A 144,179-nucleotide genomic window follows, 5' to 3' on the forward strand; every position below is an offset into this window, starting at 1 on the left:
GCAATTCCCTCATCAGTCAGTGGACCTCATTTTTCTGAAAGGATTCAAATGACGAAAGAAAACATTTGATTTATTTAGCTGTAATTGTGCAAGGGCTAGAAGGGGAAAGATAACATTGAATAACCCCACAAAGCAAAGCCCTGCTACCAGAACTCGTTGTTTGTGGACGAACATAGAAGAGTGCCAGATCGCCCATTTTGATTAGTTCTTGATTGTTTCTGTTTAAGTAGGCTACATGTATACAAACCTGATAGTCAGTAATGGGAAGCCCAGCAAGCAGGTCATCCGTTCATCTGTCGCTCCTCCTCCCTGCTTCCGGTTCCTTGGGTTTCTGTTTGATGAGGCTGTCGGAGCCCTGAAGATGTCTTGAGGCAGGCTCATCCTCATCTCAGTAGAGCAATTCCCTCATCAGTCAGTGGTCCTCACTTTGGTGAAAGGATTCAAATAACGAAAGGAAACATTTGAATTTTTGAGTTGTATTCGTGCCAGGGCTCGAAAGGGGAAAAAACCCATTGAATTAACCGCACAAAGCAAAGCCCTGCTACCAGAACTCGTTTGTAGTAGAACAAAATAACAGAGTCAGATCGCCCATTTAAATTAGTTCTGTAACTTGATTGTTCCTGTTAAGAGGAGGCTTACATGTAAACTAACCTAATAATCAGGAATGGGAAGCCCAGCAAGCAGGTCATCCGTTCATCTGTCGGTCCTCCTCCCTGCTTCCAGTTCCTCATGTTTCTGTTTGATGAGGCTGTTGGCGCCCTGACGATGTCGTGAGGTAGGCTCATCAATCCCAGTAGAGCAATTCCCTCATCAGTCAGTGGACCTCATTTTTCTGAAAGGATTCAATTGACGAAAGAAAACATTTGATCTATTGAGCTGTAATTGTGCAAGGGCTAGAAAGTGGTAAGATAACATTGAATAACCCCACAAAGCAAAGCCCCGCTACCAGAACTCGTCGTTTGTGGACGAACATAGAAGAGCGCCAGATCGCCCATTTTGATTAATTCTTTATTGTTTCTGTTTAAGTAGGCTACATGTATACAAACCCGATAGTCAGTAATGGGAAGCCCAGCAAGCAGGTCATCCGTTCATCTGTCGGTCCTCCTCCCCGCTTCCGGTTCCTCGAGTTTCTGTGTGATAAGGCTGTTGGAGCCCTGACGATGTCTTGAGGCAGGCTCATCAATCTCAGTGAAGCAATTCCCTCAACAGTCAGTGGTCTTCATTTTTCTGAAAGGATACGAAAGAACACATTTGAATTATTGAGCTGTATTCGTGCCAGGGCTAGAAAGGGGAAAGAAAACATTGAATTAACCCCACAAAGCAAAGCCCGCTCCCACTACTCGTTGTTTGTGGAAGAACATTATAACAGAGTCAGATCGCCCATTTTGATGAGTTCTTTGACTTGATTGATTCCGCCAAGAGGAGGCCAGCATGTAAACTAACCTCAAGAATCAGTAATGGGTAGCACAGCAAGCAGGTCATCCGTTCATCTGTCGGTCCTCCTCCCTGCTTCCGGTTCCTCGAGTTTCTGTTTGACGAGGCAGTTGGAGCCTTGGAGGGTTTATTTTCGTCCAAACAAAGCAGCCTAGCTCATCCATGCAGTCTCAACTTTTAGATCATCAGTTTCTTTGATGAAAGCTGCAACTCTTTCCTAAGTGAACAGGGTTACGAAAACACTGGGCCTAGCCCATTTGTTACTGAAGTGAACATTCCAAAGCATTATGTCTAAGCCTACTTGTAATAAAGCCACTTGTTACCAAATAGAAACTAAACGATTCTACCCATGTTTCCACTATTTACTTTTAAAAACAGACATGATCTTTTTGTCATAATGCACACGAACATGTGCCGACACCGATAACGGCAGGTTGCCAATAAGTTGTACCCTTTCACAATGTACTTTTTTGGTGGGGGGGGGGGGCAATTAGGTCTTTTTGAAGGCACTTCCCGACAATGCCAACAATTTTGATGTTTTTGAAATGCCGCTGTTTATAACTGAAATTCAGTCATTTTCTAAACAGATATTTTAATCATTATGGTGTGAGTTTTTTCTCGTAATTTCGTCAATTTCACTTTCTTTTGCTGCCGTCATTTTCCCACTGTCATTTTCCCACCGTTTGCCGAAATTCGCTTTCCGAAAACACTTGTATTTACTTCTCTCGTTGCCGATGATTAATTTTTATGCCGTTATTTTCGTCATTTTGATTTGTTATTTCCATAATCCATTTTGTTTACTTTGTGGCAAGAACAATAATACTGATTTCGGGTATTTTTACTCTCACTAACGCTGTGATGTTTTCCTCGCGTAATTTTCATCATTTTCCTAGCGTGTAGGCCTACACGTAGAAAGCGGAGTGATTTGTTTTTCGGAAAACAAATTCGTTTACGATGTGATTTTCGCTACCATTTATTTTGCACCGATTTGAATTTTGTTTTCAGTTTTCGTCATACGCGTAGTCAAGTAAATCTCCGGGTAGGTATTATTTATTCCAATACTGCCTAACAAATTAAAGTTGATTTCGTATTTTCGTCAATTTGAGGTTTGCCTCTTCAAAACCGTAACATTTTTTAACCGACGTATTGCAGTTGAGAAAAACATAACACTTTTCAACACTTATAACACTAATCTTTTCAACATCTGCTTCGATTTTGCTTAACGATTTGACATTTTCGTAGCCGCAACAATTAATTTGATTTAAATTGCTTTAATTTTGTCTATTGTCAGAGACAACAGACGGATACCATTAAAAAAATCACACCACACAGAGAGCAATGCACACAAAGGCAAAAAATCAAACATGCAACATTTACAATGAAACAAAATACAATCTACTTTTGAGTTTTTCCCCCAAAAGTCATTTTCTCTGTAAGCATTTTTTTTACTTACAGATAAGTTTATCTTTAAATACTTAATAACGATCCGAGCTATAAAGCTCTTCACAGAATATAAATGTCGTTTATATAAATTTATGCAAAGTATAATTAACCAAAGTTATGACTTTTGATTTTACTACGATCATTAAACTATGGTCAACTGTCAACTGTGCCCTCACTGCTCACAGACTAGCGAAGTATAGACAATGCGGCGCTTTTACAGACGCTGTTAATCCCAGATTTTTGACCTTTTAGTGTTACTATAAGAGCGTATATGTCACCTTAACAGAGAGCTCATTTAGGAATGAGTGTTAATTATTAACCAACAGTTTTCTCTGTATGGCTAAACATAACGGTAGTAACGTCCTTCCGTGTTTTTGTTAAATGGTTATGGTTTAAGTTTTAATGTTCAAGTTCTTCTGAAGGAAGGGGTCTCTTGGAAATCAGCGCTACTAATACGCACCGAAGAGGATACCCCTTACAAGTGACACTGCACCAGGCATGGTCACTGTCAATTGCCGATGGCCTAGATTTTATGAATCTTGTTTGCTCTTAAACATTTTATACAATTATAAAGAAATTATATCGTCGTTGGTGGACAACGCACCAGGCATTGCCACTTTCTGTAGTTGTTTTACTAACTTTGTTTAATTATTGTTTTGAGTTCAGCAAAGTACCAGCCAATGTCCGTATAGAGGGCAGCATTCCAGTTGATCGATAAAATATCACAAAATGACTCTCAATCAATTTCAAAACCGACTATAAATTTGCGAGTGAAGTTTCTTAATAGCGAAAATAAAATGAAATACACCAGTACTTTCAAGTTTAGGGGGACAGTGTTTTTCATTAGACTGATTTTGATTTTCGTTTGCATAAAGTTAGTGTTATTTTTGTCCTTTTTTTTTTTTTTTTTTTTTAAACTTATAAAATCCCCATCGCACTGCGTGCAGGCTCAATGTGCGCATGCTCGCAGCGGGCTATGCTGGCTCCCTAATTTTCGTTTGCTTCATTTTCCCTAACACTGTTCATTGCACTTTGCTAAACAGTTCCCTAGATTTTATCACTTCGAAGTATGGTACACGAAATCGCGCGATTACGCAGGTACGCGGATATGCGGATACGCGGGTACGTGGGTACGAAGACCAAGAGGAGATGAACATAGGCCTATTGTTCTTATTTAGGGCCTACTACTATAGGCCTACACATGACAATCACAACGTACGTACGTGATACATTTAATTTATCACATACGTACATGATAATATAATATTACGTACTAACGCAATATTAGTATTATTATTGCGTACATACCTGATAAATAAGTACATATTACGTACGTACATGTATTGCATATGTAAGTGATAATACGTGTATCCTTAAACGAGTATACGTTGTGTATACGCACTTAATAATTATCACGTGGGCCCTACGTACGTAATAATTATCACGTGGGCCCTACGTGATTATATTACCTACGTACGTGATAATATTACGTGCGTGAGTTACGTATGTACGTGACACTTACACATACGTAATAGTATTATGAAAAAAACCCAAATAACTCCCATGTCCCTTCACGGTCTTCGTACCAATTAAACCGTCTCCGGTTTAGCCAAAAAAAACCACGAGTTTGCCGAACATTACGTATGAATATGCCTTTTTGTCGAACGGAAAAGCGATAGAACGTGGTGCGGAGGTTTCTAAACGCGTATGAGAATATTTCGCCGAATTTAAATGCCTATAACATTATCCTAACACTCCTACAGATCCAGCAGCTGCTTTGCTTTGCGGATGCTGCATAATGCACGCCTGCAGCGTCTGCACCGTCCTCCCAACTTGACCTACAAAAACCTAATTAATTGTTTGCATCACTTACACCAACGTTTTGCCCAGAATGTTGATTAGGTTTTATATTGTTTCAATTTATTTTTTAGTTTCTGAGACTAAGGTGGAGAACGTCTTTTAACCTTCTCCAGAAAGGGAGTTACATAAAACCTGCAAGTCAATGTGACAATGAAGGAGACACTGTCACAGGTTTATCATTGAAAATACTGGTGTAAATAAGCGAGTTAATTATTCAGGGACAACAATTTGAAAAAAAAAAATCCACTGGAATGCTACCCTTCAACTGTTCCACGTGCGAACGCAATGTCACTGCACGTATTTAATAAATTCCTATATGCAAATTAACTCACGTGGGAACACAATGTCACTGCACGTGACAAATTCCTGTTGGCATTGCATTATTATTGAATAAAATAATCATTTTCGTTCAACCTTAATTCTGCTGTAATTTATCTTCCATGTAAACTTTATTTTTAACATCCAATGCAATTAAGGAGTTCTCTGTTTCAGGTGACAAAACTCTCTACTTTTACCAGAGCTTATACACCTTATGCACATGTACATTAATCAGAGACATGTAACGTACCTCTTTCTACTCTTGAAGACATTGCCCCTCTTGGTGTTGATCTTGGAATAAGTGGTAACGATGTCTTTGTTCATACAATATAAATTGGACACAATGTGCACGTTCAATTAGAATAAACAATTTTATGCCGAGCCAAAATGATAATTTTGAACAGTGTAATGAGTTGCACGCAGTGAGCGTGAGGAGCACAACGACAGTAATGAAGGCCTAGCCCAGCACCGAAACAACAGCTTAAGATAAAGCCCGTGCACGCTAGGTCGCTGTACCATGGTGATCAGCCAGGCATGAATGTAACAATAGGGCTGGAGTCTGAGTGGAAATCTTCTAAAACACGTTATTTGCATAATGTGCATTCAGCACAAGCCTGGGTTAGAAATGAGAATCGAATAGAATGCTAATGACGTAATCCCGATGGGCGATTACCTTTTGGTCACGAGACTTACTTAGAGGGGTGGCACAGTTACATAATGATCAACATGAGTTGAAAACAATTGCCTGTTTAAATACATTTGTGAAGGACGAAAACAAAATGTACTGCACCCACTTTTGGGGGTTGAATTTTTGGACTGACCGGATACAGTCGCATCACCGGGGCACTTGCTCAATAAAAGGCATCTTCCGTTGGTGTAGCAGCGTATCCATTTGGAGGGGGGGGGGGGGGGCGCACATCCGTGCTGAACTTGATGTTGACTTTTTTTTTCAACGGACACTTGGCCTCCGTAAAATCAAAAGGGGGGGGGGGGGCTGGGCTGGTACCAAGTTTACAAAAATTGGAGCGCTCTTCGAAACCGGCCATTTTATTCTGGTTCTGTATCCGGTGGAATATACTGCATGCATAATCTCATTAGTAGGGATGTAATATGCAGACGCCATGGTGACCGAGCAGATATTTACATGAAGTTGTAGCGTTTTCAGATGATAAGTTCTCAATTATCAATTCGTCTTAATTGTTAGTTAATTATCACACTTTAATTATCAATGTTCCTTTTGAATTTGTTAATGATTAATTCTCTTGGATGCATCACGCATTGTTTTCCTTGTATACACATACACCCACACAGTGCCTATGCAATGTGTAGTCCCTTTACTTTGATACAGAGCAAATGACCTTCACTGCCCACACACAAGTCTTTGGTCAGTTTCTTAGTACAACCAAGTTACTTTCAAGATCATAGTTTTAAGGAACTATATTACTCATTCCTAGTCATTTTTTTGAGACTCAAGGAAACCACGATGTGACTAAGTTTCCCCATTCTTAAGTATTTCTTATTCTCAAGACCTCCTGTTTCCATCAGTATATAAGTGCTGCTCCAATAGCAGTATCTCATTCTGTTTCAATTCTGTTTCAATTCCAATTCTGTTCCATTTCTATTCTAGTCTATTTCAGTTCACCCAGTTCTCTTTGTCTCAGTTCACTGTAACCAGTTCAATCAATCAATGTGTATTAAAATATTGTTGTGGAATAAACGGTCACGATAAACACAGTCCTCAACCAAATTGTGTATCGACCTATCCATTCCCCAACAAAGTGGGCCCCCTGATGATGTCATCTATGGGAGACAGAAATTCTGACTTGAAAATTCCAATGCTTGGTGCTTGACGTATTTCCGATTGAAATTGATAATGTGCCCATTTTCAAGGCCCATTGTAGAGGTTTAAGGGCTCGGGTTTTCATATTCCCCGCTCATATCAGAACTCTCAGGCTATACCATTTTGGGAAAACAAATTATCCGAAATTTTAGAGCCAGTTTTGTTTTTATCTCGAGCTAGGGGGCCGGCACATTTTATGCGCAAGGGGGGTACATTTATGTCCGCAGGAGGGGCACTTGGGAAAATCTGGGGGGGGGGGGTGGAGTGTTTACTGTTACCCCGGTTTCGCCGCCCCTGGGCCCGACTTGGGACAACTAAGACGTACTAAATAATTTATTTCACGACACTGGCGATGATCGCAATTTTTGCTAGACATTGAAGTTCTACAACATCATTTTTTTTGCGACATGAAATTCACGATAAATGTATGGTGGTGTACGATAATGATCATCGGGAATGCAACGAAATAAACAGAGTTTTTTCTAATAAAGGTATACGGTGTGTGGGTGGACTATATATGATTGACCGATCCAGTAAGCACCGCCCCATGGTGTTCTGACCAATCACAGCCGTGACTTATTATGTCCGACGTGCTCGCACAAAAGTCACGCGCGTATGATGCGCGCGGCAAGAAAATGTAGTGCACGCATTGGATAGGAACACGTGTTAATTTGCCCAGTGCGCAGTGGGCGGGGTTTACTGGATCGGTCCATTAATCCGGTTCGCCGAAAACGTCATACACCATTAGAGACACACTCTTGGGAAAAAATGGTCCGATTAGGCAAAAAAAAAAAAAAAAAGTCGGTCTCTGGTCAGCGCGCGCGTCGATTTTAATCATGCGCGTCAATTTTTTTTTCTCAAAATGTTCCGCGGTAGCTCCAACAGCGCCCTCTATTGCCGCACCTCCTCAATTTTTTTTTACCAAAGAGCACCGAGGAATGGGAAATTGCACCAAGGCAAATGATCGAGAGCACCAAAGCAAATTATGGAGGACACTAATATACATGAAGACACCAAAAAGCAAAATAGTACCCCTTGTCTGTACAATCCAAGCTTGAAGAAAAAAATAGAAAAAAAAACAAAGCCGCATCGCCGCGTCAAATCCGGAACTTTGTCTGACCAGAGACCGAATTTTTTTTTTTGGCCTTAACATGGTTAACTTATTCCTTATGAAGTCAACTGAGCATGAGTGGCTGACTGATAAGGTTCACGCACAAAACCCCGAGCCAACGAGGTTTTTGTACAGAAGGCTGCCGAACCACATTTTGCGCGAGTGTGCCTGTAATGCTATGAAAACCGTGTCCTTGGAAAGCGCGCACTAAGTTTCTGACTCATATAGAATGTGATTATCAGTATGATTATGATTAGATAGGCTATTTATCTAATTTCAGTTTGAATGTTTTCTTTGATACAGACATGCGTTTGGCTGCAACTTCAGTTCAAGGCAGACAAAACAATGGCGGTTTAAGCATAAGAAATCCACGCGAACCCGAAATCAAACTAAGTTTGGATGCTGTTCAACGTTATTTTCATATTTTTTTCCTTAGTTTGAATATTTTTAGACCAAAAACTGTTTGCTTCTTACCTTGGTGAAGCCATCTGCCTTTCAGGTTGCCCGAATTACGAAGAAGTTGCAGAACAGGCGTAAAACATGGTTCATCCATGATCTTGTCTATCAATAGTCCACGGCTCTCCACGTACGCCCTGGCATACATAATAGCTCAGGCTGCGCTGCTGCATAAAATGATGATGATGAAGCCTTTTAGTTGCTATCGCCCTCTACTATCGAAGGCGCGCGCGCATTCCACACGTGCTTCAAAAGTATACATTCTATCCTTTGTTCTTTTGGGCATGTTTTTCCCATGCACCGGGCCGGGAGCAATACCGAGCATATATGGTGAGAGTTTAAATCAAAAACACGTAACTAAAGGTCCTCATAATACTGTTTTTATTTCGTGAACAGGTCGCGCGGCGCATAAGGTCACAGTTGTGAATCCCGAATGTTAAACTATTAGCCTTACTTTTTTGATGAAATTTGGCCAAAAAAATGAATTTTCTTCAAACTATGCAGAAATTCTTTTAAAAGGCAAGAGGAGCATCAATCAACAGTGAAGTAAATTTTATTACACTATCGGTCAATATGAGTTGCATTATCGGTTAGTGATACAATATCGGTTAATTTTTGTGACACAATCGGTTAGTGATGCATTACGCATTGGTTACTACATTATCAGTTGTAGCAGGCCGTGTTTGACTTTAAACGTTTTTAGGTTGTTTTAATGGTCTTATAAAGGAAATGTGTTGTATACTCCTCAAAAACAAAAACATTAAATAACAAATTCTGAACTTTTCCATGGGATTTAAAAGCAAACAAAACAAATAAAGAAAATCAAATTTAACCAACACAATTTGTCAGCAGGTACCTGTCATTTATTACATACCATTATTAATTGATTCGTAATCAGAAGAAAACAAACAAAATACTAAACAAAACAAAAATAGCTAGCCTTCGTTAAATAAGAGCAACGTTAGGTATATACGTCAGCGATATTGTGGCTTTTAATGTTGACACATATGTTCGAGGATAGGCAATTAAATACAATGTATAATGCACACGTTTTCACTGACAATATACAGAGGTCAAAGTTCACAGATTCATAGAGGTGTGGTAACTGCCTGCTTAATAAACTGCTGCATTTAAAGTGTGCATACAATACTGGGCACAAGACCAAGTTGAAATTGGGGGAAGCAGATCACTGTGCTAAAAAAAAATCTAGCATGTCATTCGTGGAATGTATAAAACTCTACCCTTGAAAATGAATGCAGTGATTTAACAGTTAAGTTGGTAATTTGCTGGGGGGTTTTCCCAGGCAGACCAGGTTTATCCATTGTGCTTGCTTAACCAGTTCGCGCTGGGATTATTTTGACAGTGACCGGACCAAGGCGCGAGATTGTTTTTCACGAACCTCGATGCCAGACGGGTTCAGGCCATCATCTGCGGGTAGCACACCCTGATATTTCTGGCCTCGCTCGCTGCGAGCGGGTCGCTGACAGATATTTCCGGCCTTGCTCGTTGCGTGTTTATCCGTCATCTGTTCCGAATACCGCAAAACCTTTGCGTGTATACAGGTTATTAATGAAATGACTTGAAAAACAGGCAACACTAACTTGACCGTTTCTCAATTGGCTTCACTCAAAATTACTCCACAAAATGAATTACATATTTAACAAAATTAAATAACAAAAGATAACATGACATTTGCCTGAACTGTTCTTTACGATGTAGTCAAACTTTTTCAAAAAAGAATAACAAACAAAAACACTTTTTGGGGTTGTTTAAATACGTCAAGGAGATACATTTATGGCCCAAAATACTTTTCACAGGATTGAAAATAGGGTGCAAGTAAACTGGGGCAGAGGTACGCCTAATTCTATTTCTTTTATACAGTAAAGAGAGATTTTTTTTTTTACGGTATTGCAGTGCATGTCCGTTTGATGGGATGATGTCCGAGTCTCTCCACTGTAATTGTTGACTTTGAGATTTCTTAAATTTCTATATGACTTTTACCCATCGCGTAACTGTACACACCATCAACCCGACAACCCATCTTATAATGTTAATATTTTTCAAATTTTCCCTCAACCTGTTTTGAAGGTGTGTTATCAGAGAAACTCCCCCCCCCCCCAACAAAAATACAATCAGTATCTCACACACTTTTACGAGTAAGGCAGTCACTTTCAGTGAACACTTTTACCTGCTTTTACTTAAGCAAACTAAAATCCCTCGGTGCTACATGTCAAATACAAAACATCAAAGCCAGTATAGACCTTATGCGTTAAGGTGGAGCTAGAGGGCAGTGCATTTGCATCCCTTGGCTAGGCATGAGTAAGCCTTTTGTGCAGTCATTGTTACTGTAATATCTGAGGTCCCTGCAACGCATAAGTCCACTAATATTTTTGGGGGTACACAATAAAAACTGACCAGCAACTTTTATATGGATCCAGTTTCCTTTTCACTAACTGGTCGGTTAGAATACAGGTACAATGAGGTCTGTGAGGGAACATTAGGAACAGACTTTAGCCTCAAATGCACTCGTTGTTCCCTTTATAGTTGGTGGAAGGGGTAGTCCAAGGATAGTTAAACAGATAATACAAGTTTCCCTATGTGCATTTTGATTTAACCTAAAGAACTTCAACAGTTAAACAAAATGTGGTCTTCCCTCAGACACTTGCATTCAAGCCACAATTTTAAGGGGAGAAATGCTGCATACAGATGGCCACAGATAGCCACATTTTAATGATCACAAGTTATAAGTTGATCACAAGTCAATCACAAGTCAGATCACAAACAGAGCTTTTGCCAGCATTTAGTATTTAGTGTTCGAATTTGCCTTGAACTGAAAACCAAGTTGCGTTAGTCGTGCGCATTACATACATTTAGCAGACACCCCTCTGGTTACAAAACTTGGTCAGAAGCAACAGAGAATTAAGGCCAAAAACAAATAATATTCGGTCTCTGGTCAGACCAAAGTTCCGGAATTGATGCGGCGACGCGGCTTTTTTTTTTTTTTTTTTTTGCTTTTTTTTTTTTTTCAAGCTTGGATTGTACAGACAAGGTGGGGTACTATTTTGGTTTTTTTGGTGTCCTCATGTACATTGGTGTTCTCCATAATTTGCCTTGGTGCTCTCGATCATTTGCCTTGGTGGTATTTCCCATTCCTTGGAGCTCTTTGGTAAAAGAAATTGAGGAGGTGCAGCAATAGAGGGCGCTGTTGGAGCTACCGCGGAACATTTTGGAAAAAAAAAGGTTGACGCGCATGATTAAAATCGACGCGCGCGCTGACCAGAGACCGACTACTTTTTTTTTTGGGCCTAACGATGACAGAGGAATGAATTTGTCACAGCCATTAAGATTGTCCCTTCACTTGAGACTGGAGTTGCAATCTGACTTGTGATAGACTTGCGATGCGATCTGTGATTGACTTGCTATGTAATCTGTGACCAAGTTATGATGTGATCTGTGAGCGCTTGTGATGTGATATGCGATTGAATTGCGTTGTGATCTGCGATTAAATTGCGATGTGATCTGTGATTGAATTGCGTTGTGATCTGCTATTGACCTGCACTGTGATCTGTGATTGACTTACAATGTGCTTTGCCATTGACTTGTGTTGCGATCTGTGATTGACCTGCTATGCAATCTGTGACCAAGTTGCGATGTGATTTGTGACCGTCTTGTGATGTGATTGACTTGCGTTGTTATAAGCGATTGACTTGCGCTGGCGTCTGTGATTGACTTGCGCTGTGGTCCGTGGTTGACTTGCGTTGTGATCTGTGATTGATTTGCACTGTGGTCCGTGACTGACTTGCGATGTGGTCTGCGATCGACTTGCGATTGACTTGTGATATGATCTGTGACCGACTTGCGTTACGATCTGCGATTGACATACAATGGCCTTATTACAATATGAGCAGAGAATTCAAAAGCTGCTTTGTTCACATCGCTCACATTGAAACGTTTTACAATCTGTGCGCTAAAGGTGACATCTCTCTCACGCTCACCGATTCCTGAATGTAAATAACAGACCGAATGGCTTGCACAAAAATGTCAATAAAAAAAAATATTTAACTGCTTGCTGCCAGGTTAATGTACATGTAAACGTAGCATTCTTACAAACGTTGCATACTTACCAATACCGATATTACTTTATGAGTAAAACGTTTTACAGTTAATAAACAATATTTAGAGATTTTTGAAATCTCGCATGAAAAGCAAGTATTACTAAGTAAACTTGCTCACAAGGGGCATTATTTTCACTCTGCTTGCACTGATATGCTTATCTCACAATTTTTTTTCCCCTGACTCTGTACAAGTGCCATGATATCAAGCCCAAAGCTACTTCAATATGAAACGATCAATATTTCTTTGTAAATGCTACCTATGGTTGCAGACCAGTAAATAGGCCCCATGTTGCCTACGCCGGCCAAATCACGATTTGCATTCCCTCAAATTCTCCGGTATTTGAGCATTTTGTTGGCCATGAACTTGGAGTATTGTACAAAAAAAAAGGTGGGAGCCGTGCACAGGACTGCGAGCTCGTATTTCTGTGAAAGTTGGACGAATTTGGGCCCTACAATTGCACTATTTTGCAATGGAGCCCAGGCACCATTTTTCAAAATGGTGATGTGCTTCAGGACTACTTTTAGGGGTGATCATCTTTGGATGGAATTTTCTCCCAATAGACATTAGTTAGCCCCCCCAACAAAACTGAAATAAAATGAACAATGATGAAATAAGCTTCAAGTTGATGTGTGACTCAAACACCTTGGAAATTTGCGAGTATTTTTTAATGAATTTTTTTGAAAATATTTTATCACCAGGGTCTATGGCAGTTTATTTACTAGTCTGCAACCGTATGGATAGTCACACATTGCCACCGATTTTGTTTTTTGACGTTCATGAGAGGCACCAGACTATTTGTAACGTTACCCTCACTATGAACATCATAGACACTCGTGTCAAAAACAAAAGATGGCTGCTGTGTAAGACTCCGGTCTGGTATCCTGACTCAGCGGAACGTGTAGCGTATATACGGCACCTCCACATCCTCACCGTCGGCGGCGTTACAGCACAGTTCCAGGACCAGGTGCCGGACGTGTTTGGGGATCTTCTTTTTGGATACCTTGGTGACAACTTCTGATATCCTGAAAAGTGAAAAGAACAAAAATCTGGTTATTGAACTGACAAGTGCAAAATGCATGTTTTCCTATTCTAACCCTCCTGCTATCTGAAGAGTTGGCACAGTAAAAAAAAAATCAATCCTCTATCAATCCTCTCCCCTGCCATGCCTTTTACACAGGCTAGTCACCTGGGCCCAATTTCTTGGCTCTGCTAACCACAGAATTCCGCGCTTACGACCACAAATTTTGTGCTAACCGCGCTAGCAGAAAAATTCTGTGCCAACCCGTAAGTACAGAATCCCTAGTTATGGGATGTACGCATTGCTGAAGCCAAAATTCCTCATTAACGCTTGAAATACGCTTACAGTAAGCATGGAATTTTCTGCCATAGTAAGCAGGGATTTTTTTGCTAACAGTAAGAAGAGCCAAGAAATTGGGCCCAGCAGTCAGATCATATTTCAAGCAAGCACTGCAACTAGTCAAATTCAGTCAACCGACAAAAGCAGGCAAGTGGTGCATATAGGCACAGCTGGCTTATCAATCACCTACAGTCAAAGCATAGCTATTGCAACATAAACAGTCACAGCCAGTCAATCCTGCTTTATGTAGGCTGGGAGCTCTTAACTGTTAAAAACAGTCACTTGATTGCTTTTGACTGAAAGGACAACTTTGCAAAGAATGTATATTTGCATAGGACAGTTAATATGAATTTCCAATTTTATTTTCTCTATCTCTCGTCATTTCCTATTATTTCTTCCATTTTCAGCATTCTGTACTGTGGACTTCACCCTTTAGGGGGTCTGCAGGACACTTTCCTTATTTTTTTCGCCGAGGGTCGATACATTGCTCATCGTAAACCTCTCTTGCTACTGACAAATGCTACAGAAAGCAAGCACAGTCACAAGTAAATCACAAGTCCAGTCACAAGTAAATCACAAGTCCAGTCACAAGTAAATCACAAGTCCAGTCACAAGTCCAGTCACAAGTAAATCACAAGTCCAGTCACAAGTAAATCACAAGTTGAGTCACAAGTCGAGTCACAAGTAAATCACAAGTCCAGTCACAAGTAAATCACAAGTCCAATCACAAGTAAATCACAAGTCCAGTCACAAGTAAATCACAAGTCCAGTCACAAGTCCAGTCACAAGTCCAGTCACAAGTAACAGTGGTTGAACAATGACAAAGGAATGCTATGGCCACATGTCATTTGAATAGCTTGTGACTTGACTTGAGACTGGAGGACTTGTGATGGGCTGTTGGGGGACTTGTGGGGACGGAGAGGACTTGTTAGGACATGTGGGGACTTGTTAAATCTTGTTGGGGCTTGTCATGGATTCCACTACAGGACTGTCCCCAAAGACTCACGTGTAGGTCAGGCGTTCCTTGAGTTTAGCCTGGTTCATGAAGAAGGAATACAGCATGCAGACACCCTGGGACATCATGGTGATCTCCAGCTTGAGATCCTTCTGGAAGTAATCCAGGAACGCACTGAGCGTCATCTCGCTGCCGTCTGCCTTTAGACCCTGAACCTCAATGCGATCCCACAGCGAGAACTCAATTTCGTTATACTGACGGAGAAACAAAAGAATACCAAATTGAAATTCTAATAATGTACACCAAATAGGCCCTAGGTAATGTAATTCCTGGCAAAAAAAGAAAACATGTTGGGGTATACGTTTCAACCAAGTTCATCCAAGGATTCCCCAGCGAGATCAAAGCTTGTGATGTAAATTTACACAGTGCACTGACATGATTATACAATATCTCTGCGTCAAGTCCGTACGCAATTCCAAGGGAGAAACTGCAAGTAAATCTTGCGCGATCCCCCTGGCATCCTGCCAGTTTGTACACAAGTACATGTACAGGCAGTTAGCAAGGAAAATATTCAGTGACAGCCTTGATTGTCAACCCAGCAGGTACCAGTTCTCAGTTGAATGGGGAGTTTCGGTGGGACACCGGACTTACATATGTTAGAGCCATTAGTATCTCCCCAGAGACCTCGTAAATATCCATATTGGAAAGGATTTTCTTCTTACGTCAGCCTTTCTCTCCACAGACCACTTTTCAAGTTTGGTTGAGATTGATGACTGAATATACAGTGAACTGGAACACACACACACACGGACATACACGTTTGTCTGTGGTGTAAATCGAGGATTTTCTTTTGTTCCTCTTCCTTTTTCCTTTGTTTGTACTTCAACTTCTTCGCAACAGCTCTCATTGGTTTTGTTCACGTTTTCTAATCGAGGTCGTCCTCGATTTGGTTCCTGTCCTCGATTCACCGATGCTGTTGCACGTGTCTGTCTTTGATTTACCCCATAAACAAACGCACCCAGACACACAGAAGGAATACGCAATTACAATATCCCCCTGTCTGGCTTGAAAGCCAGGAGGATAAAATGGAGTCCACACAAACTCACCTTCTGTTTGGAGGCCTGGATGGGCTCGGAGAAACCAAAGAACGGCAGAGCCAGGTTGATGAAGCCGTTCTTGTACGATTCCAGCTTCTTGTTGCCGTTGGCCATCTTGTAGAGCTCCAGGCACACCAGGCCGGCCACGACGGAGGTGGTGGTGGCAATGGCTGGGATGATCTTACCGGCGATCAACTTGGTCTTCAAAAAAGTACGCAAAAATTTTATTAGCTGTTCCCAATTTCAATTCGGAACAGCTTTTTGTTGAGAGTTTTTTTCCCTTTTTATTTATTTTTGGCTTTTTCGCAAATTTGCAACAACAAAAAGGCGGAAAAGCCTTTGTTTTTGTTCTGACTTTTATTTATTAATTTATTTTTTTGTACCCCAGATCCTTTCTACATGTTTCATTCAGCACGGCACTTTTGGCCTAAACACAAAGTCCTATTCCTATGAAACTTAACTCAGGTAAAGACCCCATAGTGAAGTCGAGTCCCTAAGAGTGACGTCATGACGTCATCATGGGTCATGTAACGTCATCTTAATATTGCATATTTTAAAGTCCTATATCTACAGAACTGTAAGTCCGATTAGGTTCAAACTTGGTATATAGGTAGATCGGAATGTATAATAGGTAAAAATTGAGGTGACGTCATGATGACGTCACTGAGTGATTTTATATGGATTTTTGAAATTTTGGACCTTTAAGCCATATCTCATATAGATGAGATATAAAAAGATGAAAAATTTAATATGAAAAGGTCATGTGACCCTTACTTCCTTAAAAAGCTTTAAAGGAGTATGTATGCATTAAATATAAAATCATTTTAAAAACCGAGTAAGTTCCTTTTGAAAGTACGTGCACATTCCTTGCAGAACCTTTTTGTCTAAATACAAATGTGAATAATTATAAGTTTAAATTCTGCTTCAGGTTTAATCCCTGCCATATCAGAATTATTGGTGGACTCTGAAAAGGATTTGACCACAGTTCCTTTGGCATTTATAATTTGAGTTCAGAAATTGATTGGCGATAATACAAACCTTGTGTTTATCTGCCGGTGCAATGTCGTAGTTCTCAGCTCTGAAGTTAGATGCACCCACTATGAAATCCATGTGCAGATTGGTATCGTCATCCTAAGTGTGAACAAAATTAACACAACTCGACTAAAATCATGATCTAAGTGGTCCATGACACAATTTGATTGACAAGCAAGAATTGTCCATGATGTTGGAATCCATTTAATGATATTGATGTGTATTTATTGGTGCTCAAGGCGCTACATCATTATTACCTACTCACTGGGTCAATGAAACATTCCAAAGACAATCTCAGCTCCCTGAGGAGTATACAGCTTGATACTGCCATATCAGCACAATGCAGTTAAAATCAATCGCAATAACCATCACTGCCCTATCAGGTACCCATTTACTCCTGGGTGAAGAGAAGCAACAAGTGACAGAGTGCCTTTTCTAAGGACACTCGCACCACAGCCCCAGGCAGGACTCGAACCCACAACCTGCAGAATTACCTTCAGACCACAAATTCAATGCTTCAGACCACAAGGCCACAGTGGCCCAGTTCAGGAGACCGAAGCTTGCCAGTTTAGCCTCCCTTTCAAACCAACCTTACAAAGGGTCCAAAGTGTGCATTGAAAGAATTCGGGGACATCAATCGTTTTTACCTTTTCAAAATCTATGGGTGTAATCTTCAACTCTTTGAGGCTTTGTGGCGACGGCAAGGCTTTGATAACCGCCTGCAGCTCAGCGTCATCGGCTGAATGTTGGGCCGAGGCTTGGGCCTCTGAGTCAGTCACATCAATCTTGACACCTGTCATACACCAGTTATAAAGAAGTCAATCACAAGCCGGTCATAAGTCACTCACAAGTCCACCAGAAATCCATCACATACTGATCGGACGTCATATCACAAATAATTAGTCAGCCACGAGTCAATCATAGTTCAGTTTCAAGTCAATCACAACGCAGTCAAACATGTCACCAATAGCAGGATTGAACAATTGTACAGTTATCTAAAGGTAGGGTAGATCATTTGTAATTTGTGCACTGTTTTCATTTGAGGCGACAAAAGTGCTCGAATCTAAAGAAGGGTGCTCAACAACTAACCTGATAAAGTTTTAGGTCTGTAAACGCTATAATACCGAGAAAACAATATTCTGGTATCTCGATTTCAATTCAAAAGTTGCAAAGATATGTTCTGAATTGCGCCCGAAGTCAGCATCCGGCACACGTTCTCATTCAGCCGATTGCAGCTACGCGATGCCACGCACTATACTGATGAATAATAGCAACCGCGCGCATATATGTGTGTCGTGTCAATGCTTGTACACACCCATTCATGGATTCACAAATTTGCCGAATTACAAACCAACTATATACTAAACGGAAAATTCCCAAAAATGCATCATTTGACGCATCTTTGGAAAAGGCCTTCTTTTATTGTTTTCTTCAAAATGACAGCATGCCAGAAAGAATAATTTCACAGGGAGTTTATTGCCATTACTATCTTTAATTCAAGGAAGCTATTCAACAATAAGTTGATAAGTTACTTTTTGGATAGCTGCAAATGATGAACTGTAATTTTAAATAGCATAATGGTCTTAATACTGTGTTTCGCCATTCTGTGATTAAATTTTGTCAACACTGTGTACTCAGTGCTGTACAGAAACTTCCGAAGAAAACTCTCCAGCTTGCTCGGTTGGGACTCGAACCAATAACCCCCTGCTTACTGGAGCAGACGTCTTACCACTCCACTATCGAGCTTAATACCAGGGTTTGCCGATACCACAATCAATATCTTGTACGATGGCATTTTCTACCACGATTGTCAGTTGGCCTGTCGGAGGCAAAGGCAACTTACCAGACCTCGGTACAAATTGGGGAACCTTGACAGCCTCCACCACCTTGCGTATGTAGGCCGTGTCTCTGTTCTGAGGCAGGCCGTAGGTTTCAGCCTGCAGATTGGCAGCCGCCAGGAGGTAGTCCATATGTGCAGGCTGAGATTTGGAATGAAAGAAATTGGGGCCTCGTCAGTATAAACAAATTACCATCGAAAGCTTGGCACATGTCACTGTTAATCGCCACGTTTCACCAGAAATTGAATTTTGAATTTGTTTTCTCTGGGCATGTGACACTTGGAAGCTGGAATACTCAATATTGGAACTTATCATCGCCTGTGCTACATGTAAAATGTGTTGTAATTTTTTTCAAGTATCAATCAAGATCTAAAACTTCATAACTGGACCAACCCTTCGCAATGCAAGCTGACTGTCAATTTAGATTTCATGCATGATCCATTTTGCACTTCACAAGTTTTAGTTTATTCCTCTCCTGTTTTGTCATTTACAAAAATGTGGACATCCCCGCAAACAAAGAACTGTCCATAAGTATTAAACCAATCAAATATTCCTGATCCCGTGTAGACTACCTGCAGCCATACATATCTTATCAGGCATGCAACTGTACATTCACAAAAGAAGAGGAAATTCCAAAATTCAGAAGACTTTGTACAGTGTTTTTCTATTTTGAATGACAGAAATGGGAATAAAAAAAAGAGGAAATCAGCTGATCAGAGGAAAAGTTGCATGCCTGTCTTATGTGTGTCAGCTAACGTACAAACCTCAGCGTGCCCAGTTCCACACATTGTTGTAATCCCAAGTAATATCACATATAAACTAACAAATTTCATAAGATGGAATTTTTGCGTCGGGGTGATATAAATCAAATTATAGGTTTTGCCCTTCACCGACGTTTAAACACTGTATACTCAGTGTGTTACCTTCCAAGTGAAAGTTGGAAAAAATCAACCGGGTGATTTTTTCCAACTTTCACTCGGGAGGTAACACACTGAGTATACAGTGTTTAAACGTCGGTGAAGGGCAAAACCTATAATTTGATTAACAAATTTCAGGGCTGAGTACTTACATCCGATGGGTCAAAGACTAGGGGATGGGGACACCTCTTGGGACCAGACCAGAAAGGCGCACCAGATGATGTAACCTGCAACAAGAGACAAACCAGATCCATCAAGTCGGCCATACTATGCTCACTAGCCTCCTATGTGTCTGAACTGCTGACGGGAATTCACCACTGCTCTAGTATTGAGTACATGCACATTGCCCACATGCAGCTAGACATAAGTGCAATGGTAATAGGTTCTGCTATACCTCATACATATTCACAAGCTGGAGCTGAATTCTAACTGGTCAATTCACAATCACACACCATAGTTTAGCTATGTACCAGCATGCATGTGCTGAGTCACACTCATGGGGGGGGGGTGGTTCAAAACCACATGTGCAGTACACTATCACACGCTACCCACGTGATACTCGATTGCGCTTGTTATCCTTACTATAATTCCAGGAATCTCTGTCTCTGTGTGTCTGTCTGTCTGTATTTCGATTATCTCAAGAACCGGGCGCCGCACTTAGTTGAAAATCGGCGGGTGTATTGCCCAGGACACTAGAATGTGCAGTGCCAAGTTTGAAGTGGTTTGTTTGAAGTGGTTTGGTTGAGCGGTTCTCAAAAAAGCTGCAAAAAAGCAACATTTTCTAAAGCAAACGTGGCAGTATGATAGCCTAGACCACCACGCGCTGCCGTTCTTTTCAATTGTTTACGTCATGTTTGAGCTTAAGCGTGCGTGCTCAATATGACGCACACAATGGACAAAGGATGAGCACACGCATTGTAGGGCGATACCATTGTCCAGTATGGGTGAATAGCATGCACTGCGTACCATGTTTCAGTAACTCACGTACGTGAGTGGCTGCACGGGCACATGCATTTTTGCAGGCGACTGAGCAGCCATCACTGTAGGGCGATACCATTGTCCAGTATGGGTGAATATCAGTGCCGGGGATGGCGACATGCACAAATTGTGCGTTTAACTTGTAAGTGTGTGTTCAACCTGTGAAAACACCACCATTGAATCGTGTGCGTTGTTTGTATGAGCAGTTCTCCGCCTGTTCCGAACAGGTACATTTTCGACGGGCCCTGCACTAGTTATGCATCAATCACTAGCTACATAAAAAGATGTCAGCACACAAAAAAAACAATATTTTGCTATAACGGATTCTTAACTCGACCAAATTTTGGTGAATACATTTATGAGGTATACTTTTACCCTCGGGAACTACTTTGTCAACTTCCAATACCTCAGGGAACCAGTGTCGACTATCCACCGTCAATCCATTTTATATCTTTTATACTTATTTCTCCATAAGGGAAGTACTAATGCCCACTTCAGAAACAAAGCAGAATCCAATTTTATTTACCTGGTCCTGGGGGAAATTGAATAGTAGCTGTTTGATTTGGTTGGTGTACATGGACTCAAATCGGATCCTGGCAAAGGCGATGCAGTCGTCAAAGTTTGCAGGTCTGTCGTCCACAAGGAAGGTCTTCAGGCTATGCAGGGTCTCAAACTATTGCATGGTAAAGGGGAAAATAGAAAACAACGAACGGTTAATATGTTAATCGTCTATAAAGCTCTCTATGGCAAAGCCCCTCTTACAACACTGATCTCCTCTCATCATACAATCCACCACGCACGCTTCGATCAAGTAATAAATATTTACTCCAAGAACCCATATCACACCGCTCATGGGGAAAAGATCCTTTTCAGCAGCAGCACCTCGCCTGTGGAACCAGCTACCAATGGGCTCCGTGCACCGACAAAAGAGGGCGCCCTTTTACCTAGCAACGACGTCTCATAGGCGGGACATTTCTCTGGTTGACGTGCACCGTTCCTTGTGTGTGATGCACGTACACCAGGGGATTTGTACTATGTACACGCAGTGGCCGCGCTTCGCGGCAAATGAATTGCAGTCAGGCAAGATGGCGTCGGTCGGTCACCCCCAACTGTACTCTCTTTGCCAGTGAGGGGGTACTTGTGAACGGAGCGGATACACATTAGGACATCTGATTCCATTCTCTCCTTCCAAGCATTCCTTTAAAACACATCTGACAACTCTGGCTTTTACTTAATTCTTTCCGTTTATTGTTATCTGAGCTAGGTGCATTCTGATCACATGAGCCGCGTGGGCATCGGTGTGCATTCGCCACATCTTTATGTATGCATTTGAATTGGAGATGCCTGACGATGTAGGCCGACGTTCATGTTGTTCACATGGGAGGAATGCACCTAGGCACCAGCTCCATTTCAGCATCTGTTGTTTATTTAATCATTTGTAATTTTTTTTTTTCTCTCTCTCCACTGGTATAATGTTTATTTTTTTTTTTATAGTAAATTGGATTAATTGTGTTTATAGCGCCTTGAGTGCCTAAATAGGTGGATATGTGCATTTTATAAATCTTCATTAACCCTTACCCTACTTGACCCTCCAATGCATGCCAATTGTGCCTCAAGAAAATCTCCTATGTTTTTTGCATGGCCCTCCAATATCTGCCATTTCATTTCAAGGGTAACTGGACAGGCACTCCAATACATGCCACAGAGAACAATGAGAGTCCTCTGATAACAAAGTGAGTGCCCCCAGCTGGTCAGTATCAGGCACCCTCCAGGGCCTCCAACTCCTGCCAATTGGAGCCTTCACTGTTAAGACTTGTTATCTGCCAAATAACTGCAGCTGGAGGGCATTGGCATAACCAACTGACATGCAGTAAACTACCCTCAGAGAGTAAGGGTTAATATTATTATTATTATAAAAGGCTGATACAACCGGACGCCATCCCTTAGATAGGTGTCCGCAGATTGAAGTTGAGAGTACTTAATTAATTTACATACATATATACTTCATTTAAGAATGCTTTTTTCCCAACAAAATTCAATGCTGCATTCTATGTTTCAAAAGTAAAATATGAAGACGACTTAGTTGGTTAAGTATTAACAAGCCAAAAAAAACAAAACAAAAAGAAAAGAAGTGTTTTGATTTGAGGTTACATACCGGTTGCATCCCTGGTAGCTTCATTGTTCTCTCCATGAATCTGGGATCACTATTGGAAAACAAACCCAAAACATGTGTTACAAAAATGCTTCTTTTTTTTTTATAGTAACTGTGATTGCATATTGCTGACAGAGCAAAATTGCACAATTTAACAGTAATTGACCTATCGCGGTAGAATCGTGTTAGATTCAACGCAGCTTGTGAAATATTGTCCAATAACATGATATACAAATAGACGCGGAACGCGCAACATCTGAGACAAACAAAACTTAGCTTACAAAAATTCCATAGGGTTGTCTAAGGGGCGTGGCTAACTCACAAATGGCAATTGGTCAAATGAACACAGTTACATAGTTATCCAGACAGATTGAAGTATGAATGCCTTGCTTGCAGTTGCTCTACACAGTATTTGTTGTTGGGTGTTTCACTACTGCAGAAAGTTTTAAATCATTTGAATGTATTTTGCCAAAAATTTGAGCAAAAATGTCAATCAGGCAAAACATTGACACACCCTGTCAATGTCCAAACATTATATTTGTACCTTTTTAAACAAAATTGTGTAAAACATTACCCAAATTCACTTTTTGTGCTTCTTACTATATATATGCAACACACTGAGAAAAGCTTTGGTTACGGTAGTCAGGTATCAAATGGAGCAGAAATGATAGCTTGGTTAAAGACGTAACATTGACACACAGTGTCAACCCAAATGACACACTTCCATTGAGTGATTTTGACACTGTTAAGTCCACATTAAGGCCAAACAAAAAAATGATGTGTTTACGGTAACCCGACCGACCTGGATTTTTTTCGGCCAAATTGCCGACCTCAAACTTTTTGTTGCCATTTTGAAGGTTGATATTGATCATTTTAAATAACAAATTTCAAACATTTCAAGTACTTTTTATTTGCCACGAACATAAACCATTTCCACACTTGAAACTGACCATGATTTGACACGTGCAAAAATCGCGACGATCTAAAAACTTGAATTTACAAACTATGAAGTACGATTATTTTTGCACAAACATATCGGGGTGAATTGGTGCACCTGGCCGATGGACGCCAGAACGAATTAATTGGAATGAAATGTATCAATTGAATATCTTAAATGCTTGAATAATGTATTTATACAATTTTTTGCGAAAGAACAGGCATGGGATGCAGAACTGAAATGAAATTTTTTTTTTTTTTTTTGGCCTAAGGTATCGTTTGTGCTTTATTTGAACAATGACTATACCCAAACAAAAGCTTTTCTAGGTGCATAAGGTGTCCAGTTATAAATATGCAATGTCAGTTTGGGTAACATATGTGTAAAAAAATGGCACAAAAAGAACATTTGGATGTAACATTGACAGTGTCAATGTTACGTCTCAATTAATACATTTTTGCTCACATTTTGTCAAAGTACAGTCAAATGATTTAAACCTTTCTCAAGTACTGAAACACCCTAAGACAAATATTATTTTGAGCAATTGTTTAGAATACATTGATACTTTTAATAATGTAACGAAATGTTTGGATGTAACATGCACTGTATCCCAGCCCGGTGGAATGACACTATATAAGGGACATAGATTGCCAATCATGGAGCACAACAGGTAAAGTTAACACGTAAATGTTGACAGTGTTTTTGGTAGCGCTGTGCATCTTCAAATAATTAAATATTCAATTAATTGAACGTGGATTTGATCGAATATTTGAATATTCAACCACTGACAATGAGAAAAGAAGTTTTTACCAATATCATGTACACATCGAGAATTTTTGTTGAGACAACTGACTTATTTTGAGATGGCTGACATTGGACAGATTTTAAAGATACAAATTAGAGCTAATATTCTTCAGGGATGTTCTCAAATCATGTGTCTAAGGTGCATGTCCACACACAAGTGGCATTTAGCTAACAATAAAACCTCTCAACTTATAAAAAAATAAAATTACATCAATGATGTTTTTCGCCATCTTCTCGACTCGGCTCACATTTTTTGGCAAAATCCTATGCGGATATTCGGTCAACGACAGATATTGGGTATATACGGCACAGCCGTGGTTTTTGGACAGATTGAATTGCAACTTCTTGGTTGCATACTAAGAAACAACATTCCAACCTCATGTACTGTTGGACGTTCTCGGCAGGGTTCCTGAACAGTCCTTCAAACTCATCCCTGGCCCACTGGATGGTGTGCTCGATGGCGTTGGGGAAGTTCTTGAGGGTACAGATGGGGATGGACCTCTCGGGAGGATCCTGGGAGGAGGAGTAGGACTCGGTGAGGAACGGGAGGACCACCTGCACGTTGCCCTTGGTGCCTAGGGTGCCAGACTCCAGCAGGGACTTGCGGTAGTACACGCAGCGCCGATCCATGTACATACCTGGGAAGAGGAGTCATGTGTCAATCACATATCACATGACATCACAAGTAAAATACAGGTACAGTGAAACGCCGCTATAACGAACACGATGGGGTCCACAGAAAGTGTTCGCTATAGTGGTTGTTCGTAATAGTCATTGTGCGTTATAATAGAATTCACTATTTCGGGAGCCTGTAAGGACGTTCGTTATAACCAAATGTTCGTTATAGTGGTGTTCGTTATAGCGGCGTTTCACAGTAAATCACAACTCAATGAGAAGTACACCCAAGAAAACCACAGGTTATAGCAAGACACAAGTCATCACAAGTCAATCACAATTTAATCAGAAGTACACCCAAGAAAACCACAAGTTATCACAAGTCATCACAAGTCAATCACAAGTACACCCAAGAAAACCACAAGTCACAAGTCGTCACAAGCCAATCACAAGTCAATCACAAGTACACCCAAGAAAACCACAAGTCACAAGTCATCACAAGTCAATCACAAGTCATCACAAGTCAATCACAAGTCAATCACAAGTACACCCAAGAAAACCACAAGTCACAAGTCATCACAAGTCAATCACAAGTCGTCACAAGCCAATCACAAGTCAATCACAAGTACACCCAAGAAAACCACAAGTCACAAGTCGTCACAAGCCAATCACAAGTCAATCACAAGTACACCCAAGAAAACCACAAGTCACAAGTCGTCACAAGCCAATCACAAGTCAATCACAAGTACACCCAAGAAAACCACAAGTTATCACAAGTTATCACAAGTCGTCACAAGCCAATCACAAGTCAATCCCAAGAAAACCACAAGTCACAAGTCGTCACAAGCCAATCACAAGTCAATCACAAGTACACCCAAGAAAACCACAAGTCAATCACAAGTCGTCACAAGCCAATCACAAGTCAATCACAAGTACACCCAAGAAAACCACAAGTCACAAGTCGTCACAAGCCAATCACAAGTCAATCACAAGTACACCCAAGAAAACCACAAGTCACAAGTCATCACAAGTCAATCACAAGTCAATCAGAAGTACACCCAAGAAAACCACAAGTCACAAGTCATCACAAGCCAATCACAAGTCAATCAGAAGTACACCCAAGAAAACCACAAGTTATCACAAGTCATCACAAGTCAATCACAAGTCATCACAAGTACACCCAAGAAAACCACAAGTTATCACAAGTCATGACAAGTCAATCACAAGTCATCACAAGTTGGTTGGAAACCCTGCTGAACACAACTTGTCGAAATAGCAACCCTGCTCAGTGTAGCAAGATCATTCAGGTCAGGAATCTCAAGGCCAAACTACCGAAGAGTCTGTGGTCATACACCGACTGCAACAGGACCAAAACCAACTGTGGCACTGTTCGATAGAACTAGCTCTTATTGTTTCAGAATTTAGCCGTTTATGCACTGGTGATGATGGCTAGGTGCAGCAAGGCCCCACAGACTTTTATACGTGATGCACAGTATTGCGTCTAATAATAATAATATCCGAGTCTTATATAGCGCACGTATCTACCAACTATTAGGTACTCAAGGCGCTGGAGATATGTCTATTATTAAAGAAAGGTAAATAAAGTTTATGAGAAATATGAGACCCATTATGTAGCACCTTATAAGGGTTTACAAGGTGCTGCGGCGCATATTGCAGCCACTGCCAGAAACACCGGGGCAAACCCCTTCTCTTAGCGATAAGTGTTACTGGGTTCTTTAACGTGCATATTACACAACACACGGGACCTACGGCTTTACGTCCCATCCGAAGGACGAAGCAATAATGGTAAAGTGCCTTGCTCAAGAGCACAAGCACCATGTTCCCACGGTCAGGACTCGAACCCATGTACCACGGCACACGAGTCGAACACCGTAACCATTGGACCACAGCACCCCAACAGGGTTAGGGTTAAGATAGATATTACAGATGTGCACAACTGTGGACTTACGTGCATCTACATTGTCCAAGGCATTAGCCACACCGTCCAGACCCTCAAAGAAGTCATCGTTGTAGACGTTCTCCGTCTCGGGTCCTACGCGATTCAGGTGGGCAACTATGTTAAGTGCTGGGTTCATCTGTTTGGCTGCCTTGCCGGCTGTGTTGGACTTGGGGCTCTAAGAGACGGATAAAACAAAAACACAAGTTTAAAAAAATGGTTATTGGTGCGCATCTGAGGAAGGATTTAGGTGTAAAGGGAATATACATCATTTGCTTTTGCTGTAATTTTAGAAATGGATGGATTTTGGGGGTTGGTAATATATAGCAAATTTTGTTACACTGACTTTTTTGACGTTTTGGGCTCATAGATGCTATGAAAACCATGAAAAACAATCATTTTTCTGTAGTGTGGTTTCCTGACCCCATTTAAGATGAATTGGAGCGGGGATTGGGAAATTGTAAGGTCAAGGAACCAGTCTAGCTGGATTGTTCCCATTCATAGGTGTGTACGATTGCAAACAAATGTGGACTAATTAAATAAGGTCAATTGGGGCCAATATTTGAAAAAAAATCCAGTTTTTTCCCAACACTTGTCGGCCGACCAGCGTTGGAAATTGATACAAAAATACCACTTTTCATGTGGTGCGTCACGGACTCTGGCAATAACTATGCTTGAGAGGTAAAAGTATGAAAACAACTGCCAAAAAGTTCTGCATAATCCACGGCTGTATGTGAAATAGATTTTGTGTCCATCCTATCTCCACATGGAACTTTCATTTTAGCCTGATTAAAGTTTCCCAAGTAATGGATTTAAATTTGAAAAAGACACGGCTGTAAGATTGCCCACAGCATGGTGGAATGGGAACAAGGTTGGCAAAACCCCGACCGCTCCATAACCCTTGACCCCGGCATTACCCACAAACCCCTGCATTACCCACGAACCCCTGCATTACCCACAAACCCCTGCATTACCCACAAACCCCTGCATTACCCACAAACCCCTGCATTACCCACAAACCCCTGCATTACCCACAAACCCCTGCATTACCCACAAACCCCTGCATTACCCACAAACCCCTGCATTACCCACAAACCCCTGCATTACCCACAAACCCCTGCATTACCCACAAACCCCTGCATTACCCACAAACCCCTGCATTACCCACAAACGCCTGCATTACCCACAAACCCCTGCATTACCCACAAACCCCTGCATTACCCACAAACCCCTGCATTACCCACAAACCCCTGCATTACCCACAAACCCCTGCATTACCCACAAACCCCTGCATTACCCACAAACCTCTGCTGTCCACCTACCTGCACGTCCGCCGGTCGGAACAGGAACTGCCTGTTCAGGTTGGACTTCTCAATGATGTCCATGTCGGTCAAGGTGAGTTTGCCCTGGGGGCTGCAGCACACCCCCATCATGGCAAAGTTCTTGAGTAGCTCACAGCCGATGGCTCCCGCGCCCACCATGAAGTACTTGAGCTGACTCAGTTTCTGTTGGAAGGCTGAGCCGAAGACGGCCACCTGGGCGTCGTATCGGCTACCAGTCTGCAATTATAACAAGTGTGACGATATTTTACATTAACCCTAAATGCCCTGAATCCTTCAAAATCTTCTTTGCCAAAGTGGAGGAATTTTTGAGGATTGAGTTACATGGCACAAGTGCGTTACTGATTTCGTAGGATGCACTTTGTCAAGGTCTTGGGCCGGACCTTGTGTTGTTTTGCTCAGCCACGCCTAAATATAGGCCTGGATTATGCTTGAAATCCTCCGTACTGCTCCAGGATGGCACTGGTCAAGCCTCAACATATTGACAGTCACTGCCTCAGGATTTTGCAGGATTCAGGCAGTGGTCACCCCTTCATCGACCATATTTAAAAAAAAATGGAGAAATTTGCAGGATTGAGCCTATATGCTATTTTTCCATGAGGCCAATTGCAGGATTTTTCAGGATTGAGGCTACATCCTAGCAAAAAGGACTAGTTAGTTAGTGTTAATGACTCTGAGCGCCTCGCAATTATTTGCCCTTCTTCATCGGGTCAAGAGATCAGTTTTTATGCAACAGTTCAAGATCGGTGCAATCTGGTCTCCAACCTCACAGCTACTCATTTACAGTCCTGGGTGGAGAGGCAATTGTTGTAAAGTGTCTTGCCTGAGAACACAACCATATAGTAGTAGGTTGTTCGTGGATCTAAATGTTCTTTCTGACACACATGATATGAGTCAGTCCCCTACGCTTGATTTTGCCAAGCACACAGTTTTTTCGAAGTAACGCTTTTTAGCACAATCAACTGCCCAAGTTGGCAAACGAGTCCAACAGTGAGGGTAAACTGAGGTAACATCTGTGACTGCTCACCTTCTTACAGTCTTCTTCTGTCAAGCCTTCGGGGTCGTCCTCTTGTAAGCATTCCAAAGCGTCAAAGTACAGCCACTGACGAATGGGCATGAATTTACCACTGCAGGCCTGCAGAGAACAACATGACACACAATTCAAACAACTTGATCCTTGATGGATTTTTTACTACTTCCAACAATGCGCATAACAAAACAAAAATTCACCAAATTTCATTTATTGCAGTAACAGCTTCTATATTACATTCGACTTAAAGATGTGACTTTAATTTTTGTAAACATTTAGCAAATATTTTAAGAACGATTCAAACGTCTGAACATTTTGCCATTTCAAAACAGGCTGATGTCTGCCCATTATGTCTGCAGGCGGATGAGATTGACATGATAAATCAACAATGATTGACATAAACAAATAGTAGGCAGTCATTCTAAAGTAAACAATTTACCACATGTACCCCAAATGTAATGAAGTACTGCAGTGCTTCTAACATTTTGTAAAACAAATAGGTTTGGAAACATCGTCAATTATTTGTGCTATGTATGTTTAACTCAAAACGAAGATCTCGTGAACATACGTCCCTTTTTTATAATTATGGTTTCGTTTAAATATCTGTTCAATTTGTATAATTGTTGATTTTGTGAAAGCGCATAGGGACCTCATGGTGATATGCGCTATATAAGAATGGTTTTTATTATTATAAAATATTTTGGAACATTTGTAAACGGACTTAGATTGTTTTCGCTTAAACGTGTCAAGTCACATCCTTATTTTGAACCAGCCAGCAAACCCAACCAAGTTCAGCAGCAAAGAGTAAGACACGAGTCCCAATAAAAGTCATAGCTAAGGAATTTTTAACACATGCTGCACAGTGTATCAGGTAGTTTTAAAATTGCATTGTTAACCCTCCTACTTATAGGACTGTCACAAACTGTCAAAAACCAACCCACTTTCTTTCCCATAGCTTTTGTACAGGCTAGTCACCAACTGCCAGAACACCAATGCATTAACCCTAACAGAACTCAACCCATCAAAGCCCAACGGCATGTTTGCTTGGAATCTGTCAGGATGGGTACAGTGCCCCTAAACTGACAGTCTTTTACATTGGGTTGGCACACCTCCAGAAACAAAGTCAGAAATATCTGTGTGCAGTTTCCCATATGGTGTTGGAATTTGCCAGGATGGGTATGGTTCCTAGTAAATTATGCTAGGGAGTTAGGGTTAAACCACATAACTGTCAAAACCTGTTGAAGGGGTTTGATAGACAGGGTGTCATTGAATATGCTACAATTTTTACTGCAATTCTGAACTTATGCTTAGCAGCTATTGCGCCACTTTGCACTGAAACTAGCTCTATATGCCGACCCTTGACCTCGCACCTTCATGACCTCCTGGGCGGTGATTCCACCAATGAATGCCTGCATAGGGCAGAGGTCTCCCGTAGCGTTACTGGCCAGGTGGGACATGAGTTTCTCGTCTAGCTCTTCTTGCTTGGTGGCATCGGTGGCCTGGCTGTTGATCTCTTTAGCAATGGCTAATACTTTAGCTGCATCATCCTGTTAACAACAAAAAATAATGAATTCAAATCAGCAACATGTTCTGAGAGCAAATTTTGACACTATTTCCTCTCAAACTATGTTGTACATTGTAAACCACAGACAAATGAAAGCGTTTCCCAGACCATCAGTGCTAACAAAAATGTTGTGTTTGTACCAAAATAGACATAATTTGTGAACATAAAACGCAAGTTACGTGAAATTTCAGTTTACAAGTATACAAATATTGAGTGGCTTAGCGTGGAATGGGAGGAATATTATCGCTCGGTAAAATCTGGACTATTCCAGTTTTGGTTTTGCCTCGTGAACTGGAATAGTCCAGATTTTACAGAGCGATAATATTCCTCCCATTTCACAATTTAAAGCCACTCAATATTTGTTTTATAGAACTGACATATAGATCCTTGTCATTTGAGATATTTGAACTTTTATTTCAATACAAAATTGGTAACACATGTATTTCTCTCTTCCAAACCACCCCTTTACCAAAATGTTTGAACCCCACTCTGTAGCACTGGCTCTTTGGAACAATACGCGCTACGCGTAATGCTGAACGCGCACACCAGCATGCATTTGCACACAAATACCGCATCATGGAACAAGAATGATCATAACTGTTCAATAGTATTTCCCATTCCCCATGGGCGGATAGTACTTTTGAGCCCCGGCGTGAATGGCAGTAATAACGAATGACACGTGATGTGAGTTCCACCAATCAAATGACAAGGATATGTATGTCGCTTATATAATCAATAATAATGTACTTTATCCCTACGCTATTATTATTGAATGGTGGGAGCCACATTTTTTTTTTTTAGTTTCTCTCATTAGGTCACTTTCTTTTTGACTCGCCCCGTATAAGCAGGCAGCCAACCATGACATGAAAAAGTTGCATATTGAGGACACTGATATAACAACACTTTGAGCGATTCTTACTTTGTTTCTAGGACGAGGTAGTGTGCCATAATCCTTCTCAAACTTGTGAATGGCCTGCCATCCTATATGCAGCTGGCCCGGCCGGTCAAACTTGGCAAAGTCGGTAATGACGTGTTCTGGCTCGGCCAGAGACTGACGGAGGGATTTCTGTCGAGGGAATCACAATAAATCTGATTTAAACTTCAAAATTCTTCATGGAATTTCTGCATTGGGGAGATAAAAATTCGATGTTACAGTGCTTTTGCAACTGCATCAGTTAAGGGCAAAACCGAAAACTGAAAAAATTCAAACTGCTTTTCTTCTTCAGAAAAAAATTATATGTATATAATTCTAACATTTGGTGAGGTGTAGGTTCAATATTACAGTGAAACAATGTCAGTGAACGGCAAAACCCACTATTCAAAAGTTCAAACATTTCTTCTTCTTATGAAGAAAACATCACTTGATATGCTTTGTAATTCTCCCTGTGAGAACAACACCATGCATGCATATGGCGCCACTGAGTTGTGTGACGTCACAATTAACACTACGCGCATGTGCAAAGAGCTAGCTGACCTTCACTGAGAGGCTATTCCATTATCAACAATGGGTACTTCACTTTGGGGGGGGGGGGGCTATTCCATTATCAACAATGGGTAAATAAACAACAGCACAGTTTTCTTCTACATGTTTTCTTACTATAATGCGTTCAACCTGTGAGTGTGCATTCAACCTGTGAAAACAACATCATTGAATCGCGTGCGTTGTTTGCACGAGCAGTTCTCGAAAATGCTGTAAGCAACCAATACCAGTGGCCAAGCAATTTGCCCTTCCCAAACATGCACATTTTAGACGGGCACTGCACTAGTTACATCAAAGGAGCAAAGTCAAACATTCACTCTAACAATCCCCCTCCAGCCAAACTCCAAACACAAGGGTTCATTGGAATCTGTTAGGATGAGTACTGCACTAGTAAACTGACTGTGCTTTACGTGGGATTAGGCATACCACAAATAAACAGAAACCCCAACTGTTTATGTAAACAGTTTATCAAATGGCATTGGGATTTGAAGGTTCCCAGTAAATCACCCAAGAGAGTTAGGGATAGAGACGACAATGAAGCATTACACAAACCAGTTGGCATACTCACAAAGGGGACTTTTTCGGGCATCTTGACTTGTTTGGCGATGCCGCCCCTGACGTAGTCTGACAACCCTTCGGTGTTACCGATGCTGAACGTGTAGGGGCCCAGGACCTTGATCTTCCTAGGGTCAGTGTAGTTCAGTTCTGCCATACCCTGCAGCAGAGACAAGAAACCGTTTGACTCAATCTTTCTGGCAAGCTGTCATTTTGAAGAAATCAACAAAAGAAGGCCTTTCCAATGGTGCTTCTTAAGAAGCACCGTAGAAAATTCAAATTTGTATTTTGTTTTGTTATTCGGCGAAGCGCGCCAAGCTTCAGCACGACGCACACGCCCGCGCGGTTGCTATAATTCGTCGGATCAGTGCGCGACATCGCGTAGCTGCAATCGGCTCAGTGAGAACGTGTCTCGGAGCTGAATTCAGGCCCAATTCAAAACATGATTCAGCAACTTTTGATTTGAAATCGAGATCCTAGAATGTTGTTTTTCTCAAAATATACAGCTAAAGCCGAGCTGAAACTTCATCAGGTTAGTTGTTCAGCACCCTTCTTTAGATCTTGAGCACTTTTGTTGCTTCAAACGCACAAAATGCACAAATTACAAATGACAGACTATACCTTTAAGCAAAGGTTGAAGTTCTTGCACATCACTGTCCATTATGGACATGGTCGAAGTAATGCACAAACATTTAAGAGAGAACATTCAAGATTTCTTAACTAGTTTTTTTAGTTGCTCAAGACAGGGAAAATCAGCTGATCCGAGGAAACGTGACATTTAACAGGAGATCTGGCGGGACCGACCCTACCTGGATTTCTGTAAAGCTGATGTAATCTCCCGACTCAAAGCCGTGACGGTTCTCATCTAGGCATGTCACCACTGCATCCTCCTCCTAAAATACACGTTGAGGAAAGACAGAGTTAGTGATGAGAGCTCAGTTCCCAGTCTATTTTTACAAGGACATTCTTTTTCTATTTTATTATATTCTAAGTGCATTAGAGAAGGATTGATATAGTCACAAGAAAAAGACATGACTTAAAAATACAATGTGAAACTGCCTCTCCATTTTCATGACTGTCAATCATGTGTTGCTGGCTCACCCCTGAAAACATGAGACGTCGTTTTCAATAATAAGCACTCTGCTAACCACATCTACCTTAGTGGTGTCACTCATTCTAAATCTCCCCCAGTTCAAACACAAGCCACACCTACCCTGGCAATAACATCACCTGCACTCGGAGGCTCCTCCCAATTAGTGTCAATTACTCTCAACCCCGCCTTCAAGGTCAAACACACGCCACACCTACATAGGTAATGACTGCTATCATGACACTCAGAGGCTCCTCCCCATTGATATCAATCCGTATAAACCCTGCCTCCACATTCAAACACCAGCCACAATTAACTTGTTAATGGCTGCAACCACGACCATTAGAGGCTCCTCCCTACTAATGTCAATCTCTATAAACCCCACCCCCATGATCAGACTCGTGCCCTCTTGGTAACGTCTGCTGTCATGACACTCAAAGGCTCCTCCCCATTTGTGTCAATCACTCAAAAAACCCGCCCCAAGGTCAGACACAAGCCACACCTACCTTGGTAATTGCTGCAACCATGACACTCAGTGGCTCCTCCCCATTTGTGTCGATCACGGTGAAATCCGGGCCAAAGTCACAGAAGATCTGGCCAAAGAGGCCCCTGGTGTCGGCCACGATCAGGTGGATGCCTCGGGAGTGACAGAAGTCTCCAATCTTGAGCTGGGCCTCCAGGCTGCTATTGGTCAACACTACCACCTGTATGTAAAATGCAAGGGGTGTTGACGTTAATTCTGTTCAAAATCCACCACTTGCACCCAATGGAACATTCTTGGCACTTCAACTTCAAAGGACAATACACCCAGAATAAGTAATACCGGCAGCTTAGCTGTTCCGAGTGGTACGGCAGACCCTGTCCCCTACCGATGTCAGGAACCGGTTCCCAATTATGGGATGGGGTACCCGTAACCAACTTTACAAATTACTAAGTAACTTCCAAGACGATGAGAAAGAAAGGTTTGAATGCCATTTCTGGGCATTTTCAAAATGAAAACCAGGCTACATGTGCATGGAAAGCCAAAACAGATTTTATGATTATGCAGTCTTACTGATTTGAAAATCACAGGCGTGTGGAAAAAGGCACACCTGGATTTTTGTAGGCGTGTGATTTTTCTAGCTTGGGATTCTGTGGTCCAAGCGGGAACAATCAGGTTTTTTTTAATCATATTCATCTTGTTTTACAGTAAAGCCATTTTCTCTTCACCAACGTACTTTTTTTCACAAATTACGTATATAATTAAGTTTAATTATGCCATAAATCTATGGCGAGGTGTGCGGTACAGAGGGATTCAGGCGTGCGATTACTAGCACTTCTCAGGAAGCTTTTAGGCGTGCGATGGCGTGGGGGTGCCATCGCACGCCTCAAATCAGAAGGACTGATTATGTGCATTTTAACATGCAATAGACGATGCCCGCAAAAGTTGCCGTATACACCGTAAAGCTATAAAGCCTTTCGGACAACTTTTGAGATTTGAATTTGAATTATTTTTTTTTACAGGAACCCGTGTTTTACTTCAGGGTACCCGGTTCCCGTACTAGCCCTAAATTCACACCACTAGGGTAGTGCCACAACACTGACCATGCCTTCTTCAGGTAGACAGGTGCAGTACACCCTTGGAAAGTTCATGTCATCAATATTCATACAATTCCAGTGTTGCTTGATACAAGGGGTCAATTACAGTCAGTTAATGTTTCTGACCCAGAGTTTCAGTGTTTACATGTAGATCAGAAAGACACTCGATGTGACTTTCCACATATCTGAGTAAAGAGCCCAAGTTTGAATAATGCTTAGGAGGGTAAATGACTTTCTGAAATCAATACGTACGGTATATTTTTGTTTTTCACTGTTTACACGGTGGTATGTTGTTATATAATTTTCACCATGTAGATGGTGGTATGTTGATTTTGTTTTTCACCACGTATTGTTGTAGACTGCCATGTTGATTTTGTTTTTCACCATGTCGATGGGTTAATTAAATCAATACTTACAGTGAATTTGCCGATGAGTTCCTCTGAGAGAGGTTTGGTCTCTGCCTTGACGGGCACGTACGTGTTGAGCTCAGCCAATTTGGGTTCTGTCACTAACGCACGATTTTTGCCCACATCGGCTTCCGTGAAGAAAAACTGCAAGGAAAGACAGTCATGACATGGGAATGTACATATGGATATCTTAGTTTCAACTGAATTTGTCGGTTACAAACAGTGGTGTATTTTATTTTAATACTCCTACTTTAACCCTAACTCCCTAGGCCTTTTTGCTAGGATGTAGCCTCAATTCTGCAAAATCCTCCAATTGGCCTCATGGAAAAATAGCATATAGCCTCAATCCTGCAAATTCCTCCGTTGTTTCTTGAATATGGTCCGTGGAGGGGTGACCACTGCCTGAATCCTGCAAAATCCTCCGGCTATGACTGTCAATAGGCTGAGGCAGAGGCAGTGACATCCTGGAGCAGTGCGGAGGATGTCAAGTATAATCAAGGACTAATTTATGCACGGCTGAGCAGAAACAACACAAGGTCCGGCCCAAGACCTTGACACAGTGCGTACTCCGAAATCAGCAACGCACTTTGGCCATGTAACCTCAATCCTCCAAATTCCTCCAATTTGCAAAAAAGATTTTGGAGGATTCAGGGCGGTTAGGGTTAAAATCAAAATTGTCACACTTCAATACCCTTCCAATTTTCTCATGTGAAATAACTACACGTATGCCGAGTGACAGATCGTCTATGCAAAAGAGGCACTGCGTCTCGAACATGTAGAGTGCGGTGGAGTGTGACAGGCCACCCAACTGCTCGTCCAAAGAGACTGAAGGGATTTTGAAGGGCACAGCATAATGCACACACGATTATTACAAAGGATTTTGCAGTATGTGCTAACTCCATGGGCAAAGATATTGATGCAAAACCTGAAGGGTTTTGCATTGTTAAAGACTAGTATGGTAAAACCCGTAAGTGTATATTTTACCACAATAAGCCAGTACGGTATCTCGATCAAGTAGTCCAGGTCAAAGGTCATTTTGGATTAAATGGAAGTGTCTTGTAACTTCCATGTTACGCTCACGTTCATTCTGCTCGTAAGTAGTAGCAAGCATCGTGCGATCATCTCGAATGGCCTGTGACCCATACCATTGTGCACATGCGCAGTTGAAAACCAAACTTGCTAATTGTTTCAGAAGATTCACAAATACTGAAAATCTCAATTCAAGAAATTTACAATACAGAAAAAAAAGTGCCATTGCAGTTGGGAATTCTGGATGTTTATCCCCAAAATTGGCTAACCAGTAAACGTGGAACGTACCTGCGATGCTAAGTTCTCTATTGTGACATTTCCCTCGTCATGAATGGTGACAGATTTCACACCCCCAAGGACGACGTTTTTGGCGATCTCGATTCCCAGCCCACCCATGCCCGAGATGAGCACATCGGAACGATTCATGCGCTTCATGGCATCATGACCCAGCACGTAGCTGTAAACAAACACAAAAGATAAAAATAACACTGACATCACACATGAAGTTCAAACACACTTAACCTTGATCAAAATCGTGACATTTTAATACTGATGAAATTGAGGCACAAAAGGCTAAACTTTACTTTCACATGAATTCATTAACTCTCCTATTTAAGAGGTCACAAAAAGTCAAAATTTTGATCTCCTGGCATACTGTGTACAAACCAATGGGGGTCTTGACCAATATTGATCCAAGTAATTAACCAGGCTGACAATGCACGTTTCCATCGGTTAATTAGCCTTCCCTCTCTGGCTGGCAATTTCAACAAGGCCAGCCCAGCAGTCAGAATAAATCAAGTGACTGTTTTTAACAGTTGAGTGCTCCCTGCCTTCATAAAGCAGGATTGACTGGCCGTGATTGTTATGACACCTGATGTAGCTTCATTTTGTATGCTTTGACTGTAGGAGATTGATAAGCCAGCTGTGCCTACCAGCTACCGGTACATGTACATGTCCCTGCTTGGGTCTGTTGATGGAATTTGACTAGTCACGATACCTATTGAAATATGTCATGACTGTTGGTGACTAGCATGTGTAAAAGGTATGGCAGGGGAATAGGATTGAATTTGTGACTGTCTGTGACTGATCAAACAAAAAAGGGTTAATGTAAATGACTTAAATGAGTAAACTTAAGTAGTTTCTGAATGACATGGAAAAAACAACTACTTTTTTGGGGGTCAATTTTGTGGTTCATTTGCGAAAACTCAGACTGAAAGTTCTTGTTAAGTACTGTTCACAAATGCGATGCGATCAAGCTACATGAGTTGTTTGTCAGGAATTTTCATTTGGAGATACAGGCCAAAGTAGGGCCAATTCCTCACATCTCTACATCACATCTCTTGGTGTTCCGACTTCCATAATTTTTGAACTAAAGATGGTAACAGCATGCAGTTTTCACAGCAGTAATGCTGAGATTGTGCTCGTTTCAAATCTGTAATAAAAACAAATTTTGACCGGGGTCGACAAACGACTCATTTAACTTGATCGCATCACAAATTTATATTCTTGCCAACCATACCTGCATGTATAACCAATATTTATACGCTAATATAAATGGCCAAAATTTCTGTACATGTGACATTCATACATGTACATACGTGTGTGGCAACCCATGTTCTTTGAGTGGGTGAAAATACATACATGTACATGTACATACATAATGTACAGAAAACTCAAATTGTACTTTTAATTCTAGAGAACTAAAACACACTTACAGCTGTCTGGAATACAAGCTCTCATCGATGCCATCAGTCCCATTCTTAGCCATGGCTCCCTGAAATGAACAAGAGGAAAACTCACTCAAATATGAATTTCCCTCATAAATCAAAACCCTGCCCCTCTTTCCACAAGATTAAACCTGCTGATATTCAAGACGATGTCACTTCCAGCTGTTCAGATGTGTCAAGAAATATCACAATGTCACTTTTTAGTGTAATGTAGTCAGCTGTTTCAGCGAGTCTAGTAACGTTATATAAGAATGGGGTCCTTAACCCTAACCGCCCTGAATCCTCCAAAATGCTTTTTGCAAATTGGAGGAATTTGCAGGATTGAGGTTACATGGCCAAAGTGCGTTGCTGATTTCGGAGAACACACTGTGTCAAGGTCTTGGGCTGGACCTTGTGTTGTTTATGCTCAGCCGTGCATAAATTTAGTCCTTAATTATACTTGACATCCTCCACACTGCTCCAGGATGTCACTGCCTCTGCCTCAGCCTATTGACAGTCATAGCCGGAGGATTTTGCAGGATTCAGGCAGTGGTCACCCCTCCATGGACCATATTCAAGAAACGGAGGAATTTGAAGGATTGAGGCTATATGCTATTTTTCCATGAGGCCAATTGGAGGATTTTGCAGGATTGAGGCTACATCCTAGCAAAAAGGCCTAGGGAGTTAGGGTTTTAAAGTAATGATAACTGGTACTTGATGATATTTAGGGCTGTACCAAGTATATCTGAATGTTCAACACATGTAAGCGGTCTCAAGAGGATGAAGAAGAAATGCCCATGACGTCATTTTAATCGTGTTTCATCTTTAAAATGTTCCAAGCATCAGTTGGTCAGCTGCATCAACAAATGTATCTATACAAAAATGACCTTCTTAACCCTAACCCTCCAGGGTATTTTGGCTAGAAACCCTGCCAAACGCAGCAACATGCAACACTTGTCTAAGTGACAAGCCTGCCCAGTGTAGCAAGATCCATCAGGTCAAAAGGCTCAAGGCCAAACTGCCTCAGAGTCTATGGTCACCCACTGCAGCAGGATACAACTCGGGCATTGTTCCATGGGACTAGCTCTCAGTGTCTCAGAAGTGGCCGGTTTCTGCACTGGTGTTGGTAGCATTTTCCATCAAAGTGCACCAGACTTTTCCACCTGATGCACTGTGCTGCGTCTGGCAGGGTTAGGGTTAATATCTATAGAGCCATTGTGAACGGAAATTCTGATTAGTGGACCATTTTAATGGCGTGTGCATGCACTTTCCTGACTGGCGCGTGCGGCAATATCTGAACTGGTGCGCACTGTTTAGGCTTGCGCACGTAAAACTTGTTTGGTATGTTTCAAAGATTTGAACATTCGATTGGGTGCGAATTTGAACAATCAAATACTAAATGATTCAAAAATTCAATTGTTTCTGTGTACAAAACTCTGAATTTTGCCCTGTACGGATGACTGATAAGCTAACACTTTTTTCTGTACTCTTCTCCCTATCCAGGAGCACAGGGGACCCCAGATCGTTTTTACAAAATATTGTGAAGGAAATACAAAGCATTGTGGGTAGCTTACCAACAACACTATTTTACATGCACACACATTCTATGCGCTTGCACACGTATACATGTATACAGAACTACATGTACAGTATTAACTCTACTGTAGTTAGACCATTCAAAACACCTCAAAATCTGAGTTCTGGCAAATTGGAGGACAAAAAATGCAGGACCTTTTAAACCCTCCAGAATTTGTTGTTACTGCACTACCGCACCTTTCAATTCCTTTCGAAAGGTATTGAAAGGCAACTTACTGAATTTGCCCACAGAGTTGCTTCACCTTCCGAAACCTTTTGAAAAGTTTCAAAGTTCCAGCACTATTTCACCTTTCAAAACCCTTTTAGTCAGGCAAATTTAAAATGTTTTGAAAGGTCTGATAATTCTCTGCCAACTGCACTGGGCATAGCAGGGTTAAGACAGGTCGTAAGTGCAATAGCTATCTGTTGAATTTAGCCATCACAAAGTGCCCATGGAAAAGGCAGTGTTGCTGAGTTCATCGCAAGCCTGGTTAAAAGAAACAGAGGAGGAACACCAACAAAGAAATTCCTTGACCACAGTTCAGTTGACCAGTTTGGGACTAGATGACTTGTAATGTACTTGAGATGGACTTGTGCGGACTACTGATAGACTTGTTGTGCCCCACATGACTGTAGTTGGGACGTAACCATAGAGCGCTAACTTCGTGTACAAAGTAATGCCTGCTGGGCGCATCCATGTTTGTGCACAAACCTATGGAGACCTAGAAATTTTGTACGGCTTTTGTACGGCTATTTGCATATCTGCGTTTGTATTTCATACCGGTGCGTTACCGAAGCCAATACGCCCAAAACTGAAACGCAAGATCAGCAAATGAGTGTGTCATTTTGCTCTACGCAAACAGCCCAACGTGTGCGCGTATTCGCTGCAGATGCTTTTTGCCGTCACGTTTTTTTTAACCGTCATGATGCACTTAAGTTGTTTGCGTATCTTCTACTTGCGAGTTGCATGTAGAGTACACTTTCAAAATTCAATCCATCTAATTTAATTATGTTCTACAAACACGCACATGAATTCAAAATGTCTGCGCCACGGACCGCTTCAAAGCGTCTCCGCGCGCAGAATGACGAGTTAGCGCTCTAGTAATTCAAAATAGCTCTATGGACGTAACAGACTTGACTGCCACAACAGGGGAGTGGGTGTGAGCAAAGTGTAGCCGGAAGTGTATGTCATTACTGCTTACTCTCTCTGATGAAGCTACCGAATTATTGGACTGTTCCGCTAGCACCTGGGACTCGGGGTCAAGTCGAAGTTTCTTGCTGGCTGGAGACAGGCTATCCAAATCTTCACGAGGTCTCGATGACATCTGCCATAAAGGGTACAAACAAGAAATAGAGTGGTCAGTGACATCTTGGCAGTTAATCACATGTAACACATGAATGTCCTATCAACTACATTTACATCTTGCTTCCCAAGACCTTCTACAGAACAGTCACTTTTTTTGTAAAAAAGAGACAACAGGCATATCACTTCTCAGAATGCGCAAAAACAATCCTTTAACCCTAACTCCCTAGGCCTTTTTTGCTAGGATGTAGCCTCAATCCTGCAAAATCCTCCAATTGGCCTCATGGAAAAATAGCATATAGCCTCAATCCTGCAAATTCCTCCGTTGTTTCTTGAATATGGTCCATGGAGGGGTGACCACTGCCTGAATCCTGCAAAATCCTCCGGCTATGACTGTCAATAGGCCGAGGCAGAGGCAGTGACATCCTGGAGCAGTGCGGAGGATGTCAAGTATAATCAAGGACTAAATTTATGCACGGCTGAGCATAAACAACACAAGGTCCGGCCCAAGACCTTGACACAGTGCGTACTCCGAAATCAGCAACGCACTTTGGCCATGTAACCTCAATCCTGCAAATTCCTCCAATTTGCAAAAAGGATTTTGGAGGATTCAGGGCGGTTATGGTTAAGTTATGATACAGACATTTTCAGTTGTTCACTTAAAAAAACATAAATATTCAACATCCTGATGCGTTTTTTTTTTTTAAATTTAGACAGAAGTCACAATGGCAATGTTGGCGCGGAGCCAGACTAAGATTGTCAAGGTAAAAATTTCCCAAGTCCCCAAAACAGTCACTGCACATGTTCAGTGCCTATCCAGCAAAATGCCATTTACTTAAGACAGCGGTGCTGACTAACTGCCTTAAAACCCTAACCGCCCTGAATCCTCCAAAATCCTTTTTGCAAATTGGAGGAATTTGCAGGATTGAGGTTACATGGCCAAAGTGCGTTGCTGATTTCGGAGTACGCACTGTGTCAAGGTCTTGGGCCGGACCTTGTGTTGTTTATGCTCAGCCGTGCATAAATTTAGTCCTTGATTATACTTGACATCCTCCGCACTGCTCCAGGATGTCACTGCCTCTGCCTCAGCCTATTGACAGTCATAACCGGAGGATTTTGCAGGATTCAGGCAGTGGTCACCCCTCCATGGTGAGTTTTTACAATCATGACAATGGTCAATGTCAATTCATGACAAAATGTCCTTAACTAGACCCCTAGTACTAATAATATGGAAACAAATTCTTTATACAAAATGCATAGATAAAATGCGTCAACAAGCATCAACTGGCGTCAACTGGCGTCAACGGGCGTCAACAAACTTCAACGGTCGTCAACCCAGCGTCAACAAATTTTGTAGAAGTTTTGGAAAATCAAAACCAGCTTCATATGGTAGAAATGGCAACAAAGAACACCTTCAGCATATAAATTAAAGCAAAAACTATTTCAATTTTTTTTTTTTTTCAACGCGAAACGTACAACGACTCTGTTGAGTTTGTGTTGGCCGCCGTTTTGTTGTGAAGCTAGCTGTATTACGCATGCGTGAACAGAGCCATTAATGCGCGAAGTGTACAGTGCCATCAAAACAAGATGGCGGCCAACACTAATCGACAAACTCGTACATTTCGCATTCAAAAAAACAATTTTTAAAATAATTTTAACTTTATTTTATATCATGAATGTGTCCTTTGTCACTATTTCTACCATAGAAAACGTCTTTTGATGTTCTAAAACTTATACAAAATTTGTTGACGCTGGGTTGACAACCGTTGATGCTTGTTGACGCTTATTGACGCATTTCAGTAGGACATGTAGGACCCCTGTTTTTATTACACATAATTTGTAGTTCCTGCAAAAAAAAAAAAAAAAAAAAATCTCTTAAAATAAAGTGAAAACCCATTTTCAAAAATTTAGTTTAAATTACGTTTAACCCACCTAGCCTACATCTTAATTTAACATGTTAAAATGTAAAACAAAGCCTCAAAGTCAAACTTCGGATGATTAAAACATACATAATATTAATAGGCATGATAGGGCCTATGACCAATTGCCATGATAGCACATTAATTCAAAATATGTCAAAAAAGCGAGTTGGCTTCATGTTAGCCTACTCTAACTTCATGATGCAAGTAAAACTAAAAACGAAAAGACGATGTTTTATGAAGCTTGAAACTAATGAAAGGACATTCCTGTCGGCTGTCCGGAAACCGGGCAACAATTAAAAAAAAAATGGAACAGAAAAAGTTCACAAAGGCCAAGCAAGGCGCCATATTTACCTTCAAGTTGTCATTTAAGTTTTTATTGAAAGTAACCAAAATGGTATCAGAATATTTCAATCATTTCTTTAGTGGGAAGAAATAAGTTTTTTGGATAAACTCTTCAGAATTTGATATTAAAATAAAAACCGATTCTCACGTGATGGCACACAAAGCTTTTCGGCTTCGTTAGACCACCGCACAATCAAAAATTGCGCAACAAAGAAAAAAGTAAAATTTACCAAATTCTTTCAAAAATACCCATGAAAATATTCGTGAATTCCTCAACCAATATTTGATGAATGAAATGGAATATATTGCGAGTAAAACAAGGGAACAGTTCTTGACACTCACCGTCAGAAAACGAAGAACCGGAAGAAGCAAAAATGTACCAGGTCGCAAAGCACTATGGGAAAGCCATGATGACAGGTCCTTCGCTGGTTTTCATTTTTGCGTTGGAATTCAACGTGAAGTGAGAAGTACCAATCAGACAAGGTACGTCCTTTTGTGTTCAAACTTTCAAAGAATTTTCTAGAGAATGAAAAGTGCTATTTTCGGGGGATGACCAATTGGGAAAAATGACGAGTGCTGTAATATTAAAATCACTTGGAAAAAGAGACGCATTGAACATGATCATCTCGTGGAATATGCGTCACGATAGCTGCTAGCTTTGCGCGTGCACGCGCGTATTTTTATTCTATTATGTCGCGTACCCGGCCATGGCGTGGAATACGGTGCGCGCGGGTAGCTGGAATACGCAGTTGGCATGTAATTTGTGACATTAAAGAGTCTCGCGTGTTGTTTTCCCACGTGCAAAGTGGGCGCAAAGGCGGATCCAGACCCCCCCCCCCACCCCCCCCCCACAAAAAAAAAATTGTTTTGGTCCCCCAAAAAGTGGGTCCAAAATGACGGCGAGGGGTGCCCCGAAAAAAAAACCGTTTAGATTCTAGATGCTCTGTGGTACGGGTGCGATCATGAGGCAATTTTTGACCACTTTGAGCAATTATTTCGAGGAAAAGATGGTGTACGCAGTGCCCGCCTTTATGGCGACGTCACTTTAAAAAAAAAAAAGGGGTTCTTTTTTATTGGGGGGGGGGATGGACCCCTAGCCCCCCCCCCCCCCCCCCCCCCCTGGCTTCACCTAGTACCTCCGGATATCCGCCCTTGAGTGGGCGGGGCTTCACGGCCAGAAAACCACGGGCGCGTGCGCGTTCCTTCACTTACCCCTGGCCCTGGCCGTGATGTAAAACTGCCAAAACTCCATGTGATTTTCATGCCAAGCAAACAACAGCTGAATACTAATTACAAGCTAGCAATATACTTCACATGGAGTTTTGGCTGGTAACCTGCTTTCATAAGCCAGACTTGTTTTGTGCTAATCACATTTTGTGCTTAGCAGCGCCGTTAAATTGGTAAGGTATACCAAAGTATACTAGTTTTTGCAAACTGAAAATGTATCTTCATTTTTCCAGACGTAATAAGCAAGGTTTTCCTTGAAAGTTTTATTGAAAGCCTTCCTTTCCGTGTTTATTACTCCGAGGGCCACGCCTAGGCTTGACTTTAAACACCCTCTTGGTATGGTCCCAGGAGTTGTCACTCGGAAAAAAGTCCTCGGTCATTCACTGATTATGTAACCTATTGCAAAATAAACAAAATCCAATAAGCTGGGAGCATATTGTTTAAAAAATCAGGAGGGTATAATTCCTATTTTCTGGAATTAGAGTATAGTAAAGAATTCAAATTTTGGTAGGGTTGATCGTTTTAAAGGGCCCATTGCAATATAATTGTTTTAATGCAATCCTTGAAAATGGACCTTTGTGTTTCATTGAACCATATTTTCAATTTTCGTTTTGCCATTTTCAAGGATATTTTGTTGCCTTTTTGTTTTATGTTTATGCAAATCTCCATATCCTTGAGCAAAACTGTGATGTCATTTCAGGGAAAGAAACCTCAGTGTTACAGCTATTTCAGCACCAAAAGTCGCCAGAATTTGAGTCAGTACATGGCAGTATATGAGCAAACCGTTTCTCACAACTGTGTTCAATGAGCAACTTTGGGGTTTCAATTTGAACAAGCAATAGCGCCCTCAGTTGTCCAGAAGAGCACGGGAAATTTGTAAATGTTTATAGAAGTGCATTTTCCAATAAAATTAACCAAGTGTAGAAAACGCCACAAATGTCCATTACTTTTTTTTAAAGCAAGCAATTTATATATGGGTCGTGCTCAGCCCAATGCCATTGAAAGGTTCGCTCGTTCCCCCGCCCTGAAACGTCGATCGGAGATCACATGCAAACAACCCCGCCCTCAGCGGCGCGCAAAACTCGGCTTTAGGGTCAGTCCAAATTAATGATTGAAGAGAAGAAAAAAAAAGACAAAACAAAAGAAGTCGAGAAAGTCAAATTAGGTTACGAATCAAATTTTTTTTTAATTGATCAACAGACTGTTCAGCGGGATTTCATCGATGTTCCCGACAACATTGCCAAATTACTAATTATAACTAATAGGTCTATGACCTGTTATGTAGCCCTAAATATTAAAAAAATCCTCAAAACATCTAGAGCGAGGGTTTAAAATAAGAAGGCATGTATTTTATTACAAACTGCAGGAACGAAAAGACAACATGATTGTCGGTCTTGCAAAGGAAGAGTAGAGGTTTGATATACATACACGGGTAGGGCCGGCGGGGAATAGTACCTACCCATTAAGCCCCGCCCAAGATGCTTTGACCAATCACAGTCGTGATTAATGTCTGACGTGCTACGAAAGTCTGACATGCGTGAAGGCCAAAGACACGCGCACAGTACCTTTAGCTGGAACATGTTATTATATTGTAGATTGGTGGGCGGGGCCTATAACGGATCGAGTGACGTGCAAATCGGAGAAGTCAGTTTTTTCCAAACGAGAATTAGAGCTAGAGGTGACGGGATGGACCTTCCATCAGTGCTAATTAACGAATTAGATATGATTTTAACCAGGTCCATGATGGTATTCAAACTCGGTCACGAGTACTGTGAGAAAAACACAAATGAAAGGTTGGCGGCCTGTAATTTCATATGCATATTTTTTTTTCTAGCGGGACCTATACCCTCCTGGTCCTGGCCCTGGCCCTTACCTGCTGACGCCCACGCTCATGCCATTTCGTACCGTTACTGTGCATGTATAAGCGTAGCCTAAAGCTGGGTCCTAGCTCTAAGGGTGGTATGAAGTCCAAAATGTAAACATTAGGGCGTGGCAGGGGGCGGCAGGGGGGGGGGGCGGGGCAGGGGGCGGAACGGGGCCTTGGAGGATAGGACGCGCGTTACTTCATCTTGCACAACTCACGCCTGTACCACTGGTCGTCACCGTTTTCACGAAGAGCCACATATGTGGATTTTGAAGAAAAGGCGTTTTCGATATAATCGCAAAAGAAGTTTCTCATACTTTTAAACTGCAAAAAATACCACTTTGCAACAACTTTGTGCAGCAAGAAAACCATCACACGATTCTACGAGAGCTGAAGTTTTACATGAACCGGTAATAAGACTTAATACACAGTTAATTAGTGAAAATTAATCAATAAAGATATGTGGCTCTTCGTGAAAACGCAAATTCAGGTTTTCGAGATATTGGCCCTTTTTGTTCAACGTGTATTTCCATAGGCGCGCGTGAGCGCGCGCGCGCAGCTGAAATGTGACAAAGATATGTGGCTCTTCGTGAAAACGCAAATCTCATTTTCTCTACTTTTACGTATTTCCGTGCAATGGGTTTTGTACGCGTTCAAAGGGCCAAAATGTATGTGGCTCTTCGTGAAAACGCAAAATGCATTTATCGAGATTTTTGTCCCTTGCAACATTAATGTAACTTAGAAATTAATGATGTTTTGCTTTCAGAAACACGTCAAAATGGTTAAGTACATTGTTTCAATGCAAAATAATGAAAATTGTAATTTTGGACATACGTGGCTCTTCGTGAAAACGGTGACGTGGTGTTCCAACAAGGAAAGTGGTGGTGGTTGGGACCAAAATGTGGAGGACGGAGGATGAACAATACAGTTGAAATGTCAGGGAGGCCATAGTTCATGGGAACCGGACACACAGCCAGACAACCACCGATTGACAGGCAGGGAGACAGACAGACAAACAATGACGAAAATGGGACAAACAGACCAAAAACACAACAGAAACTCACAACCCGAAACCAGGTAATAATCCTTTTTAAACAACTGCAACTTGTATTCATTTTAAACATCGGATTTCAAAAAAATTTACTACAAAGTAAAATCTAAGTTTCGGGCTTTTGTCTTTTTAATTGCAATAAACTTGTAAATCACACTAAGGATATAACTTTGGCTATGTATAGAAATTACAAAATAATCATAGAAAAATAACAAAGGATAATCAAACATATACACGATACAAATAAATACACCTCGTATGTAGGATACGTGAACCACCGAAGGAATAAAAAATACAACAGCAAAATGAGAAATAAAAAACGAAAACTAAATCAACTAAATAGCAACCAACTTTTCTGTGCAAGAGGCCTAGATTTTTATTCACAGATGCGATTGCTGAATTCATTTTTTTCCCTTCAGATCTGCATCACACTAAAAACGAAACCCAAGTACACTATACTACACTAGAAACAACACATCAATTGCATCTGAAAGTTGAATGTAATTCATTTATTTTTTACATCTGCCACGACTAAATCCGCCAACTCCAACATGTCGAAAATTTATACATTTCAAATCTACCTACAGTTTAGAGCAAAAATTGTGAGCGCTTACTGCATTTTGCAAGCGGGGGGAAAAAGGGATAACAGGGATTGTTTTTTATGTGTGTGTGGAACCCTAACGGTTCCAGAGGTAGATTATGAGCCGAGTCATGAGTATCATTCATCTCGTGAATATTCAAATGAATGTTTTAAATCAGTCATGAATATGCATCAGTACGATGCCCCATGCAGTATTATGCCACATGCATCATCATACAAATTGACAAGGACTGTGTGTTCATTAAATCGCAACCAAAAAGGCATGGGGCCAAATTCAAAGCCGGGGGTTTTTGGCAAACAAAAAGTGAAGCATCGTAAAAAAAAAAATATTGCGACAAAAATTGTTTTTCAAGCATTAGTGTCAAACCATGCCATCAACGAAGTAAACTGCTGATAAATTTGTTAACAACTTGTCCGAGGCATTTGTTAGGTTGTCGCATTAGCACAGACTGGTAGATTTGGTCTTAACAATGTTCCACCTCGTGATGTTGATATTTAACACCAGCAGCATGCGCGTAGTCAGGGGATCAGACATTCAGGTGTGCACAGCCACACAACAAATATCTGATATATATCCTAACATGCAAATTTTATGCGACCGCGCGCCAGCCAATCGGAGTCGACTTTAGAAATTGTGACGTCATTTCGATCAGAAATGTGGACTAAGCTGTTAATTGGTCAATTTGGCTGCCATGTCTTTTTGTAATCCAACAGCGGGTTACGGAAGACCCAATAGAAGGCGCCCGCTGAATGGTCAGAATCTGGCGGTCAAGATGGAGCCTCCTTTTGCGCAATTAATCGCAGAATCTGCGTGAATATCATAGATGCTTGTGTGCAACCGGCTATTCCATACTCTACATGCACGATGGTTTGTGAACAATGCTGAATATAACCAAAAAAAACGACGCAAATTAAAAGACCACAAAAACGCTGAAAACGAAATTCAAAGAAAGGCGCTCTCCCGAAATCCGCACTATGCATATTTTCTTGAATCAATTTTAGAAACTAAAGATTAATAATTTCATTTCAATCCTACTATCAGAAAATTCAATTCACACAGCAGTGTGATAACCGTTAGTATAAGGGGAAAACACTGTGTTGCGTACAAGCTCAAAAAGCGCCGTCGTTTAATATTTATATATTTATATTTATAATAGTACAAGCGTCTTTTTTTTTCTCCATCAATGTTCAAAATTGAAACAAACCCTAAAACAACCGGCAAATGCCAGGAAGATATGTAGGCCGCCATGGCAACCCTTTTCAATAATATGTACATACAATTGAAAATGTTCTCCACACTAAACGCTATTTCCAATAATCACTGAAAACAAAAACCTACTTGTAATAACCATACATTGGTTGTATAAATAGTTACAGTCAAAACCACGTGTAGTTTTGTTTTTCTTCTTTTTAATTTGTACATCATACTCAAAATGTTAGTTTACATTAGTAAACTTGAAAATTGATTAAAATTGCTGATAGCAGCATTTACTGTCTAAGATATGGTTGGCAGACTACTTTTGTTAGACAATCGAAAAAGGGCTTTGTGGGAATTTTTGTTTGAGTTTCTGATCACAAAATGCTCACGAGAGGTCGATCCACACTTATAATGCACAATGTGTTACATGTTACAGATTTGCACATTATTAACGACAAATTTTCTTGAGCAGAAAAAAAAGACGCAACTAGAAAAATGCGGATAAGTTGAAATGTCACGAGCGTGTATTATGCAAACACGTCTCATGTGACTAACTGTAGTTAGCCCACTGCAATATTTACACGCTGGTGCCATCTTGGTGTAGTACCCAGATGGCAATGATCAAGACGCAATGGAAGGGGTTCAGACGTTTTGAGGGGCCACCCTATATCTGGGTCCACTCCAAGCCTTATGTGCTTGTGTACAAATGTCCAACCACTTTTTTTTTTTGCTCCATGTCAACATGGTTTCTCTGCATGGATCGGACAGCATTCGAAAAGTAGACACCAGAAATACTGCACTGGCCCCACAACCCAAAGACATAGCCCACTACACCGAAAATATGGTTTTCAGTATTTGTTACCAAAATGCAAATTGCAAAACTGTACATTCTTTACAATTGCTAATAACACACAATTCAAATGGATTCTTTTATATCACCTGACAGTAACTGATATATAGTGTTACCCTGAAAAATGCACATTGAAGGGTACTTAATATTTGAATAAACTTGATTTGTTTAGGGAATTTTCACGTGCTACATTCAACAAATCTAAAAAAAAAAATCCATTGGAAACTGTATTTCTGCATTGTTAATTACCACATTAACCTAGTTGCCATCTGGCACAAAGACACACTAGATTTATCAGTGTAGAAGTATGTCGATCTTGAACAGATATGGCGTGTATATCTCTGCTTAGATATGACATGGGCTGGTTTTTCTTATGTTGTGGCTAATATGCAACTATTACAATCATTTCTCACCAACTGTTAAAGGGTCATCTATTGTTAACTATTCTCAAACAAATGCCCCCCCCCCATCCCCCATTTGAGGTCCGTTACACTATCACACTTTAACAAGTAGGTTTCTGCTTTTTAAATAACAAACGACTTGACTTGATTCGTCTAATTTTTTTTTTAACCACACCGCAAAAATGTCTGCAGTAAAAGCAGTGGTATAGTCCTACAGGAATGCAGTCGTGTCACAACACGAATGAAATGTTATGTACAATGTCGAGTGAATTCTCCGCACAAAAACAAGAAACTAACACCCCACCCCACCCCACCCCACAACCACAACAAAAAATCCTCCAAACCCCACTCACATACTTAGGATAAAATAAAACTATTTATACTTGTATATAAAAAAGCAAAAGTTTGTGCAAAGAAGTTTCATGGCAAATACCATTTTTGCAAGTAATTAAGTGATATTACAAACCTAGCCTATCGTGTGCCCAACTTTCTGACTAAGTCTACATGATTCTCTTTTTATTTTATTTTACAGCAAATTTTGACTTCTTTTTTTTCTTTCTATCTCAATCATGATCACTAGTATTGGGCAAATAATCTAACAGCACCTGGAAATATTTATAAATACACTTCATCCTGATGACATTTTACAATCTAAGCAATTATTTATTTTTTATGGCCGAAAAACAATAAAAACGTAACTGCATCGGCAGGGTTTAAAGAAATTTAAAAGCATGCAACAAGGTATGTAACACTAGTGTTAGGCAGAGTCTATTCTTTTCTTTTTTGTCAAAGCTACCCATATAAAAGAAAACAATTTAAATACTGAGGGATCATGGGATGTAATCTGTAGCATGAAACCTAGTATTACTACGCATCAAGATATCGACCCAAACAAAAAGGCGATAGCGGTGTTTCCCACAATTTTTACAGTCAACTTTTTGTGCTAAAATTTCTTCACAGCATTACACTAAAGCCGATTCCACTACGGCCACGAGAAAAAAGTTACCTAGACTACAATTGTTCCATGAAGATTACTAATGAACACCTGTAGAAGAAAAAGGAAAGCAGTTCGCCAGACTAACACGATATTTATCATTAAGATTTTAAAAACGGTTTTCCGATACTGACATGGCCACATCGTGATTTGTTTCTTTCAATGTGATAAGTTTGTCCTCTGTTTAGCGTTTTTGTTTGCATCCAAGACTGAAAGACAGCGTCCTGCTATGTACAATGCTACAGGCACCAGACTAACACCCTCGGCTACCATCCGCACTCTTGGACATGGCAGCACAGTAGTCGTAAGAATATATTTACAAAATTTGCAAACCTAGAACCAGTCCTCTTGCCCTTTGCAAATCCCTAACGCGTGCACAATTATTCCAAGACGTTCTAAACTTCTGATCACTGCAAACTCCAATCTTTACGTCAAGCAAAGCCCTACATGTACACACCTTATAACCACAGATATTTTACAATTACTCATATTGCGGCTTCATTCATTATACAATTTTCATCATCAAACTTCTCCTTTTGTGTCAATCTTACTAAAGAAATGTTTTCTGGTCCAGGTAGAAACGACTAACTGCACGCCCAAGCTGCTCTGTGTATTTTGATGTGACCTCTGACCTTCCCAGATCAAAGGTCATCTCGCATGTTCGGATGGTGTTTCTTGACAGAGGTCATTCCAATGTCACAACCTGCATCAGAGGTCATGTCACATGTCATTAACCCATGCCAGAGGTCGTTTTCCCCAAAGTCACGCTTTTTCGCAAAGCACTCGAGGTCATATCCGGGTCGTTTTACAAGTCAATCTTCAGATGCAAGCTTTAGAGGTCACGTTCTGGTGCCGCAGGTCGTGCACCAGTTGCCAGAGGTCGTTTTGTGTCTTTTTCCAGAATGCCGAGTTGCCCGTCGCTCCATTGCGTTACGTCTACAACGTGGTTTCTACGCTGTGGAACGATACCGTGGGGGCGCTGTCCTCGTCCTTCTTGGTGTGCTCAATGTCGTACTCGTCCATGGGCGGGGCCATAAACTCGTGGACTGAGTTGCTCAGGCTCTTGCGCTCGATGCGGTGATTCACCCCTGACTGGAAGGCATGGACAACTCGAATCTGGACAAAGGGGTGGTAAAAAAAAAAAAAGAATTAGAAACGATCCATGGCTGAAGACAGACAACTGGCCTGCACAAAGGAATATACTGGGTCAACTCAAGATAAGAAATGGCATTGTACTGGAAAGAAATCAGGATGTACACAAAAAGGGGAAAAGAAATGAAAAAGGCAGTAAGGTCCATGTGAAACAGGACACAAAGACTGAGAAATAAACTGATAAAAAGGCAGCACTACACATTGATTGATGACGTCAAACAGACACGAGAAAGAAGAACAATTACGCTGTTTCTAACAAAGCGAAGACTGGAAAAAGACAGAGGAAATTAGGAATGGAGAAAACGATCAGCGGGCCTCTGGGCAATTAAAAAAAAGAGATTAATATCAATATTTCTTTCAATCAACACAGGATTATGAAGTGCTACCCTTTCGATAAGGTGCATGCATTTTTATGAAAACACTACAGTTAGTGATGCAAATTTTCCACAACAAAAACTGCTTTGTTCGTTTACACACGGCGGGTAATGTTAACTGGTTTGCTCCATAGGTATATTGGGGTGTTAACTTTACATGTACCGGGTAGTTGAGAATTCAAACTGATCATGCAAGGTCCACACTGAATTAGAAATTTTAAACACTAAATCATACAAAATCCTTCAAAATCCACAATGGGGGATTTACCAGATTATGCACGATTGGGAAAAGAAGGTTAAGGATTTTAGGAAAATTCCTAGTTTGCAACCGATCTGAACCCTTCCCCAACCCTGTGAGATATTAACCATGTAGTTTTTATGAAGTGTGCTCTCCCCACTTAATTGTAAACCTTTTCACTTCACCTTTCCTCCAGTATTAATGATTATTTCGATATTTTGAGCTCAGTTTTTGGGTATTCATTCTAGACGCCACCATTGGCTGTAATTTCGGGCAATATACTAGCCTTGAATGCAAGGCTGTTCATTTGCACAGGGTGCCAAATATGGCCACAGAGCAATACACCCCCCCCCCCAACATTATGTAACTGTAGACTGCCCATTTCTGTTCAAGAGCCCTTTTTTTTACTAGCATTCCCCCCCCCCAATATTTTTAACGAGTGCCCCTTTTTTGTTTTGAGTGAGTGCCCTTTTTTTCTGAACAAGTACCCTTTAATTTTCCGTTAGTTTGCATACTCTTGCATACTGTTTTAAACAGCCCCCCCCCCCCCCCCCGGTCTACATTTCAGCACAGATGTGAGAATGCCCTTTTCAGAAAATATTAACCCCCACAATAAAAATGACCTTGCTACACCCATGGTACCGCACATTAATTTAACTTCAGTGCAGTGTTTAATCAAATGTAAACAGTTTGGAATATGCCTGCCATGCAGTTGCGGGTAATAACATTTGAATCCCTCTTACTCAGTGGCCCAGGCAATCTACCGTACTCTTGTAAAAAAAAAAAAGGAAAATCGTGTGTTGCTTGTGACAGTCGGGGTAAACATGTACATGTACTGTGTAAAAGTGGATGACTATTTGTGGTAGACTAGAAAGACGTTCGCATCGTGTCATACAGAGACGACAAGACTGTGCAAAGTGCCATTCTCTGAGACAAGGATCCGACTCGTTAAGTGGTGCTTCTTGCTTGTGTTGAGTCAGGGTACGATACATTGGGAGTTACACCGGGTGTAGGAATATTGACAGTCCACCTGGTGTGTTTTGATTGTGTGGGGTCAGGGTACCATACATAACACTGGGTCAAAATTTTAGTCAGGGTTTTGACACACTACTGTTAAACTGGTGTTTTCTGATTGGGTTGGGACTGGGCACCATACAGTGGGGGTCAGACTGGGCCACAACTTGCAAAGACTCATTGGTGTGTTTGGTTTGCATGGGGGTACAGGGTACCATACACATTGGTTTGGTGTGTAGTGGGGGGTTGGGAATCAGACTTTCACTGGAATGGGATTTCAAAACTTCTTATTATGAATTTCTTTGGACCAATCAACACAGGATAAACTAAAACTTGTCGGAACCAAAATGTTGTTTCTTTGTCTTTTTTAAACAAATCATGCAAATCCAGCTTCTGGAACCTAGTGGTGGTGGTTTGTGTTAGGTCTGGTGCACAGTTGAGACTGAGAAAAGATTACTTTACCTTTATGAACGGTTGCCAAGTTTTGGAACGAGGCGGATTATGGGACGTTTACAGGTCAAAGGTTAAGATAAGCAAAGAAGAAGACATTAAAACTGAGCAAGGAAAAACATCGACAGTGTATATGATGGAAACAAAAGTAGAAAGAAATCAGATACTTTTGCACTTTATGAAGGTGAAAAGTGCTTGACCAAATTCCAAGGAAAAATTGTCCAGCATTTTTTTGGGGGATGTCACCACGTAAAAAAATGCCTCGGCGGGATAAAATATACTCATAACAGAACGAAAGTTAAACTCAAAAACTTATCATGGAAATATTGTACTGCATGTTTGTAATATGACAAACATTTTCAAAAAGATGAAAAATGATATTAAACAACATACAAAAATGTCATGCAATTATACTGAAGGTGTTTTCAACAGCTTCCAAAAGCACTCTCCAACCTAAACATTTTAACTAAGAATGTATTAATATGTGAAATAGAGTTTTGAGTTCGGAGAAACTAGGATGCTCCTTTCAATTTCTTAGTTCAAATTCAAAATTAATACAATGCACCTATAGTCAGTTTCCCTTTGTGGTTTGAAATTTGTGAGAGAAAAAAGATTGTTTCCTCTTTAAGTGATCCCCATTTGTCATTTTCCGGGTTTGCAGCATTGCTAATGTTGCCAGGCCCGTCGCCAAAGGGGGCGACCAATTGGGCCCCCCCCCCCCCAACAGCAAAAGCCATACATGTTTATTTTTGTATTTTTATGATGGTGGGCCCCTCTAGTTGGTACTATGGCCCACCCCTGACGCTCAGGGCTGGCGACGGACCTGAATGCTGCTAGCGTCGTGAATTAGGGCGTGATCCGTGGCTGCATGGCATCAGGTTTATGGCTTCCGACTAGGGCCCTGGAACAAGGACACTGACAAGTAATTGGAAACCGCTAACTAGCGGCTGAATAGCTCAGTTGGTAGAGCACCGGAGCGGCAATCTGGTGGTCGCAGGTTCAAATCCTGGTTCCAGGCAATGCCTTTGTTCAGTTGCAGTTTACAGTGAGAGCTAGTCAGTTTTCCAGAGTGGATCGTTGTTCAGAGCAAGCCGAAGTGGTCTTTTCTAATTGATGCAAAGATATCATGTCGGTGCATTTTTGTAGAATCGGTGAAATCATAAAAGGCCCCTAAATTTGCTTGCCAGATACCCAGGCAATGCAGTTTTGATAATCATCCCATGCAGCCTACAACTTAAACCAACAACATATTATCTACTTCAACACATGCATACCCACATGGTGATGAGTTAGTCCAGTGCTGGTGCAGAAAGACGCTTTAAAACACTCTTTGCAAAACTACTGCTTTTCCACATCACTTTCCCACAACATACTCAATGACTGTACAACAGCCAAACCTACTCCAGGCTAAAGTGGAAAAAAAAATACAGGATGCTTGGACCAAAAAAAAAAATAATAATAATAATAAAAAAAAAAAAAATCACCGGGAAACTAGATTGCGAACACGGCAATCATATCCACATGTTTACCGTGCAACTTTTGAAGAAAACTAAATAGGAAGTCCATCAACATAACTACACAGGCAATCAGGGTGTATCAGGCAACAAACCTACATGTAAATCTCATGCCTCCTCCTACTCATACCAAAACCAAAATACTAAAAATAATGGAGGATGCACACAGTATTTTGTGACAAGCTATCCTACATGACAGGAATAACTAACAGAAGGACGGGCAACTGGATGGATTAGTGCTGCACTCAGACCTCTCTAAATGAAGGTCATTTCTCTTCAAAAATTTTGCTCGGTTTTTTAAAAGTATTGATTTTGATGTTGAGGGGAAAAAGCTTAATTGTTCATTTTGCAATTCGAAAATAGCACTCTTTAATCAAAACTTCAATGGGACTCAAAATTATTGCATGTATTGTGCAAGGCCATTAACAGGGGCAAAATTAAACCACTTTGGAAATAGAAACTCATCTTCCATTTTACTTGTTTTAGAAAAAAAGGTGGGTTTTTTTTTGGGGGGGGGTGTTTTTTGTTTGTTAGTTTTTGCATCAAAAACAACATGAATTTTTCAAAAGTGTAATTTGATTGCTACGTATTTTAGTTTGTTTACTTTCAATTTGGGACAGTTAGTTTAAGTAGGGCATCTCTTTCAAGGATGGATCAAATACATGTTCATTTAAGATGGATTGCGTCATGAATATTCAGTAGGCTGCAAACCATATTATGGAACATCCCTCTGTGAATCTGATTGTATTCAAGCGTCACAGAAATACATGTGTATGATGAATATGCATTAAGATGTCATTCCTTCAGTGAATCCTTTGAGTGATCGAATCTGGTTGGACAACAGCCATTTGGTATCCTGTAGTCAAGCCAACAGACAGTGATGTAACTTTGAATATTCAACAGGGGAAATATCATTCGGGGAAGCGATGAAAGATTTTTGAATATTCAACCGAAGAGGGGTCAAAACATGCCTCTATCTGCGAGTCAAAAATGCTTTATTCCTCAAAAGGCCCAAAATGTGCATTCACTTTTGGGTGTTTATAAAAAAAAAAAGGAGGGCGCTGTAATTTTGAGTGCTCCAACAAAATGAGGACTCTTGTGTAACTACACAGCACTAACCCTTAAGTCCCAGGTCTGTGTTCACATAACTGCCTGCACAAAGAGATTCATGAACACGTACAGTATGTATGCACACACGCATATGACAACATTAACAGCATGGGAGAGTGACCACAATGTGATCCTGCAGATGTGTGAAATCAGCGCAGCGACAACGACCGAAGAACCAAATAAAAACAAAAATATACAAAAAAATCAACTAAACTCCCGTGCATGATTCACAGAGTCACGACACAATAGCCAGCAAGTGGTATAATGTAAACAGAGCACCATGAAAACAAACAACGATGAAACAAAGCATGACAGTACAATGAATGATTGCAGCATGATGGATCACGACATTTCGATGCAATGATGAATGAAATGATGAATGAACTTTTTTTTTTTTGCTGATGACAAAACAGGGAGGTACAGGCAGCCGGCGATGGTGAGATGGGATGGATTTGTTACAACACTGAAATCCGAAATTAAAAAAAAAAAAATCTTCTCTTCGTGCGTCGGGTCTTAATTGGACAACAACTTTCACAATCCGATCACAGCAAAGAGGAGGGAAGATGAAAGGCAGTTTATGCTACTCACAGCACGGGACTTCCAGCGCAAATTGACCACGAAGGATAGCACAGCGTGAGATAAGAACAAATCAAAAAAAAAATTTGGAAATCGGGGGAAGTCCAAAAACCAACAAGGTGAAAGAATGGCCGACGCAATGCCCAGTAACAAACATGAACGGTTAAAGTACATGTGAGTACGGACATTTTCTTTGACAGACGACAACTTTCAGAAGGTCTGGTACACGTAAGTCTGTCAGGTGACAGGTCATGTGACAGTCATGTGACAACATCCAGAGAGACCGTAGGGAGAGGATGACACCTGCACTGGACATCAATTACATGTACATGTAACAAGTCACCTATTTATATGCACACGTCACATGTACACAGTACAACCATTCAAATGTCCAAAACAAACAAAAATATAACATTTTGGAAACAACTGTTTCAAGACTGATTCGACTTCCATTCTGCTAAACATTTTTCGTTTAACTGAATGAGAAATACAGAGATAAAATAGACACATCATAAGCACTACAACTGTCTTTTGAGACTGCAGTATTGAAATCCTATGTCCAAAATACTTAAAATTAAAAAAAAAAAAATTAAAGTACTGCCTTTTGGAAAGTTTTACACAGACTGGGAAGTACCGATAGTAACATTAAATAGGTTTTTCAGCATATTTTAACACTTCTATCACACAAAAATCCCTGGAATAATACTTTAATTTCATTCCACAACATCCCGTGCTCAATTTTTAATTTCAATTTCAAATATCCACCGGTAGATTTCATTTCAAATATCCACCAGTAGATTTCATTTCAAATATCCACCAGTAGATTTCATTTCAAATATCCACCAGTAGATTTCATTTCAAATATCCACCAGTAGATATCATTTCAAATATCCACCAGTAGATTTCATTTCAAATATCCACCAGTAGATTTCATTTCAAATATCCACCAGTAGATTTCATTTCAAATATCCACCAGTAGATTTCATTTCAAATATCCACCAGTAGATTTCATTTCAAATATCCACCAGTAGATTTCATTTCAAATATCCACCAGTAGATTTCATTTCAAATATCCACCAGTAGATTTCATTTCAAATATCCACCAGTAGATTTCATTTCAAATATCCACCAGTAGATTTCATTTCAAATATCCACCAGTAGATTTCATGTGCGGCATTCTACCAGTAATTCTAATTCTAATTGATAAAGCAAAGTCGTGTTTTTGTCATTCATTTTAATGCTGTTAATTTAATCGAGCTCTGCGATTTTGTACAATGAAAAAGTATTGTTCTATAAGTGTTTAAATAACCAGCGAAAACCTACCAGTATACCAAACGTGGCGGTGAACATCATCTCACAAACTATATATTCAACATTCAAGTCAACAACTTTACCGTAACAACCACGTACATGTACATGTACACTTTTTGGCAACGCCACACACAGACGACATACAGTGCACAATAAGACTTTAACTGACATCATACATGTACACAACACAAGCTTAAGTCACAGTCACAAATAGCAGACCAGTACATGTACAGGTATACTGGCAAACTTACATGTAAAGTCATTTACGATGAAGTTAGAAATTAAAGATTTTTCTTTTCTTTTCCTTTTATCTAAACCAAGCCTTACAATGTTTTGTCAGTATAAATCGTTTGCCACAACTTCACTTTCATTTATTTCATAAACACGTCATGCACGTGGGGAAAAATGCCCCGCTGGGCAGACAGGTTAATATGAAGCGGACATTCAGCACCAGAGTTTCTGGCCAGAGTTTTCTTTCGTAAAAATACTTACAAAAAGTGATTTCTTAGTTACATGTATAAGTTCTTGGAAGTGGCTTCGTGTTTAAAACTCCTTAAACATTTAGGTGACATAAAGATAAGGTATTGCCACAATCACTCCTCCAACACAACATTATGAGGAACAACTTCCATTGTGTCAAGAGAAAAAGTGGCGATACGTAAAGTGCCTTTTTGAGACCAAAACAAAAACCAAAAATAAAAAAAAGACAGAGAAGTTGCAAAGCACAAGAGTGCACACCATACGCGGTGTGTGCTACATGTTATGTATAAAGTGCAATGTTAGTAGTACATCGAGTGTTTTGACACTTGTAACCAAAAAGACAACAATTTCAAAGTGAGTGCGAGAATGACAAACAATTCAAATTTTGCTTGTACTCTGAAAATATTTTTGGACCTTGCGTGTACACGAACCTACTCTTTTTAACTTTGAAAAAAGATAAGGACTAAAATTGAACAGTGAAGAGTAGACTGGACAATACGCCTGGTTGTCAAAGTTATATACCGGTAATTTTCTGTTGAGAAACCTCTTCACAAAGAATTCTATGAGTTCAAAATTTTCTAATTCTCGCTAAAATAGTGAAATATAAAGTTAAAAAAAGCTGCATTATCAATGACAAATTTCTAGTAGTTTTGGGGAAAGAAAGCTACTGATGTGAGGTTGCCCAGAGAAATTTTAATGCATGGATTTGAACCCAGAACCTCTGAAATGTCACACCAGTTGCTCTACTAAAGGTGGTGGGTTCAAACCCTGCTTTAGTCAAAATATCTCTGTTCGACCAAATACTGTTGAGAATTGAACCTAACCATTATTCAGTAGATAAAAGACAACACAAAAAAAATTTAATGTAAAAAATAAAAAGTAAAATAATAATAATAAATAATAAAAAAATGAAATCCTACAAACTATAAAGACTTAACTTTTAGTGCATTTTGACTCAACAATAAGTACAAAAACATACAGGACAGAAAATGCGAGGGAAAAACTGACGAAAGACTAAAGGCTTATACCTGAAGCAAGCAAACGGGAGTATGAACCAGTCATTAAAACAAGGAAAAAACTTAGCCTGGAAAGCGTTGAACAACATCATAGAATATTGCTGAATGTTTGGTGACGTCAACTTCGCTTCACAGTCACATGAAGTATGATCTGGTTTAAGGGGGAGAAAAACAAATTGGGCCCACAAAGCAACGATCCTCACCTGTTGTTGAAGTCGGGTCAGCCCCCGCATCCAGAGAATCTGCGCCCTCTTGAGCTCAACCCGCGAGTCGCCGCGGTCCACGTCGTCCATCTCCGTCACGCTGGGCAGCTGCTCGGCCGTGCCGCCCCGGCCGTAGGCCAGGTTGGGCATCCAGTGGGTGGGGAAGGTCAGGATGACCTGGTGCCAGACTAGGGAGCCGATGCCGAAGAGGAGGCACCAGAGCCACTCGTCCAAGGTCAGGCCCTTGGTGCTGAAGATGACATCACCAAATTGCACCAGCAAGACCTAGGGGCGTGGGGAAAGAGAAGGGGGCGTGGGGAATGAGAAGGGGGCGTGGGGAAAGAGAAGGGGGCGTGGGGAAAGAGAAGGGGGGCGTGGGGAAAGAGAAGGGGGCGTGGGGAAAGAGAAGGGGGCGTGGGGAAAGAGAAGGGGGCGTGGGGAAAGAGAAGGCGGAGGGGAAGGAATTTTTTTAACACTACAGTATTACTTTGGCCATTAATTTTCAGTTTTACCCCTTTCCTTACCACATTGTTTATTGACTTGGCTCTCCCCAGGACCAAATTGTTTGCTCAGTCATGCGGAAATCACTATAGAGTGTGAAAAATGGGCCACAAGTTGAAAACTCACTTTTTTTCAACCCAGATAATTCACTGCCTAGGAGTTATTAAAACCAAAAAGTGTTGTGAGTAAAGGTTGTGCCTTCTTACTCTTTTATGTGATGTAAAAATAAAGGCCATAAGTGCAAAACTAAGATATGTATGCCTGGTTTTTTTTTGGTCTGGTCCCAGTTATCAAGCAATTTCACCACATGATGAAATGGCACTCCATACCTCAAATTGTGCATGGATACTTTGGAAGCCCTTTTCTTACATTTTTGTAATTGTTACACTATTAAAAAAAAAAACCTGACACATTTAGAACGATCCGAAAACACTCTTCCAGCTGCATATATGGTTGATGTATGGGCAGCCAAACACACCAACATGCCAGCTTGCTGAACAGCAGTGAATAACTTGAGGGTGTTCTGAAATCCTGGTACATCTCCGGCAAATACCCGAATATAAGCTCTGTACTCGGGTTTTTCTCTTAAAGCCCGAGTCCATCATTTGCAGCTATCCAAAAAAGTAACCGGCGTAATTATTGTTGAAAAACATACTGGTTGAAAGATAGTAAGGGGACTAAACTCCCTGTGAAATTATCCTTTCTGGCAAGCTCTCATTTTGAAGAAATCAACGAAAGAAGGCATTTCCAACGGTGCTTCTTAAGAAGCACCGTAGGAAAATTTAAATTAGTTGTTCGTTTTGTTATTCGGTGCAGCGCGCACAAGCATTGGAACGACGCACAGGCGCGCGCGCTTGCTATAATTTGTTGGATCAGTGCGCAACATCGCGTAAAGCTGCAATTCAAAACAATTCGAAACATGATTTAGCAACTTTTGATTTGAAATTGAGATCCTAGAATGCTGTTTTTCTCGGAATATGAAGCTGAAACTGAGCTGAAACTTCATCAAGTAAGTTGTTCAGTATCCTTCATTAGATTTTGAACACTTTTGTTGCTTCAAACGAACAAAATGCACTAATTACAAATGATGGACTATAGCTTTAAAAGAGGGTTTCACGGTATGTTCTACCTACCTGGACTACTAGCGTGCCAATGATAATGACGAGGAACACCGGGTTGGTGTGGATTCCGGAAAAGACAAAGCGCTCGCCGTGCACCTTGCGGGCGTTGATTTCATTGAAGATTTGCATCAGGACAAAAGTGTTGAAGATCAGGGTGAAGTGGACCGTGGGGGCTCCCGTGGGGCCGCCGGACTTGCCGTCCTCTATGTTAAATAACGACGGGCCTGGAAGGGCAAACAATCAACAAAGAAATTGTACATCAGGTGAAAGTTTTCAGCAAGAGTGTTCTGCTCAAGGCTGTTTTTTTTTTAAGTATCAAAGTCCGAATAGGTTGAAACCTGAAGACAAATTAGTAGTAAGCTAGTGAAGACAATTTACCAGAAATGAACCATGTTAGCATATTTTCATACAGATGCACAAACATTTTGAGTTTCATCAGTAATTTCGGCAAAACACTTTTGTGCATGGACCACCATCTTTTCACGTAGCTAGGATAATGTTCGCATGAGCGAGCTAACAATAATTATAATTATAATTATTACCCTGGATTGGACACTTGGGAGAATTCCCCATAGACTTGTGCACACAGATTTTCAAACTTAAATGTGCCCTAACCCAATATTCCCTTGTCCTTTTTCCACAAATGTTGGTATGTTTACTAATTAGACCACGAGCAACAAATATAATCTAGTTGCAACAATAAAATTGTGCCTCTAAAGGGGGGCTGTGACATTAGGGAGACATGAAAATGTCTCACTAATAACCGATGTCTCCCATCGTGCGAAGAAATTACGACAACGTGTCTCCTTAGTGGTACCTTTACACGTATAATAGTGTGTATTTTTAAAGTGCACGTATCCAGCAGTATTGGTGCTCATTATTACCCTGCTCACTGGCCATAGAAACATTTCAACATCAATCTCAGCTCCCTGGGGAGTATACAGCTCGATGCCGCCATTTCAGTGCAAAGCAGCTAAATCAATCACAATAACCATCTCTGCCCTCACAGGTACCCATTTACTCCTGGGTGGAGAAGCAATGAGCGACAAAGTGCCTTGCCCAAGGGAACGCACCATAACCCCAGGCTGGAATCAAACCCACAACCTGCAGAATTGCCAGCAGTCCCCGAATTCAATGCCCCAGTCACCTATGGGACAATTCCAACGATCGCTTAGTAAAGCGCATGCGCAGTGATAGACTGTGCACGTGTATCGACTCTATGCACGAATCAGTAAAACGCAGCTGATAAAGTGATGGTGAATGGCCCAGTAGGAGTTTGGCTCCAGCTCATGAATATGTAAGAGGTTTAGTTATATACAGGGTGACCCCAAAAAAAATGCAACTCTGAAACCTTTGCCTTTTTCTTCAAAAACGTGATATGTGAATTATGCTTTAGATATATCAGATTAAAGCTGAGAGTTTTTCTTTCAAATACTGAAGAAAAAATACATGAAAACAGCACAGGTTGCTGGGAAAATAAATGCCAATTATGTAACACAACTCCTTTTTGGTCCATTCCAATTGCATTACCACAGTTAAGACAAATTGTTGTAATGTCTTTCATTTGTGCAATTCCTTAAATATTTTGACATATTTATGAATCTAAATAGGTTTACAATAGGACTAAAAAGAATAAGATGCCTGTTCAGTTGGGGGGAAAAAAAAAGGTATTTCCATCAAATTCATTTGTACCGGATTGGGACACAATGCGCTATGCACAAATAGGTAGTGCTAACCCCTTAAAGCTATAGTCCATCATTTGCAGCCATCCGAAAAGTAACTGGCGTAATTATTGTTGAAAAACATACTTGGTTGAAAGATAGTAAGGGGACTTAACTCCCTGTGAAATTATTCTTTCTGGCAAGCTGTCATTTTGAAGTAATCAACGAAAGAAGGCCTTTCCAATGGTGCGTCTTAAGACGCACCGTAGGAAAATTTAAAATAGTAGTTCGTTTTGTTATTCGGCGAAGCGCGCGCAAGCATTGGCACGACGCACACGCGCGCGCGGTTGCTATAATTCGTCGGATCAGTGCGCGACATCGCGTACAGCTGCAATCGGCTCAGTGAGAACGCGTCTCAGACGCAATTCAGGCCCAATTCAAAACATGATTCAGCAACTTTTGATTTGAAATTGAGATCCTAGAATGCTGCTTTTCTCGGAATATACAGCTGAAGCTGAGCTGAAACTTCATCAGGTTAGTTGTTCAGTATCCTTCATTAGATTTTGAAAATTTTTGTTGCTTCAAACGAACAAAATGCACAAATTACAAATGATGGACTATATCTTTAACCATGATAATGCCAATGGAATGGACCAAAAAACTCTGAGCTTTAATCTGATATCCGAAACACAAAACTCAGATTACGTTTTTAAAAAGAGGCAAATGTTTCAGGGTTGCATTTTTTGGGGGGTCACCCTGCACAGGCAATACTCACCAGCAAAGAGAATGACAAATATTACAATGAGCTGGTAAATGGTGTGGCCTACGATGGATTTTATCATGACTTTGGAGATGAGGGCCTTGGTACGGCCGTAGGGTTTCCGGCAGAGCAGGGCCGGGGTGGGCAGCTCCGTGGCCAGCGCCAGGGAGGCAAAGGAGTCCATGATGAGGTTGACCCACAGCATCTGGATGGCTCGTAGCGGACTGTCCTGTAAGCAGGTCAATAAGAAAAATGTATCAGTAATTTTTTTTTTCAAATGGATATCAGCCATAGAGCTATATTAAATTACTAGAGCGCTAACTCCTCATTCTTGCGTGCGGAGGCGCTTTAAAGCCGCTCTGTGCGCAGACATTTTGAATTTATGTGCGTGTTTGTAGAACACAATCAAAATAGACGGATTGAATTTTAAAAGTGTACTCTAAATGCAACGCGCAAGTAGAAGATGCGCAAACAACTTTAAGCGCATTGATGACGGTTCAAAAAACGTCACGGCGAAAAGCATCTGCAGCGGAGGGACGCGCACACGTTGCGCTGTTTGCGTAGAGCAAAATGAAATGCTCATTTGCTGATCGTGCGTTTCGGTTTTGGGCGTATCGGCTTCGATGACGAACCGGTATGGAATACAAACGCAGATATGCAAATAGCAGTACAAAAGCCGTACAACATTTGAGTTTTCCATAGGTTTGTGCACAAACATGGATGCACCCATCAGGCATTACTTTGTACATCGAGCTAGCGCTCTACATGTAGTAATTTAAAATAGCTCTATGATATCAGCAGAACAACAAGGTTAAGGCTACTCAAAGGTGTGGACTACAAATTAGAGCGAAAAGCCAAGGATTGAAGCCAATTTTTAAAGATAGAAGACATCCGTTGAAATTTTGCTTGGATTGTAAAAGATTCCATTGGAAGGGATCATCATTCATGTCATTAGTGGTGTGCATTAACGGGTACCCGATTGAAAAAAAAAAAGGATATCCGGATATCCGTTAGAGTAACCCTAGCCCAAAATTCAAATCTCGGAAGTTGCTGTTCAAATTGTTCATGTCGATTGTGTGCATCCATACAGCAAGATACAAAGTGCGTGCAGTGACTTATAAAGCTGGTGAAAAACTGCAACGTACGCAAGCGTCATAAAAATGAAATATGTTTTGCTTTCCCCTGTGGCCTGGTTTTGATTTGTAAAATCCCCCACAAATGGCATTCAAAACCTTTCCTTTTCATTGTCCGAGAAGTTAGTAAGTAATTTGCAAAGTTGATTATGGGTAACCAGATTCCACAAGCTGGAACCGGTTCCTGACATCACCGGTTGGGTGCTCGGGTACCCGGTTCCGATGCACAGCCCTAGTAGGGACCATGACTTTGGTAGGGAGTTCCAAAGTGGGGCAGCACAAGGACGCAAACTTTGATGAGTACCGGTATCTCACAGTATCATAGCTGCCAACTTTTCAAAATCCCAATTAGTAATCAACATGCGCGGTCATTTTCAACTCCTATTATCAAAAGTGTATGTACCAGCTTTACCAACATCGAGTACAGGTACATGGTTTACAGGTGCATACCATTCTTGTTGTGAATAATAATGTACTGTAGGCCAAAAAAAAAAAAAAATTGTGTTTTTTTTTTAGATGCATACTATCACTGTTGAGTTTCGAGTTCGTATCGTGTTTTTACACACAATGATTTAGGGCCACCGTATGCAATAGAAATATCCTGCCAACATACCTTGCAAACGCATGCTGATTTATCTTTTCTGGACGTTGTGATAAACTCAAACTCTATTACCAATTATTCCAACCATACTCTTATTAAATTCCATGATTAAAATCTCGCACTGATGGGTCTCATCCCGGCAATAAGCGACCAAATGTGCTCACGATCGTCATTGAAAAGTACTCACACATACAGTACACACACCCAACCACACATCCACGAGATGCACACAAATGGCACACCATTGAAAAATATTTTAGTCTGGTCCTCAAATACTCCACTGCGCACACTGCATTGATGTCTATCAGGTGCTTGACCGCATTGCTTATTAGACTTGTCACCAGTCCATCCATTATCGCAACATTTCGCCAGAAGTTTTCGGTCAAAAACGATACTTTACAAGTATTTTTTTTTTGTTAGGGAGAAAATGGGAAATTCGTAATGTTTTTTTGGCAAATCGTATTTTCGTAATTTAACAAACAATTCGTAATAATTAAGAAAAAATCGTAATAGTTGGCAGCTATGCAGTATTGGCCTTGATGAATGGATGTGAGGCGGTAAAGTCAGTAGATTTTTGAAAAGCACTGTTGGCAGAATTAGTGAGTTGATTTGTTGACCCTCAAAATGGTTCCCGGCCGTGTTGTGGTCAAGTCCATCATAATTCCAGTCACAAATATAATCACAAGTCATTTCACAAGTCCAGTCACAAGTAACAGTGGAAGAAAAAAACGAAAGAATATCTGCATCACAGTTTATTTTTTGTTAATTTTTTTTACTTTCATCTGAATTTTTTGAGGATTTGTGACAGACTCGACTACAACAATCGCTCCTGATGGAAACACAGAGTAGTGACTTTTAGTACTCTTTCTTTTTTTAAATAAACCACAAATTTGTAATTGGAAAAAGCTGTATCTTCTTTGAGTGATCCCCGTTTGCAATTTTTACTGGTTTGCAGCATTGCTAATGTTGCTAGCATCGTAACTTTGAGCGTGATCCCTGGCTACATGGAGTATAAAAGTGTATGGCTTCAGACTAGCACCCCTTGAAAAAAGACACTGACAAATTGCGGATACCACCCACATAGGGCTGGATAATTCAGTTGGTAGAGCTCCGGAACAGTAATCCGGAGGTCGCAGGTTCAAACCCCGCTCCAGTCAATTTCTTTGATGAACTTTAAAAAATAAAAAGATTTTTCTTTGTTTCAATTTGGCCTTATTAAGGCACTTAATTCCAGTCAAGACTTTTTTTTTTTTACAAAAATCAGTCTTACGTTGATTATGCAAGCTCCGGTGAAGGCCACTATCACGGCCACCAGATTGACAGTCAACTGGAACTGTAAGAACTTGGAGATGCTGTCGTAGACGTTGCGCCCCCACATGACGGCCTTGACGATACTGCGGAAGTTGTCGTCGGTCAGGATGATGTCAGAGGCCTCCTTGGCCACGTCCGTACCGGCAATTCCCTGTTGTGAAGGGAAAAAAATGAGGAAAAAATCTCCTAAGAACTTGTTGGAGGAACTAATACCAATTCCAGACTGGCATATACAGAGCTGTACAGAACCAAATTATTAAAAAATATTCATAAATACCTAAGACAGTTTACGCATTCCTATAGGTCGAGAGCCCGTCACGTGGCCGGTCTTAAACAGTTGATAAAGACATGGCTGGCTGGTCTTTAACACTTTTCCAGTGTCACATGAACTTCGGACTCCCATGAGATCCGGTTCCTTTTAACATTTCATTGGTTGAACGTTCACATTCCTCACGTATGCATGCGCAATACAACCAGTGAATCAGTATTTCATAGTCCGAAATTCACACTACACTGGTCAGCCCAGCTGCGATTTGCGTGACATCGCGCAGTACGCGCAACGCGCACGCCAATGTTCTTATAAACTATTGAGTTGTGGAGGGGCATTCCATATTATAGTCAGAGGGGTGTTTCGTAAAACATGAAGTGAAATTGTTGAACAAATGGTTGGCAACGTCTAGTTTTTGCCTTTTTTTGATTTTTGGACCGATTTTTTTTTTTTTTTTTACCGAAAAGGTATTTGTGAATGGGAATAAACATGTGTTCGGTCGGTATTAAACACTCTGTTTAAGATCGGTGGGAGTCTGGATGGGTGATAATTACCCATCCTGACTCCCACCGGTCTTAAACAGAGTGTTATAATACCTCCCGAACACACATTTATTCCCTTATTAAAGTATCAGATGGTGCTGTCATGTGTTAAATGATACTTCAAATCTGAGAACCAGTATTATGGGCAATTTCCCTCACTTATAATAACACAGTAAAGGGTGCATTCTTTAACTTTTCCGGATCCAACCCGGTTCAGCCTGAGTTGTTTTCGATCTTGAATAGCCTGAACATTGTTTAAGACTTGCCATGGCTTCTATGTCACCACCAACTGAATGCTAGTGCAAGGCGAACACAGACCCCAACTCACCATGGCAAAGCCCACGTCGGCTTTCTTCAACGCCGGGGCGTCGTTGGTCCCGTCGCCGGTGACGGCCACCACTTCCCGATGGCTGGTCAGTTTGCTGTCGATGATGCCCTTGACCAGTGTGTGCTTGTCCGTCGGCGAGGAGCGGGCCAGCACTCTCAGGTTGGGCCAGATCTTGTCCAGTAGACGCTGCTGGACCTGCAGGTACATGTATTATGGGTACAGTATTAACAAACAAAGGCAACATCAATGCAAGTTAATAATGTCAATTGTTGACTTCAGTTGACGAGATTTACAAACAGTGCACTATGAAAGCAGCTCATGCGTTAGTTGCCGACAACTTTTCATCCTGCAAATGGACTCTATAAATATGTAACACAAACCGCGATGTTTTCAATATTGCAGTTACATACATGTATATATATGAATGGAATTTGTGAACAAGTGATGTCTTATTTTGTTTGAGTTGAATAAGTGTAGCCCTAAAGGCCGGTTCATTCTGCATGCAAATGCAAATGCAAAGCGAAATTTGATGTTGTGAAGCATACTCTGCGAAATTTACCAGATTTGAAATGTGTTCGACTTCTGCGAATTCGCAGTGCGAAACTTGCCCGATGTCACAAATTCGCGTTCGCGTTCGCGACGAGTATGAACTGGCCTTGATGAGTTTGCAAACTGATCTCTTGCAAATAACGAGACAACAATTTCATAAATATTGGTCAAAGCTTTCGTACAATTTTTTTTTTCTGTTTTGTTTGTTTTGCATTGACCACGGTACAGTGAAGCACTCAGAGTTGTAACGAGTCACTGATTTTTGTGACTCGAGTCACATTAGCCTTCCTCGAGTCGAGTCGAGTCATTCTGATGAGGGACTCGAGTCGAGTCGAGTCATTTGCTCGCAGTGACTCGAGTCAGGTCGAGTCATTTACCCGTCGGGATTCAAGTCGAGTCGAGTCACAAAAAAATGTGACTCGAGTCGGACTCGAGTCGAGTCATTGACTCGAGTCATTACAACTCTGGAAGCACTCATTCATGGACAGCACAGCAATACTTTTAGTCGTAATCATGATCGAGTTGAAAGTTTGTGTATGTTCTAAGCACGATTGTTAGTGTTTATGCAATTCCATATCAGCCATAGCGATTCTGAAATCCCCCCCCCCCTTTCCGCAAGATTATCCCAAACAACTACGGTTCTTTAAATGCAACCACTGCACAGGGTAACGCCGGACCCACCTTGCCGAATCGATCCCTGATCTTCCGATTGAACTCCTTGCCTTCCATTACCAAGAAGTTCTCATTCGGCAAGAGGATGCCGCACTTAGTGGCGATGGAGCGGGCAGTGTTCACGTTGTCGCCGGTCACCATGCGCACCGTGATGCCTGCCTTCTGGCACTGGGTGATGGCTGGGGGTACCTGAGAACCAAGGAAGTGAAAAAAACGTGCAAAATGATCTCGAAAGCTGCGGGCCGACACGTTTGTGTTCATTGAGTCGCAAGATTGTGCCATGTATCCTATTTTGATCGTTGACCCTATAACTATAAGATTTGAGGCTTTGCATGGTGGGGTATCGGTATCGTTTCGGTTTTCGGTAACACCATGTGGTAATAACTACTGCTTAGAGACCAAAGACAAGTTCGTTGAGAACTTACAGCAGGACTGTTCTTATCAGAACAAAAAACTACTTGGCAAAGTTGAGAGACCAAAGACAAGTTCGTTGAGAACTTACAGCAGGACTGTTCTTATCAGAACAAAAAACTACTTAGCAAAGTTGATAATAAGCAGGACAAGTTCTTTTCAGAACTAATATCTTCTAAGCAGTAGTTATTACCACATGGTGTTACCGCAAACCGAAACGAGACCCTATAACTGTTGGCCAGACGAAGAGGTCACCATGGACATGTTGACCGCGCTACTTTGACATTGAGCTTATTTAAAATTTGACGTTATTGTGACCTTCACACCAGATGGCCTTTGACTTCAAATTTGTTATGTGACATGTTAGGGCTGAGCTACTGATACTTTTGACAAAGTTTGGTTGAAATCGGTCAAAATATGTAGGAGCAATAGACAATGTCAAGGTTTGTTACTGACTAACTAACTAACTAACAGAGAGACTTGATAATTTGTTGAGCTGCTATTTGCATCTAAACAGGAATCAATTCCACAATACGCCATGTTTTCTAGTGGAGGACGTTGCTGCATAACATTGCCATTATTGGGGTAGTAACATATGTGACGCCCCATGGAAAGCCAGGCTACCAGGATCGTTAAAATGGGAAACAACTGCAACCAATTTTTCAAGGTAATAAACATGTACAAACATTTGCAAAACCAAAAAACAAAACTACCAAATTATTATGAAATACCCTACTTGATTGTACGTGAATAATAGTCTCAAGCTTCCTGTGAAATCATGACAAATGGTGTACCATCAGTTTCAAGAAAAGTTGAATTTTTGTTAGTATCAATTTCCAACGATGGTCAGCCGATCATCGTTGAGAAAAAAACCTATTTGTTTGCAATTGGTTGCACATCCGTGAATGGATGCAAGCCAGCTAGTCATGTTCCCTGACATGACAATTGCCTGACGTCTTGATTTGCTCGTTTCGTATGAAGTAGGGTCGGGGAACCAGACTACAAGAACAGCATTTCTTTCTTAATTTTTCCATCTTCTATGTACACAAAACTTTAAACACGTCAGTGTAATGATATTTGTTATAAAATAAAAAAAAATCAAATCCATCCATTTTTGAAAATTACAGCAAAAGCAGATGTTGTATTACCTTTAAAAAAAAACTCAGCCACTATGTCAAATGTCAGATATGATATCTTAATCCTAAGTTCACGTGAAAAAAGAAAACATGTCCTGGCGAGACTTGGTTGCTGTGTGGGCTCCGTGCGCCAAGGGTGCTGTTCACCGCTTTTGAGAGCCCGACACATCATGCGTGTGCACTGCAGTACTGGTTCACACGCGACGGCGACGCAAAACTTATTTACCCTGAATGTGCACAAAACCATAGCATCTTCGCATGAGCGTAAGGCATCGTTAGCGCTGCGTTCGAATGTCTCTTCCGATGGTCTCCCCCAACTCTCCCTTTCTTCTCGTTGAGGGGGTACTTGTGCACGGAGCCCATTACCCATGTTGCAAGTTGTTTACTCCCTACCTCTGGCCGGACAGGATCCTCGATCCCCACGATGGCGATACAGTTGAGGTTGGTCACCACGCTGGCCTCCTGCTCCCAGTCCACATCCTCACCAGCGGGGAAGTCCCGGTACGCCAGGGCTAAGGTCCGCAAGCCGTTGGACGCCATGGGCTCAATCACTTCGTTGATAGTCTTCTCCCGTTCGGCGACGCTGAACGGCTGGAGCTTGCTGCCGGTATCCAGGATTCTGGTGCACCTGTGGAAAAAACAAAGTCACCATCAATGTAACAGCCCTCCGACGCAGAAACTAGCCCTTTTGGGGACCCAATTTGGTTAATTACCTTAATTAAAAAAAAAATTTCCAACCAATTCTGGTGATCTTCCATCTAATCCTAGCCAGAGACACCCACTACGGATATATGCAGTCACCTTTAGTGTGTGACCCCGGGTCAGGCATATCTGAGCCTGACAACCTAGGCTAAGGACCGACGCAATTTCTGCCCACCCGGGGACCCACCATACACACGTGCACAAAACAACTCCGACGCAATTTCTGCCCACCCAGGGACCCACCATATACACGTGCACAAACAAGGTCACTTGCGAGTAGACAGTGCACGGCTTGACCACAGACTATGTATACAATACACCTCCTTAGTCCACAGACATGGCAAGATTGTGTTCATGTGGATACAGTGTTGTGTAGCCTCAAACCGTGGCCCTAAATATTTGGGTCCCCGGGGGACCCTTACTGTAAGTGTGTTAGTAAATGGGCTTTTTGCGACGGAGGGTTAAAGTGATACCTGCTTACTATCGGGATGCGATCGTCAATTTTAACGACAAGTCTGAAAAGTGGACAAGGTTGAATGCTTCTGTGCTACTTTCCACACTCTCATTCCATTGTTTGCAATTTTTACAAAGTTTTCAGTTTCACAAAGGTCTGATTGCAGACAAAACCTATGACAGATCTCATGCCAGTTATGACACGACAGCTCTTCAAAATTACTGTTAGTCGATGTGTCTCCGTACTTATTAAATTTTCTTTTCATATCTTAAAAGTTTTTTTTATGCAATTTTCCAGCAAAATGTTGGTGGTGTCCCAATTGTTCTACGTCTTTGTTCATTGGATGCCAGTCTTTGTTCAACTGGTGTCCATTTTTTTTTAAGCTGCGGGATACCAGCTCAACAAATCACTCAGTCCGTTAGTTAGTTACAAACGTTGACATTGTCTATTGCTCCTACATATTTTGACCGATTTCAACCAAACTTTGTCAAACCTATCAGTAGCCCTGCCCCAACATGTCACATGACCAAACTGTGGTCAAAAGTCATCATGAGGTGATGAAAATTTTTTTAAATTTTTTTAAATTTTTTTTTAAATATTTTAATTTTAACTCAAAACACTACAATTTCCAGAAATTACATGGCATAATAACGTGACTCATGCATGGACAGGAATTCGTTGGCCCTCAGCTTCCAAGATATTTCTGATCGAGCTTGTTTTCTATACGATACATTTTTCCTTTGTAAGTTTTCAATCGAATCGACCCTTCATGCCTGCCACTCAAATAGTGTGCACTGACCAATCAGATCATAAGTTTTGGTCAGGTGACCACAGCAGCTCGGTTTAACTCGATCGCACGCACTGTGGCAATACATGTACAGTACGCACAAACCAAAAATGGGCCTGGCTCACGGCCACATCTGGAACAGTTGATAGTTTTTATGTTTTACATGTTTAGGCCACAAAAAAAAGTCTCCGGTTTCTGGTATGCGCGCGCGTCGCCGCAGCCATGCGCGTCGGCAAAATGAAAAAGTTTTTTTTTCAATGAAAGATGATGTCTCAAAACCGCCAAACTCACTGGTTTGACTGGAATCCTGCTGCTGCACAATTTTAACGTGTTTTTAGATTGGGTTATGGTCGAGAATAAGCTTTATGTGGCCTCTCTGGACTCCCATATATTTGCACTAAGTTTAGTCGGGCACCATTTGCAGTCATCAGCCGACATTTGAAGCAAAAAAATCAGGTAAAAAAAAAAAAAAAGCCGCGTCGCCGCACCACTTTTAGGGCAAGCTCCATACCAGAAACCGGAGACTTTTTTTTTTTTGCCTTATAACGCCTTCTTACTTCTTGAGGATGATTTCACTGGCGCCCTTGGAGTACAGCCGGTACCCGCCCCCGTCCAGCGGTATGACGGTGCTCATGGACTTGCGGGTGGAGTTGAAGGTGTAGACGTGGACGTACTTCTCCACGGGCCAGCGGTCCCGGATGGTCTGGTACTCCTGGGAGAGTTCCGCGACCAGGCCCAAGAGGGCGCACTCCGTCTTGTTGCCCACCTGCCGGGCCAGCTCGCCTGGCCCCTCCCTCTCTGGGGGCTGAGACGAGATTTTGGAAAAAAAACCAGATAATCATGATAATCATCATCATAACATTTTACACTGCCTAAAATTGCTGTGCACTGGATGCACAGGGAAGCAAGTTATGGCTACATTACAAAAAGTTACTGGCTTCACTTTAGTCCAGTCGTTCTTTTTTGGAGATCCCATAATACTCAAATATGGGGTAGTAGTGCAGTATTCTACGGTAGCTTTAGAAGTACAAAGCTTAGTCAAACTTTGGATTTGGATTTTGTTTTCTCATGCAGCTTGTCCGTGGATAAATCAAATCCAATCTTGGGAATTTTGGCACCCAGACCCGAAAATCCAACGCATACCTTGCATGCGCTATATTCAAGCTCATGGCACACTCAAGGTATGCGTGTCATTTCTGTGGTCCCAGTGCCAAAGTTTCCAAGACTGGATTTGATTCATTTTGTTATAGCGCCCTCTACCGCTGCGGCTTCACCACGCGTGTCAGGGACAAGCTGCGTAAGCTGAACAAAATCCAAATCCAGTTTTTAGGACCAAGACTACCCTAATCTACCCAAATCAGTACCATGCTGGCCGACATAATTTACTTGGCTGGTCAGTCCAAGCATCCTCCAATATATTTCACAGGGATGCATTCGCATGTCCAGTGAATATTGTTGATGGCCCACAACGTGGCGCACTTTGATATTGCCCCTCTACCGCCTTGCTACATCAACAGCTTTACCTGAAAATTCACAGCGAGTGAAATTTCATCAAGCTCTAGATCATTCCCGTTAATAAATATTGAGTTTACCTACCCGTTACAAAGTTAGCAGAGAAATAAGTTGTGGTTTTCCAAATTTTATTTTGAAGTGCCCAGTGAACAAATTAAAAAATGCGCCAAAAGTAAGAACATAATTTTCTGACAAACTTCTAGTTGGGTCTGTGAGCAGAGTCAATAAGGGTTTATCAGAATTTGTCAACTTTAAAGAAATTCATAAACGTTAACTTGGGATTTTCCAAGGTTTGTTCAAGTACGCCACGTTAGGGAACACTCAGCCGATTTTGTGCCCAATTTCCGGACATCACCGTTTTGGAATTTCGGACTCAATTTCATGAAACTGAAATTGTTCACAAAGGTTCAACAGCAAGCATTATTAAGGTAAAAGTACCAGTATTTAGCTGAATGAACTAAAAGTTTGTCAACAAAGAAGTTTGGCAACACTGCATGAGGAAAGTCGTGGGAAACATTGAAGTGCACAACGTTAGGGAACAACACTATATGAGCTACAGTATGCTAAAAGGGTGAAAAGCAAGAAACCAGACTTGGCCACAACTCAGCAAGGATCTACCCACCAACAATCGCGATGCGTAGCTGCTGTTGACCGAGATCCCTTCCACCAGAAGGTGCAGCAGGTCCTCCTGCAGCTCGTCGTAGCTGGGCACAGTCATGAAGTTCTTCGTGCCGATGTAGGCCTGCACCACCGTCATGCGGTTGGTGGTCAGCGTGCCCGTCTTGTCTGAGCAGATGACCGTGGCGTTGCCCATGGTCTCGCAGGCGTCCAGGTGCCGCACCAGGTTGTTGTCGTGCAGCATTTTCTGTATCGGAACACAAAGGTCATGGAGGGAGTTACCGGTAGGGTCTTGGAAAGGCCTTTAAACTTTAGCCCACCGCACACCTTTCCAATTTTACCAGTTCACTGAATCATCGGGCCATCGCACGCACAGATCGGAGAGGTGTGCCCTGAAAAATAGGACTGATCTGACTGTACACCAAGCGACAAGATGAAATCAAACATGTTTGATGTTTTTCACAAGCACCCCTTTTTCACCTAAGGCGATATTAAATGTTAACCCATCAGATTCACGAAGGAAGTCACATGATTCAAAACCGAAAGTTGCCATTTTGTCGTCATGGGACTGATCACCATGTGATTAGGCCTATACAACAGAATCGGGCATGTGTGCGGGTAATGTTGTGGTCTCCACAAAGGTTAACAAAAAACGTTCAGGTGAACCAGTAAAATTGGAAAGGTGTACGGCGGGCTTTAGCATCTTCTTTGGCTTTGGGCTCCGATCTCATGACTTTTTACTACTAAATTAGAAGCCATGACAGTGTTATCCTCATTCCCTCGCATGGAGTATTTCTGGACATGTCCTAGGCACGGACCTTTTGAATGAATGTGCCTGCTTTTGTACATTTGCTGCATTTAGGTACTTGCTTCCAATTCAAACGCAGATATACAAATAGCTGTACAAATGCCGTAGACAATTTTGAACCTTCAATAGGTTGGTGCCCCAGCATGTTTCATTCTTCAATATAGATCTATGGGACACACAGACTCTGTGTCAGGTGCAATTTCAGGAATGTCCAACCGATGTGCACTAAACTAACACCAAGAGTTGAGGTCTAATACTACGGTGCATCGCCTACCTTGACTGAGTAGGCCAGCGAGATGGTCACCGCTAGAGGCAGCCCCTCTGGAACGGCCACCACCAACACCGTCACACCGATGATGAAGAAATCCACAAACTCCCTCAGGTGGCCCGTCTCCCAGCTCTTCTTGTCGATGCCGTAGGTCGTAATGCAGAACCGGATGATCAAGACCAGCGTGGTCAGCACAGCTATGGAACAACCTGTAAAAAAAAATAATAATACATAAGCATTACTACGATTAATATTGTTACTTCTGGTAATGAAATCAAGGATTCCTCAAAAGCGTCCTCGGTACTGTAGCTCTCAGGCCTTAAGAAGCCTGTAGAGACAGTACAAGTATAACAGTCTCACTTCCATAACAATCTGGTTAAAGAGACTCATTCTCCTTAGAATATAATAATAATAATAATAATTTGGGAGGCTAATCATCCTTACTCGCAGCTGGTATGCTGAATTGCGAAGGACGTGGCTACAACGTGGTGGGGCCGCTGGCACGTAAAGGCGCCTATGGCTGCCGGCCACATCGACCCATATATGACCACGGAGCACAGCCTGAGATCGAAAGTGTTTGATTTTTCCGGAGGGAGGAAAACCGGAGGGCCCAGAGAAAAACCCTCATGGCACAGGAGAGAACCAACCTACAACTCTACTCACATGTGATCCGCGGCCAGGATTTGAACCGTGGTCACCGTGGTGAGAGGCGAGCGCTTTACGCACAAGCCACCCATAGAAACATCTAGGTTAACCAGGGTTGACTTCCCTGGTTTTTAACAAACCATTTACCTCACCTGCATTCACAACCAGTTTAGTGAGCATCCCTCCTAGGATTGCCAAAATCTGTCGATAACTACTGGCATAAGCTGTAAACTAAACTCGAAATGACAACCCTCTTACAAGACAGTCTAACCATAACTAGCAACAGCTGAGTATTCAAACCTGTGTTAACTATTAAACTCGGATTAAAGAATGTTACCTGCATAACCAATCTGGATGGCCAGTTTAGTCAGCTTTCCTTGCAGCACTGACTTGCCCTCCATCATGCTGGACTCCTCTCGCTCCTGCAGCATAGCTTCCCTCTCTGGGTTAGCTGTGCGGCTGTTCGCGGCTCCGGAGTCGTCAATGTTGTTGCCGTCAGCTGGCACCTTGACAACGCCTTCAGTGTAAAAAGGCAGGGGGGAAAAAGGTCAAGATTCCCAAAAAGATAACAAGTTAAAAACCACTGTGAAAGAAACAGAAGAAAAGGCGAAGCACTGCTGCCGATGGTCATGGTTGCGAGCAAGATCACATGTGGAAAAGATGAACAGGGGAAAAAAAAAATTATGATAGGCTTGAACTGGATTTTATTGTGCTGCTTGGCTGAGACTACTTCAGTTATTTTCTCCCTGGAATCAAGGGCGGATCCAGAACACAATTTTGGGAGGGGCCAAAAAAAATTTTGGTCCCCCAAAAAAGTCGGTCAAAAAATTACGGCGTGGGGTTCGGGGCCCGCTTAAGGGCCCCGAAAATTTTTTGGATTCTAGATGCTCTGTGGTGCGATCTGAGGCAATTTCTGACCACTTTAACCAATGTTTTTTGAGGAAAAGATGGTGGTGTACTCATTGCCTGCCTTTATTGCGATGTCACATAAAAAAAAAAAAAAATTGGTTTCGTTTTTAGGGGGGGCCATGGCCCCCTTTGGTCCCCCCCCCTGGATCCGCCCTTGCCTGGAATGGATGGTTAAATCTTGGGGATGATCTGTGGGATCATCCCCTCAATAAATACAATCAAACTCATCTTGTAAATAATATCAAAGTCCAATATTAGGTTTTGCCCTTCACCAACGTACATGTATAAACACGGTTTACTCAGTGTTTTATCCCCCGAGTGAAAGAGAGAAAAATCACTCGGGTGGGACTCCAACCCACGACCTCCTGTTTTATAGTGCAGACGTCTTACCACTCGACCACCAAGCTTGCCGGGATCGGTTGGCTGGTGCGAAACTGATGTGGCAGTGGGTACCGCAATGAAACTTTTCATGAGATGATTTTGCGTCAGGGTGAAGTAAATTCAATATTTGGTTGCCTTCACCAACGTACAAACACTGTATACTTACTGTATAATTCAAAGTCAATTTTTTTGCGTTGATGATGTGACCATTGTGAAAGCATGCCAGCCTTTGTGGGTTCTAAAATGTTGGCTAAGCGGTGTATGAAGAATTTGCTAAACGTTTACCCAATTAAACATGAATTCTCATTCTTATTGGCCGAGTGTGGAACTGTGATGAGCACCCTACTAGAAGGGGGGTTCTACATGTAACTCCTCCCCCCCCCCAAAAAATGTAAAATCTTATGGACAATTCCATCGTAACGGACGTTACATTCAGAGCCTAAAACCAATTTGGAAAAAAAAAAATACTTACATGGAAAGAAATTGATACAAATCTACCGATAGCTTAGGCCTTAATTAACTCTTTCGCTACGGTGAGCCGCTGACAGCGGCACACACAAATTGTACAGGTCGTACGGCAAGCCGCTGGCAGCAGCTCGGTGACGTCGCTGTGAATAAACAGGGTATCCCCATGACGTGTGCCTTATCTACATCATTTATATCGTATAACCTCTGACCCTAGTTTGAGCCGCTGCCAGCGGCTCTCTGTCTGGCCGGGGTGCGCTGCAGGTTATTGTGAGCAGTTTGTTTACGGAGATACATTTAAAGATGGCGGCGCCCACATCGACGCTCGGCAGAATTTCCAGCGATTTATTATGTCCAAACGGGACAAAATAGGTAAATTAAATTCCGTAGCGAAAGAGTTTATGTACAACATGACATGTAATGTTAGCTGAATTAATTAATGAGATATAAGTGCTGAAAAATTAATGTTACGGATGTTACGCTTTAAGACATACATGTAGATTTGTTATTTTCAATACGCATTGATTAAAGTCTGTGGAGTTTCTTGCAAGAATTTAATGAAATAACTATGTCGTGGTAGATGTGGGTTCACTCTCTAAAAGCACCAATGACATTTTACAAACAGGAAGTTTGATGTTATGGAAATATTTTGTTTTTGTTGTGGACATTATAACGTTACGGATGTTACGTGTCTGAAATCAACATCATAGTTTAGTAGCATTGTATTCTCAGTTCTGTGTGATATTGTCATACAATATGAACCTTTCTCTCTGCCTTAAAAACAAAATACTTGCACTTTGCATGTGAAAACAAGCTACCAAAATGACTGCCAAAATGACTACCACAAGCCTTTAATTCTAGTCCCCAAACCAGTTTTTTTTTTACAAATATTTTTTTTTAACCACATTGTATCTAAATGGCACACCACTCAAATACAACACACCTTGTTGTCCCCTTTCATTTGATACCACGTTTGAGATTGTGATGCTTGTCGTTCTAAAGATTTCATAAATTGTCCACTTTTCAGCCACGTCCACTTTGCGTGGAATTGCCCTTATCAACTGTTGAAAGCAAATGTATATGATATCTTGAGCTCGAGAAGACTGAAGAAAACTGAAAGAACAGTTTTAATGTTAAAAATTGGTGGATGGAAATGAATATCGGAGCTGACTTTTTTTTTTTCAGGATGAATCTGAAGGTGCGATTCAGTTTCTGCAATGCGATCTACAAAACGCAAAAAATCTACAGATGGTTGCGTAATTGATTCATCGGCACCACAATATACCAGGTTTTTCTTCCGACGTTATGTCCGATTCCTCAATGGTGGCCAGACCCTTGTAGGAGATGCCTGGCTCATCGCTGCCCCTCGGCGCATTGGGGCTCCCAGAGGGACTCTTCCCCTTTTGGAGAAATCGACTCTTCCATTCTGCAACCTTACCGCCTTCAAGAAGTGTACATATACATGTAGGTCTTGTTAATTAGGAGTAAAGGGGGGGTTGAGGAATAGGAAGGGGCTGTGGTGCGACCAACTCAGTTGATGCCGATATAAATTCTTCAGTCCCGAATTCAATGCACAGGCCGGTTGGGACAATCTCGGAAAGATATCATCTACATGTATGAATATGATGTTAGAATCGTCATGAATATTAATAGTGCGAGGTCAAATTAGTAAAAAGGTGGACACACGACTTCTCTGGCAAACGAGGAGGACTTAGTTGTAACTTGCATGGTAGAGAATCAGTCGATATACACTGAATGTGATTCAGTCTGGTAACCGGTTTTCGCTGACCATTTTGATAACTTGGTTTAAAGGCAATTGACACCATTAGCAAACATTAAAAAATGACACTCAAAATATCATGAAATATCCTACTTAATTGACTGTATGAGTCAGTAAATAATAGGATCATGCTTCCTGTGAAATCGTTGCGGTCATTTTTTTTTAGAAAAGCGGAATTACCATCATTTCCTTGTGATGGTTGAGACCAAACCACTACGCTTTCAATGGAAACCTATGCTTTACGTCGAGAAAAAATGAAGATGCATTTTCACAGTCTCAAAAAGGCTACTGAGCTGATATTAAAGATATAGTCCATCATTTGTAATTTGTGCATTTTGCTCGTTTGAAGCAACAAAAGTGTTCAAAATCTAATGAAGAATACTGAACAACCAACCTAATGAAGTTTCAGCTCAGCTTCAGCTGTATATTCCGAGAAAAACAGCATTCCAGGATCTCAATTTCAAATCAAAACTTGCTGAATCATGTTTTGAATTGCAGCTATACGCGATGTCGCGCACTGATCCGGCGAATTATAGCAACCGCGCGCGCGTATGCATCGTGCCAATGCTTGCGCGCGCTGCGCCGAATAACAAAATGAACTTCTAATTTAAATTTTCCTACGGTGCATCTTAAGACGCCCTGTTGGAAAGGCCTTCTTTTGTTGATTACTTCAAAATAATAGCTCGCCAGAAAGATTTATTTCACAGGGAGTTTAGTCCACTTACTATCTTTCAACCAAGTATGTTTTTCAACAATAATACGCCAGTTACTTTTTCGGATGGCTGCAAATGATGGACTATAGCTTTAAGACAGGTTAGTTTTTCAATAACCTGATTCAGATTTACTGTATTGTTTTTCCTCGAATTGGCAAAACCACATTGTTTTTTTTGCAAATGGTTTCACTTACTTTTATGGGGCTCATAAAATTGGTCAGAGTTCTCACCTCTCTCTGCGACACCATCCTCTGCCTCCGTCGGCTTTTGACCTTTGACATCGATGAGCAAGGCGAAGATCTGCCCCGTCTGGGAGTTCATCCCGACCGCTGTGACCACCATCTTGCCGCTGCCTTCCAAGACATGAGTGCCTGCGTGGTTGGAGAAAGAAAAAAAACGCTTTGTAGAATGAACAGAAACTTGTATCAATCGTACATGTATAAGCCTTTTCGGAGTTCCAACTGCGCATTCATAACCAGTGACAACGCGCATTGTTTGTCTCAAATGGCCTTTGACATCATCGCGCCACTGACTTTACAAAAAGGCTGTTTGTGCATTGTGGGTACTGTCAAAGGGCATTTGAGACAAACAATGTGCGTTGTCACAGGTTACGAATGCGCGCAGTTGGAACTCCGAAAAGGCTTATAGGACAAGTTCGATCTAGGACCATGGTTAACCATAGTTCCACTTACTCTGATCGAACGCACACTGGTTGGACTTGTCTAATCGACTATTCAGGACCAGCCTAACAAACAGTTGGTCGCACAACGATTTACATGCATAGCTGGTTATCAATAGCAATTTTCATAGCATAGTGCCGAGGGGACCAACTATCAACAAAAATGGCAGGAAAAAACGCAACCGCGAGTGCTAAATTTCATTTTAATTGCATAGTTTTTGCATGTTAGTTAATGATTTCGTCGCCATTGTACAACAATAATGGCGATTACCCGGTATGTACCGGTAAGGTGTTCTAAACTATAGAATTATTACTTTTGTGTAAATAAACAGAAATTTCAAGCGTTGAAAAATTGTGCGACCCCCATTTTCTCATGGTTGTTGACATGACATGCCTGTCGTTCGACAAGAGTCTAGTGTCATGTGCTAGAGTTATGTGCTACATGTAGGTACATGTACGTCACGAACCAACTACTAGTTAACCACTGCTCCTTGATCGAACTTGCCCCATGCTGCACATGTACTGGTATATCAGTAATATTGTTTCTAGAAACTGTAAAAGAATTAGTCAAAGATGTCAAAATCATGATTAAAATGCACCTTAATGGGAGTCCTTTAACCCCAACTCCCTAGGCCTTTTTGCTAGGATGTAACCTCAATCCTGCAAAATCCTCCAATTGGCCTCATGGAAAAATAGCACATACACGTACATGTAGCCTCAATCCTAAAAATTCGTCCATTATTTCTTGAATATGGTCTGTGGAGAAGTGACCACTGCCTGAATCCTGCAAAATCCTCCGGCTATGACTGTCAATAGGCTGAGGCAGAGGCAGTGACATCCTGGAGCAGTGCGGAGGATGTCAAGTATAATCAAGGACTAAATTTATGCACGGCTGAGCATTAACAACTCAAGGTCCGGTGGCCCAAGACCTTGACATAGTGGGTCCTCCGAAATCCGCAATGCACTTTTGCCATGTAACCTCAATCCTGTAAATTCCTCCGATTTGCAAAAAGGATTTTGGAGGATTTGGGATGGTTAGGGTTAAGTAACTAGAAAATTCTCAACTCCCCGAAGAGCACGCATGATATCACAATTGGCGTAAAATGTCCTGCTCTGGGACATAAGCATCCCTGAGGAACATACCTGAGAGAAGCGCTGGGTCCCTCTCCACGCTCTTCTTGATAGCGTCCGACTCTCCTGTTAAGGAGCTCTCGTCTACCTTAAGGTCGTTACTTTGAATGATAATACCATCAGCTGGTAAAAGGTCACCTGTAGAGGGCAGCAAACAAAATATGGCCAGTGAGCCGGGCATCTCAAAATTTAGTTGGTTGACTTGAAAATGGTTCTTTTGTAGATTTCACTCAATAAGACACGATTTAACAAAAAAAATCAGTTTGAAATTTTGACTGCAGCATGAATTTATACCAAACGATTTGTGCACGAGTACCCCTTGACTGTGACAGAGAGAGAGAGTTACGCAAACTTTTGACAACCCTTAGCCGATTCGGGCGATTCACAATGCAGTACGCCACCAAGAGTTTGCCACGGAGAGTTCGGTTTTCAAGGTCACAGTCGACAAAACATGGCCCATTTGAACGAGTGTCAGTAGAAAACTTGAGCTAATTTGTTGTAGGTTGGGGCAAAGCGTTCTGCCGCCTTACAAAAAACTCCATATTGATAAAACGAAAACAAAAGGGCAAACAGATACTCGAATCTTACGCTTTCGAACTTTCGGGCTGGAAAAACTAACAATTTCAAATGTCCCGCGCTGCGAATTTGTCGACCATCTTCCACAATGCACTGGGAAAAATTAACTTTCCATGGCAAACTCTTGGTGGCGCACTGCATTGTGAATCGCCCGAATTGCCAATGCAGAGGCGCAACTGTCTGGTGCAAATTCAGATGACAGTTGGTTGTGCACACTAGCGCCAAACGGAGCCCTAGTGGTAACGAAACACTATCTAGTACAGTTATGTCCCAAAAAAGGGTCCGTCTAAATATTTTGACTTTCAAATGAACCACTCAGGTTTGCTGTATGGCAAACTGGTTTCTGGCTTCTGACTAGCGGCCCTTTAACAAAGATATTGACTAATTGGGAACCGCCAACATAGGGCTGGATAGCTCAGTTGGTAGAGCACCGGAACGGTTAATCCGGAGGTCGCAGGTTCAAGTCCCACTCCAGTCAATTTCTTTGTTCAACTTTTCAATAAATATTTTTGAAATAACAACAAAAACACGAAGTAAATTTGGAATTGTTTTAATCGTGCAGATTTTCCTAATCCTTGGCCTCAACCCCTATGAGTGTTACTTAATTTCCCTCACGCATCAATGCACAATGGTCAATTGATCACAACCACATTTTTGGACACCGTGACCAAGTTCCTTGCTTTAATCAATCTCAGTGCTTGGTTGTGTAAGCTGTGTAAAATCGGGCTGCGGTTGGGATTGGAACCATTTACCTGGCTATCAGTCATCATGGCAAGACCTTGATTTTAATAATGCTCAAGGGCAAATGATGAATGATAGCCAGGCAAATGATTCCAATCCTCAACCGAAGTCCTTTTTCACAGCATGAAGTATTTTACACAGCTTACATATTAAACAGAGCACTGAAATTGATTAAGGCAAGGAACTTGGTCACGGTGTCCAAAAATGTGGTTGTGATCAATTGACAATTGTGCAGTGAGGCTGAGGGAAATTACATGAAACTCATAGGGGTTTAGGCCAAGGGATTAAGAGTATCTGCACAATTGAAAAAAATCCACATTTACTTCCTGCTTTTGTTGCTATTTCAAAAGTATTTAGACGAACACTTTTTTTGTGACATACTGTATATTATACAACACCTGAATAAATCCCCGTCATCTGATTGGTGGATCGTTGATCACATGTCATTGAATTATTGGTACCAATGCACGGCGTGCGCGTGGCGCGTAGCACACAGTGCAATGGAAGTACTATTGCACTGTGATTAGAGGTACCATTGCACTGTCACTGCACATGTTGCCGATGGTGGCGCTGTGGTGTTTAAATTGGCAATAATAGTTCTTAACTTATTGAACTGTTTGAGTTCTAAACTTATGGAAAAGTTTTAAATTGCGAAAAATTGAATATGATAACTCTGAACTCGTCAAACTTGTAAACAATTTTTAACTTGAACAAATTGGCTATTAAAAGTCAACCAATCAGATGACGAGGATTTATTCAGGTGTTATATAAAACAAACAATGAATGTTTCACGTTCGTGCAATAGAAAGAATAATTTCATTCGGTGACAGGTGGAATGGAACATTCCATCTGTCACCTCATGAAATTATTCGTACCATTGCACTCACAAACATTCATTATTTGTATACTAGTCCACAGACCCCATCAGGGGAAAATGCAATATTAAACAGGCAATAACTTTCAGGTTTACCTCGAGGTTTTACGAGGTTTCACAGGGTTTTGCGAGGTACCTGGTACCTCAGGGTAAAACCTCAAGTTAGCCCTTCTTTAATTTTGCATTCTTCCCTGATAAATAATTGCCCTTTCGAACAGTAAAAATAACAAAAAAGTGGATTAATTTATGCAATTTTTTTGGTTTTAATTTCTCTTTATCATTACTACCACCCTCGCAAAAATGTACATTTAAGGCCCCCCAAAAAAGTCTCCGGTTTCTGGTATGGAGCTTGCCCAAAAAGTGGTGCGGCTACGCGACTTTTTTTTTTTTAACCTGATTTTTTTGCTTCAAATGTCGGCTGATGACTGCAAATGGTGCCCGACTAAACTTAGTGCAAATATATAAGAATCCAGAGAGGCCACATAAAGCTTATTCTCGATCATAACCCCCTCTAAAAACACGTTAAAATTGTGCAGCAGCAGGATTCCAGTCAAACCAGTGAGTCTGGCGATTTTAAGACATCATCTTTCATTGAAAAAAAACACTTTTTCATTTTGCCGACGCGCATGGCTACGGCGACGCGCGCGCATACCAGAAACCGGAGACTTTCTTTTTTTGGCCTAAGTACTCATTGGGATGTTCACGTACCGTATCTAATCATGCAAATATCTCCCACAACTATTTCTGTAACTTTAACTAAGATGGGGTCGCCGGCTCGTATGACGGTGATCTTGTGCTCCGACTCAATCTTGTTCTGCAGACCCCGGAACTGCCGCTCTTTGGACCAATCGTTGAAGGCCGTCACCAGGATGACCACTAAGACGGCAATCAGGATGGCCACGCCCTCAATCCACTGGGCGTCGGTTTCGCCTGGGTCGTGGCTGGCCGCTGCAGCGTGGGGAAGAAAAAACATGTATTCTGTTTAGTTTTTGCCTTAATTCTCTCTGGTAGTGGTGTAGTGAATCAAAAGGCTTTTCCATGAGTGTACAAAGTTGTGCACAAAGCCTGAATTTGCATTTAGTTCCCCTCATACAACAAAAAAAACATGCTAACATGTATAAAGAGCATTTCACACACGGTCCCAATGCTCTCTAAAAGAGTCTTTATTACCCCTGCTCATTGGGCCAACGAAACATTCCAACAATCTCAGCTCCATGGGAAGTACACAGCTCGGTGCTGCCAGTTCGGCGCAAAGCAGCTAGAATCAACCATAATTATACCTCTCTGCCCTCACAGGTACCCATTTACTCCTGGGTGGAGAGAAGCAATAGTGACAAAGTGCCTTGCCTAAGGGCACACGCACCATAACCCCAGGCTGGAATCAAACCCACAGCCTGCAGAATTACCCGCAGGCCAAGAACTCAATGCTCCAGCTACCACGAGGCCACCTCACTCTAAATACAAGTCATTGTCCCTCGCAAGTGCGGTAAGCCGCCGAGATGGTAGAGGGCACTATCATTAAGATCATTCAAATCTAGTCATGGAAACCTTACCACTAGGACCAAAGAATTCCGGGCCCACCAAATGCACATACATTCAGTCTAGTGCGCACATGGGAGGCATGCTTTGCAATTTCGTGGGTCCCAGTGCCAAAGTTCCCAAGACTATAATTGATTCATCCACAGCTCTTGATCCATCGTGTTGATAGTGCCCTCTTCCAATCTAAAGTCTTGACCGCGCTTGTCAGGAACCAAGCTTGCAAGAAGGGTGAAGGGTGCAAAAGTCTTGTACTGAGACTGGAAGAAGAGACGATAGGAGACAGATGATAGGCATAAACCCTGACCCTCCTCAAAGTCCTCTGGGCGGTTTTGGATGATTTTGGAGGATTGAAGATGAACGCAACATACAATTTTGGATGATTTGTGAAGGATTGAGGGCACATGGACATTCAGTATCGGTTGATTTTGGAGGATTGAGGCTGAACGGTGTTTGAAGAAGAGGAGGATTTTTGGAGGATTCGGGCTGAATGCTTTTTGAGAGGCAGGGTTGGAGGATTTTGAAGGATTGAGGCAGTGGGAATCCTTCATATAGAAACCAGGAATGATATTCCAGCAGAAAAATCTAGGTTTATGTTTGGTAGGGCTGCCATTTTCTGACAGCAGCTACGGCTAAGCTGAAAATATAACCTGAGAAAGTAAAGTATTTGGTACGAAAAAAATCTGTTGGGAACCAGCTAGAAACAATATCAATCACTTGCCACTTAGGACGGTACCCTGCTTTAGTTTTTGTCTTGTCAGTTAATGCGCTTACAATAATAGCTCTAAAAGAATTAATCCCCAGGTGGTATCAAATGTCGCTGTAATGGCTTGAAAGCACTTTGATGCAACATTGAAGATTATAAATCAATATGAATGAAAACTGCACATGAAATAAAATCTGCCTGTTTTTTAATTTTTTTTTTAATTTATATTTTTTTGTTGGTGCATCCGAGCATCCAAATGCAGGAGAAATGGTTGACGAGATGACCAAAGAAAAAAAAAAGGGCCTACAAGTTTCCAGTCTACTGCCAGAAAACGGTTGCATGATCATGCCGTGGTTAATGCTGATAGATGACAGCAGACCAATTGGGGTGACAGTGACGGATGGCACTATGCCCGGGTACACAAGACGAAAAGACGCAGGGTACGAGCAATTGTCTGGGACAAGGGCTGGGCATGAGTGGCTAAGGAATCAAAGTCAGGAAGTGAGGTTGCTCACAAAGATGCGGATCGAGAGTGGAAAGCACAATGTCTGGAGGGGGAGGGGGATCGGAGCAGGAGGGGATGGAGAATAGGTTGGAGGATGGGGAAAAGGGATGTTGGAGGATAGGGGTGAGGGACAGGGGTGGGGGACAGAGGTGAGGGACAGAGGTGAGGGACAGGGGTGAGCGACAGGGGTGAGGGACAGGGGTGAGGGACAGGAGTGAGGGGCAGGGGTGAGGGACAGGGGTGAAGGGCAGGGGTGAGGGACAGGGGTGAGTGAGGGGCAGGGGTGAGGGACAGGGGCAGGGGTGAGGGACAGGGGTGAGGGACAAGTGTGGGGGACAAGGGTGGGGGGGGGAAGTGGTGGGCGATGGGTGGAGGAGACCAGCGAGGGATTAGATGCATGTACATGTGTGGGGATGCGGACCAGGGGAACAGGGATAGAGAAGGGGGGGGGGGGGTATGGATGATGGGAACAGACAGTGAACGTTCAGTGTGTGGCCAGATTTCATTTGAGGACACCATGAAGAGCTTAGGGTTGTAATGAGAGTTGAAGTGCCTTTTAAGCTGATTGCTAAAAGCACTGTACCTAAAACCCAACGGACTGTTGACGTTTTGGAAAAGAACGATCATCAATCTTGTTCAACTTACAGGTAAGAGCAAATAAGGTCAGTTGGTAATACTGGCATTGAACACGTCTATGAGTCACAATGGCACAGTTGGGTCGGTTATCCAACAGAATAGGCACTTGCAGTATGTACATGTAGCTGAAGCACACTTTCTTTGACTTCTCAAATAAACCACTGGGGAAATGTCTACCAATTACTTCATGTGGCTTGAATGATTGAAAATTCACTGGAGCAGAATTTGAACTAGTGCTTCAACCGGGGATTTGGATTTTGTTCCCCTTAACCCTAACTCCTTAGCATGATTTACTAGAAACCATACCCGTCCTGGCTAATTCCAACACCATATGGGAAACTGCACACACATATTTCTGACTTTGATTCTGGCGGTGTGCTAACCCTATGTAAAAGACTGTCAGTTTACGGGGCACTGTACCCATCCTGACTGATTCCAACAAAACATGCCGTTGGGGTTTAATGGGTTGAGTTCTGTTAGGGTTAATGCAGCTGTTCCTGATCCCTTGCACACAGGGTCAAGGTGCCTCTGTGGTAGAATGGTAGAGGGTGATATCAACAAGATGAATCAAATCCAGTTTGGGAATTTGGGCACTCAGACCTGAAAAATTTCAGATGTACATACATGTTGGAGGTATCCCCCATTTACCAAGACGCACTTCTTGGATTCTTGCTGGCCCATTACTGAAATCCTGCCCTCGGCAATCAATACAACTGCTTTAATATTCTTTGCTGCTTTAATATTCTTTGCTGCTTCTTTGCTGCCCTGCTACAATGTTCACTCCCTGACAGAACACAGGTTCACCTTATACGCGTACATTTTTTGTAGATAAGGAACGTTGAAGGGCCCACGGATGTAACATAATTTTTTAATCTAATCCTTGAAGACGCACCTTTGTCTCCCATTCTCATTTTGCCATTTTTGTTTTTTTGCGCTAATGAACATTTCCATATTCATGAGCAAATGTGTGATGTCATTTTAGGCAGAAACCTCTGTGTTACAGCTACATGTACATGCATGTCAGCACCAAAAGTTGCCAGAATTTTGGATATTTTGGCGTAAATTATCCGTTTTGGGTAATGGTTTGTTGTTTCAATACATGACAATAAGTCAATGAGCAAGCTTTTCTCACAAAGTATTTTAATGAGCACGTTTTCGGGTTCACCAGTTGAACAGCTGTAAAACTCGAGTGCATGTGTGTTCCCAACATGACATCACAGCAAGAGCTCCCCCAGTTGTCAGGAAAAGCTTGGAACATTTTTTTTTACGTTTAAAGAAGTGCACTTAAAAAAAAAGGAACAACCAAAATGGAATGTCAAATAGTTTTCATACATTTAAGAGGAGCAGGAAGTTGAACAAATATACACCAAAGTAAAATCCCCATCATGATCCCTTTAACCCTAACCCTTAGGCCCTTTCTTGCTAGGAACCATCCTCATTCCTCCAAAATCCTCCAAAATATTGCGCGTAAGTTCAAATGAAGGATACCCACTGCCTAAAACCTTCAAAATCCTCAAACAGCCCTGCCTCTCAAAATACATTCAGCCTCAATCCTTTAAAATCCGCCTCTTCTTCAAACACCATTCAGCCTCAATCCTCCAAAATCAACCGATACTGTATGTCGACGTGCCCTCAATCCTCAATCCTACAAAATTGTATGTTGCATTCAGCCTCAATCCTCCAAAATCCTCCAAAACCGCCCGGAGGACTTTGGAAGATTGAGGAAGGTTATGATGCAGTGACTTACACTCTTGCGCCGGTAAGAAGGAAAGCCCTAAGGAGATGAAAGCAGCTATGATGAGCATGATGAGGGTGGCGTCTTGGACCGCCTCCCACATCAGGCGTAGGAACGACTTGGGCGGCTTGGGAGGGATTTCATTCCTGCCGTATTTCTGTTCCCGCCGCTGCAGGTCGGCCGTCATGCCATGGGTGCCGCTGATACCTGCACAGGGGATAAAAATATACAAGGGTTAAGGGAATATACATCTTTTGCTTTTGCTGTAATTTTCAGAAATGGATGGAATTGGGGGGTTGGAAATATATAGTAAATATAGTTACACTGACTTTTTTGAGGTTTTGGGTTCGAAAATGCTATAAAAACCAAGAAAAACAATCATTTTCCTGTAGTCTGGTTCCCTGACTCCATATAAGAAGAAACAGAGCAGTTTACATACATTGGGGAATTGTAAGGTCAGGGAACCAGTTTAGCTGGCTTGTACCCGTTTCATAGGTGTGTAATCGATTGCAAACAAGTGCGATGGTCAATTGGGGCCAGTATTTGAAAAAAAGCCAGTTTTTTCCAACGCTGGTCGGCCGACCAGCGTTGGAAATTGATACAAAAATACCACTTTTCTTGAAAATGACAGTATACCTGGTGCCATGATTTTACAGGATGCTATACACTGTCATTCACTAACAGTCCAGCAAGGTATTTCAAAATGATTTGGTAGTTTTATTTTTTGATGTTTGCAAATGTTGTATTTTCCCTTTAAACGGTATCATGGTACTAGGTGTCAAAAAAAAAACATGTCCTACTTTTGATCCTAATTGTTTACCAATGGAATCAAACCAAAATTTCAGATCATGTAAACAAGGCATGACAAATTTTAGGGAGTGAGTTTCATCAGCTCCGCACCCCCTGGATCCACCACTTGTCCAGCACATCGCTGGCTCAAGTGTTGTGCAAACCCGACCCGAAACCAAAACCCACCCAACCCGAAACCAAAACCGACCCAACCCGAAAGTGACTTCGGGTCGGGTCGGGTCAGTCTGTCCATCAATTCAGTCGGATCGGGTCCGTTTCGGTTTTGCGATTGCGAAGAAGAGAAACAGTTTGGAAATTCACACAGGTGCAATATTTATTAATAATCACCGTGCCCGGTATGACCAAATGTGGTTTGCGGTCTATCACGCACGGTCTTCAACATGTACGTGTAGACCCACCAGTCGGTCACGTTGTGAGTATACCGTACTGCATGATTCAGTTACTGAGAGATGATGATTTTCACGTGACGCGGGTAAGTTCAGGCGCAAAAAGCGGACACAGTTGCTCATTACCCAGATATTCATGTTTTTTTTCGGGTCGGTTCGGTTTTGGGTCAGTTCTTGTCGGTTTTCCTGAATTTTTGTTGGGTCAGGTTGGGTCGGTTTTAGGGAGTTCAGATCGGTTTTGGTTCGGATTCGGTTTTAATCTATTCTGATTCGGGTCGGTTTGGCCTGGTCAACCCAATCCAACGAACAACAGTTCAGATCGGTTTCGGTTCGGTTTGAATCTATTCTGATTCGGGTCGGTGCGGCCTAGCTGGTCAACCCCATCCGATGCACAACACGAACTCGCACACTATCACCACTCACCGTGCGTCGGCGACGTTCGTAGCTTCTGACACAAGCCTATGACATCTGTGTACTTGGTCTTGATATGGTTGGCCAGGTCCTGTTTGCGGAGTTCCATCAGCTGCCGCAGCTCCTCCACGGGAATGGTGAGCGCCAGACCGTCATCTGACTCGTCTGTCATATTGCTATACATTGCCTGCACGGGAAAAAAACAAGAGAAACAAAGAATATAACAATCCTGTTTTAAATTACTCGGTAACTCTTGTGATGGAACTCTCCCGATTTCTGCAAAAATCAGCTGCAGTGCAGTAAACTGATGGCACATGTCTTTGTAGTACGGTACATGATAATGTTCACCTACATACATGTACATGTAATAACCACGGAGCTACATGTACATGTATACATGTACATGTACATGTACCGTATGTACATGTATGCACGTACATGTATGACAGTTAGACACACTAAACATGCTAAATACAAAATCACATGTACATGTACATGTATGTAGTACATGTACATGTATATATACATGTACATGTTAATCTATGTACAGTACTGTACCAACCACTTCCAGAGAACAGAACTCGTATGAAGAACTGCATCATAATGTACATATGTATGTACATGTACATGAATACATTGAGGGAAAAAAACACTTACCTTACTTTGTATCGTCACACGTCAGTAACAATAGTCACTAAAGCAAAGTACATTGTACACAATGACTTAGGCCCACATCCAAAAAATGTCAAATGTCAAGTGTTTCCGCAAAACAACTTTCAGGAGTTTTGTACAAGTGCACGTTTTACATGAACCGGTACATGTACCTGGTACGCATTCATATAGAAAAGCTTTACACAATACAGTGCATGACTGTAGTTCGATGTGCTATACATGTACATGTATACTGTAGAAACTCTATTCTAAGGCAAGTCCTGGCATGACCAATCCTTTACTCAATGCACGGGGTAGAAACAAAGACTTGCTAGGAACGACATCAACACCCGTTACTTAAAACATGCAATGCCACAGTGCATGTTTAGATTCATATACATGTACACATGTGTACACAACATGTACATTTATGTAAAAAAAAACAAACAAAAACTTCAAGTTGCGCAGTAAATTCAAGTCACTCCCTGTGGATGTGTTTGTTTGAATTTCAAATTATAATTTGTGGCATTTTAAAAACCAATTACAAAATTCTGTAAGCATTTTATGAAAATTAAATGAAAATCAAGTACAGTACAACATCAAAGAAATATCACAGACAACTCGTAACTCTATAGATAAGAGACTCGGGACAAAGCCTTGTAAGCAACATAATGATGTAGCTCATACCAGTACTTAACGTATTGTACAAAATGTAGCTTGTCACTTTCTAACACCTCAGGAAGCTAACATCCACTATCATAATGATATCTGTATGTCCATACACATGTCATCTTTACAAAGATTACACGTTGTACATGTACAGTGTATGTACATTAACATGCACGTCGGCCTACATGTACTGCCAGTACACATTTTTACACACTCTATGTGTACATGTACAGTACCTATACACTTTAGCAAATTCTGACATTTATTCATGATCCCACTTATTTTTTGAGAGATGAATTAAACTCTTTATTGATGACTCACACGGCCTTAATATACTAGTGGGTTAAGATTAAAGGAGAACGGAAGAAAAAAAAACACCAACAACAGAAGGAAACATGTTGACAGATGTAAAATGCACTTGGGAGGAGCTTATAAGACTGATGTGAATGCAGCCCCAGTAAATTGAGACAAATGAATACGAATTGACACACTCCCAGTGACCTGGATACAAATCCAGGTAAGTGTTTTTTTCCCCCCAATTTGCATTTGTTCAGGTATAAAACTGTATCATCACCTCGTAATTTGTGCGATTACTAACAAGACTAGGCAAGCCTTGTAAAGGCTGGTTTGTACTCGGCGCGAAAGCGAACGCGAACACGAAATTGTGATGTCACGTATCAAGTCTATGCTAGCTGCAAATTCGTAATTGTCTAACACATGACATTTCAACTCCGGTGATTTTCGCAGCGAATGTTTTGTGAATTCAACTTCGATTCACATTCTCATTCACATGAAGTACCCGGTATGTACCAGTCTTTAATTAAGACTGTCGCAGAGTGCAAAATTTTATCCGATACCTATACGACAGCACTGCCCAGCTCACATGTGACACTGACAATCAGTCTGAGCACGGTCATGGCTATGATGTGGCCTGGGCCCAATTTCATAGAGCTGCTTAAAGGGAATATACATCATTTGCTTTTGCTGTAATTTTCAGAAATGGATGGAATTGGGGGGTTAGAAATATATAGCAAATATAGTTACACTGACTTTTTGGAGGTTTTGGGTTCGAAAATGCTATAAAAACCAAGAAAAACGATCATTTTCCTGTAGTCTGGTTCCCTGACTCTATATAAGAAGAAACAGAGCAGTTTACATACAGTGGGGAATTGTAAGGTCGGGGAACCAGTCTAGCTGGCTCGTACCCGTTCATAGGTTTGTAATCGATTGCAAACAAGTGCAATGGTCAATTGGGTCCAGTATTTGAAAAAAAAGCCAGTTGTTTCCAACGCTGATCGGCCGATCAGCGTTGGAAATTGATACAAAAATACCACTTTTCTTGAAAATGACAGTATACCAGGTGCCATAATTTTACAGGATGCTTTAGACTGTCATTTACCAACATCCTATTAAGGTATTTCGCAAAAACTTGGTACTTTTATTTTTCGATGTTTGCAAATGTTGTATATTCCCTTTAAGCAGCAAATTTGCTTAAGCACGGAAAAACATTGCTTAGTAAAGTTAGGTTACCGGCCAAAACTCCATGTGATGTACGTACATTGCTTGTGACTGGTATTTAGCTGTTGTTTACTTAGCACAACAATCGCATGGAGTTTTGGCCGGTAACCTGATTTTATTAAGCAAGACGTTTTTGTGCTTAAGCAAATTTTGTGCTAAAGCAGCTCTATGAAATTGGCCCCAGGAGAGCAAATGTGCACACGCATCAATTATAAATTATTCCCTTGCGGTGCAGAGTATGCATGCAAGTGTTGCTAATTGAAAAATGCCGGTACATGTCATGTACATTGTAAATGTTCATCTAAACCACAGGTACAATTCTTAATGTACCGGTACTGTAGCATCTGTGTATGAGACAAACCGAGGAAGAATCAAGATAACCATTTAGCACAAGGGCAGAAAACATGGCAGCAATATGCCATGGAACACGTGTACTACTTCAATATTGTGCTTCCTGAAGCTAAAACGAATAAGGGGGGGGGGGGGGGCCTCCAGAGATTCTAACTATCAAATTACCAGAAACACTTGGCAACAAAATCACAAAAATTTAATAGTCCAAATTTCTGGTCAAAGCCATATAGCTTTAAATGTCACATCACAAATCCTTGACAAAACAAATTGGCCTGAAAGGGTATTACTGAAATTCGGAATTTTATGACAACTTCCAAGAAACACATCAATAGTTCTCAAAAATGACTTACCGGTACTAGACATGTGCACCAGCTTCACAAATTACATATCAGCTGACAGAAACGGAACGCCATGATAAATTACTGATACATCGTGGTTACTTGTTCGTGTAAATATGCACATGCATTATCGTTGTGTCGACCGTTACAGCTGTGCTGTATCTCCTTATCGCATCTCCATGTCTATGCTGACACCTACTTGTGTATTTTGATGACAGCCCACACATTGCATCGGGCCAAAATATTTAGTGCTGTTTCTCACCACTGTACTGGGCCCAATTTCATAGCACTGCTTAACAGTAAGCAGAAAAGTTGTGCTTACTATAGCAGAAAATCATGCTACTGCTTAAGCACTATTTCATGCCGTGAACGTGCTAACGGTTGCGCGCGCATGGAGATTCTATTGTTACGTCACTGATTTAAGCAAAGTTTTCTTCTGGGGTTAAGCGTGGTTTTGCTGTGTATACTGCTTAACAGTCCCTATGAAATAGATGGAGGCTCGATAAGCACAAAGTCGGCTGTTAAGCAGCGCTATGAAATTGGGCCCAGATTTTATCCATTGACTTATTTTAGGAATCTGTTGTCAAATTTGATTAGCAGTTTGGCCACTTTGACTTATTTGGTGAATCAATCAGAAATTAAGTTCTGCTTTTCCCCACTTCTGTTGTCTTATAGAACAACTTTCAAGAGACAATACAAGATGCACAAAATTAATTAGTATTTGTAGCCGAATCTGAGGTAGCAGCACTCATTTTCAAAAATGACCATGTCATCATACACGTGTACATGTAGGCATGGGCGGGATTATGTGTACCCACATCATCCGATGAAAACATCTTTTTTATTTGCAGACCAGTTTTCATCGGTGACTATATGTGATGTTATACAACACCTGAATAAATCCCCGTCATCTGATTGGTGGATCGTTGATCACATGTCATTGAATTATTCGTACCAACGCATGGCGCGCGCGTGGCGCGCAGCGCACAGTGAAATGGAAGTACATGTACTATTGCACTGTGATTAGAAGTATCATTGCACTGTCACTGCACATGTTGCCGAAGGTGGTGCTGTGGTGTTTAAATTGGCAATAAAAGTTCTGAACTTATTGAACTGTTTTAGTTCTAAACTTATGGAAAAGTTTCAAATTGAGATAAATTGAATATGATAGTTCTCAACCTGTTGAACAGTTTGCATAAATTAAATATGATAACTCTGAACTTGTCAAACTTGTCAACAATTTTAACTTGAATAAATTGGCTATTAAAAGTCATCCAATCAGATGACGAGGATTTATTCAGTTGTTATATAAAACAAATAATGAATGTTTCACGTTCGTGCAATAGAAAGAATAATTTCATTCGGTGACAGATGAAATGTTCCATTCCACTCGGCTTCGCCTTGTGGAATGGAACATTTCATCTGCCACCTCATGAAATTATTCTTACCATTGCACTCACAAACATTCATTATTTGTATAATACCGTTCAGCAATCCAGACTCAAGAACCATTGAGTTTCAAGAACATACAATGTACATGTGCGTGGGAGGTCTGGGAGCTAGACAGGCCAATGTAACAAAAATGATGTCGGCTCCAACCTATTGTCAGATTATATATTTTGTTCCATTGATATATTTACAGCCTTTTCTGGGACCATTGTACAGTATTGTTTACATGTATCTTTTCCTTGAAATGAAAAATGTGAATTTCTGACTGGTTTTGATTATTTGGCTAAAAGGTATTTGTAAAAAAAAAAAAGTCTGCGCCCACCTGTTGTCGGGAAAATGTTTTGTTCCATGGATGTGTTTACATGTACAACCATTTCTAAGACCGTTGTACAGTATTCAGTTGATCTTTTCCTTAAAATGAAAATAGTGAATGTTTATACTAATGTTTTGACTTTTTGACCGAAAGGTAAATTTATGAATGGAAATACATTTGTAAATATGAAACAAGTATGTACGTTTAAAACCAGCTAAGGTGCTGGAGGGGGATACACCATCAGCTTGGGCCATTATCCGTGTCCAGGCCACTAGCCAGTTTTAAAAGTACTTGTTACTTAAAGCAAAACAAAAAAGGAAAAACAAAGATACGAGAAAAGACAGACCAAGTTTGCTATGAGTTATTGGCTGGGCTCGCTTGCTAAGGCCAAATAAAAGAATAGTTCTGCTTCCGGTTACCCGACCGACCCTATTTTTAGGCTGCGACCCTAAACATTTTATCGGCAATTCAAAAAAAAAAAAAAAAAAAAAAAAAAATTGAATAAATAAAAATAAAATCTGTCTTTTCTGTCGTTACAAAATACCTTTCAACAACCCTTTTGCATCCAAAAATGTTTGTATTTATTTGTTTTCTTACTTACATTCGCTTTTTTTCAAAAGAAACCTCCGTTATTACAAATTCGCTTCGCGATATAACTACTTCGCAATTCGATGTCACGCACGGTGACTATGATCACGTGGCGACGACTGGTTCCCGCCGCGCCTCGCAGGGGCCAATTTAGAAGACATAATGAAAATGCGGTAACCAGTCCATAGCTAGCTATGCGACCGATAGCGCGCTATCAGTACAGTGCAGGCCACTGTCAACTTGTCGGATTTCGACATCGTAAAAATGCCAACAAAACACCGATGGAGAAAGAGCATATTTTTTTCAAGTTAATTTACAGAATTGATCTAGCTTGTCTGTGTATGTATTTTCTGTGTTCAAGAGTTCATTTTGAGATCGCACTACTCGTATTTGGAGTGATACATGCCGCGTGTTTCCCGAAATTGTTGACCGTAAAAATAGGTCTGTCGGCCCATGGTGGGCCGCTCGCCACACACGCACGCATCACACACCTCGGAGTTTTGGCCAGCTCCCCGCGTCTTGACTAGCGTTGTGCATATGGTGCGAACGGCCTGAATTTTCCATTATTTTTTGAAATTATCGAACGTAAATATATTGACAATAATTAAAGGTACATGTAGGTTTTACTCACTTTTTGTTGCCATTTCGTGTATAGCTTTCGTAGTGCAATAGAAATAGTTCAGACTAAAACTTCACTTATAATTGAATACCCCATTCAATCTGCATAAAAAAAAATGGCAAAAAAAAAAACATTCCGACCGACCGACCCTATTTTTGAAAGGCATGTAATCGGAAGCAGAACTATTTTTTTTTTTGGCCTAACCAACCATCACCCTTCAGATTTTCTTTTTTTTTGTTCTCTCTAAATTTCTTTCTCTCTTTCTCTCTCTTTCCAGCGGTGATGGGTATTGATCCTGGGCAAAATTAGTGATGCGCAGTTTTAAAGCCAGATCAATATAAGCCTACAATCTGGGGATAAGCAGCAGCATTTGGCTGTTGCATTAGCTACATGTACAAGTACCGGTACTGTGCATGAAGTAATACTGAAGATACAGGTTTGGAGAATTGTTCTCACGATTGAAGCAATACATGTAAACTGCATGACGAACAACAACCACAGGAAGGTCTTTGTCTCAGTTCATTTAAAAAGCTTGTGACTTAATTGACTTGGGGACTGAATGATGCGTGTATGGACTTGCTGGGATGACGGATTTTGACACTGTTGAGAAACAAGGTTTTCTTTGATGCAGGCCAACACTAACTGCGCGCATGATGATGACTGCCCCATCTTCTAGGCGTGTTTCTCTTTAGCCGGCATTCACGGCATGCCAATGGGCATCATGGGTGGAATCCATCTTTGAGCAGGCGCGACATCTCCCGTCAGGTCCTGGGGGCAATTTCGCGAAGCCAGTTTGCTTAGCAAAAGCAGGTTACCAACTATAATGCTATACGCTCTGTCTATTACCTGTGACTGGTTCCCTGTTAAATGCTTCTAAACTTAGCATTATGTTCTGCTTTTAGCAAGCTCCGTGAAATTGGAACCATGTTCCAGCATCAGCAAGGTCCGTCCAACTGTGTACTGCTAATTCTCAGAAAATGTCAAGCAGTATAGTTGGTTGTGTGATGCTTGGGCGCCAATTTTGTGGCATTTGAGACCTTGGCAAAACAGTGTCGTTGATGTTTAACAGATGCGTGCCTTCCAACACCAGGACAAAAAAATGCAGTCAACATTAGGCCAAAAAAAAAAAGTCTCCGGTTTCTGGTATGCGCGTGCGTCGCCGTAGCCATGCGCGTCGGCAAAATGAAATTTTTTTTTTTCAATAAAAGATGATGTCTCAAAACCGCCAAACTCACTGGTTTGACTGGAATTCTGCTGCTGCACAATTTTAACGTGTTTTTAGATGGGGTTATGATCGAGAATAAGCTTTGTGGCCTCTCTGGACTCCCATATATTTGCACTAAGTTTAGTCGGGCACCATTTGCAGTCATCAGCCGACATTTGAAGCCCCCCCCCCAAAAAAAAAGCCGCGTCGCCGCACCACTTTTGGGGCAAACTCCATACCAGAAACCGGAGACTTTATCATGCATATCAACATTTTCAAAACAGAAATGCACAGAACTACCCGTATCGCAATTTACCGGGCAATAATTCTCAAACTTGTCGTGCTGCGGTGGAAATTGACTCCATATTGTAGGTTGTGAACTTTTGAGGGTTTTAATTAATGCCCGTTTTGAATCCTGTTTGTGGTATTCAAGACCAAATGAAGACCTTTGCAAAACATGGCTGTCGATATGGAACAGACGTGGTGATCCACGGATCGTGTGTCGCCTTTTTTTTTTAACAGTCGATCCCTCGATCCCCATGTTTTGTGTTCTTACTCTTGCAGAAAATGACCTCAATTGACCCCTGGATGACCTTTGACCTCCAATTTCTGAAGATTTGTCATGAACCCCACCCAAGGTTACATGAACATTTATGAAATTCTATATACACAGACACATTTGAAACATATTTGAACAATGACCTCTAATGACCCCTACATGACCTTTGACCTCCATAATCCAATGAAGAACTGCGTCTTCCCACTCAAGGGTCATGCATCCAAGTTTCATCAAAATCCGTGACAGCATGTAGAAGTTATACCTGTTTTTCAAAAGCTGAACCTTAACTTTAACATACTGTACCAGTACACAAAAATGAGGCCAACTTTCTCAACATTTACATATAAACGGGAATACATAGAGACCTATCATGATTTACATGTACAAGGTCTCAGGTTGAAGTTAACTCTTGAACACTGTCTTTTGTGTGAACCAGTCACAATGATACTCAACCAATTGCATGGATGCTGAAACTGTTACAATAAATTATCTCTGGGTACATGTATGACATCCTGTTTATTTCTTCTCCAAACATTACTCAATGTCTTCTATGTACTGTGGCTATTCACGTACAATGTAGTAGCCAATTCACTTTTAAGACGATGATCATCTTGCCTTGACAGATTTCTTGATATATCTTAAAAGCATTTTTCGTTTGTTGATGTATTTTTTTTTAGGTTGGTTATTTTCACTTCTACCAATTAGGGCCAGCTCATTTTATAGACGCTTTGCATGACAGTCATCTTGGAGGTGCAAGGCGATCGTTCCAGTGGGATACACTGTACATTAATTATACCTCTGGTGCTTTCACTGTTACCATCACTGAATTAACTCTCCGAGTCCTACTGTATATACACAGGTTCGGACAGTCCAAAATTCGATCCACTTCCCCTGCTATGCCTAGGCTAGTCACAGTCAGATCATATTTCAAGCAAGCACTCTGACTAGTCAAATTCAGTCAACAGACAAAAACAGGAAACTGGTGGCAAAGCTGTCTTATCAGTCACCTTCAGTCAAGGCATAGCTGTATCAAGTTACAAAAACAGTCACAGCTTTTGACTTATTTGATTGAATACAATTGTACATGTACATATACCGGTACGGTACGTCTAATCATGTCAGTTTATCCTCAGCATGATGAGACATATTTTCGATGAAATCGCCTCAAAGATTATGTATGATTACAAAGATGGGGACCGGTATCCGCGAAACTTGAAACTTGAAAAGTGAAACCAACCGGTACATGAAGCTCTGATAAAAACTCATGTACAGTTGTACTACGGTACGTGTACATTATATCCGTTAAATTTCAACTCTTTCAAGTTACAATGTACTAAAAAAATACAATTCCAAACGATCTTCTGGTTTCCGATCACTTCCCCTGATATTGCGAACGTGAGAAAATGAAACCACAGGGTAAACGAGGTCAGTGATATTTCCTGTGATACCGATAATAACAGACTCAGGTTTCAACCAAAATGTATGTGACTGACCTACATGTACACTGATGGGACAAGCATTACAGGAATTCAACCTTTTTTTGTTGTTGAAGGAGAGATGCATGGTATCAAATGAGGAAAAAACTGATACAATGGATTCTACTAGTGGTGGGAGATATTGGAGATTTAAAAATCCAGTTACCCTCATTTTTCTTTCAAACCAAATAACGGTTATCCCATTTCACTAGAAGTTCCCATGCATTCAGCTCACTGTCATGCCAACACTGTGGTAGATGTAGACGTAAAATCTAGCGGATAACATGGATAAAGCCCACAAATATATGGCCTACTGGTATAAGAAACAATACAAATGTAGGAATTAGCAGACCTGTAAGAGAGGTGACTGCTCCGACACCCCTATGTTCCGACAAACCGCACATACGATTGTGTTACTGGTTAGGGTTAGGGTTAGGGTTAGGGTTAGGAATAGGAATGTATGTGCAGTCGGAACATAGGGGTGTCGGAACATAGAGGTGTAACCGTAAGAGAGGGCCCGAAGTGAACAAAAAGTTACGAGTGAGGTGCCGCATGAAATGCCGTGCACGATGTTTTGGTATACCGTACATGTTGAATGATGGGCCTTTAATAAAACACTCGAGAGCTGTAATGGGCAGGGGAAAAATTGGTTGGGAACTCTCTGATCAGATGAATGGGCAGGCTATTCATGCTATTTATGAACCAAGAAGACTGTTAGCGAGTGAATGCAGTTACAATCAGGGACCATGGAGCCAATTGGGAGATGTTCCAGTTGTTCTCTTTTGCTTGTGCCAGAAAAAAAATGGAAGGCCTAATTTTTCTAAGGTTGGTTTCGAATATCCGGTTTCCAAAATCCAAACCGAGGTCACGTGACTACCTAGTATCACGCCTCCGGCCTGTCTCACAGTACACTAGAGTCAAATCACATGCTCACACCCTGGACAATCGTAATCACACGCCTCATCACGCTCTGTTCCAAAGAAACAATTATGGGGGGGGGGGTGTTGTCTTGTTACGGTTATGTGTTTTGGCGACTTCGGTTCTGCGCAAAGATCGTATAGTGCCACGCAGTGTGGTTCTGCATGAATGACAGCGGTGGTTCAATCAAACATGTTTCTGGTTACAGTCGTAAAAACAACCCCCAACGCCATTGCCCTAAAGAGACACCCTCCAAGGCTCCATCAACCAAAAGAGACACCCACGTCCCCAGGGCCAGCCAAGGTTACATTATGATGGCCTTTGCTGCTCCCACTGTCACACTCCTATCGATAGCTGATTATATAGGCATCTCTGTAAATGTCTTCCACTGGGACCCTTTTATAACAATTCCTCAGCTATAGGCCCAGCTTCTCGAAATGGAAGACTGTCACACAGACACTGCAACATTGATCACCTAGTTATCATCTCCCACTCACGGACAATGATGGATATGATGGATGGGGCCAATGACAGCAGGACCTCTAGAGAACATTCTGCCAACAAGGAATACTCAAGGTGGGCCCATCTGGGAATCTCAAATATCCTGAAATTATCAGCTCCCTCTCCACTGTGGGAGTAAAAACGATAACAGCCCCACGCTCCCCACAGCTGCATCCCAGTGTTATCTTTGGGGTGCATTTTAAACATTACAGCTATTTCGTATTCTCCTGCTGGTGATCGCAGAAACCATTGGCGGGTGAATTATTGGCGACTTTAATGGTTTTTGCATATTTATAAAATACCAAATGTCTCAAATGCTTCACAATTATTACCTCTTTGCATCAGGCCACAAGCCCAGTTTCTGCAGCAGCTCGAGATCAGCGCATTTTGGTCCATACCTTTGCAGGTACCCGTTTATACTCCTGGTTGGAGAGAGGCAATTGTAGTAAAGTGTCTTGCCCAAGAACACAAGCACCGTGTTCCCCGTCGGGGTGTGAACTCTCAACCCACATACATGTACTACGGCACATGAGTCAAACAGATTAGGCCACAGCACTCCACATGTTCATGTACCTGTACGTAGACCCCTTAAACCATGTTCTTGGACTTCAACAACCCACCCGCCACAACCCTTTGGAAAATCACAGATCCATCACTGCCTTTTCCATATAGGCCTACGTGCCCAGTGTATCAAAAAATAAATTTAACAGATCTCCCGATGAAATGGCTGAATTATTAATCCCCAAATGACTCTGCAACTGGCCCATTCCCAAGCATTTTGTAATCCAGGAAGGCTATTAAAGCGTGGAGTTTGACCTGGGATGCCAGGCCCTGCCTCACCATTAACGAGCTATGTGATAAATGAACTACATGTACTCCCATTCTGACGTGTGTGATTTGTCAGTGTTATGCCTTGGCTACACTGTATAAAATAAACCCAGCGTGAGACGCAGTATACCCGGTACATATGTACATGTATACTGTACCAGTACATACACATGTATGGTTTATCACAAGATGAAAATGTACCATGTACAGTATGTATTGCTTTGTGGTCTGCGGGTAGTTCTGCAGGTTGTGGGTTCGAGTCCAGCCTGGGATTATGGTACAATGTACATACAGGGTCATACAAGGACCCTACCGGTAGCTCTATGGTCAAGGGGTGCACTAGTAACAGTGGACGACACTTTAATAATGATCTCTTTTGAGTACAATGAATGCAATTTGACTTGCACATGTACATGTTTACATGCATCACGAACTTTAACTTTGGAAAGGTTATTTGATTGATGTCCTAATTCACTGATTTATTTTAAGCGAAACTAAGCAATATTCACCTACAAGTACCGGTACATTGTACATGCACTGCAGTGCCGTCAGAGTGCTTAAAGGGAATATACATCATTTGCTTTTGCTGTAATTTTCAGAAATGGATGGAATTGGGGGGGTTGGAAATATAAAGCAAATATAGTTACACTGACTTTTTGGAGGTTTTGGGTTCGAAAATGCTATAAAAACCAAGAAAAACGATCATTTTCCTGTAGTCTGGTTCCCTGACTCCATATAAGAAGAAACAGAGCAGTTTACATACATTGGGGAATTGTAAGGTCAGGGAACCAGTCTAGCTGGCTCGTACCCGTTCATAGGTTTGTAATCGATTGCAAACAAGTGCAATGGTCAATTGGGGCCAGTATTTGAAAAAAAGCCAGTTGTTTCCAACGCTGATCGGCCGATCAGCGTTGGAAATTGATACAAAAATACCACTTTTCTTGAAAATGACAGTATACCAGGCGCTATAATTTTACAGGATGCTTTAGACTGTCATTTACCAACATCCTATTAAGGTATTTCGCAAAAACTTGGTAGTTTTATTTTTCGATGTTTGCAAATGTTGTATATTCCCTTTAATTGCAAGAAAAAAAATCCTATAAGCTTGCTAATGATGGCATGGTTGGTACTCAAATCAGTATAAAATAAGAATTGGATAATTAAACTACATGTATCTTGTTAAGAATGCTTAACAGGCCAAACTGACAACCTTAACCATCTACCCGTATAATAAGAACAGCAACATGTACAATGTACAATGTACAAATGTATGTAGTCTTTCCATATGTCGGTGCTATCCTTTACAAATAAGTATACACTGTAACGGTACTTTCAATTTACATACATGTAAGATGTACATGCCCCTACATGTACACGTACGTCTGAGCTGTTTGTTAATGCGCAGTTAATTAATTTGCAAAAGGTGATGCATGACCCGATGGTTCCCTAGCAACGGCAAATGATGACATTTGGGAGAGATTTGAGATAATCAGTGCCACGTATCGGGTACAATGCATGAGATGATGTAACTTCCTAATGCAATTTAAGATGATGAATGAATTATGACAATGGTACAAATGTATACAAGTACATGAACATTACATTGTGCATGTAAAGGTACATGTACATGTATACCGGTACGTAAATGTACATCTTGTACATGTACACAAGGAATGCAGCACGCCATGTACGGTACATGTTATTGGAGAAATGTTTAAGCGAGATCTGAAAAGAATTACAAATTCTTAACCAGTTTGTGTCGGAGGACGTGATAACACACACTGGCTATTTTATACACAGGCATGACAGGTTAACATTGACTGGTGAAGACGTCAAGATTGCCTCGACGCACACCTCTGTGTGACGTTTAAACACACGAATCCCTCGTGCCTTTTACACAAAGTCCGAGAAGTCTGTGGAGGCGGATCGTGTGTTGATCTTGAATTGGCTGTTGTGCACGGCCTTATTTTGTTGTACAATTTACGCTCCAGTGCACCCCTGAGTATTGAAACATCTGAGGTTTTGGCAAGAAATATCGCACAAATACTGTTGAAATTACTCTTGCAAATGGCGTTTGGCTGTATATCAGAAGCCGGATGGAAAATTTTGCCTTTTGCAAAAATCTAAATTTTTGGCAAAAGTAATCCAGGCGCGAAGTGGTTAATTAACACTGATACTTCACATACATTGTACATGTATCATGCACATGTACAATTATCCATTCCCACGTAGCTACGGTAGAAGGTACAGATTATTATAGCCCAAAGGTAAGATGATAAATTACCAACAACCTAGATATTGTTTTCCCCAAGACTCTGTGCACAGGGACTTCTTCGAGCAATTAATCTCCGCCCCCTCCCCCTCCCCTTTGGCTGCATGGACTTTATCATTCGGTCAGGACACTTTTGCCTGGTGTAGAACCAATCAATCAGAGGGAGGCCTTATATTTCACTCAGCTTGCCTTGGGGACAAAAATCACTGAGGATGCAAATGTGCTGGTGAATTTTAAATAGGGATTATTTGCAGTACATGTTGTGTGGATAATTAAGACTTACATGTACATGTAATACTGGACACAGATGCGCAAGATGACAGTGAAGACAAATGTACATGTACATACATGTAGTAAACTGGGAGGAACAGCAAAAATGCGTAACTGCGCACATTTAAACATTGTCTTATATTAAAAAAATGTTTAACAAATCAAAAAAGTGTGTACACTAAATATAATTGCTTCTTTGTGCATGTACATTGTACATACATGTATGTACAAGTGGTACGGTACATGTACATGATACATGTACACTGTATGCATACCACATGAATATTGCATGCTTTCTCCAATGTAAATACAGATAAAAAGTGAAACTTGGAAAAATAGACAATGAGTATTTGGCATTTTGCTTAAAAATCTGCATGTATTCAGTTTAATGTTGTATGCAGTCTGTCTAGAGTCAGAGTCAGTTCAGACCAGTATTTAGTTTTGTGTATGTATGCATGTCCTGAATTCAAAATACATTAGCCATTACTGCACTGTACGCCCACTTTTCCTCCATCACCAGTCCTCCCCCTCCTCTTGTACTGCATGGATTCTTCAATCATTTTAAATCCCCCCCCCCAATTTTCAATGAACGGATGGCTGCATTCTCAGCACAACTCATCAACCACAAACCTTCATTTACATGTACATGTACCTTTAAAGATATAGTCCATCATTTGTAATTTGTGCATTTTGTTCGTTTGAAGCAACAAAAGTGTTCAAAATCTGATGAAGGATATTGAACAACTAACTTGATGAAGTTTCAGCTCAGCTTCCGAGCTGTATATTCCGAGAAAAACAGCATTCTAGGATCTCAATTTCAAATCGAATTGTTTTGAATTGCAGCTATACGCGATGTCGCACACTGATCCAACGAATTATAGCAACCGCGCGCGCCTGTGCGTCGTGCCAATGCTTGCGCGTGCTGCGCCGAATAAGAAAAAGAACTGCTAATTTAAATTTTCCTACGGTGTGTCTTAAGACGCACTGTTGGAAAGGCCTTCTTTCGTTGATTACTTCAAAATGATAGCTTGCCAGAAAGATTAATTTCACAGGGAGTTTAGTCCACTTACTATCTTTCAACCAAGTATGTTTTTCAACAATAATACGCCAGTTACTTTTTCGGATGGCTGCAAATGATGGACTATAGCTTTAAAGACACAGTACTATCTCTGCCTTTCAACATTAGGGGAATTTTCTCCTAATGGCAATTTGATGTATGTTTTATTTTAACACAAATGAAAAAAAAAAAAAAACTTACACACATAGTTTTTCTGTTTTTGGTGTCATTGGGTTGCTTTTGTGTCTCCAAGGCACAAATGATACAAAGTCAGGTTTTTTTTTGTTGGAGGGGGGTAAAAAAAAACCTGCAAATAGCAAGGAGAGTACATCTTTAAGATGTCAAAATGCCCCCACGGATATAACTGTCCCCCCCCCCCCCCCCCGACGTTTTTACTGCATGGAATCCACATGTGCATGTCCATGTACGGCATGTACCATACATGCAGTACATGTATTGTATTGTACAGGCAGTTCATGACAGTAATGCTTGTCCGACAATCAATTTGTGGTTTTTTAACTTCCCAGCGTTTCTCCTCGGGGCTCTGCTGATGTGAATCGTGCCATCTCACTCCGAGTTTTCATCGAAACGGCAGCTTGTTCCACTGCTTATAACTGCCTCTATTGATCTGACGAGAGCACCATGGAACATCCAGGAACAGAGAATTGATTCTTAAAGCGAGGGCAATTAAAGGCCCAGTATTTTGTACTTTCTTAAACCTTAAATTTCTTAAAGGGAAGATACAACATTTGCAAACACCAAAAAACAAAATGATCAAATTATCACGAAATATCTTACTGATTGTTAGGGAATGACAGTCTAAAGTATCCTGTAAAATCGTGGCTCCTGGTGTGCTGACATTTTCAAGAAAACTTGGTCGGCCGACCAGCGTTGGAGAAAACAGGCTTTTTTTAAAAACTGCTCCTAATTTTTCACACTTTAGTTATTCCGCATTTTCTTTGCAATTGATTACACACCTGTGAAGGGGTACAAGCCTGCTGGACTGATTCTCTGACCTCACAATCCCCCAAAGTCTATAAATTGCTTCGTTTCATCTTAAGTGGGATCAGGGAACCAGACTACAAGAACATGGTTGGTTTTCTTGGATTTCCCAGCATCTCCGAACCCAAAACGTGAAGCAAGTTAGTTTAAAGGGAATATACATCATTTGCTTTTGCTGTAATTTTCAGAAATGGATGGAATTGGGGGGTTGGAAATATAAAGCAAATATAGTTGCACTGACTTTTTGGAGGTTTTGGGTTCGAAAATGCTATAAAAACCAAGAAAAACGATCATTTTCCTGTAGTCTGGTTCCCTGACTCCATATAAGAAGAAACAGAGCAGTTTACATACATTGGGGAATTGTAAGGTCAGGGAACCAGTCTAGCTGGCTCGTACCCGTTCATAGGTTTGTAATCGATTGCAAACAAGTACAATGGTCAATTGGGGCCAGTATTTGAAAAAAAGCCAGTTGTTTCCAACGCTGATCGGCCGATCAGCGTTGGAAATTGATACAAAAATACCACTTTTCTTGAAAATGACAGTATACCAGGTGCCATAATTTTACAGGATGCTTTAGACTGTCATTTACCAACATCCTATTAAGGTATTTCGCAAAAACTTGGTAGTTTTATTTTTCGATGTTTGCAAATGTTGTATATTCCCTTTAACAATATTTGCTATAACATGCTAATCCTTCAAATCCATTTATTTCTGAAAATTGCAGCAAAAGCAAACATTGTACAATCCCTTTAAACCAGTGTTTATTTTCTTTCGAATGGTAACCATTTCAGGTGGAATCATTCCACAGGGTGCTAGAACTTCTCGTTAAATCGGTAGGTACTGGGTACCAGTTCATGTTTGCATGTTTCTACCGTACAATGTACATGCATGCCTTTAACCTGACTCATCAAAAAAAAAAAGATTTTTATTCAGACAAAAATAAACGTAGTCATTGAACGTTCTTTCAGTAACATCTACGGTAATTGTAAAGGTACCTAAGTTGAGTACCACAAGATATAAGACGAAATGAAATACATGCAGGCACTTCAAAATCACTCTAAATTTTCTTTTTTTAATATGGATGGAAAGAGGCCTAAAAAGCTAAGAATAACAGAAAATCAGAGAACATGCGCTAAAAGTGTTGTCTACAAGTATGCATGCACTCCACATGCACTTAACAGGCACTGTACATGCACCGTTAGTGTGAATTTTAATACGGACTCGAGCGTTCTGAGTGATGAGTCACGTATACATGTACAGTGTCTCTTCCAATGAAATCTGTAATAAATCAGCCACGATAACTGTTGAGGAAGAAATGCCAGGGGCTGGGGTAGTGAGGTAGATGGGTTACCAGACCAACACCTATACAGGTACACATGCAACATGAGTGACTGGCTAATATATGGCACATTCATACCTTCTTCTATTTTATTTGTTTTGACTTTTGCATTGAATTCATGACAACTAAACAATATTATCTCTGATCTCAAAATGTATTTACGCAATGATCGATACCTGTGTTACGCATCTATTTTGTGTAAGGCAAAAAAAAAATAGTTTTGCTTCCGATAATTTGGCATTTGAAAATAGGGTCAGGTAGGTAGGTAGGGAGTTTTTTTTGTTTTTTTTGCCAATTTTTTTGTGTACAATCATATGGAGGTATCTGCATGAAGTCAAGAGTAAAAGATGGAAATTGATGGTGTTGGGTGTTTTTTTCTCATTTTTCCCATAAAAACAATTAGGGTAGGGGCTGTCAGAATAGGGTAGGTAGGGAAACCGGAAGCAGAACTATTTTTTTTTTTGGCCTAAGCCTAAGCAATGGACAAAAAACGGACGGAAACTCGATCCCATTTGGGAAAAAAAAAGACTTTACTTGATCATAAAGGTAAAGGTAAAGATCCCATAGCCAATACTGGCCGTAGGGGTAGTGGGATGTTAGAGGTCCACTGTGTCTTGGGCGCGGCATATGAGTGGCGGGGCCCAGTCCTCTCCTCTCGCCGTCTTACCTTCCCTGAACGAATCAGGTACCCATTTTACTGTTGGGTCCTCAGAGAGAGTTTTCCAGGTTTTGGTCCGAATGGGATTCGAACCGCCAACCTTCCGCTCCGTAGCTCCACGCTCTAACCGCTCGGCTACGAGGCCCCTCTACTTGATCATAATAAACCTTTACATGTACAGTCTGTATACAAAGTATAAGTACCGCTGTACATGATTACCTCAGTCTTATTGTTCAGCCTCAATAGTTCCAATGTGCACAAATGTTTACACTGAATTATTACTGTCATAACATAGAACAGCTCATCTTCAACTAAACTAATATTGTTTCAAGACAAGACAAAAAAATAATAATTGTGCCGTCTTTACTTAAACTGTGAGCTTAACATTTCTCTCCGCCACCACCTCCCATCGGGTGCCTTCGTTAAAGCACCCACACATGTGCTCTGCACGGTTCACTGCACAACCCTGCAAATATCAACCCGTTCAGAATACGCTGCACATGGCCGCGGGGCCGTGGCATAATTTGTTTTGCTGCTACTGCACAAATAGCACACGTTAAATATTCTTGTATTGATTCTGATGCTTCGGATGATGCGAGTGTGTTTGTGTTGCAATGGTGTGAAAATGAAAGCGTTACATATGTATGTACCGTAAATATAATACATGTACAACTTGAACCATGTTTTTATTTGGATGCTTTGCATTAGAGAGCTACCTTAGAAATTGAAGTGAGTGCTTAAAGCTAGAGTCCATTGCTTAAAGTTAGAGTCCATCATTTGCATCCAAAAAGTTACTGACGTAATTATTGTTGAAAAACATACCGGTTGAAAGATAGTAAGGGGACTTAAGTCCCTGTGAAATTATTTTTTTCTGGCAAGCTGTCATTTTAAAGAAATCATTGAAAGAAGGCCTTTCCAACGGTGCGTCTAAAGGTGCACCCTTTTTTTTATTCCGCGATGCGCGTTTGTGCATTGGCACGACGCACATGCGCACGCGGTTGTTATAATTTGTTGGATCAGTGCACAACATTGCGTAGCTGCTATCGGCTCAGTGAGAACGTGTCTCGGACGCTGAATTCAGGCCCAATTTAAAACAAGATTCAGCAACTTTTGATTTGAAATGGAGATCCTAGAATGCTGTTCTTCTACGAATATACAGCTGAAGCTGAGCTGAAACTTCATCACGTTAGTTGTTGAGCATCCTTCTTTAGATTTTGAGGACATCTGTTGCTTCAAATGAACAAAATGCACAAATTACAAATGATGGACTGTACCTTTAAATTTGTTCCACAGACAATGCACGTGTGGACTTCTTGTTCATTCACTGTTCCCGAGAGCACACAAAATGGTAGGCCTACATGTATTTGATCGAAACAGAATGGCCAACACGTTTTTAGAATAAGCTGTTGTGTAACATCGACACAGAAATCTGCGGATGACTTTCAAATTTGAGATCTTGACCTATGCCCTTCACACGTACATGTATCATGAAAAAACATGGCACCAGACTAATGGCGCCAGCTTATGGACATGTGGTGTAGATGCTAAATGACTTACACTGGCAATTAGCCTCGTGACGAAAGGTAGAGTAAATAATTTGCAGCTATCCAAAAAGTAACTGACCAAATTATTGTTGAAAAGTTTACTTGGTGTTAAGATGGGGATCTTTTCTTGAAATCGAGAGCCTAGAATATTGTTTTCTCAGAACATACCGGTACGTACATGTACACAGCAATCACAAAGCTAAAACTTCATGAGGTTCAAAATATTGAATTTTTTAAAAGTTATTATTCCACAAAGTAAATGGAGCAGATTTTTGTTTCAAACAATGCCTTATTAAAAAATTGAAATAAAATTTGTATAGCAAGAAAACTAGCAATTTAAAAAAAAATTCCACTTTTATAGTTGAAACTCGAAAATTGCAAAAATGTACTGGTACGTACATGGGAAGAAGCCCCTTATAAAGGTAGACAGATCCACACAGTAGCAGACATCCGCACCTTCTCTGCGCCACCTCTCACTGCACCTCCATGCAATCAATACTACTGTTTGCTTCCCACAACATGGCCGCAAGGCATCTCATCGGAATTGAATTGTGAATAGCTACACACACATGGGACCAGACTCCATGGCCGCAGTGCACATATTTTTCCCATCCCAGAAAGTGCAGGATATCCTACTCCTAGAATGGTCTTTGAGATCTAAGTCAACCTTCTCCCCCCCCCCCTTCTCTCCTCAACCCCTAACCATCCCTCTCCCCGACAGCCTCCTGAAAAATTTGAAAAAGGGAAATATTGCACCAACAGGCATTTGGGTATCTTTTTTTCTGATACAGTAAACCTACTTGTACAGAACTTTACATGTATGGGCGTGTTCATCTATTCAAACCGTGGACGAAAAAGTCCAGAGAATAAAAGAGAACAATATTGTCCACGATTCCCAGCATACGTCCACGATTGGGGTCGTGTACAAAACCTATGGGAGTCTTTCTAAAAAGGTAAATTACAAACAAAAGAGGGACAATAGAACGTCCACGATCGATGGTGTGAACACATTTGGGTGTACATGTACTCATATTTTTTGCCTATCTATAAAAAAAAAACACTTCCAAATCACAAAAATTCCCATATCGTCATGTGCCAGGTAAAAGCATGTTAGCAGCAGAGGCACGCAAACATCACTTTTTAAGATAACCAAGTTTTTTTGTGCTCCCATTTCTAAATAGAAAATCACATATGTCTGAAAATTTCACTGATGAAACTTGTTAGTCATTCGAATAATATGATGAATTTTTATTTCAAAATATGACTTAATTTGAAAGTTATTTACATTTTTAATGCTAACAACCTTTTCCCGGGAACTTGTCCTGCCTTAAATGTGTGCTTTTAAAGCGGCATGTCAATTCATAACGACCTTCTGCAGGGAATAACTTTGCTTTCCCTCCGCACTTGAGGCAAAATGAAAGATATTTCCATTCTCTGTCCATTACCCGAAAACTCGAATTTGACCTTTTGACCCATTTTCTGCCCTAACGAACTTTTTCCACGCACCCAATAATACGTACACATGTATACATGTACATGTACATTGAACTGAGTATTAAAGGGAATGTACAACATTTGCTTTTGCTGCATTTTTCAGAAATAAATGGTTAAACTGACTTGCTTCACGTTCAGGTTCCGAGATGCTGGGAAATCCAAGAAAACCAAGGCATGTTCTTGTAGTCTAGTTCCCTGACCCCACTTTAGATGAAACAGAGCAATTTATAGACTGGGGAATTGTAAGGTCAGAGAATTAGTCTGGCAGGCTTGTACCCCTTCACAGGTGTGTAATCAATTGCAAAGAAACTGCGGAATAACTAAATATGAACAATTACATGTAGGAGCAGTGTTTTAAAAAAGCCAGTTTTCTCCAACACTGGTCGGCCGACCAGCGTTGGAAAAATACAAGTTTCTTGAAAATGTCAGCACACCAGGAGCCACAATTTTACAGGATACTTTAGACTCTTATTCCCTAACAATCCAGTTTGACATTTTGTGATAATTTGATCAGTTTGTTTTTGATGTTCGCAAATGTTGTAAGTTCCCTTTAGTCTAGTATTAATCCTAGATTTTACTGTCAACAATTAGCTGTCAACTATTAGCTGTCAACTTCAACATTAAGTGAAGTCCACAGCCATTGATTTACATTGTACCTGCCCCCACCCAGCTCTACGATGTATACCCTTGCCTAAAAATCCACGAGGGAGATTTTTAAGAAATTGGGGAGGTCTTTTGCCCAAAATGCCTCGGGACTTGCTCAACACTGTAATTGCACCGCAAGTCTTTTTCCCCCCTTCTCGCTCGCATCATTTGGAATTACCAAGGGAAGAAAACCCTTTTTTTGTGTGTTAGTTCGGTCCACACTCCATGTATTTTGGATCAGCGTGAGGCATGGATTGTCCTGACGGTGAAGCGCGAGTCTTGCGAGCGCTAGTGATGTCTCGCGTGGTTTCGTTAACGTTAGTACGTACTCGTAATTTTACACGGGGGAAGCTTGATATTCCTGTGGATGATGTATGGGGACAGAGTTTCAAAGAAATCTGTTTTTACACTGTACACAGTTTCAAACAAATTACATTTATTTATAGAGACAGTTACAGCACAAGGATTTTTGTGTAAATTTTTTCAGACATCCCCACGGCTATATCCAAAGATACCGGTACAGTGGGTACATGTATAGTTTATTTTTATGGAGATAGTTTCAGACCAACATTGCATTAGAAAAGATAAATAGTATCTAAAATATATTGGTTGTGGTTGAAAACTGTGAAAGCATGTAGGCTAACTGTGTAAGGTAAATAAATTAATCACCTATACATTTAGGATTTCCCTTTTTTCCACAAGACAGATTCAAAGAAATGTATTTTTTAAGGTGAATGCAAGCTGACATTACACACAAGTGTGTATTTGCCTGCAATCAGTGTCCCCCTATTGTCCCTCTGTTGTTTGTACTTTAACTTTTAAGGAAGACCTCCCATATGTTTTGTACACGATTGTAAATTGGGGACCTTCAGGAATTGGGGACCCTATTGTTCAACGTCCCCTAATGAATGCAGAAACAAAGTCATGTACATGTACGTATCAGTGTTTGAACATGTACACGGTTCCTTATTGGGCAGAGTAGCAATAGAAACAACAGACCCCATAAAGAAGTCTTTAGAAATCTATCCGCCCCTCAAGGAAAACGCTATGGAGTTTGAGATTTCAATAGAAACAAAGGAGACCAAAAGAAGGAAAACAAAGGTCTTCCTCATTAGAACATGTACATGTACGTGTACCTGAATGTGTGTGTACAATGTAAATGTACATGCACATGTGTTTTGTGAAAGTTCTGACCAAATTTTCCCCATTCAATTTTTTCCTTTGCAATGGTTCAAAAGTCAAAACTAAATATTCAAGACACATGTAAAACAAAATACATGTACTGATACATGTATTTAACACGTACGCATGTATGCATGTATGATATGGTGTATTTAAATGGTTTAAAAGGTTATCCAGTATAATACAACTCCATTGCTGGATTTTGCTTTAAGGGTAATATTCAACAATTTCATTGAAATGTTTGTCAGTTTTGAATTTCAGTAGCAAAATCCCTTGTTCCATCACTTGAGATCAAACGTTCAGAATACAGAACAGGTGACAAAATTCCCTGCGGTGACACCGGCTCGAGATCTCCATTTCTATTTCCTAAAATTCATCCTTTGAAAAGGGCACGTTCGTTTCACACACTGCCATGACTGCTTGAAAACCTCTTGGAAAAAATGAAATGTCACATACTGATATCGGTACATGTACGGTACATGTGCTGATGGCAATATTTTAGGTCAATTCTATAAATTTAGGATTTGAAGTGACATATATCGGGTATTTCCTGCCTCAATTTGCCATTTAAGTTCATCATTAAAACGACTTCCAACTACTTTTTTTATTTGTTGGACATGTTGGATGGGTCATTTTCTGTTCACAATATAATCACTCTTGGAGGATGGCTGCATTATTATAACCAGTTGACGCCGGGATTATTTTGACATCGACTTGACCCAGGCGCGGGATTGTTTTTCACGAATCTCGATGCTGGTTCAGGCTGTCATCTGCAGGTAGCACCCCTGATATTTCCGGCCTCGCTCGCTGCCAGCGGGTCGCTGACAGATATTTCAGGCCTCGCTCTCTGTGTGTATATCTGTCATCCGTTCCAAATACTGCAAAACCTTTGCGTGTATACATGTCATCCGACGTGAACTGGTATGGAGTACATCAAGAATTATCATCACATCAAGAATTGTTGTTGTATCCAGAATTATGAAATCTTAGTGCCCGATGCAAAAAAATACTGGAAACAAGTCAGGTGTGTTTACAAACACAAATGCCCCGCAACGGTGACAGTTCCCATGACATAACACCACTCTTTTAACATCAACTTACATGTACCTTGGTCACATGGAACATTCATTGACAGCATTAGTGTCTTCTGTAGGTTTTATATGAATTAATCCCTAATCCCTATAATGTCAGAATAAATACATGATTTCTATTGTTTTAGCCACTGTGAACTTGACCCTTGACCTTTTGGCCCCAAATTCAATAGGCTTCTTAGGATTACCAAGAACAATCCACAAACCAAATTTGAAGTTCATATGTTAAGTATTTCTCAAGTTATCGCGCTGACAAGATTTCTATTGTTTTAGCCACTGTGAACTTGACCCTTGACCTTTTGGCCCCAAATGCAATTGGCTTCTTAGGATTGCCAAGAACAATCCACAAACCAAATTTGAAGTTCACATGTAAAGTATTTCTCAAGTTATCGCGCTGACAAGATTTCTATTGTTTTAGCCACTGTGAACTTGACCTTAGGCCTTTTGGCCCCAAATGCAAAAGGCTTCTTAGGATTGCCAAAAACAATCCACAAACCAAATTTGAAGTTCACATGTAAAGTATTTCTCAAGTTACCGCGCTGACAAGATTTCTATTGTTTTAGCGACTGTGAACTTGACCTTAGGCCTTTTGGCCCCAAATGCAAAAGGCTTCTTAGGATTACCAAGAACAATCCACAAACCAAATTTGAAGTTCATATGTTAAGTATTTCTCAAGTTATCGCGCTGACAAGATTTCTATTGTTTTAGCCACTGTGAACTTGACCTTTGGCCTTTTGGCCCCAAATGCAAAAGGCTTCTTAGGATTACCAAGAACAATCCACAAACCAAATTTGAAGTTCATATGTTAAGTATTTCTCAAGTTATCGCGCTGACAAGATTTGTCCGGACACACACACCCACCCACCCACCCACCCATACTTGTTTCACATGACTAGTGTGGACTTTCCATTGCTTTCGTGTAGTTAAGAAAAACCAGTGAAAAAACTCATTTTTCTCAAACTGTGAAAACTCTTTCAACCCAATTTTTTTTCTATGATTCCCTTTAGTGTTTCTCTTCATTCTGCTACAGATAAACCTAACCCAAAAATGCCTCTAAACCTGTTTTCCAGAAATGGGGAAACACTGTGTGGACGTGGGCAAGTCCACACAACGTCGGTGCTACCTACATTATGTGGACGTCTTTTGTTCGGAAGTCCACACTGCGTATGTAAGACAAGCTCACCCACCCACACACCCACCCACACACCCACCCACGGAAGGACAAGGCGGAAACAGTATGCCCCTTCGGCTTCGCCGCGGGGCATAAAAAGTGGACCCCAAATTAACCCATGACCCATATTGGCCTGAGTGACCTACATGTATGGTACATGTACCTGTACAGGCAAATGTACATCAATTGTACAATGTGACACATTCTTTGGAACATTTTGAAAACTTGTGAGGAGAAAACAGCTTTAATGCATGATTTCTAACTGAGTTCAACTCAAGACATATTACTGCAGAGTTAGGTTGGTGCAGTGGTCTTTTCCTCGCCTTCCATCTCTATGGCCAGGGTTCGATTCTTGCCCATTCCACATGTGGATCAGTTGGGTTCTCGCTCAGTCCCTGCCTGAGCTGACCTTGTGGATTTCTCCAGAATATTCTTCTAGGGTTATCCTCCCACCTCTAAAACTGTAAATTTCTTCAATGTCTTCTCTCTAGGCTTTGAACGGCCTGTGAGCTAAAGTGCTGGGGCACTTTTGAGGAATCACTGGTTTCTGAACCAGAAATAAAATGGTAATAATTATTTCCATACATGTGCGGTATGTATCAAAACTTCATGTAATTTTAGTATCAAATATCAATGACAAGGGCAATTCCACGATTACTCACGTTACATTTTTGATGTACTTTTGAGTTTCATTGGGCTGTAATTACCTTACTGAAAAGGTTTAATAACTGTTATCCCCATGGTAGATAGAGTAGACCTAGACCTACCTAAGCACCAAAGATGACATCCAGAAAAATGTGTTATGTACATGTATGATAAACAAGACGCACAAAATCGGTTACTCTCCTTACATTTTCGTAACGTGAGCAACCAATTTTGTGCGTCTTGTTTATCATACATAACACATTTCTCTGGATGTCATCTTTGGTGCTTACAAAAATAGGTAGGTCTAGGTCTACTCTATCTACCATGGGGATAACAGTCATTAAACCTTTTCAGTAACTACAGCCCAAGGAAACTCAGAAGTACATCAAAAATGTAACGTGAGTAACCGTGGAATTGCCCACTTGAACATGTATGTAAGACTCGATCATATGGAAGTCAGTTCCTTGTTTCATGACAAGAGGCAAATTCTTCTTCTGATTTCCTTCTTTCTAAAGCTTTTTCAGGGACAGGTCTTTTGTCGTGGCGATGACCCCCGAACTTGCCAATCACCAAAATAAGTGCCAGCTCTCAACAGCTTCCTTTCTGCAATTCAGCATGTGTGTCAACACGACTCAAGTGAACAACCTGCCCCTAGTTCAAGTCTGTACCCCGGCGCCTGACAAAACCTAACCGAAAACATCACAGTTATTATTAATTAATTATAACTAGAGGTCTATGTCTGTTCGATAAACAGAACATTGATGCGCTGCACACCGTGCTCCACTGTCGTGTGTTGCGTAGAAGTAACAATTATCCCACAATGTTTTTATGTTTTCACGAAGTGACAAAGACTGTGTACAAAGTCATGGGAAAACAAATAAAGGCATCCACGTATTGCTGTTTTCACGAAGTGTAAAAGAGTTTAAATTCATTAATCAGGCACGCAACTGGGAAATCACAAAAAAAAGATGAAATTCAAATTTTTCCCAGACTTTGTACAGTGTTTTTCTATTTTCAATGGTACATATGGGAAGTAAAAAAAGAGGAAATCAGCTGATCTGAGGAAAAGTTACATGCCTGATTAATGAATTACTGTTTAAAACAGTTAATTAAGACAGACTCTTACAAACAACTTTGAATAAGCAAATTGACAATGCAAATATTTCCCAAATCTGTCACTGGTAGATAAGTATTTTGAAAATAAGATTACCTTCAAACGCGGTTATCTCAAGATGACCTTTTTGCAGGATATAGGTTTTTGTCACGGCAAGAAAATTACCGTCAAAGTGACAATCAGTCGCTCAGTCAGTCGTTGAGAAAATGTAGGGACAAAGAGAACTACTTACATGCTGGCACTGTCTGGGACTAGCGGAAAACTGTGGCCACGTATGCCAAATGCTATGATCCGGCCATAAAAAAAAAATGGATCCATTTCTTTCTTTTTTTTAAATTGGATTTGAGGCCCATGCACTGATCCGAAGGTGATAGGGGAACATCTTGATGCAGACAGGTGCCGTCAATTTAATAATCGCAATCCGTGCACGTCTTGAGTTTCGACGAGTTGCGTGGGCGGACGGTGGAGATGTGGGTAATAAGCGCGAGGGTTTACGGTCGGTTTCGCAGAAACCTTGCATAAAGTTGAATGTGAAAGGTTCGTGAGGGCAGTGCAAGAACCTTACTGGCTGATGCACATGTACATGTACTGTGTTTTTGTTGTATAGACGCAGGAGCTACTTGACTTGTACTTGTAACATGTACATGCGGCCCCACTATTATGTACATGTACCCACCGGTTCATGCATGCATTGTAATTACATGTACATGTGTACACATCAACTGTCTACAGGGGCTTTGGGGGCGTGGCAGTCAACTCTATACAAAAGCATGCTACCGTACCTGCACATGTACATGTATGTAAATTGCAGAGCAGCTCTTTAAATTGTACATTGTACATGTATACTTTTAATTCACTTACATGTAGTTATGAGCTTTCCAAAAATATAATTATCTGCCACCATACATGAGTACATGTACATGTAAGTACATGTGTATGCAAATTAATCCATTAACACCTGTACTATCCACTGTAATACAGTATATGTATGTACATTGTTTAATGGTCGGTAGGGATCTTGATAAAGTAGTCCAGGACAAAGTCATTCGGGGTAAAATTGCTGACCTGATGTTACGCGATGTTAGGCGGACGCCCATTCTGCTTGCTGTTAACACGTGGGCCCCAAGCGCCCATCCCCTTGTGTGTTCGATGAGCGTACGATTATCCTGAATGACCAGTGACCCATATCACTGTGCACGTGCGATCAGTTGAAATAACGATTGTGAATAATACTGTGAATCCACAAAACCATAGAGTGCTCAGGCAGTTTTGGGACCGTCATATACAGAGAGTAACTGGCTAGGTGGTTTGGGGGTATAGAGACCAAAGTTAATGCCCATTTTGAATTTACAAACGTAACAATAACTTTTATGTACACATGTACATGCATACAGTTTGTGCATACATGTACCGGTACATGTACATGGGTTCAATGAATTGAGGACAGTTTGTACAAAACCAATGAGAGCTGTTGCAAAAAAAGTTGGAATTTAAACAAAGGAAAAGGGAAGAGGAACAATAGAAAATCCTTGATTCACACCATAAACAAACGTGTACATGTATGTACAACTTTCCTTAGCCTAGCGTAGGAACTGACGATTGACAAAGGCAAACACAGTAAAGAATGTTGTACTCATAAATTACACTTGTTCATTCAAAAAGACAAGCTTCTTCAGTGATGTGACTGATAGTAGGGAGATATCCACTGAACAGAACGTTTCACATTTTAAGTCGCATGACACGTCTTCCTTTCCAGCTTACCCCTTCAGAAGCTTCATTTAGCCCACGTGGGCACTCCACCCCGGACGGGGTTACAATCATGTCCAGTAAAAAGCCGACTTATCCCTGTCCGCCCTTCAGCTTCCAAAGAGGCCCAACGTATCTAATCATGGCATGCATGCAAAAACCGCGTCCCTCCGCGCCACGCCGACATCCACCATCCACGCTCAAGATCGAAAAAACCCTCCCCTGAATGAACGACCTGGGAGTCGACCTATAAATAGCCCGCTCGGTCCATGAAAGACGATAAACGGCGCTACGCATGCACGAGGAGAGAGATATATCAAGAAACGGACTCCAGAGGAACAGAATAAGGGGGATAAAAAAAAAACGGCCAGCATGACGTGAGTCACTCTGTCTGCGGTAAAACAGGAGAGAAGATCGTTCCTCTTTTTTTGTCCCCTCTTCTCCTCAGAGGTGAGTCACATGGATCAACTCGACTCCTGCGCCGCATATCATCCTGAAGGCATGAACATTAATAAACTGAGGTTGGCCAAATATTGGCAATGATTAAATATTCCCAAGGAGCCTGCTACACAAGTGCATACATGTGGTACATGCACCTGTGCTACTGAATGAAATATCCATTTTGTACAAGTGTCTGTAAGTGTAATGTTACGGCAGAAATGCAATTTGTACACTTGTGTATAATGTTGACACAACTAAGGTTACACATGTAACAAGCATGGAAAGATTTATGTACATGTATGGGAAAGTACATGTACTCAAATTTGTTTTGAGTTCATCAAGTCAGTACGATTAAAAGAATAAATGCACACTGACTAATAAGATCATGACTTTTGGTCAGGTGACCAAAGTAGCTAAAACTTGGTGAGAAACGCATGACATTGTACACAAAGTGGCTCCTGGTGAATTGCTCTTTGATGGTGAAATATCCATTTTGTACAAGTGTCTGTACATGTAGGCGTAATGTTACTGCAGAAATGCAATTTGTGCACTTGTGTACAATGTTGACACAACTCAGGTTAACAAGCATGGAAAGATTTATGTACTTGTAAGTATGGAAAAGTACTCAAATTTGTTTGAGTTCATCAAGTCAGTAGATTAAAAGAATAAATGCACACTGACTTATAAGATCATGACTTTTGGTCAGGTGACCAACGTAGCTAAAACTTGGTGAGAAACGCATGCACACAAAGTGGCTCCTGGTGAATTGCTCTTTGATGGTGAAATATCCATTTTGTACAAGTGTCTGTAGGTGTAATGTTACTGCAGAAATGCAATTTGTGCACATAATTTGTGTACAATGTTGACACAACTAAGGTTAACAAGCATGGAAAGATTTATGTACATGTATGTATGGAAAAGTACTCAAATTTGTTTCGAGTTCATCAAGTCAGTAGATTATAACATAAATGCACACTGACCAATAAGATCATGAGTTTTGGTCAGGTGACCAAAGTAGCTAAAACTTGGTGAGAAACGCATACACAAAGTGGCCCCTGGTGAATTGCTCTTTGATGGTCATTTGGTCTTTTGAGTTCCTCAGTGCTCTGGATGCCTGAGACTGAAGTGAGCCATAACCACTGTGACGCCTAACACTGCCAATGGCTAGGCGGCATAAATCTAGGTCTAGTACCCAGAGGTTGCCTGTCAAATACTGCGCATACCGGTAAGTAGGGCGGTACCTAAGGAGCTTGCACTTGGTCCTGAAGCCATACAAATGCACTTCATGTCCGCGCATGGTACTGCCCACCCGGAACCCAACAATATAAATGCAATCAAACTCAGTTTCATTGCAGTTTATGCATGCTAATGGATTTACAACATAAATGCATATCATCATCAGAATGCTTTAAAGCAATTTAATTGTTCAATGCAAAATAAAACTGACAGCACAATTCGTTCACTGCAACAATTCACGGGAGTCAAGTAAATGTCACAACTTAAAATTAACAAATCAATCAATCCTGAAAATAAACTACACGAATTAAAACCACGTCGGAGGTCAAACCTTTGAACATGAATTCACAAGCTCATCCACGAACAAATATTCATGCTCGTAATTAAAAATTGTCAAAATACAAATGCCTCCAGGACGTTATTCATGCACACTTACATTACACGTCCTACGCACACAGCCCACACACACATAACATCAACACATTAAGCGTGCGGGCAGACAACGCGTACATGAACACGCCGCGGCTAAAAGATGACATAAATAACACCCTGGGGGCAACCGAGCTGACCACGACTAGGTTTCCATCCAGCGCAGAGTGCGGGAAAACTGATTAAAAACCGTCTCCCGTCTCCTGGTATGACATTATGAGATATACATTAGACTTACCGGTACTTGTACAAATCTGGATTAAGGTACGCATTACGACCTAAGCAGTTTAAACAATAATACATTTTGCTTGCTACAATTTCTTCCGGTCACTTGCACAAGAGGGAAAAGGGATATTTTTGTGTGTGATTTATTAAATGTACATGTAAATGTTTGTGTAGGCTGCTGGGAGGTCAAAGGTCACGAGTTTAAATCCAACCCATAATGCATGGAGGAGTACAGATACTAGACAAAATAGTGTTTTTGGTCAACAACAATAAAATGCCAAAGGAGCTGGTTAACATTGTATGATTAAGTGTATCCACATGACATAAAGGTACTCTGTATTCAAATTTGTGGCTTTTTGGTAAATCATGTCATATAGGGTCCTTTTGTTTCATACAGATCGTGGAAGGGATCTTCTGGGAACGGTTCGTTTGTTTTGCTCGAATCCTGATCTGGATCTCAGATCTCAGGGATCCTTTCGGAGAGATGGATCAGTGCAAGATTGAAAACTGATTGACAAGATTGACAAGATTAGACATCTCCCTGTTTACTTTTTAGCTAGTCACTTAAGATCAGGATCAGTTTTAATTGTTAAAAGCACAGTGGTTCCAAGGATCTTGATTTGGATCCGTAACGAAACACAAATACTTCAAATTTGGAACATCGTGGCCCCATGGTTAGTATAGTGTCTAATGTGTGATGGCATACATCCATGGTTTGAATTCAATTCAGGTACATGATGTGTTTGTGCTCTTGAGCAAGGCACTTTACTACAATTTTGCCTCATTCCACCCAGGAGTTTTAGGGTTGGAGACCAGACTGTGCTGATGTCAAGCTGCTGCAGAACAAAAGGGAACATGGGTAATACACTAACTCTGAAGTGCTTGAAACTTTGGTATAGCACCACATTATGGTGGTCTCATTCACAGAGACTGCCACATTTTGCAACAGAGTCCTCAGTTTTTCAAAAGCTAGTCTGCACTAAAAATAAACTCAGTGTTCCGCATTCTTGCTTTTGTTTGTGTTATTTGTTCCATTTATTTCTTCAGCCCAACCCCCAAATCTGCTTTCATTTTATTGGCACTGAAGCACTTCACAAGCAGACAAATGCATTGTCTGCGTTTTTTATTAGCTGCTAAAAATACATGTACCGGTACGTGTAGGGCTGGTTGTGTACGGTACTTACTGTGTGTGGTAAAGTCTGAAAGTTCAACCCTTAATTTCCCATGGCATTTTTGCCAGAAATCTTCCTGAATCCTTCAAAAATCCACCACTGTGTAGGAAACAATGGAATTTTTTTTTAAACTGAGACACTGTATGTTGGAAATTGAAATGTCTGGGATGGTAAGGGTAAAAGGTTTTGAAGCCTCAGTCCAAAAATTTCTTAATTAAATGTACTAAGCCCGCAATGAATCTGGTGACTTAATTTACTTGTAGTGGACTTGTGGTGGATTTGTGATGGACCTGTGATGGACTTGTGATGGACTTGTGGTGAACTTGTGGTGGATTTGAGATGGACTTGTGGTGAACTTGTGATGGACTTGTGGTGGACTTGTGATGGACTTGTGATGGACTTGTGGTGGACTTGTGGTGGACTTGTGATGGACTTGTGGTGGACTTGTGATGGACTTGTGATTTTCTTGTGATTGACTTGTGGTGGACAGGTGGTGGACTTGTGATGGACTTGTGATGGACTTGTGATGGGATTGTGATGGGATTGTGGTGGACTTGTAGTGGGCTTGTAGTGGGCTTGTGGTGGACCTGTGATGGACTTGTGGTGGACTTGTGGTGGACTTGTGATGGACTTGTGGTGGACTTGTGATGGACTTGTGATTTTCTTGTGATTGACTTGTGGTGGACAGGTGGTGGACTTGTGATGGACTTGTTATAGACTTGTGGTGAACTTGTGGTGGACTGGTGGTGGACTTGTGGTGGATTTGAGATGGACTTGTGGTGAACTTGTGGTAGACTGATGATGGACTTGTGGTGGACTTGTGGTGGACTTGTGATGGACTGGTTGTGGACTTGTGGTTGACTGGTGATGGACTTGTGACATATGATGAACTTGTAAGGGACTTGTGAGTACTTGTGATGACCTGACTGGTTTGAGACCCTGATTGGCATCGTGTCATGTCATAATCCAGACCTATGGAAAGGAAATGGCAGGCGGGCAAGTGGGCGGGCAAGCGGGCAGGCGTGCAGCAGCCTTCGTGCACCTGTGGCACATGTACATTTAAACATGACTGAGCGATTTCTACCGGTACATATATCCATGTTCATGCACCGAGTCAAAAGCTAGTCAGGTGTAACAAATTTCATCAGTGGCGACACCTGCATCGACAGTGAGACAACTGGCACAGCAAGAAACCTTTTGGGGCCTCAGGGAACATGTACTGGTTAAAATTACATGTTGTGCGGCATTCTCACATTGTATAATGTATAACGTACATGTACTGGTAGGACGTGCAGTGTTGAGGCCTTTCAGTTTCACACTATCGTCTTGCCTACATGCATGACATGTACATGTTTGATGAAATCAACACACGTCTAAGTACTGTAAGCATGGTAAGAGGAACCAGTTCCCATCTAACACTGGTAAGCAAGTCATGCCGTGCCGTTCATGAATACGCCGGTGTGTACATGTTCTTCTTGGTTGGTTCTTGGTTGGTTCTTCTCCTAAGGACTCCGCATGGGAGTAATAACAGGAGGCCAGAAACACCGGGGCAAACCCCTTCTATCAGCGATAAGTGTTACTGGGTCTTTTACGTGCATTGCATTTAACACACGGGACCTACAGCTTTACGTCCCATCCGAAGGACGAAGCAATAATGGTTAAGTGCCTTGCTTAAGGGCACAAGTGTCCACCCGGCGGGCTCGAACCCACGCCACTGTTGCCTCTGAAACACCAGATCATGAGTCCGGTGCTCTTAACCGGAAGGCCATGTACATGTACATGTACCGGTATGTATACATTGGTCAGCTGCAGAGCCTCTGCAGGTAGGTAGAGCCTCTCAACTTTGACCCAACAAGGGTTGGATTCCATCCATGTACATGCTGGAACCTCCTTTTCAGCCATTCAGCCGTGTCGGATTCTTGCAAAAGTGCTCCCGAAATCTCGACGTTCCAACCAGGCCCAACACCTAGATTTTGAACAGTGTGAAAGAGCTCACTGAACACAAATAGCATGGAGTAGCAATCAATATCAACGGTAGCCTATCTCCTCTGGCTTTCAACTGCACCACGTGTGCTTCGTTGCTGCCTCTCTGAAAAATTCATTAGCACCCATGAAGGCCTGCCCAACACACCTTGGGACGTGTCGCATCAGCGGAATGCCAGGGTACCTCTTAAAATTCCAAACACTCATCGTTAACTTGAAGGTGTGATCCTATTTCTGGCATACTGCTGCCTAAAGGTCCATATTTGTGGATGGGTAAAAAAGGCCTTAAACATGTACCGGTTTGCAGATTGTGTTATCTGGGTTTTTTTTTCTGATGCTCTGGCCTGATCCTCGCATTAAAACGCATGTTTCTTTATTAGGATCCATATTTGCAATTGATAGTTCCATTTTGATGTGTTAGGAGTGGGACCACACCTTGCATTAGTCTACATGTGTATTCTGGGGAATCTTTTGCCAGATATTTTTTCTGTATGGAATACCAAGGCAGAACATGGAAGGGAAAAACATTGTGCACTGAATTTGTAAAACATGCTATTTAAAAAAAACGACACCCAAATGGCAGGACCAATTTTTGAATGAAGTTTTGTCTTTAGCCTTTTCAAAATCTAGGGCAAAGCCCAGTCATTAAGCTTCCCTTTTCTACAAGAATCATTCAAATCACTCATGTACTTTTCAAGATACAGAACTTTGAACACAAACACCGTGTTAAAGTTCCGTCCACGGATCACATAAAAGTAAGTGTTCCATCCGCAAAACAAAAAACAATTCTCATACTCATAGGGATGCATGTGAATTGTTCCTGTTTTGCGGGGGGAAAAAACACTTCCTTTTGTGCAACTCACAAAAGTGATTAACTGTCTTGTGGTGTAACCAAGTTATTACCACCGTTCACTGTTTCTCCTGCAATGAATAGGACTGTCAGCTTCAAAGAGTTCTACCGCATCCTACTCTTTCATAATACTTTTTTAATACCGCCATCAAACAGGCACCTTGTCATCCTCCTCTTGACGATCACCGCTCTGCGAGCAGGCAATAACGACAAACTCCCGCCGATCTCCACTTTGATGAGCTGCCTGTTTATTTACCCACACAGATGTCATAAACGCTCGGCTGCCGTTCATAGAGCTCCCGCACCGCAAGCAAAGGGCATGTGGCGACGGTGAGACTTTTAAAGGAGGACTTTCAAGAAAATGCTCCTTTTTCTGTACTCTCTTTTCGCGAGTAGCCGGTTGGTAAGCAATCTCCTCATATGGTGATTGGCGCGCGTGTGTACTGCGTGATGTTGCGCCAGGCGCGGTTCTACAGGGGGGCTAGGGGGGGCTTTAACCGCCCCCAAATTTTGTCTAGCCCCCCAAAAATAAATTCCATAAAAAGAAATTGCATTAGCAAAAAAAAGGATTGCGATGTACATGCGAACGGTCTCCCCCTAAAGAATTAGTCGTGACAAGGGTGCATTTGTAGTTAATATAGTGTGAATGATTTTCGGAGGCCTAAGTGTCTGGAGAAAATAACCGGTCTACATTTCAGCACGCCTCCCTGAAAAAAATTTTCTGGATCCACCGTGCTAGCCCCCCCAAAATATTGGTTCTAGAACCGCGCCTGTGTTGCGCAGAATGCGCGGTGCACCAGTGTAGTGTGCTGATTGGCTAAACAATGGAAAAGATGATCTTGATGTGCACATGATCGCGACGTTGTTGTAGAAGGTGAAATTTTTCTACTCTTGCTTGCGACTGTTGATTTTTTTTAGCGCCGACTAATTCTGATCGTCTTAATATCGTCGCAGTTATACTCAGGTCGCAAAAAGGCGACTGAAATGTTCTCCCCTAACTCACGGATGCTATCCTATTCAGCGATAATTGGCCTAAGTACCGTACATGTAAGTAAGGCCCAACTGCCTTTTGACATTTTCCGACAGCACTCGTGCAGCATGCCTTTGCAGAGTGCATGGAATATTGGCTCAGGTTACATCAACATAATGTGAGGGATTCTGAAATTGCCCATTAGCCATGTTAGCTGTTTATTCAAGGAAGAGATTTTTTAAATGTCACTGAACTTCTCAAGTGTCAGCGATTGTCACAAAGTGACCTTCCTCAATTCACATTTTCAATTACACAGTATGTAAATGTAATGTAGTTTGATCATGTACATCAGCATCCAAGTGCACTTAACGTGCCATCTTCTATATATTGTTTCCTTTCATGATCTTATACCTTCCTATGCAAACATACACTCTGTGACAAGTACCACATGTAGTCCTTTCAGTCAAAATCAATCAAGCGACTGTTTTCAACAGTTAAGAATTCCCAGAATACATAAAGGAAGATCAACCGGCCGAAAAAATGTTTCTGAAAAACTCGATACAGCTTTGCTTTGGCTCTGGGTAATTGATAAGCCAGCTGTGCCCACAACTTGTCTGCTTTGTCTGTTCATGGTCTGTTGACCGAGTTTGACAGTGCTTGCTTGACATGATTTGACTGCTGGTGACTAGCCTGTTTTAAAAGTATAGCAGGGGAAGTGGATGGAAAGTTTAACTGTCTGTGACTCTTTAAATAGCAGGAGGGTGCATATTTGTTTTGTTGCATGCAGTCAGATTAACCATTTCATTTCTGAAAAGCACAATGTGTGTAGAGCGAATTCAAGGTACATGTACCTGTACATGTAAAATGTATGTACATGTACATGTACATTGCAAATTATGAATACATGTAGAAGTACCGTTATCCATAAAAAGTATCCATGCGTGCATGCACATGAATATCGGTCTTCATAAATTACTGCTGAAATCAATAATTCAAAAGCACACTGAAAGAAGGGACTTGCCACACTTCAACGGGAATGCTAAGCGCATCAGAGTCATCACTCAACATTTCTAGGTCGAGGCATTAACCCTAATTGCCATGAATTTCCAATCAATGGTTATTACTACATGTACGTGCGTATGCTTTACAGTGGAGAGTACGTACAGTTGTGTTGTGTCAGTTCGTATTATCAATATGATCAATATGATGTAAATTGTACATGTATGCATTCTTTTCTTTCCTTTCCAATTACCCATTTATTGCCCTGGATTGGATTGGCCCAGCCACGACACGAAATATGCAAAAAATAAGGTGTTACACATGTTGTAGATCCTACATTGTATACACATGGTGCCCAGACGTGATGTACCGGTATTCTCCTAAAATCTTGCCGGTTTTTGAGATCAGCTCTATTAGTGGACAAGTGTATTACGTCACAAAACAACCACTAGTTGACCAATGGTCCTCCATTGGACTTGATCAAGCATTTTGATTGGTCGAAACATGCAGCTGAAGATGTTTGTTTGCATTCTGAGGTGCCCTGCCGAAAGCATGATTGCACGTCCGTACAAAATCAACTGAGGCCAAGAACAAAATGTTGTGTCCTATTACATTGAAAAAGAACAGCGTGGGTGGGCGACTAGTAAAAACACTTTTTTGGGGGCTCTTAATTTTGTACCTTTCTTATGTTTTTCTTGATTAGGCCAAAACAAAATGTAGTCAGTCTCTGGTCAGCGTACGGTACGCGTCGAGTTTGATCATGCACGTCTTTTCTTTTTTTTCAAATTTTCCGTGGTTGCTACTAGGGCGCCCTCTTTTGCCACACTGCCTCAAATATTCAAATGATGGAGGGCACCAAGCTATTTGAGAAAAAACAAAAAAAAATAGTACCCACCTTGTCTGTACAATCCAAGCTTGAAAAAAAATAGCACCGGGAAAAAAAAAAATTCAATTCCGGAATTGTGGTCTTACCAGAGACTGACAATATTGGCCTTAGTGTGTGTATTTTTTTCCTTGGCCTTATGAAAGCCAGGGACCATAACCATCAGGAAAAAAATTCCATGTGGACGACAGACCTGCATATCCTTGAAATGGAGTAACTACATGTACTTTCAAGATTCCTGATCTTGACCTTATTTCAATTGAAAGCATTCACTGAAAAGTTCTAATTAAATTCCTTGAAAATGATCAGAATTTGAGGGTTTGCAGAGCCCTTCAATTTACCACTTTCAATTGCAATTTTCCTTTAACCCTAACTCCCTAGGCCTTTTTGCTAGGATGTAGCCTCAATCCTGCAAAATCCTCCAATTGGCCTCATGGAAAAGTAGCATATAGCCTCAATCCTGCAAATTCCTCCGTTATTTCTTGAATATGGTCCATGGAGGGATAACCACTGCCTGAATCCTGCAAAATCCTCCAGCTATGACTGTCAATAGGCTGAGGCAGAGGCAGTGACATCCTGGAGCAGTACGGAGGATGTCAAGTATAATCAAGGACTAAATTTATGCACGGCTGAGCATAAACAACACAAGGTCCGGCCCAAGACCTTGACACAGTGCGTACTCCGAAATCAGCAACGCACTTTTGCCATGTAACCTCAATCCTGCAAATTCCTCCAATTTGCAAAAAGGATTTTGGAGGATTCAGGGCGGTTAGGGTTAATTTAAAAAGGCACTCGATAAAACACAATGTACAAAGTATGCTGTTAAAGGTAATGGGTCATTGATAAACACGACCTTCAAGTAGTATTTCTGATTAAATGTGCTGGTACCCGGTACATGTAATAATATTTCAGTTAAGGTGGTTTATGATCAGTTTTTTAGGTTTACAAGAATCATACATATCCCATCAGGTTATAATTGTTAATATGTTTAGATACATGTAGTTAACCATAACTCTCTAGGCCTTTTTTGCTAGGATGTAGCCTCAATCCTGCAAAATCCTCCAATTGGCCTCATGGAAAAATAGCATATGGCCTCAATCCTGCAAATTCCTCCATTATTTCTTGAATGTAGTCCGTGGAGGGGTGACCACTGTCTGAATCCTGCAAAATCCTCCGGCTATGACTGTCAATATGTCGAGGCAGAGGCAGTGACATCTTGGAGCAGTGCTGAGGATGTCAAGTATAATCAAGGACTAAATTTATGCATGGCTGAGCATAAACAACACAAGGTCCGGCCCAAGACCTTGACACAGTGCGTCCTCCGAAATGTGGTCTCTCCAGACACTGGCATCTTATCTCAAGCAACCCAACCTTGAAGGAAGTTTTCCCTAAACCTCCTTTAGTTGCCTATAAGATAGCTGAAAACATCAAGAAGAGACTCGTCAGAGCCAAACTCAGCCATACGGAAGATAACCAATCCTCCACAACTGAGAACGATGATGACACACTTGATATCCTAATTTCACTATTGGATGAACAAATCCCATCCAAATGAAGTTGTAATCACAAATACCGGATAAATTAGACGGAATCTTTTCCTCAAAGTGAGTTCCATTTAACTCACTTACCCATACCTACGGATTCCTTGAATCCAGCGGCTGATGAGTCCCCGAAGGGACGAAAATGCATTCCCGCTATTGCCCTCAGGTAAAACCTAACCCACCCCACTGCCTGGGTAAACTTGGCTACGGTCAAAACTTCCATTGATTTCTCCCTCTTATTTCCACCCAATTTTTGAGACCCCTTCATGTGTCTCAATTGAAGAAATGAACCACACGATATCACACCATCGAATAACTCAATGTGTTGTTCTTACGCACATTCTTTATTCACAAGCCAATCTATAGGAGAGGCGTCTCTGAATGGGATAGAGCCATCATTTCTCTCATCTGCGCTTTTGCCATGTAACCTCAATCCTGCAAATTCCTTCAATTTTCCTAACAATATAAAAACTCCTCTTTTTCAATTGTGAATGAGACAGAACAAAAATATCTACCCACGCTTAGATACTGATTTATGTCTTCACAAAATTCAAATTATTGGCTACCGGACAGTAAGTCAGCTCGTTCTGGGTACAAAATAAAAGCTCCTTTTTGCTGGTTTGCAGACGCCTAATTATTGCAATGCACCTTGTTAGTTTCCCTGTGTGGTTTAGTTGACAAATATGTTTTGATGGTAATAATATTTACTCCCATTTTTCCAAGAAAAGCACATACCAAGTAGGTCATGACCCTACCTCCAAAGATATCCACGTCACGCAACTTGTAGTCCCAGAAAACTAATGTGTTCAGTCAAATACTACTTTTTTAAAACAATTTTACTGTCAACAAAATAGGTGTTACATTGGTCAAAGTTACAACCCCAAATTCACAGAAACCATGTAAGAAAACACTGATTAGCTTTCAGTGACATTACCCCTAGAGCCCCCGGGCTGACCGCAACAAGCAATGATTGAGGGAAGGCCTGAATGCCCTCAGTGACACGTCTGCATAAACACGACTATGACGGCGATCCAGCGGTACGATTTTTTTTCCCCGTTCCTTTCTGCCAACTGACCGACCGAGGGGACTTAGAGGGCAGCCTACGCGGGTCATCTTCACAAGGCAACAAGCTCTCTGGACGATCTCCCGGGCCGGCCGACGGCGAGATTATATAACCCAGACAGTAGATGCACTCGGCTTTCCGTAAACCCACCTCGACCGTTTGAGCATTTCCCCTTGTTTGTGCCGTCGGTTTCAACGGGACCCGTTGACAAGATCCTGTTTCCATCTCTTTTCAATCAGCATGTACCGATCGCTTTTTTTTTCTCTTCTTCTTCTTTTTAAAATTCTTCTCGCAAAAAAAGAAAAAAAATGCATTCATAATCCTCAATGGAGAATTCTCTGTGCCGGATTAAAAGCCGAGGCCTTTTTTTCGCACGGCAGTACAACATCTCGCGTCTTTTGCACCGACAAGTTTTTTTTTCTCCCTTCTCTGTCTGGCCGGCCGTTGATGAGAAGAGGCCCTTTTCAAATGGCCGGGTACTCCTGCAGATTGAGTTACGGCAAGCTGATACATTCATTTTCCTGTCGCGGGCCATCCGTCCTTCAACATCTTGCTTGGCACAGTGCCGCAGCGCAGCCGGAGCGTTGTACACGTATTTTGGGCCGCGGAATAGACAGCAAGCAAGGCTGCCAGCCAGGCGCATCAATTATTGAAGGAATACCTTGTGGAATAATTCATGGCGTAGTTACGGCTGAGCTGTGGGTGAGGTGTTACCCTCTCTCACGTTGGTTGGGTGTTTTTTTTTTCTCTCCCTCTCTCTACAAACCCGGCTTATTCTTCCAGATTGATATGGGGGATCAGATAAGCTGGAGAAGAGGGGTAGATTCTGAGCCAAATTCATGGGGCTTCTCAGCGCAGAACTTTAAAGGGAATGTACATCATTGGCTTTCGCTGTAATGTTCAGATATGAACTATTTGAGGGGTTAGTATAATAGATCAAATATTGTTACACCGACATGTTTGAAGTTTTGTGTTCAGAAATGCTGGAAAAACCAAGAAAAACAAAAACGTTCAAGTAATCTGGTTCCCTGACTCCACTAAAGATGAAATGGATCAATTTAAAGACGCCAGAAAAATGTAAGGTTAGGGAACCAGTCTAGCTGGCCTGCACCCGTTCATGAACATGTAACCAATAGCAAACAAAATTTGGACCCAAAAAAAATGGTAAATTTGGAGCAGTAGTTGAAAATAGTTAGGTTTTTCCAACAGTGGTCGGCCGACCACCGTTGGAAATTTATACAAAAATACCACTTTTCTTGAAAATGACTTCACACCTGGTGCCATAATTTTACAGGATGCTTTAGACTGTCATTTACACGTACCAACATCCTATTAAGGTATTTCGTAAAATTTTGGTAGTTTTGTTTTCGATGTTTGCAAATGTTGTATATCCCAAAAGCTACTTGTTTACCAAAAACAGGGGAAAGAATGTTGCATCCTTACGCCACTTTTTTCTTCATATATCATCTCAATGAAGGTCATTCATTGCAAAAATGATGATAAGACATGAATCTGGGACTGAGAAACATTTCCAATATTGTTAGGAAATACTTAGAAAATTTTTCTTGACTCTCCATAGACTTTCTACACAGCTGCTGAAGTGGCGTCGGGTTGCAAAATTCGTTCCAAAACAGGTGTACAGAATATTGACACATCAGACATTTCCCACAAATACAGTACAAAAATGGAGTTTACAATGCTGGAGGCTGAAGCCAACTTGATTTTGAAAATGCAAGTAAGCCACTCCTGGCTGAATGTGTAGGCTCAAAAAATGTGTAAAATGTAAATGTAGATCTTAACCCTAACCCTTCAGGATCCTTTACTATTTTAACAGATTTTGCAGGAATGAGAACAACGGTACCACTTTAAATTTGACATGGGCTTTGATTCCCTCTAAAAGTAGATTTAATCCGGATATTTTCTGGTTCCCAGCAGCAAAAAAAAAATGCCTCGTGGGTATAGCCAACATTCAGTTTCATCATGTTTGTCACTATTAAATCTTGGGAAACATTGGTCACCATAGACCTTTGGAAATTCTCCAGACAATTAATTTGTCTGATTCTCGTGATTGTAAAGCAATACCCCAGGTCTGACTTCTCATCATGATGAAAAGGCCAAGTAAAAAACAAAACGTGTTTAGTGCCTGCTTTTTTTTAAAAAGGAAGGAGGAGAACCTTTTTAATTTTTTTTTCTGCCAAAATGGCCGCCCGACCAGGCTATTTATCAAGTTGGCCGGCAGTTGTTTTTTTTTAAATGGACGCAACTTGGACTCAGGAATGACATACCAGCTTTATATGGGCAAGATGCAACAGACAAAGAGGCCAGAATGATGTCACTGTTTAAATGTATCAACAACAAAAAAAGAGGCAGCCTCCAAAAAGGAAGCGGGCGGGGACGCTAAAGATCTTTTTTCTTCTTTTTTTGGCCAAATCAGGGACCTACAATCTTCCCCTGGAGACAGGTCAACCGTCTGAAATCTCATGAACTTCCAAATGATGTCGTTTTTCTTTTTTTTTTGTGCCAAATCAGGGACCTACAATCTTCCCAGACAGGTCAACCGTCTGAAATCTCATGAACTTCCAAATGAAAGAAAGCAAAAAAAAGGGGGAAATGAAGAGATAGATTGCTGTGGTATGATAAAGCCTACATGTGCATGTACCGGTAGTGCCTCGCGGCAAGAAAGTGCGTCTGGTAATTTATTAGGAATCCACGTGTGCTCCTCAACGCAGAACATTTTCAGGGTCTGGAGGCATGTACACTACATTACATTCAGTTCCTTCTGCTTTGTGCTTCTGAGGTGTATGGCGCCAGATTTGATGACATTTCGGGATTTTTTGTTTTGCACTGCTCAACTGTTAATAAGTTCCAAAAAAAAAAATCATATTGTGCTAAGTAGGCTTGTACTTTTCCGCATCGGAATCGTTAAGAATCGATTCCGCGCCGGAATGTTTAGGACTGATTCCTCCCCGGAATCGTTTAGAGTAGATTCCGCGAGACGGAATCGTTTAGAATCGATTCCAAACTCTGAATCCGAATTGTGATTTCATCTTTTTCGAGGCATCCATTCCCCTGTTGAACATACACCGTAGTTTATAGACATGGTTGATGGTATTGTTTCTGAAAGATTGAAAAACTTAAAATGAATGATTGAATAGTTATTATAAGATGGAATTTTGCGTCTGGGTGATATAAATCAAATTAGGTTTTGCCCTTCACCGACGTTTAAACACTGTATACTCAGTGTGTTACCTCCCGAGTGAAAGTTGGAAAAATCACTCGGGTGGGACTCAAACCCACGACCTCCTGCTTTCTAGTGCAGATGTCTTACCACTCAACCACCGAGCTAACGGGATCGGTTGGCTGGTTCGAATCTGATGTACATAGCAGCGGGTACCGCTATTGAATAGTTAATTTTTAAAAATGTAGTTTATGAAGAGTGAAGTTTACGGTGCCATGAAAGTAGACGCATTTCACACAGCGCACTCAGCGAGGTCACGTTTCGTTATGTACCGGTACATTTGTAAAGTCAATGACACTCACTAACTTTGAACACAGTGTCTACTCATGCGATGAAGCCATGGCTTTGTGAATGATTCAAAATCAAACCAGTCGTGCGTACTTCAGGCGATGCGCGCCAGAACTACAATGTAAGTATGTGTGCAACTGTGCATGCGGTGTGTCAGTTCCCGGGACTCTCAAAAGTGGTTAAAAAGCGTCCTCTCTTGTTCGTTGCATGGAGCCCATTCACTGAAGTCTTCCATACATCTTGTCTTCAAAGGGCGTTGGTTTATCTCACCCGGTCATCACGGGTCAGCCCTGTGCCAGTCGATTAGCTCTGACGTCCAACTCGTGGCTCACCCACCACACACCCTGCTCGTGGAGCAGAGTCAGTGGTGGCGATAAGTCACACGCATGCGTTGCTCATTCCAAGAAACGGACAAACATGGCGGCCGGACAGCAGAAATCTCAAGTGGACTTAAAAATAAACTTCATTTGAAGTTTAAAGGTAATCATTTACTGAGTTCATTCAATCATTGTGACTTTTGAGGCTATAATTCCAGCCCAATTTTTTTGAGTTTTGCATTTGACTGAGAAGCAGTAAAGCTCAAACTAAAACCCAATCCGAAACAGGCGTTTTTGTCATTGGCTACGGCCATGGCGGCCGTTGCTACGGACGTCTCGTGAGGATCGTGATGGCCCGCGGTTGAGTGTTTGACTAGCCCCGCTGTCATGGCTAACCCGTCTGCCTTTACCCAAGTCGATCCCGGTCAGCTAAGCGAACGCACTCAAAATGGGCCAGGGTAGTTCCCCAAAGTACACTGTACGTACAACGTCAACTGTTTCGCCAGTGTATGCATGTTACACACATGTACATGTATGTGCGTCATGTGTAATGACACTCCGACAGCAACATTAACGTTGACCCAGTCACGCACGAATGTTTCAGCCCCAGCAATTCATCATGATTGCAGGATAAGATCGTTTTAAGCGGTGCAAATGCCATGTCAACAAACACGGTCTGGAGACCCGAATGTACTAACCACATGGCTATCCGAAACTGGTGTTTAGCAGATGTGCAGCATTACTTGATGGACACATTTGGGATGGTCATTACATCAATTGAATCGACACGAGGATGGCTCTTAGTGCATATTGCCATACAGCAGCAAAACAATTGAATGGAAAATGTTACAAGTATACAATGTACGGGAATGTACATACATGTAACTGAACAAAGCTCATTTAACTATAATGTGGGAAGTGAGCATAACAATGTAAGAAAAATGGCAATTGTTAGTATAATGACATGCGTGTGAACACAAAAATGATAAATAAAAACATGAATATTAGATATCAATAAAGAATTAGTGACATCAAGAAAAAATGGCAAAAACTAATTTATGCGTTAATAAAAATGAATTTTTTTTCGAACACTGAAAATTGTTTTCTGTGTTGTAAAGTCTGTAGATTTCTTTTTCTTTTTCAATGTTGTGACAGAAATTCATGGTGTCTAGTCTGGGGCCACTATAACAGTTGGTGAACCTTATTAACGACTTTGTGATCGTGCAGTGTGAACGCAGTTTAATGGGTACATGTAAAGTATTGTGACAAGATTTGAGGGGTCACTTGACAAAAATATGTAAGTTACTCATCGTCACTTACAAAAATGTACATAATGTAGACCGGTAGAAGTGCTGAGACGCATCGTATCCCTACAATGCGTCGCAGCAGCGATGCGTCCTGCGATTCACTTCACAAAACACATCGTGCAACATACCGTAGGTGAATTTATTATAGCACACAACGATAACTGTAAAATTTATTCTACGCAGATTTAATAGCCGTCTGATTTTAAGCAAAAAGTCGTCAGATCTCCTCTCGAAAGTTATTACAACTTCAAACAAAATGGCGGACGAACGATGCAGTTTTAAAGGAAAACAAGCTCACGGTGGACTGTTAGCTACCGTTTTCAAGGCTTATTCATACTTAGATGTACATATTCCATCATTTTCAACTTCACACATATTGTATCGGTATTTTTTATAGTCTCATTTTTTTTTTTTTTTATGGCATAAAACTGGCTAAGAAAAGACGCAACTTGCGATGTGTTCTGAAAAGTTGTAAAAGGATCCTACCGGGTATATGTACATGTATGATGCGTTCAGCACATTGTAAGTTTTGTGAAATGGATCATACAATGCATTGTAAGTTGCGACGTGTTACGCGTCAAAAATTGAGTTGCGACACGTCGCAGTGCTTCCTGAAATCGGGTGCAGGAGGTGCACTTGTTTTGTTATTCTCCAAGCAGAACTTATGCTCACTCAAAAGATATTATTACAGACTTTAGCAAGACAAGGGATACAATTATGAATACTGTACAAACATCATAAGATGCGAACTGTAAACCGGTGTGTGCATGCTGCCTTTGTTCATAAAAAAAAACCCAGCAAGAGCACACACAAGCAGGCATCATGTTAACGCGTTATCAGGCCATGGAGCATGTTAGTGATCTCTTATCGCGCAGCGGATCCCTAGGAAAAACCATCCCAGACCCTGACCAACTTCTTGATGCATAATCTCGTGCCATTAAGTCGGTTGGCCATTTTTCAACCATCGATCCGAGCTGTCTGGCCGTGTTAATGCATTAATCGTGAGGACTCGCAAGCACAAGATATGGAATGTTTTGTTTTTTTAACGATCATGCTGCCGGGCATTATGGATCGGGGTAATGTTATCCTTTAATGTACATTTGTACAATGTTTATGCAATACATGCCTAAGGGACATGCGCGCATGTGTACTTATGAAAAACATATATCTTTCTTGACTTTCTGGGATTCAGGATCAAAAAGGCAGACAGAATAAATGTACAATCATTTTTTATCTTTACAATGACAGGTTTAACAAGAATCACGACTAGTCAGTAAAATTGGGCCGTATCATAAGTCCGACGCCTCATAAGTCCAAAATTTCGGACTTACATGTATGAGGCATCGGACTTTTGAGGCATAACATTTATTTATTCCGCCTCATAGGTCCGACGCCTCATAAGTCCGGCGCCTCATAAGTCCGACGTTGGAAAAACAAAGCGTTTAATTTGTCGGACCTACGAGGCGTCGGAGCTATGAGGCGTCGGACTTATGAGGCGTCGTCCGGACCTATGAGGCGTCGAACTTATGGGCCTTTATTTGGTTGGGGGATGCGATTTTGTCGGACTTATGAGGTGTCGGACCTATGAGGCGTCGGACTTATGAGCGGACCCCAAGTAAAATAGTTAGTTTTCTGTCGCTACGCCACAACGTACATGTATGCCACCTTAATTAATGATTGTGTACAGTCAGGCCATAATTTGTTGCGTAAATCACAGACTTACAATGTATGCACTCTACAACTTTCGTAAATTGTGTCATGTACATGCATGTAACTGAAATGTTGCGAAAGTTGTTCAATAAAGTGTGGCATTTATAGGCTGAATTACGCCACTGCACGTTGTTTTGCGGATTCGCCTACAGGAGACATCAAACAGATTAACTAGAAACCAAGGTCCCCCCCCCCCCCCCCCCGGGGTAAAATGTAATGAACCAGCAGTGAATTTATGCACAGGTACAGCTCTTTGATTGATTCCTCCTGCTAGTTTGGCGAAAACTACATCGCAATGTTTTCCCATGTCAACTGGACCGCACCAACATTACTTCATCACTGTGCGCTAAATCATGGGGTCGATAATGGATTTTTTTCTTCAATCAATTCACATAGACAAAAGACTTAATGCCAAAAAACTGTATGCACTTAAAGATGATTACTGTGGTTCACGTTACAATTAACATCTGATTGTATTTTTTTCTACTTGTCGCCGAGGGCCAGCTAAGCGTCCTTTTCATACCAACATGTACGTGTATGCGTTGCACTGACTGACTGACCAGCGTTGGAAAAATACCATATTTGTTGAAAATGTCAGCCCACCAGGAGCCACGATTTTACAGGATGCTTTAGACTGCCATTCCCTAACAATTCAGTAAGGAATTTCATGATAAAATGATCAGTTCGCTTTGTTATGTTTGCAAATGTTGTATCTTCCCTTTAAGATTTTGAACAATTTTGTTACATCTATAAGTGTCCAACGGGTCAGGGAACAAAAGTGATCGCTTCATCACCCTATCCCCGTGTTGTTATATGTGGATTATGTATATATTTTCATTATGTTAATAACGGTGTTGTGTAATATTACTTCGTATTATATTTTGTATGCTTAAATGTTAACATAACGATTTAATATTTCTAGTGACATAACAACGTTGAAATAAATGTTCAGCAATAATAATAATAATAAATGCACAAAATGCAAATGATTCTACATGTACCTACAAAAATGAACCTTTAATAATCGAAAATTCTCGGCGGGCCCCTTAGGCAGACCACAAAACCCACGCCACGACTGAGCAAGCTGTTGGGCCATTAATAAAATCCCCCCCCCAAAAAAAAGATGTGAACAAATCTTTGAGAAAACCCTTAGCCAGTATTTCCAAGTGGCTCGATTTTCCCCCAGGAGGCCCCAAGACACGGTGCATGTACCAGTGCCTCAGCTCCCAAGAACACACGATACGAGACCAGGCCGCGACGACAATTTATGCATGCATTAACACTGCGCACATGTCGCCCGTGCAGAAGCCTGTCACTAATGTCTGTCATATTCCACCTGAATACGCAGCTCGGCGTATGTATGCACATTTGTACAAGTACATGTACATGTATACAGTGTAACCTGAGAAAAATTTTCATGTCAGGGAATTTGGTGAAGACAGATTATTATCCCTTCAAGTGATACAAATATGCATGATGACTTGAGAGATTGGTCCAACTTTCATCAAAATCAGGAATAGAATTTGACACGTGTATTGTGGCTAAATGGACGCGTACACATCATTAAACCTACATGTAACTCCCTGTTTTGCTAGGATGCAACCTCAATCCAGTGAGATCCTCCAACTGCCTCCATGTGAAAATTGCATACAGCCTCAGTCCTCCAAAATCCTCTGTTATTTTTTGAATGCGGTCCTTGGAGGGGTGACCACTACCTCAATCCTAAGAAAAAGCTCCAGCAATCACTGTCAATATGTTGATGCAGACCAGTGACATCCTGGAGCAATGCGGATGAGGATTTCAAGTATGTACATGTAATGTACGTAGGCCTAAATTTATTCACGGCTGGGCATAAACAACAAAAAGGTCCGGCCCAATTAAGACCTTGACACAGTGCATCCTCCAAAATCGTTTTTGCTGTTATAGCCTCAATCCTGCAAAATCCTCCATTTGGGAAGGTTGAGGTTAAAAAGGGTGACACTACATGTATGCAAGAACGCCTAATCGCCTATAACTCACTGACTGTACTGCATATTGATAGTTTGATAAACAGGATACTGTTTAAGTGAATTCTTAAAATAACAGTGTCACCAAAATGTACACACTTCTTCATTATTTCGTCACCGACACCACCGACTCCACGTGTTAAAGGGAAAATACAACATTTGCAAACATCAAAAAATAAAACTCCAAAATCATTTTGAAATACCTTGCTGGACTGTTAGTGAATGACAGTGTAAAGCATCCTGTAAAATCATGGCACCTGGTATACTGTCATTTTCAAGAAAAGTGGTATTTTTGTATCAATTTCCAACGCTGATCGGCCGATCAGCGTTGGAAAAAAACTGGCTTTTTTTCAAATACTGGCCCCAATTGACCATCGCACTTGTTTGCAATCGATTACAAACCTATGAACGGGTACGAGCCAGCTGGACTGGTTCCCTGACCTTACAATTTCCCAATGTATGTAAACTGCTCTGTTTCTTCTTATATGGAGTCAGAGAACCAGACTACAGAAAAATGATTGTTTTTCTTGGTTTTTATAGCATTTTCGAACCCAAAACCTCAAAAAAGTCAGTGTAACTATATTTGCTATATATTTCCAACCCCCCAATTCCATCCATTTTTGAAAATTACAGTAAAAGCAAATGATGTATATTCCCTTTAAACCGTATTTTTTTTCGATTTTGAGTTTTTTACATTTTTAACCATTATTCATCAAGGCCTACCATTGCACGAAGTTTCAAAGCTTCAAGAGTTTTACTTTAATAATTACGCTAATTATCCATGGCAAC

At 41.2% G+C, this 144,179-nt stretch overlaps 2 protein-coding genes, 1 long non-coding RNA gene and 2 other non-coding genes across 8 annotated transcripts; 2 read left to right on the forward strand and 3 right to left on the reverse strand.

Moving 5' to 3' along the window:
* Window positions 1-657: 657 nt before the first annotated feature.
* LOC119738089 lies at window positions 658-5,295 on the reverse strand. Its single transcript, XR_005272425.1, has 3 exons — window positions 1,444-5,295; window positions 1,047-1,227; window positions 658-832 (listed from the first exon to the last, which is right to left on the reverse strand). It is a non-coding gene; the product is annotated as an uncharacterized LOC119738089 (long non-coding RNA).
* A 6,469-nt stretch (window positions 5,296-11,764) lies between these two features.
* On the reverse strand, window positions 11,765-44,766 carry LOC119737010 (ubiquitin-like modifier-activating enzyme 1). 3 transcript variants are annotated; one of them, XM_038211068.1, is made up of 23 exons: window positions 44,478-44,766; window positions 41,771-41,893; window positions 39,003-39,061; window positions 37,576-37,744; window positions 36,268-36,402; window positions 34,780-34,977; window positions 33,993-34,076; window positions 33,197-33,343; window positions 32,068-32,214; window positions 30,955-31,131; window positions 29,582-29,689; window positions 28,537-28,773; window positions 27,227-27,392; window positions 25,019-25,280; window positions 22,908-22,956; window positions 21,279-21,425; window positions 19,927-20,001; window positions 18,863-18,998; window positions 17,667-17,812; window positions 17,026-17,118; window positions 15,997-16,218; window positions 14,942-15,144; window positions 11,765-13,600 (listed from the first exon to the last, which is right to left on the reverse strand). In XM_038211068.1, exons 2-23 carry the CDS (start codon window positions 41,891-41,893, stop codon window positions 13,465-13,467), a joined length of 3,219 nt encoding a protein of 1,072 aa, XP_038066996.1. In that variant the 5' UTR covers window positions 44,478-44,766; the 3' UTR covers window positions 11,765-13,464. The 3 variants fall into 3 exon arrangements, with proteins under 3 accessions (XP_038066996.1, XP_038066998.1, XP_038066997.1); XM_038211070.1 differs by having other exon boundaries at window positions 15,997-16,188; window positions 44,478-44,765; XM_038211069.1 differs by lacking the exon at window positions 44,478-44,766 and adding an exon at window positions 44,145-44,320.
* A 3,543-nt stretch (window positions 44,767-48,309) lies between these two features.
* Window positions 48,310-93,709, reverse strand: LOC119738194 (plasma membrane calcium-transporting ATPase 2-like). 2 transcript variants are annotated; one of them, XM_038212949.1, is made up of 17 exons: window positions 93,534-93,709; window positions 91,927-92,121; window positions 87,505-87,744; window positions 84,618-84,743; window positions 83,026-83,166; window positions 78,885-79,064; window positions 77,909-78,111; window positions 76,831-77,073; window positions 75,254-75,501; window positions 73,147-73,381; window positions 71,216-71,395; window positions 69,986-70,180; window positions 68,807-68,998; window positions 65,818-66,031; window positions 63,394-63,605; window positions 61,760-62,044; window positions 48,310-53,437 (listed from the first exon to the last, which is right to left on the reverse strand). In XM_038212949.1, the coding sequence occupies exons 1-17, from the start codon at window positions 93,703-93,705 to the stop codon at window positions 53,258-53,260; spliced, it is 3,441 nt and encodes a 1,146-aa protein (XP_038068877.1). In that variant the 5' UTR covers window positions 93,706-93,709; the 3' UTR covers window positions 48,310-53,257. The 2 variants fall into 2 exon arrangements, with proteins under 2 accessions (XP_038068877.1, XP_038068879.1); XM_038212951.1 differs by lacking the exon at window positions 48,310-53,437 and adding an exon at window positions 58,690-58,770.
* On the forward strand, window positions 68,621-68,693 carry Trnat-agu. Its single transcript has one exon. It is a non-coding gene; the product is annotated as a tRNA-Thr (tRNA).
* On the forward strand, window positions 85,586-85,659 carry Trnan-guu. Its single transcript has one exon. It is a non-coding gene; the product is annotated as a tRNA-Asn (tRNA).
* Window positions 93,710-144,179: the final 50,470 nt, after the last annotated feature.

Source organism: Patiria miniata, unplaced genomic scaffold (genome assembly GCF_015706575.1).
Source record: "Patiria miniata isolate m_02_andy unplaced genomic scaffold, ASM1570657v1 HiC_scaffold_3, whole genome shotgun sequence".
Taxonomy (NCBI): Eukaryota; Metazoa; Echinodermata; class Asteroidea; order Valvatida; family Asterinidae; genus Patiria; species Patiria miniata.

Coding starts and splice junctions, on each gene's coding strand:
- LOC119737010 (XM_038211068.1), bottom strand. CDS start 41,893: ATGTCATCGAGACCTCGTGAAGATTTGGATAGCCTGTCTCCAGCCAGC. Junction 25,281..27,226: donor CTTGGACAATGTAGATGCAC/GTAAGTCCACAG, acceptor TCCTCTTCCCAG/GTATGTACATGGATCGGCGC. Junction 21,426..22,907: donor AGCTACCAGGGATGCAACCG/GTATGTAACCTC, acceptor ACCATGCAATAG/TTTGAGACCCTGCATAGCCT.
- LOC119738194 (XM_038212949.1), bottom strand. CDS start 93,705: ATGTATAGCAATATGACAGACGAGTCAGATGACGGTCTGGCGCTCACC. Junction 84,744..87,504: donor TATTTGCATGATTAGATACG/GTACGTGAACAT, acceptor TGCCCTCTACAG/GTGACCTTTTACCAGCTGAT. Junction 77,074..77,908: donor CGCTGGCCTACTCAGTCAAG/GTAGGCGATGCA, acceptor GTTCCGATACAG/AAAATGCTGCACGACAACAA.